Below are 121,896 nucleotides of genomic sequence, written 5' to 3'. Positions count from 1 at the left end.
CAAACACAGACGGCCAAACAGAAACACAGATGCTGCCGGCATCACCCACCATTCTTTTCTCACCAGCGCGCTCCTTTTTGTCCTGGCAGGCGGGCACATGACCCCCTGAGGGGAGGCGGCTCGTCGCCGTCTCCCCGTGCCCACTGGGTCCGGTGGCCGTCGCCATCACCCGCCTTTTCACATAGCTGGGAATAGCAGTGCACCCTGCTTTGGCCTCCACGATCCATGATCCACGGATCGGGAACGGGAGATGATCGGTGTGGATCGTTTAGTTGGGATTGTCACTGGCGCTGATCCACGATCAGCTGGATCGGCAATTTTTTTTTGGATTGTGCACATCTCTAGTGCTTATGACTGTTGCATTTGACCTGAAAAGTCCAACATATCCAAAGCCATTTTTACCTCAGGTTTCCTTTACAGATGTGCTTAGGTCTACAGTCTCGCACTGTCAAAGCAGGATTTTAGGTAGCTTCCCAAATTGGAGAAGGAGACTCAAGAAGCAGAGAAAGACTAGGGTTTCAGTAAACAAGAGAATAGGTGCATTGTTGTTTAAGCTTTATAAACTGTTTAGTTGCATTCTTTCTATATCGTATCAATTCAAATTGACACATTGCTATCAGTATTCCTTTCCTATTTCCTTCCCCCTTTCCATACAGTTTTTTCCTGTAAAGTATATTTAAATACCAGTTCTCAAGCTTTAGCATCAGAATAAATATTAGGTGAATATTTCAAATTTTCTTATACTAACCCATTCCCATGTCATTATAGTGGTGACTGAACCGTTACTGCCTGAACTGAATGAAAAACTATAGTCAGCCCAGAATATATGGTACAACTTCCTGTGAAGAAGCTAATGAGTGAGATGAAATTGTCCTACTTTCCAGATATATTTTCCTCACATAAAGGAACACCTACCTTCACTAAAGACACTCAAATTTGATTTTATAGAGGTTTATTCAGAAATAAGGCCTAATGAGTTTAAGGGGATGTATACGTCATAGTTAATATTTCAGCTTAAGATTTAGTAGTATGATAGCAGTCTATCAAGGAAAGAACTGTAACACTCATGATCTTTAATAGGGTTTATCCAAGAACAAGAAACACATGTACTATTTAAAAGGTTGTAAACTCATAAGAGTAAGGCCCTGCAAAGCACCACATCAATTGCTGGCACTTATTAAAAATAGCAATATTTGAAGCCCATAAGAAGTTGAATAAAAATTCAAGTTATTTCTTTTGAAAACAAAAGAACTGGCTAGATGTTCCACTTTATTTAAAAGACAACTCTTCAATAATCTATCTTCCACCCCATAAGCAAAATCTACAGCATATACATACATTTCTTTCCCCAGTCATGTAATCAAACACACAATTTACATTTTTCCCATTGGAGAGAAAAATCATGTACATGTGATTCACAAGGATAAATAAGCCCAACTGTGCAAGATGACGCTACTGCCCATTGCCAAATAATCAGCAATGTAATTAGTAAATCATTATTGAGCATTACTGAAAATGAAAGAGATGATGGTATCCTTTGATCACAGTTCACAAGGAGTGCTTCTGTTTATAGATGTACCTAAAAGTTCTGCTATGTTTGAAGAACTATTTCTCCAAAATTTGTTCAAATTTAGGATTGATAAAAGAGAACCCAGCAAATGCAGACTGATCCATGGAGTCTATTAAGTTTTTGTCACTGTGTGATAGTCGAGGTTTCTCACTCAGGAACTCTCTGTCAAAGTTGCTGTAGTCATTTGCTGATTTCTGTGTGATAAGCAGAATGGCAACAACAAAATTAGGTGGATTTAATCTAATATATTGCCCAGAAAAGTTTGTAAGTACAATCAATTTATTTCACAAGACACCATACTATCCAAATTGGTCTCGGCCATCCTACCACATGGCAAGGACTAAATTATTATATATAACCTGTAGGTAAGTAATAAAAAGATAACTGACTTTCTCATGAATTCTGTCTTTTCTAAACTGTCTGAACTATGATATGAGTTGAATGAAGCTCAGCAACAGAAAATGCCTTCAATGTTCAACTTCCGTATCTTCCATGCTAACATATAAAAACTTTTGTTGTTGAGAGCCCTGTTAGGAAGCCTAAATACAGGAGGTCTTATATATTAGAGATCTACTATGATGGTGAGGCTAGTGTTGGCTGAGGACCGAACAGATGGGTTCTAATCTCTACTAAAGCCATGAATCTTACTGGGACACCTTGTGCAAGTTGGTCACTCTTACTCAAGCCTATTTCCCAAGGTGGCTGTGAGGAATGTATGATGCTCTAAGCTGCTATGAAGGAGGGGGGCAATGGAACAGCTTAAAAATTCTTATATGCAACAGACCCAAAGCTTTATTGTTCTCTCTCCTGCATGTAAGTGGGATTCAGAAATGACATACCACTTTTGGTTTGAAAGGTGGGTCCATTTCCCTCCTCTCTAGTGATGTCCAATTAATTGCTTTGAAGAAAGAGTGATCTCTGATGTTTCCAGTTATTCCCAATCGCTTTGTTGGGTCCCTTTCAAACAACTGCAAAATATAAACATCCTAATTCAGTCACTATAGCTGAAATCACATTTAAGGAAGAGTGCAATTTCATTAGTTATGCCAGAACTGATCTGTTCTGTAAGGCCTACAGGTCTAAGACAACCAGTGTAGTTGATTGTAATGATTACTGTTACTTAGGCAGCATCCTAGAATTCTGCCCAGGACAACAGAAACCCAGAATCCAAGACTGGCAGCTGCAGACATCACTTGGAGGGAAAGTGTGCATACAACATGGCTCATTCACCAAGGAGGTATTATTATCATAACAAAACAACATGGGCATATAAGGATAAAACTATTAAATCCTATAGCTAGTTTGTGTTGGTTCCATTTCACAAAACACTTTCTCCTTAGTCTATCTTTCCATTCTCCAGTATCAAAAACGTGCATTAGGTTTAGGCAGTATGTACCTTCTCTAGTATATCCTTAGATTCCTTGGTAATCCAACGTGGGTAATGAGGTGTGTCTACTCGGATTGACTCAAATAACTCATCTTCATCATCACCATGGAAAGGAGATTGTCCAATAAGCATTTCATACAACAAGACTCCAAAAGACCACCAGTCCACAGAAAACGTATACTTCAGCCCTTGCAGGATCTATTGCCATTATGAGAAGTGAAAAGACTTGTAAAATGCAGTAGGAAGTTCCTATCTTCCTTAAAGAGTTTAAAAAGCACGATTGTGACTCATCCATACTTACTTAGCTGTGTGTTTAACTGCTAGTTCACAAACGCTTATGCTGGAATACAATTTATTTAGACTTTAAGGTGTCATAACACATGGCTACCTCAAATTATTTAAGGAATGCTTTTTGTATGAAAGAAAAATACAGAATAAGGAGCAGGCATGCTGCTTATTGAATAATTTCAAAAGGGCTGTTGCAGCTTTAAATGTTATTGATTATGTTTTTAAATTGTTATAAATGAATCATATACTTGATGTCCTGGAATACTATGTGTGTGTATTCCTTACTTCAGGAGCTATGTAGTCTGGAGTACCACAGAAAGTTGTTGCCTTATTCTCTCCAAACACCTTCTCTTTGCACATCCCAAAATCAGCTATCTTGATATGACCTTCTTTATCAAGCATCACGTTGTCTAATTTGAGGTCTCTGCAAAAAAAGTTTTTAAAGTTAGTGTATTTTTTTACCAGAAACTACTACCAAAAGAATGATATTTCTAAGATAACTGTAGCAACATTAAAGCTGCTTGCTGGAATGAGATGTGAAATAATGAAAAATAATGTAGAAGAGACTGAAGTTGGTAGAAAAATCAACACTCTGCAGTTTCATCTTTATTGAAAATGAATGAAGAATCAATCGTGGCAGAAGTAGAAGTGAATAAAACATGGACTCCACAGAGAAAAGAAAATGCATTTGAAGCTGAACCAAAATATAGTATATGCAAACTGCTTTTATTCATAAGCAAACTGGCAATCAGTTAAATTGATTGGAAGATTATTAGACAAAATGTCTTTTAACAAAGCAACAATCCTAATTTTTAGCCATTTGAACTCAGTAGCACATAGCAGGCTGAAAGAACGTCTCTGCTGGGCCAACAATTACACATTTGAGCCAGTTGTTTCAGAAGACATTGACAAATTCTTTCCTGGAATCTGACTTCCAACAGTGGCTACAAATGCCAAGAGATGGTAATATACTATTATCACCTCATGAAAAATGTGGGGAAATGCTATTCTTTATCCAAGATCAAGTTATCAGCTTTCCTGCTCCCTTCCCTACTGGATTAAAACTTGTAGATTAAAACAAATTATGATTCCTCCTAAAAAGGAAAAAGTGACTTAAAAAAAATCTTTTATTTGAAGTTTCAGAATCTGATGTCATAGAAAGGAACAAAAACCTGTAATAAAGGGGTGGGTGGCTGCATAGTGCCAAATCAACACTTGACTCAAACTACCCTGAAGCAAGCCTTGAAAAATACAATAACAAGTCTGAATCAATATAAAAAGGTACTGATTGTTCAGTTATTGAGATTCCAATTAAAAACCAAAAGCTTTATTCTGCATATCTCAAACTCTACCAGCTTTTCCAGAGCAGAAGATGATCAGACTTTGGACCAATATTCAAGGCTGCTTTCTTGTATTGCATGCTGGATTCTTTTTATCTTGCATAATTTTTAACTTTCCATAATTTGCTACAGATCCCAAACAACTATACTTTCAACAAGAGTTCAGTCCTGGCCCAAATACTATTAACCTTCCCGGTCACTAGAATGAAGACAAAGCATCTCAGTCTTAGTCCTAAACACCCAGCCATTACTAGTATGAAACAATGATTCTTCTGTCTAATGTAAATAACATTTCATTCTTCTTGTTGCCAAGGAGAAAAATACAAGAAAATAATTATAGATTTGGTCTCAAGTGTTTGCTTGAATTGCCTCTTTTGAACACCTCTGGAATAAAATCAAAAATTTAACAGGGAACAGTTCATTGTAAAACACTCTACTTGTAGTTTAATTGCAGAATCCCCTAATTCATCACTGAGACGTAACTGTTGTGATGTTTTACAAGACTCTTAGCAAGGTCAATCAGCACTCACCTATAAATAATCCCTTTGCTGTGAAGAAACTGTAAACCACACAGTATTTCAGCTCCATAAAACCTGAAAGAGGGCAAAGGCACTTTTACAATTATAATGAAGGCTTAATTTGTATGAAGCCTATGAACGGCAGGGCATTTGTTCTTTTCTCCCCAGTTATTTCCATAAAGCTCCTGTAAAAATTAAATGCATGCAAGCCTGTCTGACTCTATCAACAACAGGCTGAGGTATAAATGATATCCCCAACAAAGCCTGGCCCACAATTCTCCATTGTCTTTGATCCATTATAAAGGGGATTCAAAACCCTCTCCATTTAACCCTGCTTCTTTAACCCTGTGAATCTCATTACCCCTCCCAGCAGAAATAGGTCTGCACACTCCCTGTCCTCCACCTCAGCCACTGAGGAATAGAAGAGAAGGTGGCCAGAACAGAATGCAGAGATGTAAGAATTTTCCCAGCCATTGACTGCCTCTCACTCCCTTGACATCAGCAGGGCAGTTAATTGTGATGGGGTGAAAGAAGGGTGTGAGAATTATTCTCTAGTTTAGGAATTCTTATTTAGCTTAGAACTACTATACCAGTCAGAAATTTTGCAGAAGGTCATTTCACTTCGAAGACAGGAGTTCTGAGCTGGGGAAGCTTACCCTCTGAACACAGAAGTATAAAGATTGGCCCCTGTATCATGCTGTATAAACTGCCTGGCCACATGTGAAATGGGCCTGGGAGTTCAAGGCTGCAATTCTATACATATTTACTGGGAGTGGAAGCTACTTCTGAGTAAATGTGCTGACAGAAGAAGGTTGATCTCACCCTCTTTCATCACAAGATCCGCATGACTGTATGTCCATGTGGGATCCAGGGTAGGAAAGGATTGCTAGGGGAGGGAAATGCAGGAAAGATCCACAATCCTTGTATTGAAAAGCACTGGATCCAACAACGTCATTACGGGCCCTTATTCCTACATAGGCTATATTCTCTTCAAATCAAGCTTTTCTACTGAAAACTCTATTGTGCTTACCAAGACACCACCTGAGAGATGTCTGTATTTTTAAAAACATAAATATAATTAATCATTTATGAACTTGAAAGAACTTGAAATCTCAAGCAGAAACATTTCCTTTATTTTTTTATGCCTAACAAGTAAATTATTCTACTGGTAGACTTGTCTTTTTATTATACTGAATATATTACTTGAAGGGCTTTTACATGCGGAGGCTCTCCATGTACTGTTTTCATGTTCCCTATGCAACTTTTGTTAACTGCCTGTTAAAGTACCCCAGATATTACTTTTCTAGAGGAAAACGTTTGTCAAGAATACTCTTACATTTATGCTATATTATATTGAGAGTAGGGAATTTCTATTTCTCTTTGTAAAAGAGGAATCATGAATGATATCCCTAAGAACACTGCTCAAATTCTGCTTTAGAACAGCAAATCTAATCTACTTGAAATTAAGCCTTTTGTAAATTAAGCCCTTTATTCTTCCCTTGGCTCATTCTATATAAATAAAACTGTCAGAAATTACAGATTTATGACTGCAAAAGCCCTGTTTTGAGTTGCACACTTTAAGCGATGTGTATTCTACTCCATAAAACCTGAAACAGAGCAAATGCGCAAAAGTCACAATGAAGTCTCAGTTTAGACATGAAGCCTACTGGTGACTTGGCAACTCTTTCCCTCCCAGAAACAATTAAAAATCTTCTCCCCGATAATAACTTGTTGTAGATGGTCAATCCATACTTGTGGGAAGCAGGAACCTGCTGCCATGTTTATGCCTCTGTAGTTCTCTCCCAAGTCTCTTAGTCTTCATTTCCCATCATATGTCTACAGATTAATTACTACTTCAGTCTCCTGCCTGATTTGAAATTCCACCATAAAACCAGAGGTCCAACACTCAGAACAGTCTTTTTGCAGTTAACATATGACACTTCAAAAGGGTTTTTTCCTATTTTTTTTTCGACCTCTCTACCAGTACCTCTTCAAAACAATAAGCAAGAGGTCCATTATTTTGACTCTTTTTTTCCTTTGAGATTCTTAATATAGAGAATCTGAATGAGACATATTTTATAGGAAAAGGTTGGGTGCCAAAAGATTAGTTTATGTATGAGCCAACAATTTTATCTAATCAGCGAGTTTTCTCTTTACAATTATGTATATACGTGAGCATGTATTTTATCTTTGCATTTATGAGAACACTCTTCCTTTGCTATAAACAATGTGATACTACTAGACACAGAAACCAGAATGTTCACTCAGGCAAGTCTAAATGTCTTGACATTATTATGAAAACGTTTAATCAAAAAGAAAGGAAATGATTTGCTGCTTTTCCCTCTATTACCCTGCAATGTTTCAAAGACACTTTTTTTTTGCCTTTAAGCCCTCAGCAAAACTAAATAAGATAACCATATCCCACACCTATGTACCTGTAGGACTGCAGTTGTCTATGATTTATAGTGTTGCCAGGTGAAGCTGATGATGCATGCCTTCTTGGCCCAGAAAAACAAGTCTAAGATCTGGGTAAACCTCCCCTCCCCTTAAAAAAACCCAACACTTACGTAGCTCTGAAGAGATCAAAACGGCCTTTGTCCTGTATATGGAACATCAGATCTCCACCATTAAGGAATTCCATAACAAAGAACAGATGTTCCTATTTACAAACAGGAGAACAGAACATTAACCACTGATGTAACTATATCCACAGGAGGCAAATGTTCTGCTTCATGCAAGCCCAGTCACTCACATTAATGGCAGCCTCCGGCTAGAAAACTTCACAAGCAGTAAGAGAAGATCCCCTTATATTTATTTATTGTATTTATAGTTCGCCTTTCTAACTGAGACTCAAAGCGGATGACACATTGTAAGTTATTATTATCAATATGAAGGAACATCTAATAAACAATGTACTAGGATTAGTATTACAGAAATCTGAATTAGCGTAGTATATTAGACATAACACAGAGTGCGGGTATAATGTATAAAAATGGTATTACATCATTAGAAAACAATGCAGTGCCAATAGAGTAATACATGCAGCAAAGAGATATGCCCTAAACCCAGTGGTACAGTCCACAGATCTTCTACCTTAATAAAATGTATCCTTTTCCTTTATAAAGGTGCTTCCTATTACCTGTAAATAGAAGCCCTCCTGAACAACTCCATTTTACACAGTTTACAGAATTATGGAAGTAATCCTGATCTCCTCAGGTAGACCATTCCACACAGTGGGGACAACATGTGGACAGTAGTTGATTTTGCCCATTTGCTGTGAGGCACCTGAGCAAGGCCCTGAAAAGATGAGTGAAGCTGTCACAGTGGAAAATAGGAAGAGATATGAAGGTCTAAGGCCATGTGGGACTTTGTATTTGATAGTCAATACCTTGAATTCAATCTGGTGCTTGATGGACATGAATACCAAATGGAAGTAATATGTATTCTCTGTTTAGTTCCCAGTAATAGTTGAGTTGTGGTATTCTGTACCAACTGGTGTCTCTGAGAACTTCAAGGGCAGACCTATTACAATAATCTAATATTGATATTACTGTGGTATGAATCCAGGTAGCTAGATCAGTTAAGTCGGGGCAGGGGGGTCTTTCAGGTTTGAAGAAACTGGAAGAAGCCATTTTTGCCATTGAATTAACTTGCTTCTCCAGCAGTATATTCCCTAAAGCTCTTAACCAAGTCAGCAAGGGTCAGTTGAACTGAAGTGGGAGGTTCAATATCCTTAAGGCCTCAGCCTTTTTAACTAGCATTACTTTTGTTTTCCATGATTCAGTTTCAATTTGTTTCCTCTTTGCCATTTAACACAGCAGTCAGGGAGTGGTTCAGGACCTCTATTGCATCTCCAAGGGATTTAGATGGAAACATATAGATTAAACAAGGTTGCACTTACCTGTAACAGTTGTGCATTGAAGTCTTCTGTGCTAGCAGACATGCACAGGCACTTCTGTGCATGTGCAGGCCTGTCAATCTGTAGGTTTCTGTAGCCTTCAAGACTGGAAGCACCTCTGTGGTTGTTTTCCATCCAAGCAGCCCATGCTCTGGGAGAGGTGTCACCCCCCAACTCTCAGTTTCTCCTTTATCACCAGACTCTCCCAGGTAAGTATTGAAGAGCACATAAAAAGGCAGGAGGGAGGGTATGTGTGCTTGCACAGAAGACTTAAATGAACAACAATTATAGGTAAGGGCAATCCTGTTTTCATTGTCAGTCTTCTATGCAGTCCCATATAGGAATTTAGCAAGTCATTTATCCTAGGAGAAGGGGTGAGGCTTTTTATGACAACAGAGATTAAAAGCACCGCTTGACCCACTGCTGCATCTCTCCTGTTATTGGCATCCAGGGCACAGTGTTTTATGAAACTGTTGGCAGATGACCATGTCACAGCTTTATAGAGGAACACCTCTGATGAAGGCTGCTGACAATGCCTGAGACCCAGTGGAATGAGCACTTATCTCCAATGGTCAAAGAACATTAGCCTGTTCATAACATAGCCTAATGAAGTAAACTACCCACCTAGAAATGGTCTGGGAAGAGGCTCTTGTTTCCTTTTTTGGTCCTGTGTAATAAACAAATAACTGCACTTCAGATCTAAAGGAGGCAGTATGATCTATATAGAAAAGCATTGCTTTGCATACATTTAACTTGTGAAGGGGTCCCTCTGCCTCAGAGGTAGATGTTGAAAAGGACACTGGGAGAACTATTTCCTGGGAAATATATAGCGTAGAAACTACTTTGGGAAGGAACTGAAGGCTTGACCTAAGCACCTGCTTTTCTGGATTTATCTGAATGAAAAGTGCATTCATTCTCTTTTTTTTTTATAAATTTTTTATTTTTCAAACTACAAAACACTACACAGCACTACACAAGACTATCACAAGGAAAGGGGAGAGGGAAGGGACAAAGGGGGATGGAAAAAGAAGAGGGGGGGGAATGAACTACAAACACTAAACACTACACTTCAATGTTTTCCCTTCATACTGTCATAATACAAAAATAGCTCCATAGAATAATGATGGAGTGGTTAATCATACAGAGAATAAACATTTCAAATTCTGATTAAACTTTCCTCCCCCTTCTAGGTCCCGGACGCAATTCTCTCTGTGCAACCGCTGTTGCGGTGCTCTCCTTCTCCCCCCCCCCTCCGGCTTCTCCTTTTCTTCGTTCTCGGTGCAGCAGAATTCCGGGTTTTTATCCTCAAAATCCTTTAGTTGATCTTCTGATAGTATCTTATAGGCCTGATCTTTATATCTAAACCATATTCCTTCCGGGAATAACCATTTGTACTTTATTCCATGGTCCCTCAGAAGAGCTGCAAACTTTTTATACTTAAAACGCCTTTTCCGGACTAGAAATGGAACTTCCTTCAAAATCTTGACTTTCAAACCCATATAGTCCAAATCCGCATTGTATGAGTTATATAGGATGGTGTCCCGAATCTTTTTAAATGAAAAGTCAATAATGATCTCATGAGGCAACTGTCGCTTTGTTGCATATTTTGAAGAAGCCCGACGGACCTCCAAAATGGCGCTTTTAACCTCTTCTTTAGTCGTCCTCGCGGGTATCGCCAATAGTTCCGAGACCACCTCCCACAGATCCTCATTTTCCTCCTCTTTCACGTTTTGGAGACGCAAAATTGTCTGCGTTCGTTCCATCTGTAGCCCGATCAGCTGGTTCTCAACCAACTTCAGCTCCTTTTTTGTAGCCTTCACAAGTGACGCACTTTCCAGAGCAGACTTCTCTGCCCCCCCCCGCTACTTCCTTAATGGTTTTCACTTCGCTTTCAATTAAGCCCACCCTTTGATCAGTTTCGTTCAGCTTGTCAACAAAGGGTTTTATGGCTTCCACCACCGCCCTGCGCACCAACTCTTCGAGCGACTCTCCCTTCAAGGTAGCCGAGATTGACTTACCGAGAGCGGGACTTTGCTTCTTTGCTGCCATTTTGGGGGGGGGGGGCGCCAACAAAATTCTGGAACTCACCGAAGGGGAAGAACGAGTCTTCTTCAGATCAACCTCTCCTTCACGAACGCTTGTAGAACAGAAGGGATTCGCTTGTTTACGGGCTTCCGCCTGTTTCTTTTATTTGCCGTTTCTCGTTGCCCGGCGGCACTCGAGGCGCCGCGCACGTCTGCCGGCCTCCATAGGGACAAACGGGCAGTCCCCCCCCGCATTGATTTCGGGGAGTTCTTCCCGCAGCGTCCCGGACCCTGGCTCCCTCCCTGGGAGTCCTGGGGGCTAATCCTTGCGGATCAGCCGCCCGGTCAGGGTGCCCGGTCGTTTCCTCCCGGACCAGCCGAGAGGAGCGTCCGGCATGGCTGAGAAACCGAAACCGAAATGAAAAGTGCATTCATTCTCAATGTGCCCAACTCACATGCCTGGCCGATGTGATAGCCAACAAAAATGCCACTTATAAGGATAGTAATTTAAAAGGGCAAGCAGCCGAAGGCTCAAAGGGCCTGGTCATCAATTTGGATAGTACCAAGGACAGTGACCACTGGGAAACTATTGCTTCACTCAGGGAAACGTATTATGGAGGCCCCTGAGGAATAATTTAGAAGTGTAATGCGAGAAAAGATTTTTCTCATCCACAGGGGCATGAAATGCAGATATAGCCACCAAATTAACCTTATCAGAGGAAATGGACCAACCGTCCTGCTTGAGGCTCAAAAGGTACATTAATACTGTAACAATGGGATAGGTGTGGGGACTAAGCCCCTTGTCCCTTGTCCAACTCACAAATTTATCTCACTTCCGGGCGTATGACATCCTAGTATTAGGTTTTCTGGCATTCAAAATGGCTTCTGCTATCCCTTCCATGGGGAGTCTAGTCACACTAAGAGTATCAGTATGGGTATATCATGATGTTTCACTCATCTGTACTGTAAGACGTCTGGAGCCATTGGCAAATGGAGATAATGATGTTCAGCCAGAAGCAGCAACCATTGGAATTACAGCTGACGTGGCCAAAGCAGAGCTACTACTAGGAAAGTGGTTTCATCTGTCTGCATTTTGCTAACCACATGGGGAATCAAGGGTTGGGCAGCGAGGTGCAGAACAGGCATTCTGACAATTTGATTTGAAAGACGTTTCCTATAGGTCTTAGATCCGTTTCTCCTATGAACCAGAACACTGGAGTTTTGTTGTTTTCTCTGTTGGCAAAGAGATTTATCTCTGGTGAGCCCCAACGATTGAAAACCGATTGTATTTAGCAGTCCTTCAGTGACCACTTGTGCATGGTAGATCCCAACCTGCTCAGTCTGTCTGCTATAGTGTTTGACATGCCAGCAATATGGATAGTCTGCAGGGAGACCTCATGTCACACAGCCCAGTCCCAGATTAGAAGGGATTCTTTGCACAGGGTCCTTCATGCTGTGCTCCCTTGTTTGTTTAAGTAAAATATACCCATAAAGTTGTCTGTGTGGTTCATTCGGTTCATGAAAACGTCACTTCTGGGGCAGAAGGAGGTCATTTCCGGGGCTGCAGAAAGCCCATCCTCCGTTGCCTAAGAAACTGATTGATCAGTGCCAGGCTGTCTGCAGTGATGAACTGAAAAACGAACCAAACAAACCGGCCTAAAGTTTGTGACGGTTTGTCAGAAATGGGCTCTGATGAACTGCTGGTTTGCAAACCACGAACTGGCCCAGTTCATGATGAATTTTGGTTCATATTTCGGTTCGTGCCTGCCTACCTCTAGTCTAGAGCCCAACTTTTGTGAAGGAGGTAAAATCCTGTACAATTTGGCTGTTTGACGTCCTTTCTCTTTTGAGACAGGTATTCATCTGTCTTTAAAGAGAACAGAAGTTGGCCTACAAACCACATATCCTCCATCTTGTTCCTTGTATCTACCATCAGTGCAGTGAATCATAGCCAAGCATGCCTTCTGATTGCTACGGAGCAGGCTAAAGCTTTTGTAGAGGGGTCAGCCACATTCTGCCCTGCGTTAATCTGCTGTTTGGAGAGATGAATTGCTTCCTCCTGAATAACTCTGGCCACAGCTTTTTGAACCTCAGGTAAGTGTTCTTTATATGCTGCCATTTTTCTCCATAGAGATATTTGGTAGGCTCCCATTATCAGGGCCGGTGCCAGAGTTTCTGGTGCCTGCGGCCACTCATGTGCGCGCGCTCGCAACAGACTGCGTGATGACATCATCGTGCGATGACGTCATCACACAACGCAGGATAGCTGGGGCGGCACACGGAAGCTGCTCCGTGCTCTGCATGCCGCCCCAGCAGCAGCCTGATGGCTTCTGTGCCGGCTGGGATGTGTGGGGGCGGAGAAGCGCACAGCAGAGCTGGCATGGCTGGCTGCTCCTGCAGCCAGCCAGCCCCGTGCAGCTGCCACCACATGCCCCAGCCGGGTGCAGAAGCTGTCAGGCTGCTGCTGGGGCGGCGTGTGGAGCATGGAGCAGCCTCCGCGCACCACCCCAGCAGCGGCTCATAGCTTCTGCGCCTGGCTGGGGCGTGTGTGGCAGCAGCGGCGGCACAGGGCTGGCTGCAGCAGTAGCTGCAGCCCAGTCACACCAGCTTCACTGCGCGCGCCTCCACCCCCCAACACCCCCTCCGGCGCCTCTCCAGTGCTCTCGCGCCCGAGGCCACCGCCTACCTGGCCTCAATGGGTGCGCTGGCCCTGCCCATTATAACAGAATACAGCTTTGCTGCTGGGTTACTGGTAGTGGAAAGTGTTCTTTCCCAGAGAACTGCCTTGAGCTGAGTGACTCTCTTGGCATGGGCTTTTGGAGCGAAGATCTGGCAATGCTTGCATAAGCCTACAGTATGCCCTTCTCCCAGTCAATGAAGATGGCCATCTGTCTCGGTCATCTTAGTGCTGCATTGCATGCACTTTTTAAACAAGGCTTTATCAGCCACGATGTCACAAAATTCCTTTTCTTCTTCTCTTATAGGTGAACAGTGGAAGATGCAGAAGGCCCAGAGATAAAGAGTTTGCTACAACTGTTCCTCTCCAATTGCCAGTAAAAGAGAAACCAGGGGTTGGGGCATCACCCCTCCCAAAGTATGGGCTGTTTGGGTGGGAGACATGCACTCTGTGAGGGGAATCTTAAAGCTACAGAAACCTACCAATTGGAAGACTGACAATGAAATATTTGTTACGGGAGTAGTGCTGGGCTTATATTTGCAGTAGTTTTATTTTATATTGTGGCTTTTCATTGGGATGCTGACGTGCAGCTAAGAAGATTCATTACTTCAGAATACAAACAGCGTTAGCATAGTACTGCCTATCATTTTGAATCATTTTGAATTATAACCTCAAACTATTTGTTTATCCTTGTATGTGGATGCTGAATGAGCTTCCTATTCAAACACCTCATGAAGTTATCTTTTTATATACAACACTTTTTAATTTCTCTACATAACATGCAAATGTGCATCATTCCTCAGTACCCAAAGCTCTTAAAAACACACTTGGCTACCACACTTCCATTTTCAATCATACAGGAGTGATCAGGATACTAGCTTTCTCAATCAGAGATCTGAGATTCTTTTGCTATGCACCGTACTTGCCAGCAGCTGGACGCATTGTTTCTGCTACCCACTGCTCCTTGTGTTGCCAAAATAAGGAAGAACTGCAAACGAAAACCTCAGTAGCATTGAAGCAATCTTGCTTGTCCTGAAATTAGTTATCAATCTCTTTCACTCTGCAAGTTATATCAAAAATAAAATTCACTACATTATACCTTAGTCTGAAAAGTACAGTACAAGTGAGTAAGAAATGGATTTTCCCATGCAAGTGCTAAGACCCGCTTTTCAACCATGGTGCATTCCACATCATCATCAATAAGTACAACATCCTTTTTCAAAGCTTTTATGGCAAAAAATTCATTCTTTCCTTTCAATTCAGCAAGTAGCACCTATAAAACACAACAACAGCTGAATTAGGGACTTTCTAGATGATAAATGCCTCTTTTCTGTGCTTTCTGTGAAGTTGAGAGTTTCGACTAAGGTAAATTTTTTATAATATATGTGGAATATACATGAATGCTAGTTATTGGCCTGCATCTCTTGAACACACTAGACTTCTGGTGTGGTGTGACCTCAAGTTATTGCAGGAATGCAAGCATATCAAAATATACTGTCGGAGCAGCAAACGATAGGGGAACAAGGTATGTTTATTATCTATGTTTCCCTTTAACCTTAATTTTCTCCCCAGAGATACGGCATCTGTGAAAAGATACACATTTAGGGGAAGGAGGCTTCTCTGTCTTCCAGTATGGACTGACATCATTTGTTCTGCTTCTCCATGGAGGCAAACAGGCATTGAACTGACAAGTAGAGGAAGGGATGCCTCTTTCCCCATGTGCAGAGAGACAGACCTCTAGTGACACTGTCAAGAAGAGCATCTTTTAACTACAGAGTCCTAGGCTGCTGCCGCCATTGCTCTCAGCTCTAGTCTCAATCAGGTTTTTTCCTCTGCTTGTCATGTCTTGAAGAATTACGTGAATTATTTCCCTTTCTCCTATTATAGCAATTAGTTTATTAAACATGAAAAGCTAAGGCTGAAAGGAACCTACCTTTCCGAAGCTTCCTTTCCCAAGAACTTTGTGGAAAGCAAAACTATCTATGTTGAACTTCCTCCTACTGGATGGTCGTGACAAAGAACTTCCCTCCCAGAGCTTATCATATTCATTATTATCTGCAGAAGCAAAATGTTAGTTTTTAATTAGGGCCGTTTTCACACTACTAACCTGCTTCCGTAATGTTGTGAAACATTGCGCAAAACTCTCGTGAGAAGACACTATCTTCCATGTTTTTTGCGCGATGTTTCGCGATGTTACGGAAGGTTAGTAGTGTGAAAATGGCCTATGAATAGAATCCCCACACACAGTATTCCACTACTCAATATAGTATACTTAAGTACCAAGATGTAGCAAAAAACGCAGTGAACTGGTGGGTAAATGCATGAGTTTGCATGCATGTGCAAGAATATATAAATACATTGGGGGAAAGTTTGTTGTCAAAAAGCTACCGTAGATGAGTAATGCTCATCATGGGTTTCTAAAATATATACTTATATTAATAACAACAGCAACATTTGATTTATATACCGCCCTTCAGGACAACTTAATGCACACTCAGAGCGGTTTAAAAAGTGTGTCATTATTATCCCCACAACAAAACACCCTGTGAGGTGGGTGGGGCTGAGATAGCTAGAAGCTGTGACTAACCCAAGGTCATCCAGCTGGCTTCAAGTGGAGGAGTGGGGAATCAAACCCGGCTCTCCAGATTAGAGTCCTGCACTCTCAACCAGTTTTGTATATAACTTATGGATTTCATACTATGAGGCAGGCTTCCTATGAATAACAACAGTGTGAAAATATGATGTTCCAGAGAGGAAGAGGATCCTATGGCAGGAGGACACTACCTTCCACCCATGAACGAAACATATTTGGATATCCTAGCAGAAAATATCAGTGAAGCACACTGAATTTTGGGTCATGGCAGCATATAAACATTTGGTTTGTGTCAAGACACTGAATTATTTGCTAGAATCATAGAAAAGTTGTGTGGGGGGTGGGGCAAGGTAATACTGAGTTGATCCCTTATTGCAAAAAATGTTGTGTATAATCAGGTATAGATTTTTTTTGTTACAAACTTGATAAAATATTTTGTCGAAGGCTTTCACGGCCGGAGAACGATGGTTGTTGTGGATTTTCCAGGCTGTATTGCCGTGGTCTTGACACTGTAGTTCCTGACGTTTCGCCAGCAGCTGTGACTGGCATCTTCAGAGGTGTAGCACCAAAAGACAGAGATCTCTCAGTGTCAAAACAGATCTCTGTCTTTCGGTGCTACACCTCTGAAGATGCCAGTTACAGCTGCTGGCGAAACATCAGGAACTACAATGTCAAGACCATGGCGATACAGCCTGGAAAATCCACAACAACCATTGATAAAAGATTGTTTGCACTGTGGTGGTAAATGAGCATATTCATGTTAATTCATTCACAACAAAAATATACAAAGATTTTTCTCTCACCTGTTGTATCTCCACCTAGTGCTTTAGGTTTCTTATCAAAATCCTGGTAAATACCCACACTGTCTACTGACCCAGATTCAGATTTTCTGGAAGATTTCTTAACAGAAAATGACATATACATAATATCATTATAGAATTCAGTCAAAAAGTGATCAAATTAAGTTTTATTAATACATTGCTGTGTCTGTTATTTAATACAAGAACTACACAGGATTTCCTCCCCCTACAGACTGTAAAGATATAAAAATAACCAGACAGGCCTGTTGCTGCATGAACTTTGGGAATGAAATGCACTTGTGGCTCAGATACACATATTATATTAAGTTTGTTTTTCTTTACTGAGATTATCTTCATGTACTCAAATGACAAGTAAAACACTGTATGTGATGTTTATAGATATGCTTGTGACATTAGGAATTCTTGGTTAAAAAACTACTTTATATGAATTCTGGTTTGTGAAGAGGTGAAGCACCATCTCAGACAGTAAAAGTTTCTTTCATACTACGTATAATTTTTCAGCTTTTCTCCACAACCAACATGAACAGAAATGAATTGCCGATACTTCTTATTTTAATATAACTGCAGTTTCTAAAAATGGTTGTACTGGATCCCAAAGTCCATGAACACAAGGAATTATTTTATTTTTTATCCTCAGGAATATTGTTGGGGCAAAGTATAGGTTTGCAGTGGGAAGAGTAATCAGTGAACATTACCCCTCCTTTTGATAGAGGAGAAAAGCTTAGGATTTAAAGTTTTACTGTTGTTGTTTATGCCCTGCCTTTCATGCTTCACAGTAATGGAGATACTCTTGCTTTTGAAAATCCATCCTAATTACATTGATACGATCAAGTGGTAACCTACCAGAGTATGCATCTTATTTCTGGTTTTAGTTTCATAAATTTATATTTCCCAATAATTTTGAAAAGGATCTTTTTTCCTTCCTAGTCAAATGCCACTGTACTGCAATTTATACTGAGGCCATTTCTGGTTAAGGCGAATAAGCAAATCAGATTAAGTAAAATACATAAGAATATTTCGACTGAATTTAGTGAAATCTAAACCAAACATATGAAGTATCTGTATACATATGTGGAGAGGAAGCAGGAATAAGAGGGCTAATCCTACCCTCCTATGTGCAATGATTTAAATATGTGCACAACCTACCACTCTGATAGAGCCAACGAGCATATGATTTGCATCTGTACAGCTGCCACATCTGCTGTTGGGCGAATGGACATAGAAGGGAAAACCCAACAAACTCATTTCTGTTCCATCTCCAGCCCTTTACATAAATATGCCATGTGAACACAGCTATAGGATGAATACAATAATCAGTTACCAAGTGGAAAGTTACTACAGTATGCATATATCCTTTTAATAAACTGGTTATGTATGTTACTTTGCCATATGATAAAGAAAAACTTCCTTCAATGCTCTGCTTCATCCAAAATCCAGGAAAGCAGAGGAGAGGTAAGGTTCTACCCTCCAACTGTGAATACCATTACTATGGTATTCACCCACAGATGACATTCAAAAATATTCAGGGAAGAAAGGTAATCTATGAAGACTGCTAATGAAACATACCTGACTAACTTGATTTAAAGCTTCTGCCAATAGTTTCTGATTGATACCACACAGGTTTGCCACTTTTGTTTGACATTTATGATGCACATTCATTCCACATTCTAAAGAAATAGAATTATAATCAGAATCAATTAATCTATTATTTTCAGCAGTAACCAACTATTTGAACATATGTGATCTCCACGAGACACTAAACTGAACTCAAATACAAAATATTACTCTCAATACTAAAAAGAGAGGGGTAAACAGCCTAGAAGCCATTTATTAGTCTTCATTTCTTGGAACGCAGCTATAGTTAAAAGTAGACTTCTTAAACCAACAAATGTACATGCAAGTGTTAAGCTCAACTTCCTTTCCTCTGGCATACAAATACACAATATTGAACTCATCTCCTTTCCTGGAAAAAAATCCGATACTACTTTTGACACAAGGTCTTTAATGTTCAAAAGAAAGAGCCTACCTTCACACTTTAATCCTTGTTTCACTAGTCCCCAGAGAAGACTACCACAATGATCACAAAATGTTGGACTCATGTAGTTATAGACTTTGAATCTGTGAGGCATATCGATGTGGAAGCGCTCCTTCTGAAACTGAAGGCATATTTACATTACAAAAAAGTAACATAAAAAAGTAATTTAAAATTGTTCATGTGATGAAAAGCCATAAATTCAAAAGAACTAAAATGCATTTTAAAAAGGAAGATCAGAAACATATTATTTCTTTGGTTGAATATCTGGCCTAGTGAAAAAACGCTGCCTTGAATCTTTTAAGTCCCCTCAACTTAAACCATTTCCATATAAGAAATGTCTTTTAAAACTGCAAAAAATGTAAGTTTGAGAGAGCTACTACAGAAAATAAGTTACGTCTATGTGTATTTTTTTTTTGCTTCTTTGTTCATGTAAATCACACAAGACTTAATTTTGGTGACATTTTTGCCTGCCTTTCTCCTTGAAAGGTGGCTTATAACTTTATTTTAAAATTACATTTCAGATTAAACTACATAACAATTAAAATATTCAAATACAGCATTTTTAAAAGATTCAAACAACTAGAGATCATTATGAAACTAGTGTGTATTTGTGTTAGGGATGATACTCTCCAACCAGGGTGGGGGATCCCCCTCTCTCCCTCTCCACCCCCTTACCCCCCCCATTTACCTGGCCAGCAGGGGTGGAGGAATGAGCCTCCCAGGACACACCCCTGGGCAGCACGGTGTGCTCCTGTGTGCCACAGTATCTCAATTCGGCTCCCTGGGGAGTGTGGTGGGAGCATTCCCAGGGGGGGTCTGTGACCCCTGCCAGGAGTGCATGTGCACTGCATGCGCAAGTGAAAAGGAAAAGTACAAGGTAGGAGTCTGGCCCCAGAACTCCTGCCAGGGGCATTGGGGGACCTGGCAACCCTAATCTGTGTTCAGAGGTAAAGTATAAAGTTTTAAGGATAAATCGGGAAGGGATGTTGTTGAAAAACATCTCACCTCACTGTTACTGAAAAAAGATCATCAGACAGCCTGCTCCTGTTTTGTCTCCTTCCCTTGTTCTTCTAGTCTCTCATTATGTGCTTTTGCAGCCGTGACAGACTGCACTTTTTAAAAGCCTGAAAGTGCTGTACAAACAGCTGAAGGACTGCTAAGGGTTAATCCCTCGCAAATACGGACAGCTTTGAGTGATAGGCTACTCCAAGGAACCTGACTAGGTAGTATGAGCTGGAAAAAGGAGGGTCTGTTTTCAGCCCTAGCTGAGAGGAATCCAGTGTGAACAGTTAGGAGATGGAGTCCTAACTGAAGCAATTTAACACCAACAAGAGAACTGGGGAAAGTTGGCGAAGAAGTGTGGGAAGCAGGTGCAGACTCTCATTTGGGCCAAAGAAAGGGGATAGATCTTCTAAGGAGAGAAGACTTTCCCTACCCAGTCAAACAAGGAGGTGAAGAGATCACTGGAGAGTGAAGAGATCCTTGATTGGGTGTGGTTGGAAACCGCCTTTTGGAGATCTTAAAATTCAGCCAAAAACTGAAGGAAAGCACTGGTGTTTGAGGAGAAGGGGTTTGGGGTACTAGAAAGAGGGCATCAGCATTCTTAAGCTCAAAAGAGAAAGAGAATCCTAAAAGAAAGTGTACTAGAGTGTTTGGGGTAAAACATGGGGACAAAAGCCTCTAAACATAAGAAGAAAGTATCTGTGAAGAGCATAAGAACTAAAGTCTGTGTATGTATGTACTGATTTTACCTCAGAGATTTCCATCTTGCATTACCATAGAAATTGTCAACCCTTGATTTCATCTGGCCTTTCCCCTCTAAAATAACTAAAATAGCTAGTTACTTTTGAATGTTAAAAATGCCTTTGATGCCATGTCTGCTGTTTAAAGACAAAGAAGAGGGACAGAGGAGGAGGGAACATCATAGCAGCAAAAAAGCTCTGCAATCTAGGGGTATGCAATCCAGGTCTGGGATTTGAGGGAACAGCTGGATTTTTGCAAATTTGGCAAAATCCAGATTTTCTAGATCACATTTAGGTACCCTTTCCTGGATCTGATTCAGGTACCCTTATTCAGACCCCCAAATTAATCCGAGTAAATACGGCTTAATTCAGGAAACTAGGCTGGCTGTTTCCTGTGCTGTTTCCCTGCAAATAAACAGTAGTTCCTGCCTTATTTGAAGAGGGCAGAGGTGGGCGGAGTGAGGCAGAGGCAGGAGGGAGGGGGAATGTGGTAGTGAGGGGACAATGAGTGGCTAGTCCTTGCAGGAGCTCTTCTTCTCTGGCCAATGTAAAGGAGACAGCCTTTTTCAAATTGCCATGCAAGGACTTAAAAGAAAAGGCTTGCCTTAGAGCAGCTTCCATTTTGTATGGTCTGGCCTTGGAAACACTGCTGTTGTTGCTGCTGGGTCCCTCTGGTCTGGTCTGGTCTGCTTTTGGAATTGATTCCTGCCTGCTTTGTGTCTCTACTGCTGCAGCAGTGTTGCTGCCTAGAGGAAGAAGAGACCTCACCTGGAGGACTTCTGACATCTGCCTGGTTTGAGAGTCATAGACTCTCCTGTCTTTGGGGGGAAGATGGTTGGCCTGGTGTTTGGGAGGGACAGGGCTGGGGCAGAAGGGACAAGTGTGGTCTGCTTTTGCTTTTGTGTGTATGTGTGGGGGGTCCTTTTTGAACTTTGGTGTTATTTTGCTGATTGTTCTTCTGGGAGGGTGGTTCTATTTTCTCCTGTTGTTGGGGTGCTTTGGCATAAAAGTTTGGTGTTTTATAGTTAGCAGTCTCTGAGCTTCCTTGATCAAATTTAGTGAGCTTCATGACTGAGCTAAAGCTTAAGGCAAAGTGTCATATATTCTTTGTAAACCTTTCCCTACCACATGAGAACATAGGCAAGCCAGGAAGCAGATCTCAGATGGATTCATTTAGCTCAGCCAGGATAGGGAACTTACCTGAGCTTGGCCCAACTAGCTCAGGGATTGCACAATTCCCTTGCTCCCAAAGCTCTGGAGCTTCCTGATATATTTTGCAAGCCAATAAGCTCAGGAAGTGTGTCACTCTATGGAGACTTAAAACACAAAATCAGCTGTTTGGGGCTTTTGCACAAATATCTGTGAGCTTAGTGTTTACAATTTAGACAAAAAAGTTGCTTGTTAAAAGATATTTAATTCAAAATTCTCCTTCAACCAGCATTCAGATTTTGACAAGAAAACCAAATGCTTAAAACATGCTACCAGTCCCTGTCTTCTTGCCCTTTGGTCCTTTCATACAGACAGACAGACAGACAGACAGACAGACAGACAGACAGACAGACAAAAACAAAATTAAAAATACCCCAAATACTTAATAACTCGATTGTGGGGCCAGCTCGAGCGTGCAGGGTGGGGCAAGGCAAGACACAGAGGCAACAGCTGGAGTCAAAAGGCCACAACTTTATTGATTACAGCACAAGGAGAATTGGTGCAGCATAGGGCATGGATCCAAGAATTGGCTGACCCGCCTGCCAGCCAATGAGCCCCCTCGCCTTCCCAACCTGCCTGCTGAGGGGGGCGGGGATGGGATGGCAGTAAGTGGGATTCCAAATGGACATAAACTTCTGCTCAAACCCTAAGCTGAGCTTGTCTCTATCATACCTTGCTACAAGATCCCCCAAAGGATCCCTGCCAAAACCGCCATACCTAAAGTTGTAATAATACTAAAGGAAAACCCATCCAACGCTGAAAGAATCTTCCCAGGCCCCTGTTCCATGCCCAAGACCATGACCTAACACAGCAGCAGAATGGGCACAATGCTGGTCAGAGTGCAACGGCCAACTCCCTGCTAAATAGCCCACCAGTGGACCTGAGTGAAGCCTGGGCCTCATAGTTCCACTGGCAGGGCCCACTCCTCAAGCCCCAGCCAGCCTGCTGCTGATTTGCTGGAAACAATATTATTATTTATATGTGAACATTATTAGGTTGTGTTTTATTAAGCATTTTTTAATCCTGGCCTTCCTCCAAGGAACACAGGGTATATAGTATTCTCCCCTCCTCCACTCTATCCTTAGAACAACCTTGTAAATTAGGTTAAAGCTGAAAGAGAGCAACTGGCCTAAAGTCACTCTGCAAGTTTCAGGGCAGAATGGGGATAAGAACAGGGGTCTCCCAGTTCCTATCAACACTGGCTCTCAACTGGATTGGATTTTTAAATTTAAATTGGATTTTGCCATACAATATATAATGTTCTTAACAAATACAGAAAACTTTGTGTCACTTACCATTGTATCTCTGCTGTTCGCTGCAGTACCAGTGCACCTCCCAATGATTTTATCAATGCATTTTTTGTGAATAGCAGCATTACATTCTGGCAAAGAGCAACAGAAACAGACAACAATACAGCAATTAAGCTTGGTTGATTTTTTGGAAGAGTGGAAGAAATCCAACATATATTGTTATCAGAAAATTGAAAACAATCCCTACTTTTAAGTGAATATTGCAATTTCAAATACCAGTAAGCAAACAAGCATTTTTTTCGCATTTTCATTAAATATTTGCATTGTTTTTGCTTATTTCAAAATATGAATTAGAGCTGCAGCTTAAACTGGAGTATATATCACAATTAGAGATGTGCACGAACAGCAATACGAACAAAAAAAAGCAACGAACAGCCCAATCTGCTGTTCACGAACAAGTTGTTCGTGAGGCCCCATTCTAAACGAACAGGTGGTCATTGCAAGCCTCGTTCGTTGCTGTTTGTCAAGCCAGACAATCTGGCACCTGCAATCAATTCCCTTGGCAACTTAGGCAAGGATTGTCTAAACTCTGTCTGAACTCCTGCTGTTGCCCTGGAAATCCCAATCTAAGCCCAATTTAGCTTGATAGGCAGGTCTTCCTTTCAAGTGTGGAGCTCCAAATTTGTTACAACAAGGGAGCAAAGACCAGGGGGGAGGGGGGCTCCCAGCTCTGACTTTGCAGACAGTGGAGAGGGAAAGACAGTTGTTGTTGCCATTTTGATAGAGTGCATCGGAGCTTGAATTTTCTTTGTGTGTGGTGGGATAGGGATCTACCCCTTCAAGTTCCAAGGCTGCTGCCAAGCTCTGGGCCAAGCTATTATTTATTATTGGTACCTTTCCTGGTGCCTGCTCAGGTCAGGTTTCTGGGAGCGGTGCAGTAGGGATCTTGACTTGGATGATGGCTGGAGGAGAGCTTGCTGGCCCCCACGAACATCCAACCACGAACATGTTCGTGAACAGGGCCATGTTCATGGTTGTTTGTGAGTCCCTGTTCGTGGATGGCAACAAACATCATGTTTGTTTTTTTCTGTTCGTGCCCATCTCTAATCACAATACATGCTCATTTTAAGTTTCATAAGTCTGTTGTTCAAGATCAAGAAATTCATATGTAGAAAATAACAACTATGACCTATCCTGTAAACTGCTGCTCTAAATGGTAAACTGAGCTTGCTCACAGATATTACAACCCAAGAATAAAAAGTGATAGACTCAACTTACGTCTACATTTGTACCCTTGCTTGTTGAGTCCCCTGTTAAATAGGTAAGTGGGAAAGGTCACAAACAGAACATAAAACAAGATCTTCAGAATTCAAAGAGAGACCAATTCATCAGCCAAGGATCTTATTTACAAAGCATTTATAATCTCAATATACTATGTGCATTTCTAACTAATTTGGTTAAAATCAGCAAGCACCTATAGAATACTGATTTCCCAGTGTTCCTCTCCATTTCTGAAGTCCTTCTAACCATGGAAAGATCATTCTTGGGGTTATGGGATCTGCATAGAAAGAATGAAATCACCATATTTTATTTCTTTTGTCAGCTGAACTGCACCAATGCAAGAAGGAAGTAGAGTGATTTCACACCCTTTCTCCTTCCCATTTCACTACCTCAAACCCACATAGCTATTCTTCCATTCCCAGAATAATCTTTCTGGGATCTGGAAGGGGCTGCAGGAGTAGGGTGGAATACAGGAAAACTGGATACAAGCCAAATAGCAGCAATAATCTCAAAGCATAGAGACTATGGCCAACAGATGATAGAGAACAAAGTGCAACTGATTCCAGATGAAAATGAAGCTGATGATGGATCTTGGCTGTACAGAATGAATTAATATTAGCAGACTCATCTGTTCCTGCATCTGGAGCTAAGGGCTGTATCACTTTTATTATTTACATTCAATGCATCAACGATGCTCTTTCCTGAGACAGAATCTAACCACAGTCATTCATGCCTTTGTAGCCTACTGACTGAGAATCCAGGCTATCAAATTCTTTCTTCAAGACTTCTTGTAAGCTTTAGTTGATGCAAACTCTTGCAAGCCTGTCTCTTGACTGTGCTGGAATTTGAGAAAATATAAAACCAATTTCGCAGTACCTGCATTAACTAACAATTCGCTTGTGGGGCCCAATGAAGGATCTGATTTTGAACTTTACCCAAATTGTCTTTATCTATCTGAGAATGTCTCCCTCTCTTACAGGCAGCTATAAATACCCTCCATTGGGTTCTTATAAAGACTTGCAATCAGATGCAACCTGGGGGATCCAAGAACAGTATCTGCAGCTGCAGTGTGTTTGGCTCTGATTGGTATCAGGACCACACACTATGCAAGGATGTATGATTGAATGCCTGGTCCAGAGTATTAAATACAGCAGAATATGCTGTACACTGGTCCCATTCAATCTGCTACACAAAAGGACATTATTACTGATACGTTTCATAATATCTTTCATGACATCCAGAATGCTAAAAATTGGTCACAGAATTTCACAGATTCAGAAATATATCACATATATAGGTGAAAAAAAGACTCAACAACAGTAGTTGTCTCACCAAACAAAGTCTTTACAAACAGAGCAAAATGTAGGCTGTCCAAAGAAGGTAGCAATAAATTCATGGTTTTTGATGTAGTGGATTTTAGCTTGTTTGATTGCTCCTCTTCTGTTTATTGTCACAGTTCCTTCATCTTCTCTCATTGACTGCTTGCAATCTAGCAGATAAAAAAATACAACAGAAGTGAAATTGTCAAAGAAACAAGTTTCATATTATAGTAGTTATTTATGATTCTAATCAAATGGCAGATTATTAACTTTAATGATAAAATATCACGTATGCATGAAAAATCATGCGTTTGTTTCTCTTTTTCATCTTGGACTGTGTTATATCACCACAGTTCCCCATGACTGGGACAGGCCCAGCAAAAATGACAATTACCATTTGACATCATCTAGTTGTTCCCACACTTACAATTGCCTATTTGACATCTGATGCAGCCCAGTCATTTTACAGTGGCCTTTACAGTGGTTCAAATGGGCTTCCTGAAGAGGTGAAGCGGGGCATCTTATGCCAGGACCCCTTGTGACACCTTAAATTATAGGAGAAGGCCCATGAAAATATCCTTCCCCCCACAACTCATACCCAGAGTAACACCAAAAGGCGAGGGGGGAAGCTACCTTGATCACACTCAGTCTGACAAACGAATAAATTGTCATCTAAAACTGGTTGAAATGCAACTGATGCTTTCAGATATCCTTTGCAAGAAAATCAGCTAAGATCATTTCAGATTCTGGCCACATATAATATGGTCAGTGTTTGTAACAGCAAAATACAAATATTACAGAATAGTTAAAGGGATTTTAAAGACAATGTCTCACACATCAAAGGAAGAAATCTAGACTTCCTGATTTTATCAAACCAATGTGTTTGGATTAATCATAATAATAGGACCATCTCCTGTCAAGTTATTTTTGCCGCAAAACAAATACTTTTCTTTGAAGTTTGAGACGAGCAGATAATGTTGATTTAATTTTACTTCAAGAAGTATCACAGGATGCCCCCCTTAGGTACATAAGGACTGAGACAGAAGCCATACATCAGGTTCAGTTTCTCTTCCAGGCTGGCTTCCACTCTCCACTCCAGCACAACGACAAAAAGATCAGGCTAAATGGTTAAATCTCTCTCTCTCTCTCTCTCTCTCTCTCTCTCTCTCTCTCTCTCTCTCTCTCTCTCTCTCAATCCCCCTCTCCACTCCCTCCCACTTCTCTACCATCACATCTAGCCCAAGAGTCTTATACTAAGCCTCTGCAAATACCACCCCAGGACACCATCCTGCTCTAGCTCCCCCCCCTCCTTTTGCCTCACCACCACAGCCTCGCATCTGTCTCCCTCTCCAGGCATTTCTGCCACCCATCAAATTTCCTTCCATTCACTGCAACGTCCATAAACCTCCTGGATTCAGTCCCAGGAATTTTCTAGCTCCCATCAACTGATGACTACATCTTTCTTATGTTTCAGCAGCCTTTTCTTTTGTTCTGTGAGTTTCTCCGTCAGCAGGGGGCGCCGCGTCCGTCGGGTCCGTTGTGGCGGGGGTGCGGTCAGCGCAGCCGGCGGGTCCGGGGGGTTGTCCCGCTGCTACCTAGGCCGGGCAGGCGGCCTGTCTGCTGGCTCCAGGGGTCTCAGCTTCCCTTTTGATTGGCCTCAGATGGCCCCAGGGCTGTTAAACCGTGTCTGGCAACAGGTAAGCACAGCCTCTGGGCCCAGGGATGGTCCTTCCCTCAGGACAGCCTCCCTGTTTCTCCTCTCCGGCCAGGGAGCCTCTGACCCCTTTTATCCCCTCCCTCGCTAGGGGCAGCCCCGCCCCGCTCCCCAATCGCCAGCGCCCCAGGTGAGGCTCATTATCTGTCCCAATGCCGGCAGCAACACCTGCCTCCAGCCTTTCCGGGGTGGGAAGCCTGGTGCTCCTTCCTCCCGCCTCCCAGCTGCCATTGGGCGCCCTTCCCCCGTCTCCCAGGTGGGCGGGCGGGCCGGCCTATCGCCTGCCGACGCCGGGGCCGGTTCCCACCCCCTCGCTGCCTCGCGGCCCCAGGCGAGGCTCGGCCTCGCAAGCGCGGGCCTCGCGGCTGCGCCGCCTCGCCTCTGCCGTCGCCGCCGCCACCGCATTGGGGCCGTCTGCCCTGGAGGCGTCCGCTCCGGCGGCCGCCCAGCCTGCCGGTTTGCTTCCCCCGGGTCGCTTCCTCCCGCCTGGGTTGCTGCCGCCGCCGCCTCCTCCGCGGCGCCGCGACAGCGCTTCGCCCGGCCGCCGGGCCGGCTGCCGCGGCCGCGCCCGTCCGCCGCCGCGCCTGCCCCGGCTAGGTGAGTTGTGGGGCCCCTGGAGGCGGGGGGGGGCGGCGGCGAGGAGGGAGGGGAGGCTCATCCCCGGACACGCCCTCCCCCTTTCGCTCCCAGATGCAGGTGGGTCTTCCTCGTGCATTCTTGACAGGAAGTCGGCGTTCCGGTGCAGGTGCCCTGGTCGGTGTCTCGTCACAAAACTGAAAGGTAAGAGCGACATATACCATCTAAGTATGCGGGCATTGTGGTCCTTCATCCGCGCCATCCACAAGAGGGGGGCATGGTCCGTAACCAGGGTGAAGGGGTTATTGGTGAGGTAATACTGGAGGGCCCCCACCGCCCACTTGACGGCCAAGGCCTCCTTCTCCACCGTGGCATACTGCCGCTCGGCCTTCTGCAACTTGCGACTTAGGAAGAGGACTGGCCGCTCCACCCCGTCGATTTCCTGAGAGAGCACGGCTCCGAGCCCCGTGTCCGAGGCATCAGTGTGGACGACGAAAGGCTCATTGAAGTTGGGATTGTGGAGGACCGGGGCGTTGGACAGGGCCCCCCGGAGCGCCCGGAAGGCCTCATCGGCCGTTGCCGTCCAGGGGAGCTTGGTAGGCAGTCCTTTCCGGAGGAGATCTGTCAGGGGGCTGGCCCGGGATGCGAAGTTCGGGATGAACTTGCTGTAATATCCGACCAATCCCAGGAAGCGTCGGAGCTGCTTCTTGGTGGTCGGACGGGGACAGTCCTCCAGCGTGGCCACCTTCTCGGGGACCGGCCTCAGCACGCCGCGGCCAACTATAAATCCCAGGTATTTGACCTCCTGGAAGCCCACCCGGCTCTTCTGCGGGTTTGCCCGTAGGCCGGCAGCGTCCAGGGCTTGCAGAACCCGGCGAAGGTGTTGCATGTGGGAGGGCCAGTCGGGGCTGAAGACGAGAATATCGTCGATGTAGGCGGCGGTAAACCCCTGGCACTGGGCTAATGCCGTGTCTACCAGCCGCTGGAAGGTGGCGGCCGCCCCGTGTAGCCCGAAGGGCATCATGCGAAATTGGAACAGCCCCTGGGGCGTGGCGAAGGCTGTCTTCTCCTTGTCACCTTCCGCCATGGGCACTTGCCAATAGCCCTTCGTCAGATCCAGGGCTGTCAGATATCGGGCGGTGCCCAGTTGGTCGATGAGGGTTTCCGCCCGCGGCATGGGGTAGGCGTCAAACTGCGCGATGCGGTTGACCTCCCGGAAGTCAATGCAGAAGCGGACGGATCCGTCGGGCTTCGGCACTAGCACCACAGGGCTCCTCCATGGGCTGCGGGAGGGCTCGATAACCCCGAGCTGGAGCATGTCAGCTACCTCGCGGTCCACTTCATCCCACTGCTTCCGGGGCAAGGGCCGCCAGGGTGCCCGGACCACCCGCCCCGGCGGGGTAGGTATGGCATGGGTCACCGTCGTGGTGCATCCCGGGATCCGTGAGAAGCTGTGGGGGAAGTCCCTCAGCAACTGTTCCACCTGCTCACGCTGTTCCGGGAGGAGCGCCGGGTCTAGCGTGGGGGCCTCCGGGGGGCCCCCCCGGGGGGTCCAGGGCAGGTTTCCATCGGCGGGCTCCAGGGGGTCGGCGGCGAGTTGACACGCCTGCGGCTCCCGCTCCCGCCACGCCTTGATGTCGTTGACGTGCAGCCTCTTGGCTTGTCGCCGCGAGGGGCCCCACTGGACCAGATATGTCAGAGGGCCCAGCACCCGGGTGATTGTAAAGGGGCCCCTCCAGGGGTCCCCGGCTTGTTGCGGGCCAAAGACTCGCCGGTTGACCAGGACCTTGTCGCCTTCCTGGAAGGTGCGTAGCCGGGCTCCCTTGTCATAGCGCTCTTTTTGGGCCTCCTGGGCCTCAGCCAGATTGCGCTGAGCCGTCTCCCGGGCGAGCTGGAGGCGTTCCTTCAACTCCCGCACGTAGTCCGGCGCCGCTGTTGCGGGGTCGTCTCGGGGGGTCGCCCATTGCTCCTCGACCACCCCCAAGATGCCTCGTGGCCGCCGGCCGTACAACAGCTCGAAGGGGGCGTAGCCGGTGGATGCCTGAGGGGTTTCCCGTAGGGCGAAGAGGAGGGGATCGACCAGAAGATCCCATTGGTTTGGCTTGTCCCGTGCCAGCTTCCGCAACATGGCTTTGATGGTCTGGTTGAGGCGCTCCACCAGGCCGTCGGTCTGCGGGTGATAGATGGACGTAAAGATCTGGCGGATGCCTAGGGTTGAGCAGAGCTGTCGTGTCAAGGAGGCCGTGAAGGGTGTCCCACAGTCGGTGAGGATTTCCCGGGGCAACCCCACGTGGGCGAAGAACCGCATCAGTGCTCTAGCGACGCCGGCCGCCTGCATGGACCGCAGGGGAATCGCCTCGGGATAGCGGGTGGCGTAGTCAACCAAGACCAGTAGGAACCGGCAGCCGCGGGCCGTACGTGGCAGTGGTCCCACGAAGTCCATGGCCAGGCGGTCGAAGGGGGTCTGTACGAGCGGCAGGGGCATCAGTGGGGCTTTGGGGGCCGGTCGGGTGGATGCTCGCTGGCACACTGGGCAGGAGCGGCAGAAGGCCTTGACGTCAGCAGCCACGGACGGCCAGAAGAAGTGGGCCAGGACCCGGGCCAACGTATTATTGGCCCCCTGATGGCCGGCCCAGGCGTGGTCGTGGGCGTAGGAGAGGACGGAGGCCCGGAAGGCCTGCGGGACCAGCAACTGCCGGGTCTCAACCCCCCGACTGGCAGTCAGCCCGTACCAGAGGCCCATTTCCTTGACAATTCGGGGGTAGCGGCCAGCCCTCCGCCCGTCCCGGATGCACCCCTCACTTACCGCCACGGCGTCCCGGAGGGACTCGAGGGTAACATCAGTCGCCTGGGCCTCCCGGAAGGCGGGATCGGCACCCCAGGAGGGTGGCGAGGGATCATCAGGCGATGCCGAGGTCCCGGCACGGGGCTCGGGGTCAGTGGTGGCGGGGAGGGCCTCCGCTGGCGAGGTCTGCAACCGCACCTCCAGGCCTGGCGCATCTCGGCCCAGCAGTACCGGGTAGGGGAGCGCGGGCACTCGGGCGAGCTCCAACTCCCACTCCTGTCCTTGGTAGCGCACCGGAACTCTCACCACCGGGTACTCTTCTGCGTGTCCGTGGAGGCACGCGACGGACGTGCGCCGCACGACGGGCAGGCCCTCGGGCAAGAGCCTGGTCCGTATCATTGAGACGGAACTGCCGCTATCTAGGAGTGCCGACAGCCGCCGGCCCGCAATTTCAACGATGACCAGTAGGGGCGGGGGCCGGACCGCGCGGGTGGCCAGTGGTAGGGCTTCCTCCCACCCTGCATCGCACTCCATTAGGGGGCAGTCCCTCATCAGGTGGCCCCGCTGTCCGCAGCGAAAGCAGGGCCCTCGGTCGGCAGTGCTGGCAGGGGCCGGGCCGCCGGGGGCCTTCACGTTGGGTGGTGGTGGTCGCGGCCAGCGGGGCGGGATTCCGCTGCTGCTAGGTTTGGCCCCGGTGGGGGGGAGGGCAGCGGAATCAGCCCCCAGGGGTCCACGGGGCCCTACCCGGGCCCTCCCGGTGGGTCGGCCATCGCGCCCTGGTGTAGCTCCGTCCTTGTTGGGCTCCCTTGGCTCTGCCGCCATGAAGTTTTCCAGCAGGGCCGTGGCCTCCTTGAGATCGGCCGGCTTGCTACAGGCCACCCAGTATCGTGCCTTGGCTGGCAGAACGTTCAGGAGCTGCTCCAAGACGACCTGATCCGTGATGGCCTTTTCGCCCGGCGTCTCTGGCTTGAGCCATCGGTAGGCCAGGTCCCGGAGGGTGGTTACGAACCCCCGCGGCCGATCACCCTTGTTATAGCTCAGGGCCCGGAACCTCTGGCGGTACGTGTCGGGGGTGATGGCGTAGCGGTCCAGAATGGCCTCTTTCAGCCTCGCGTAGTCGGCCGCCTCCTCCTTTGGGAGGGCCTTGAGCGCGGCCTGCGCTTCCCCGGTCAGGTAGGGTCCGAGAATGAAGGCCCACTGGGCGGGGGGCCACTGGGCAGCCTCCGCGGTGCGCTCAAAGGTTTCCAGGAACGCGTCCACATCATCCTCTGGCCCCAGCTTGGTGAGTTGGAACGGGGCGGCCCTGTGGGGGCCCCCCGGGCCAGCTGGGGCTCCGGCGCCGCCTTGGGCGTCCCTTAAGGTGCGGCAGACATCCCGGAGGAGAGCTGCCTGGGCGTCGCGCTGTTGGGCCACGATGTCTTGCAGAATCCGCCCCTGCTGCTCCGTCTGCTGCGAGGTTATGTCGCGCAACAAGCGCCCCTGTTGCTCGGCCATCCACTGCCCGAACTGGGCAAAGTCAAACGAGCCACTGGGGTTGGCAGGCGCTGCCCCTCCGCCTCCTCCTCCCTGGTCCATAGCTGTCGGGGGTGTAGGCGGTGTGGTGGTGGGTCCCGGAAACGTTGGCGGACGGAGGAAAGACCGGCTGCTGGCCCACCCCGCAGGCGTGGGTAGGTAGGGGAGGCGCTTCACTAGCGGTCGAAGGCCTGCATTCTCCACCACGTTGTGAGTTTCTCCGTCAGCAGGGGGCGCCGCGTCCGTCGGGTCCGTTGTGGCGGGGGTGCGGTCAGCGCAGCCGGCGGGTCCGGGGGGTTGTCCCGCTGCTACCTAGGCCGGGCAGGCGGCCTGTCTGCTGGCTCCAGGGGTCTCAGCTTCCCTTTTGATTGGCCTCAGATGGCCCCAGGGCTGTTAAACCGTGTCTGGCAACAGGTAAGCACAGCCTCTGGGCCCAGGGATGGTCCTTCCCTCAGGACAGCCTCCCTGTTTCTCCTCTCCGGCCAGGGAGCCTCTGACCCCTTTTATCCCCTCCCTCGCTAGGGGCAGCCCCGCCCCGCTCCCCAATCGCCAGCGCCCCAGGTGAGGCTCATTATCTGTCCCAATGCCGGCAGCAACACCTGCCTCCAGCCTTTCCGGGGTGGGAAGCCTGGTGCTCCTTCCTCCCGCCTCCCAGCTGCCATTGGGCGCCCTTCCCCCGTCTCCCAGGTGGGCGGGCGGGCCGGCCTATCGCCTGCCGACGCCGGGGCCGGTTCCCACCCCCTCGCTGCCTCGCGGCCCCAGGCGAGGCTCGGCCTCGCAAGCGCGGGCCTCGCGGCTGCGCCGCCTCGCCTCTGCCGTCGCCGCCGCCACCGCATTGGGGCCGTCTGCCCTGGAGGCGTCCGCTCCGGCGGCCGCCCAGCCTGCCGGTTTGCTTCCCCCGGGTCGCTTCCTCCCGCCTGGGTTGCTGCCGCCGCCGCCTCCTCCGCGGCGCCGCGACAGCGCTTCGCCCGGCCGCCGGGCCGGCTGCCGCGGCCGCGCCCGTCCGCCGCCGCGCCTGCCCCGGCTAGGTGAGTTGTGGGGCCCCTGGAGGCGGGGGGGGCGGCGGCGAGGAGGGAGGGGAGGCTCATCCCCGGACATGTTCATACCAGGATCTAGCACACACTCCTCTCCACTGGTTGGGCCACCCCAAAGGGACTTGGAGGAAGATGGAACACTGCTGTGAGGTAAGGGAATAATTACACTAGGATTGAGATTGTCATTATTATATGTATGAACTGACATTGATTAATTGGGTTTGATTTTTCCTTTTTGATCTACCTACATATTAGCGAATATTTCTTATTATATCTTTCCAAATCCTTTGGGGAAGGGAGGGCAGAGCAAGCTAGTCTAGCCTGGGAGATCCCCCCCCCCTACATTCATACAGCTGATCTGGCCACCTGGATCCAGGCCACAGTAACACTGAGACTAGACTACTGTAATACACTTTAGATTGGTTTTCCCTCAAAATCAACTCAGCGACTCCAGTTGGTGCAGAATTCCATGGCTAGGCTATTATGGGAAGCTAGATGGTGCATGCATATTATTCCTATCATGCAGTCCTATCATTGGCTGGCCATAAGTTACTAGGCTCAATTTAAGATACTGGCTGTCACAGGCAAAGGCCTGTCACGTTCATGGCCTTGGTCCTTCATATCTGTGGGACCACTTCTCTTCCTATGCTCCACCACAACAGCTTTGCTTATCTGAGCAGGGCCCCCAGTAGGTGACAACCTGCAAATGGGCAAAATCAACACTGCTGATACTTGTGCTTTCTTTGTTGTGGACCCCACCTTAAAGAATGGCCTGCCTAAGGAGGCTCTCCTGGCTTTCTACAAACTATGCAAAAGTGAATTATTCAAGAGGGCTTTTCTATACAGGTAACAAAATGGTTCAGAAAGTTACCTGAGTAAGGGGCTGTCAGGTGCTCAGGATCACTGATCATCTTCAATACCCCCCTGCAACTGATGCTGATGTTGTTGGGGTGATTCTGTTATTTGAACCCAGGGTGGGAAACTGAGAACGGGAGGTTTTGTAATATCTCCTGAGTCTGGGAGCCTGCTTGACCTTGAGCAGCCCATGAATCACACAGCCTGTTTTCTTGTCTGCAGAGTTAGAGGACTTTTAGGAGAAAGGGGGGGGGAATTAGGAGGAGCCTTGGGGAACCTATAACTGCTTGATACTTGTCTGTAGCCACCAGTCCTAGCAAGGATGGCATGTATGATACTGGCATCTTATCAATAAAAAACTTTTACTCATGAAGTAAAGTCTCTTGAGAGTTGCCTGACATCCTTAAAGATTGCTAGGACTGCCTTTCTTAACCCTGTAAGCCCAATGGGAGTCCCAGCTGAGCCAATCCCTGGACCTCTGCTGCAGCTGCCATGGGGGCTACAGAAACTAGAAGCCCACTTTGAAGGGGACCCAGAGGAGTTGGGGTACTTCCTAGAGCAGGCAGCAGAATTCTTTTTTTCCCTTTTTTTTCAAAATAATTTTTATTGGGTGAGTTAACATACAAATTAATTAATATACATTATATTACCCCACCTATTCCTGTTTCCCTCACCCACTCCCTCCCCCCTTTCTTGTTAGGCTTCCAACAGCTTTCCAACCCATTATCTAATTGTATTTATTATTCTATCCAATACATTGTCTAAAAAAAAGAATATTAGTTCACACTATTAACTTATTTTAACTTTCCATATATTATTTCTATCGGTAAAGACATTCTACCTCCCCCTTTAATAGTTCAATGACCACACTTTCCCCCTTACGTCCCATTTCTTTTCCAAATAACTTTTAAACTTCCCCCAGTCCATAACAAATTCTTCTGAATCTTGTTCTCTCATTTTCCTTGTCAATTTGTCCATCTCTGCCATGTACAGCAATTTCTGTATCCAATCTTCTATTGTCGGTATCTCTTGTGTCTTCCATAATTGTGCATATAACATCCTTGCTGCAGTTGTCATATAAAACATTAACAATCTATCTTGGGTCGCAAAATCTTCTAAACCTATATATAACAATAACAACTCTGGGTTTTTACTCACTTTTTTCTGTAATATATGTGACATAACATCAACAATATTCCCCCCAAATTGTTAGCTTTTTCACAAGACCACCACATATGATAAACCGACCCTTCATGTTTTTTACATTTCCAACATTTATCTGACATTTGGCTATTCCCAAAGGCTAATTTCTTTGGTGTTAAATACCATTTATACATCATTTTATAAACATTCTCCCTTATATTAGTACATGTTGATATCTTTAATGTATTTCTCCACAAATGCTCCCATGCTTCCATTGTAATATCTTTGTTACAATTTATTGCCCACTTTACCATTTGCACTTTTACTACTTCATCTTCCGTAAACTATTTTAACAGAATCTTATATGTCTTAGATATCGTTTTTTCCCCTTCTTGTAGCAAACATTCTTCCAATTCTGAATTTTTTAATTTGAATCCTATTTTTCTACGATCTGAATCATACAAATCTTTAATTTGTCTATACTGGAACCACCCATAATGAAATGGTAATTCTTCATTTGCTTTAATTATAACTGTTTTTTGTTCCATTCTCAAAATTTCTTTGTATGTCATCTACTCTTTGCCATTATATTCCATTTTAGGATTTACATCTTCCGCCAGTACAATCCACAATGGGGTTTCTTCATCTAAATATCTCTTATATTTTTGCCAAACCATAAATAAACTCCGTCTCACATAATGATGTAAAAACATAGCATCTGCTTTGACCTTATCGTACCATAGATATGCATGCCATCCAAATATTTTGTTGTATCCTTTCAAGACTAGTAACTTATGATTCTTTAATAACATCCAATCTTTCAGCCACACTAAACAAATTGCTTCATGGTAAAGTTGCAAATTAGGTAATTGTAGTCCTCCGCATTTCTTGGCATCATACAGCACATTTCATCATATCCCTATCTATTTGTTGCCACAGTTTATCATAGTTATTCTTAAAGTAGCAGAATTCTTGAGAGAACGGGGCCACACTTTCCCTGATGAAGCCAACTGGGTGAGCTACTTGGGCTCCCGGTTGTGGGGAGAAGTTGCCAAATGGTATGTGACTCTCTACACAGCTCGAGCCCTGGAGCTGCAGAATGTGAGAGCCTTTATGCGCACAATGCAGGCACAGAACGAAAATGGGGAGAGAGCAAGAACTAAACTGAAGTGCATGTGGCAGGGGAAGCAACCGGTGCACACGTTTGCAGCCGAGTTCAGAGTGTGTGCTGCCAAAGTTCAAGAATGGACTGAATTGATGACAGTGGAGTTTTTCCATGCTGGCTTGAATCGAGACTTAGTGGTCAAAGCCATGGTGCAAGATGACCATGTACCCCGCTGGGGTGGATACAACTGGCATATGAGATTGAAAACAGGGAGGAGGCTGTAAAGCTACTTTGCTTGAAACACCAAGCTGGTGAACAGCAGGGAGCCACCGAGAGAGGACGAGGAGACAAGCCTCGCATGAGAGGGCCCATCCCATCGGGCAAGATGGAGAGGAGGAGGAATCAAGGTTTGTGCCTAAAATGTGGCAGAGTGGGCCACTCCTCCATAGAATGCCAGGAGTTAAGAAGACACTCTGAGAGAAAGATGGGGTGCCAGAGCAGCCTGGCCAGGAGGAGAAGCAGCCCCAGCTTGCTTGAGTTGGGGTGGAGCAGCATCCCAAATGCTCAAGAAGGCAGCAGTAGGTGGGATGGGGGGAAGCACCCAAGAGATTGGGAGAGGGATTTCCTTTCAGCAGTGAGGAGGAAGAGCTGGCGGGCAACTGCACAACTTGCTGTGACAGGCATCTGTCAGCAGGTCAAAGAGCAGGTGCCAAGCATGAGAAAAGGGGACCTTATTTTTCCTCCCCATTACAATAGTACACTTTAGAAGGGGGATACATATTAGGGAGAGAGCTCTGATCGATTCAGGGTGCAGCAGGGACCTAACTGCCCCAGCCCTAGTCACAGGTCTGGGACTGGATCTGGTGAAATTAACAGAGCCTATTAGATTTGAGCAAATGGATGGCTGTGGAGTTGAAAAAATGTCACGATGACAAAAGAGCCAGGCACTTCATAAAAATGTTCATAAGAGCCGGGTTCATAAAAACGTTGCACTTAACACAGAGGCAATTCTGGTGGCCAGGAATGTGGAAAGACATATCTTAGTATGTATCCAGTTGCCCTGTTTGTTTGATGGGGAAAAGACCGGGGGGGGGGGATCCTCCTGGTCTCTTACAACCACAACCTTTGTCTACCATCTCCATGGATTTTGTCACTGACTTTCCCCCTTCTATGGAAAAAACTGTAATTTTAGTGGTGGTTGATTTATTCTCCAAAGAAGCACATTTCATGCCCTGCTCTAAACTCCCCACAGCAAAGAAGCTAGCCAGCCTATTCATGCAGAACTTGGTATGTTTACACTCTTTCCCACACAAGATAATTTCTGACGGGGTGGGAGGTCCAACTTTTGATTAATCAGCCTTAATACCATGGTAATGCAAGGCACTCAAGGTGCATGGTGAAGAATGCTTTGGTGACGGATTCTGGTTTCAGTTATAGGGCCAGAGGATTGAGCAAAAACAAAACATTATTTCTTTTTTAGGCATGGGTAATTGGGGAGGACTTGTGACCTAATAGCCATGTTCCTTGATTAGTAAAAGATTAGAAGAAGGAAGTTGCTAGGTCCTAGGAATATTTCCACTCACTTCCTATTCCCAAAAACCCAAATGAATGAAATTTGTTTGTGCATCATTAAAGAGACCCTTTCTGGTCTCTTTAAACTTGTCATTTTCTCTTGTTGATCACGTAAAAAAGGAAATAAATTCAGTTTGATGGGTGGTATGTTAAATGAGCAATAATACTTCACAACACTTCCCCTACCTCATTAGCTCTGTGTCAAAAAAAATTTTCTGAATTAAAAAGTAAATGAATAGAAAATCTGATTGCTGAGATATACAAGGGCTGGAAGAAAAGAGCAAGATATAGATCAACCATTTCACAGAGCAGAAAGTTATTCTAATTTTTGTCTTTAAACTGAAATTAAGCAATACAAGTTCTACTGAAATCTAGATGAGATATATTTTGGATCAGGTTGATAGATCAAGTTGTTAACTTCAACATTACAAGTGGCAGCAGACACTGACATGGTTATGATGGTACAAACAACATCTCAGAGGCCAAATGCAGCATTTGTAGAGTGGTGCTCTGGGAAAGAGGTACCACCAGTGGAGTCTATAGCAAAGAAAAGCGGCGGCAGCAGCAGGAACTGCAGTTGTCTCCATCCTGAATTTCTTGAGAAAAGTGAGTATGAAGTGAGTATATGAAGTGAGTATATGAAGATTTTTCACATGGTTCATAGCAGTGGAAACTACAGGTACCGGCTACATGTACAATGCTAGTAGGTTATATTTTCTCTTTAAAATATTTGTGATGTATAAATGAGACAATATTTCAAAAAACATTGTCAGAATTATAAAGGAAGTAATGATTCGAGTCACAAAGAAAACATTGAAACAAGTATTAGAAAGCAGATGCAGGGTTGCAACACAGAGACTGGTTAAATTCAGGAGTGGTGAACATGGATTCCCTCCCCATCCAAATGCATTTTCCACCCAAATATTCACAAGAGTGTCTTTTAACACAACAGATAAGTAGAAACTTTATCTCGTGATAAAGATACATGGCTCAGTGATAGTAAAGTCCAGAGGTTCAATCTGCAGAATCTCCAGTTAAAGGATTTCAGGTAACAGGTGGTTGGGGAAGTCTTCTATCTGCCTGAGGCTCTGGAGAGTCACTGCCAATCAGAGCAGACACTGTTGGGCCAATGGTCTGACTTGTTTGAGGACAACTGAAAGTTTCAACAGAACTCTTTCTTAACGTCACCATCACTCCTCTTATTAATAAAGCAGGTGTGTCTCTAATTGATATGTGTGACAAAACAGGTCAACAGAAAAAAACAGGCATGGGTTGCTACATACAAGGGGGACTTTCAATGTAGAAAGTGAGTTCAATTGAAATATGCTGTATGTATTAATTTAGCATCTGAAAGCATGCACATCGTTGATACATAAATCAGACTGAATTAAGTGACAACTTTTCAGATATCCCTTTTGAATAAATTATGCCTATCTACCCACTAAACATTCTTCAGAAAATATAATTCAAAACAAAAATCCTAATCAGATTCCCCTCCTTACCCATAAAAATTTTAAGTTCTTGATGCCATAAGAATTTGCACCATACTGAAACAACTAATTTTTCAAATAAGAGAGTCACAAACCCCTTCTTCTTGAAGCTGAAATCAGCAGCATGATAACGTGCAGAAAGAGAAAGGTATTCCAACTGTCTCCCAAGCTGCTTAATGCAGAAATGGAGACACTCTATGCTAAAGTAAACCATCCACTGTGGTGCTAAAGTTCTGTGACTGGATAAGGTCAATAATTTCATTAAATAAACAAAGACATCTGCAACTAGATCTGCTTTCCATAAGTATAATTTTAAATAACAAAAAGAAAGACCTGGCTTTTGTGGGTCCAATTCTTATATACAATAACAGTGACAAATAATACCTTGTTTCTTCTCTTCACTAACAAAAACGAAGAACATCCCTTACTTTTTTGTTTTAAAAATATCACAAGGTAAAGAAATTTTAGGACAAGTCACTTTAGAGACTTCAGTTTTTAAGGCTGAATCAAAGGACACGCTGCTTACAAGCTGATGACAGATCCTATATCAAAGATGTCATGAAACCCTACCTTAGCCCTTGTCAACGTTCTACAGTTAGACTGAGATTCTCTCTTTAGAGGCTATTGATAAAATAGTTGAAGTTGTGAAGGCCAAGTTGGATCCCTGAGCCTTGATATTATTAAAAGCATGTTTTAAGAAAATGTTATCCCTTGTAAGAAGTGAGAATGTATTTATTTTTTAAAATAAATTTTTATTTTATTTTAAGATAAACAAGGGGATACAGAAATGAAAAGGAAAGGGGAACAGATTTTTTTTTAAAAAATGGATGCAAAATTTGGGTGAAGAAACAACATTTCAACAGTGGGAAAATTTATGGATCAAAGTCATAAAGTTCACAGCAAGTCAAACATTTAGTATAAGATTTTTTTTGATGGTACATGTCAGGGCTTGCCGCAGCTGCCGCTGGGCGTGGTGCTGGGCATGGCACTGGGCAGTCTGCTCCTGACATCACAGGGGGGCCAGGGATTTTGCAGGACCCTGCTCTGTGGAAGGAGGGGTGGTATACCTCACCCTGACTCCCTCTCAATCCACTCGCTGGCCTGCTCAACCTGGCCTGCTTACCCCCTGCATCTTCCACCATCTCTTCCTCCCAAGACTCTCCTTCAAACCTCCACTCTTCTTCTTGCCTTTTCCTTGGCTTCTCTCCACTCCAACTCTGCTCCATCACTCCTACTCAAACCCACCACCTCAGGGCTCTTCCCAGCCAGCTTTTATAGGGTTTCCTTCTACTGTCCCACCCCTCTTCCAGCCTTGTCTTGGGCTGCACCAAGCAGTTGCAGCTGGGGTAGCTGATCTGGCCCCACTGACCAGCACCAGCTGTGCCTTGTTCCCTGGCTGCCCAGCCTCCCTGCCCTGGCTGATTGCTGAAGGCCTGTCCAGCTGCCGTCCCCTGGCTAGCAGCCCGGCCTCCCTGGCTGAGCTGATGGCTGAAGGTGGGTCCAGCTGCGGCTCCTTGGCTGGTTGCCCAGGGCTTCCTGCAGAGTGCCTCCAATAGCCCCACCTGGAGTGGCTTGGCTTTTGGCAACTCCTGGGCCAGGCTACTATTTTCTAGCTGGGGCGTGGCTTTGGGTTGTTGGGGCTGCTGCTGCTTCTCCTCCTCAGGTAAGGTCTTTGGGTGGGTGACTGCTGGGCCCCCAATCCCTCTGCCCTTGCCCCCTTCTGCCTTGCTTAGTCCCCTTTCCTTCCCCAGGGGAGTGGGACTCGCTGGCCTCTGTCTCCCCCTGCCTCCTGAGGCCCTGGGCCTTTGCCCCTTGCCCCTGGCACAGGCAGGTTCTGGCTCCATTTGCCTGTGGGAGGGGATGACCTGCTGTCCCCCGGCTGCCCCCTCTGCTTGCCAGTCAGACCGGTTGACCTACTGTCTGCTGTCTGACCAGTTGACCTGCTGTCTGACCAGTTGACCTGCTGGCTGCTGGCTGCCCCCTCTGTTTGCCCGTCAGCCCGGTTGACCTGCTGTTCCTTCTTGTCAAGTCTGGGGGCTGGGGCTCAGACCCTGGACAGTACGTTACCCCAAAAGATATTGAAAAAATGGATAAGAAGTATATAGGGACTTGCTGGAACTGTAAGGAAGCAGACGGCTTTTTTCGTATGTGGTGGACATGTAAAAAATTCTGGAAAGGCATACATGCTGAGATTCAGAAGATTTTAAAAATTGATTTTGCTATGAAACCTGAGACTATGATGTTGGGGATAATACCGGATAGTGCTGACAGACCACTATATGAATTATTGAGATATCTGCTGACAGCAGCTAGAGTAGTAATGGCAAGCAAATGGAAAGAAGAAGAATGCCCAACCAGAGAAATCTGGAAAGATAAAATGTCAGAATATGCAGCAGTGGGAATGTATTTAAATGAGCAAATTTTTCCATGACTTCTTTAGGATACTGTAATTGAATTATAGTTGGAAAAAGCTTTTTTTGGCCAAAAATAACCCTGTTTCTAATCTTACTGTTGGGGATAAAGTGACTGAGCAACTGGGAGCAACTGTTTGATCTTACTGAATCTTTCAGCAGACTTAAATACTGTAGACCACTCCATATTATTAGATCATTTGGAAAACAGGGTAGAGATTCAAGGGGTTGATTTCTGGTGCTTTTTAATAATTTAGGAGAACACAGAATTTCCATAAGAAACTGATTCTCTGAGACTTGACCTCTATATAGGGTTCGGTATTGTTATCTATGCTTTTTAACATATATGTATTACACTAAATGAAAATGTCCAGAACATTGAAGTTGGGTGTCCTCAATATGCTGATGAAACCTAACTCTATTTTTAAAAAATCATCCGTAAGTGGCTAGCACTGTACTGAACTGCTGTCTGGAAGCAACAGTCAAGTCGCTGAAATGGAACAAGCTGAAAATTAATTCAGACAAGACAGAGGGTTGATAAGAACTAGACTTTAGAGGGATGAGAACTGCCGACATTCTATGGCATGAGGCTGTCTTTTGAAAATCAGATGTGAATATCCTCGGGTAGCTTTGGACCCAACCTTATTGTTAGACAAACTGGTTGGTGCTGTTGCTAGGAATGCCCTTTTACAAATTACATCTGACTTGTACTGAAGTTGGGGCAGCTGTTATAGACAATTTGGAAAATAAGATTAGTGCAAAATACAGTGATCCATATGTTCACTGGCGTAAGCCAATACAAGCATATAACACTGGTTTGTTTTTAGGCTCAAGTTAAGATGCTCATTCTTACATCAAAGCTTCACACATATCTGTCTTTCCCTGTATAAACCCAGGTACTAGCTGCACTCACAGATAAATATATTTCTTAGGGCTTTTTTATTTGCTGACTTTTTCATTTACTGAAAATACAGATGATGAACTTGGGACTTTTTGTACTGTGTTGTTGTTAATGACAGAACTGTCATTAACAACAGCACCTAATTTCACCCTGTGTACTAATCTCACATTGTAATCTGCCTTGAGTCTCAGTAAGAAAGGAAGAATATAAATGACATAAATAAATAAGAAGATGAATTGTAGTTTTTTTTGTATTGTTTTGTTTTAAGCTTTTGTTGGATTCCTATTTGGCCTATAATGTTAGCCAGCTTGGGCCCTATTTGTGGAATGTCATGGATAAATATTTTAAGGGATAAACAAACAAATAAATAGAGGGGTGCAAGTTGGGGATCATATCCTGAGCCCATAGGGCAGAGATTTTACTCTGTTTTGTTTCTGCTAGTATTTTAGTATGAATTATTGAACACAAGAATTGTTCTACATTTCTGGTTCAAAAGAAATTTTTAGAACTCATTAAGCAATCTTTTAAACAAAATTACCATACCATTTCCAAGTAAAAGTTGAGAAAATATCAACAATATTTTCCTTATCCCAACCTCTGATACTTCAATGAAATCACCAAGGCTGATTTTTCTTCACGCAAAGAGTAGTAAATAATAACTACTATTTACACCAATGAGCCTGATATAGGAACAAAAGACTTCAAAATTCCAACAAACTTTTCCAAACGTCAGGTTTCTGCTAGCATGCATGCATCAGTAATTAAAGTACCTCTTATAAGCCTGTAAGGCAGCAAAAACATTACAATGTTGGCATTCATTGATTCTGATACAAATCAAGGTCACAGTGGTTTGGTTTTAATTATTTATATTACGCCCTACAGCAAGTAAGGATGTCTAGTAACAGATGGTAAACTGTTGAGAGATGAGAAAACATCACTGGATAAGCAAGTGTCTGATGCTCCAGTTCTATTTTATCAACTCTGCAATTTTTATAAAGAACTACACATGCCAAATCACTGCCAAATTACTTACACACACATGAACACACACAAATGGTAAGTTCAGTGAGCTGACTTTTTATCATTTTCACTTATGCCTAATGTTATATAGCACTATTAAGATAACACAAGGCAAGGCAGAAGGACCACAAATTGATAACACTACTTTGCACACTCAGTTCCTGGCAACTCCAAAAGCAGAGTTTGAAAGCAATTTTGCCTGGGACTTGGAAGAGTCGCTGGCACTGCCAGAGATAAGAACAATACTCGGTAAGATGGACCAACAACTTGACTTAATACAGCTTTATGTGTTTGTATTGTGTAGCAATCCTTTGTTTGTCATGGGATGATAAGCATTCAAATGCAGGCTCTCATCCAAAGTGTGTGTGTGATTGGATCACCCTATTATTAGGGTATATTTGGCACACCTGGCTAATTCTGGATATATTAAGGTATACTGAACGCCAGAATTATTTGGGTTTATCCTGGAATTTCCATGCTGGCTATTTTAAAGCTGGCTGGCTTCTCCCTTTTGTCAGTTTTCCCCAGGAAGCAGGGGGGGGGGAGAGAGACTGAGGCGGGGGGGGGGGGGACTGAGTGACCAATAGGATGTGGCATTGGAGAAGCTCTAGTTGTCTGGCTGATCACAGGGATTATTTGATAGGAGATCCTTTTTCAAATTCTTGCCAAGGACATCAAAGCAGGCCTGGCCCAGAGTAGACTCCATTTTAGAGTGAGATAACTGAAAAGTGTGCTGTCAAGTAGATTCTCTGGGAGTCTACCTCTTGGATTACCACTGCCTTTGGGGTTCTGCACCTTTTGGATTACTCTGCTGCCTGCCTGGTGTACCTGAGGAACTGCCATCTGCCTGTGATCACCTGAAGAAGACTGCTGCCTGGTTTGAGAAGTTATTGGGGTTTTGTTCTGGTTTTGGGAGAAGGGCAGTTGGCCTGGTGTTGGGTTGAGAAGGGGTAGGGGAGGGGAAAAGGGTGTAGTGAGATGGTGCTTTTGCTTGTTTTCTGTGTTTGGTAGTTGTATAATATTTGTTGCTGTTTGGGTTGTTTTTTGCTTGTTTATGTGATTTAATATATGAAGAGTTACTGTGATATATTTTAAGAGTTGCTGTCGTTCCACAGTGCAGTTGTTATTGTTACTGCCTTTAGTGGACTTTTGGGGTGCTCTTATTGACTTATTCTGAGTTGATCTTGTTGCTACATTTAATGAGGTTTTAATGTGAGTTGCAGGCCTTGTTAAAAATACAAATTAATTTTCAGCTTAGGTACCAACAGAGCTTTCCCCTAAGGAGGCTTGCATCCACAATGATTTCACCTGGGCCCACGCCTTAGGCTTCAAAGCACACCACAGTGGCCCTCCTTCTTAATGGTTCAGCTTGCATTGGGGCTGGCTTTTTTGCCAGGGACTCCCTCTGTGTGTTTGGTTAAGGTTTCTTTGCCTTTGGAATTTCAACCCAAAGCAAACAATGGAGAGTGGCGGGGGCATCTTGTTCAGGGGCCCATAGAATTTGACTCCTTGTTCTAATCTTCTTAAAACTTGGGGAGTTTGTAGTAGATAGAAAGGACTAGGTTCCTTGTGATTTTGGTGGAGTTTGCACAACTTCCCAATTCCCTTGAATAGTTTCCCCACAGAGAATAATGGAGTTTGAATATATTTGGATTCCTGAATAAAACCCAGATCCGAATATTATACCAGTATTTTTGGGCCCAAATATCAGAATTATGGAATATGTATGGTATTCTGGAAACCTGAATCCAAATAATACCAGTTTTTTGTTTGGTGCACGCCCCTAACATTCACTTCAATGGCACGTCCACAGCAGGATGTGTCCAGAAAAGCTACCACAATCATTGAAGAAAAGGAAAACTTTTTCGCTTCTATGATCACATAAGCATCCCTACAGCAGATATATATTATGGACTGACATTGTATATCATGGAAAACTGAGACACAAATGATAGCACAGCATATACATTTTAAATATCAAGAACACACATGATGCTGCCTTATACTGAGTCAGAACATTTGTCTATCAAGGTCAGTAGTGTCTACTCTGATGGGCAGCCAGAGTCCTAGGAAGGGAGTTTTCACATCACCTAAAACCTGCTTCCTTTAGCTGGAGATGGAAGGGGCTGAACCTAAGGCCCACATGGAAAGCAGATGCTCTACCACTGAGCCATAGCCCTTCCTCAATACCCCCTAATTCGTCTACTCATATATTTGGTTTCCTAGTTTTCCCTTACCAATCTGAAAATAAATGAGGAGTCATGGGCATTACAGTATCAGCAGCATCTTGCTGGAATTGCCATTCTTCAAAATTTAGAGGAGCATGAAAACAAAGTTCTTAATGCATACAAGTGTAATCAACGTGATAACACTGAAGATACAAACTGATTTACAAACTGATGAGTTTATCAATTTCATAAGGCTTAGGTAATTCTGAGCAGTGACTCATTTTTACCCATTTACACTAATGGAGACTTTAGAGTTTATGCTAGAGTAAATACCAGACAGTAAATTTCCCCCGTAAGACAACAGTTTTCTTGACTGTACTGCTAGTCCAACAAAGAATATTAATAAACTATCACTAATAACAATTCATGCCTGTACTAGCTGAACAAACCTCGGTGCATATAAAACCCGTTCCATTACATCTGATTCCACTCAAACCTATAGTTGTCACATATCCAAGATCAGAATGCACTAGATAGGAACTGCTAATATTTCACCTGAATAATAACTGCACTATTCCAGACAATACTACTATGATCAGGCAGTGCTGATGAACATGTAGTGATTTCTATGCACACATCTTGCTCAGAGCATTGGAGTAACTATGCTTTCTTCTTATAATCCAGGATTGCTCTAGGTATAAATACTCTCTGTTACATATACAAAGAATCTCATGAATCAAGATTTGGACTAGGCTTTCCACATTTAACTATCACTATAAACTGAAGATTTTTAAAAAAAAACACCTCTCCTTACCTCCATCTTCTAGAAAGTATTGCACAGCCATCAAGACCTTCCCTTGTGGTTGTAAATCAAGCTGAGAAGTAAGAAACCAAAGAATTACACTCTGGTTACATTAAAACACTCCCATCATCTAGAAGGAATTAAGTGTCTCACAAGGCTGATTAGAGGAGCAAGTCATAGGAAGTAGCAGCTTTCCATCTCTGTTCCACTTATTAGTGGTTACTGTGTCGACATTTTGCTTTTCTTAATCAATAGTGATTGGCTGCAACATCAGCCAATGGTGAATGAGGTTGGATTGTCAAGCCACAAGGTACTATACAGATATATAAATTACCCCAGATTCCCCTGATTCAATTGTTTTTTGCCAGAGAAAGTATCTCCAAATTCAGAGAATATGAATTTAGACTCCCAATGACAAATTATAAATACTGTTAAGCAAATGGTTGTTGTGGGTTTTCCGGGCTGTATTGCCGTGGTCTTGGCATTGTAGTTCCTGACATTTCGCCAGCAGCTGGCGAAACGTCAGGAACTACAATGCCAAGACCACGGCAATACAGCCCGGAAAACCCACAACAACCATTGTTCTCCGGCCGTGAAAGCCTTCGACAATACTATTAAGCAAAACTTTTTCCACAAAAAAAAGGGATTGTCAGCGGTGTAGAGTTCTGTAATCATCCATTTTTCACAGACTGAAATCCTAAATGAAATATATGAAAAATGGGCAGCTCATATGGAGTTTCCACTCATAACATACAGTTTAGTTTATCTGATGTCATGGCATGTTACTGGAAGCCAATGGCTGGGATGGTAAAATGCATGAATGTTAAAACTTGAGGTACACTGAGCTATGTATCCTGGACAGCAGAAGAGAGAACTAGACATGGAGCTGCTACTTTCACAGTTCAATTCAATGCAGAGTTACTCCAGTCTAAGCCCATTGATTTCAGTAGGTTTAAACTGGAGTAACTCTACACAGGATTGTACTTACAGAAGCCTTGATTCTGATAATACGTAGCCCTGTCCTAGGTATAGAAAGAGAAGGTCTACTTACTTAATTTGTAAGTAATGACAATAATAAATTCCAGGGCAATGTGGACTTCTCTTTAATTGCCCTTTTGTGTGCTGGCAGACTTTGCCTTCCCTTTCCCATTCCAAAGAAACAATTATACATCATTAAACAAGGAGATGTTGCTGAAAGCAAGGTCCTGAGATATCTGCTTTAGACAGGTAAAATCCATCCAAAGGAACTAATAAAAAGAAGCACTATTTATTGATCTAGACTCCCATTACTAGAACCTCCAACTTGTAACATGAGCCTGAAGTAACTGTGGGGAGGTCTGATCAACACTGGAACTAAAGTGCTAGAAAGAGGACATTGAACACTGCTCTCTCTCCATGCACTATTTCTTTAATCAAAAGTAGTTTTTAATGGTGCTTTAAACCTGATAGGGGGAAAACATATGCAAAAGATGGATACCTATATTTTTTTTCTCTACCGAGGCTTAAAGAAGCCCAGGGGGCAGGAGCATTTTCAGCAGGAAACTTTCCCTTCCCTATATGATGGACTCGAACCATATTAAGAGCATCATCACTCAATAGAAATACCAGTCATGGAACTCTGGGGTTTTGCAAAGTTTTGTCCTCAAATGTGTTATGTATAATTGATTAACAGTACACTGAAAATGAACTATGGATTACACTATATCAAAGAATTAGAAAATTCAACATCTGGACCCCTTTTATCCAAGACTGTGGATTTGCTTTGCCAATGAGTAAATCTTGACCCTTCACAAGCTGAATGAGCACAATTTTTTAGTACAACTACATGTGTTAAACCAGCTTGTTTGTTTCTTTTTCCATGCGTGTGAAATGGAAGAAATAGTAGTTCAATCAAAGTCATCAATCTAAAGGTTCATACACTTACCCAAAATTCTGATTTCCCGTTGCCTTTCTTGCATCTTTCAGCCAAAACAGACACACCTACAGTCACCTCAGATAATGGCTCCTCAGCAGCCTTCATGAGAACAATCTGAATAACACGCCCTTCATATATGTGGGCATCAAAAGAAGATTTCCAGTCAGGGTACATAGTAGGTTTCCTCTGAATTAAGGTTTTACCTCTCTCTGGAAATGTCACAAAAAGATTTAAATTAAAAATTAGCATGATGGTATTACAGGCATTGGCACATTTGTAATGAATCAAAGGCAGGAGATAATCTCAACAATTTTGAGATGATGGTGAGGATTACAGTAAATCTTCAAATATTTGTATAATTTTTATCAGTGGTAATTTCCACTGTAATAAGGCTTAAAACACATTCCAATTTATAAAGTTCTCTGCCTTTTTTAAAAAATATGGTTTTAAAGATTTATAGCACAAGCCTAAACCCCATCTCTGAATGGTTTAGGATACTGATCAAGCCCTATGCTAATATAGTATGCTGAAATATGCAGCATAACCTGAAGATACACCAGAGTCAAAGGCACCATACTGATGCTGTACTGGTGCAGTCCTGGTAGAAGTGGGTGGTGTCGGAGAAGTGGGACTTAATCAGTAACCCAAGTGCCTCCAGCCTACTTCCTACACCTGGTACAACATTACTCCTGCAACTACCCTGGCTAAACTGGAAAAACATTTCTACTGAATTCACTCAGAGTGAAAATACACAGTGCAGCTAAGCATGAAGCCAATCACAGATCTCTAAAGCATTATATAAATTCCAGCATAGCCTCACCTTGAGCCCAGTGAGAACAAACAACAGCAGGATTTTGGTGACAGAAATGGCACTCTGCACAAGGAGAGCAAAGGAAAGCACTTTGCACAAACAGCTAAGGAAAAGAACACACACTGGTGCATCATATTGTTAAAACTGCTCTGCTCAGAACCCTTACAGATATTCCATCCCAAGACATGAACACTAAACAGAAACCTTCTCTGTTCCAGCTGGCAATGCTAGAACATTGCATCCTTCACAGACAAGCAAGGAAGGAGAGGAATCTTCTGCTTCAATCTCTCGGTACCGTGATTCTGTGCCCCTGTATATTTCTGCAACCACCCTCCATCCCTACTGCTAGCTGTAAGTATGTACAATGCATGTTTGAATACTGTACAGTATGCATACAATGTATACTGTAAGTGGCCAAACACAGTGGCCATTACCATGTGAACTTAGAGCCCCATGGAACCACACCAACAGATGCAGCAGGCACAGTTATAATGCAATGAACTAGAAGGGATGGGTAACTATTGATTCAGTAGGTATACTGTGTCACCCAAGCAGTGCTTTCCTAATGTGTAGGACCTTCCTCTCCCAATATAGAGGGGGAAGCAGACTGAAAGTGCCGTACGTAATTGTGAGGCCATCTGCAGTGTGTTGCTATCTTTTTGCCTCTTTGCATCCAACAGAAGAAGCTGAATGGACTGCATTCACAGCCCAGTGACAACCATCTGATGAATCTACAGTATGATTAACAGCTGCAGTGATCAGTAGGCAGCTATCTGCTCTGCTATGGGTTTGCTAACTCTTGATACATAAGACTCAGTTCCTACCAACTATCTTAAGCACAGGACACACTAGGAGGGGGCTGTTATCTGCATGGTTATGCTGTACCAAGGGGTTGGGAAAGTTCCTTAAGGTTGCACAATCCTCCTGATTTCCGTTGGTGTATTATAAGCCATGCAATCTGTGGGAAAGGGAGTGGGTCAAGAAAGATGCTGTACAAGGGATGCTGGGATGAATAGAAGCAGGTGGCAGTAAGGAACCCTTTGCCTGCAGCATAAGAATTGTGCATAGGGGACAGCTGACTAAAATAATTGGCTTCTTCACATGCTAGTCAGTATGAATGGGTCTTTCTCTACTGCGAGTGTTTGATGGTATACAACCATAACTGTGAAAGGTATTCCTTCCAGGAGTGAATTATAGGAAGCCCATGCAGGGCTTGAAATGGGGACCCTAAGAATGCTTGGACTGTACATTTCTACTATTTATTTATTTATTTATTTATTTTATTCGATTTGTATTCCTCCCTCCCCGCATCAGCAGGCTCAGGGTGGATTCCAATTAATACAATAATATAAAATAAAATACCTTTAAAACTGATAAAACATCTTAAAATATTTTAAAAAGACACACGCAACAGACAATATAGCAGCAGTTTTTTTTAAACATATGGCAGCAGATTTCACCAGCAACCACCACCCAACCACCTACAGAAATAGACGGTCAAGGCAGGTGGTAGACACCCTTTGTAGGGGCAACTATCTCTAGGTGGCCGGCAGGGAGGCCCAAAGCATCAACCATATGCCTGGTGGAAGAGCTCCATCTTACAGGCCTGGCGGAAGAATAGCAAATCCGTCCGGGCCCTGATCTCTTTAGACAGAGCGTTCCTCCAGGTCGGAGCCAGGACTGAGAAGGCCATGGCTCTGGTTAACACTAAATGGGCCTCCCTTGGGCCAGGGACAAGCAGCAGCTGTTTATCATTAGAGCGAAGCGTCTATTATGCTAGGGCTTTCTCTACAATTCTCCCAGCCATGGCATATGGCTGGTTTCAACACTACAGAAGCTGAGAGGTTACGCACTACGCACTATGTTAGGTGCGTACTCAATTGGTTGTGTGGTTACAGGAAAGGTGTGATGAGTGGGTTCTAATATGGCTCCCCATGCTTTGCTGCTGATCAGGTTATTAATAGTTAAAAGGTAAGTTATGAAATCCTGAGAGCATTACTCATGCCCACGCAGGATTTAAACCCAAGATTCCTATATACCTTAAGGATGCTTTTCCACAGGAAGCTATTACAGAGGTGAGAAGAATGTTTTTCTGTGAGTGTGTGGTTGTATGTTCCCTTGTTACTGTCCTAATATCTCCATTCACTTTGCCTGGCAAGAGAAAAGATAGTGTTCCTATGTCTTATCGCCCACCTGTCTCCTACCCCAGGACCTGAACCATTGGCACTGTACTGGGGCTGTCTCTGCAACTGAGCTTCAGAGGCATGGGTGTATGCGTGTGATATGGTCACAGTGGCCATAGATCCTTCCCTGTGTATCTACCTGCCAAAAGGAACTTCACTTCTGCAGAGCTCCTTGGATGATATTTTTCTCTCCTAGTGTTGCCATGATACACCCTATGTGGGGAGCTATTTTCATTATGTCTCCACTCTTTTTGTGTTCTACAAGTGACTGGTGGTGGCTGGTGTTAGGGCATGAATGCCTGTATTCAGGCCTTTTTTTCTGGGAAAAGAGGTGGTGGAACTCAGTGAGTTGCCCTCAGAGAAAATAGTCACATGGCTGGTGGCCCCGCCCCCTGATCTCCAGACAGAGGGGAGTTGAGATTGCCCTCTGCGCCGCTCAATCTCAACTCCCCTCTGTCTGGAGATCAGGGGGTGGGGCCACCAGCCATGTGACCATTTTCAAGAGGTTCCGGAACTCCGTTCCCCCACGTTCCTGCTGAAAAAAAGCCCTGCCTGTATTAGTGTGCACTAATTGGCTGCTTCAAAATCTGGCCATCGTGGGACTGTCATCATCATTTTGCTCCATGATCGGAAGGTTGCAGCAGGGTTTCTATAGACTCCAACACAATTGCTCTACTCTCCACACCGTCTTGGTTTCTTTTGCACACATTTCCATTCTGCTTAGTTAGCATAAGACACTAATTAGTGGTGTCAGTGCTTTGGGCTTAGTTCTGAGCTATTATAATGGTTAAATTATAAATGTCAGAGGTAATATGAGCTCTTTGAAGAACATTACATAGGTGGTGTTTCTGTAGGAACTTGTATTGTTCAAAATTCTGCGTTCTTATTTCAAAAGGCTAATAGAATTTTACAAAAATGTGTTAGCTTGTGCCTATGATGAAGAAATACTCCAGAAATTGTACCTCATCACAGACAAGGCTTAGCTTCTTGCTGAACTCATCAGGTAGCTAAGTTGAGCCCTGGGGAAAGGCAGGATATAATTAAAAAAAAATAAACTAAAAACAAAATAAAACAGTTTTCCAAAGCCATTTGTACCACTCAGTGACTTTGGGAATTGGTACACCTTTTTAGTGGGCCAAGACTGTTGTCTCTGTAACTACTAAAGTATGTGCAATTATGTCCTTATGAAGATGATCCTCCTGCTCTTCTATGAAGAGCAAGTATCTGTGTTTTAGGTATACTTTGTTTAGCAATGTCAATATTTCCTTTTGCTTCTTGTACTACTTCTCCCCCTCCACAGCCACCTTTTCTACAGCCTTTAAACACAGCATTAGAGCACGGAAGCAGAACAATTCCACTGAGTGTGATTTAAGATGCCAAATTCTTGGCAATTCCTCTTTCAATACATATTTTCAGCATTTGTTTCTCTAGCTAGGATCTGAGCATCCCAACTTTTTATATTAAACTATCAACAATGGAATGTGTAGGGGGAAAGCAAGCAATTCATAGTTCCTAATACGATTCTAGCTGATACAGAAGATTGCTGCAGGAGCAGGAAAATCCCACTACACAGTCTGTGGATGGATGGAAATACACACAAAATTTCATAACTGTAATTTTCAGAGGTGCCAAAGTATTTTGTATAGAGAAAGAATGGATAGGCTTAATTTAGATCAGTCTTACCCATCCAAGTGAATAGCAAAATCACCAAAATGTCCACAATGGAGCAACTGGGTTTTTAATATCCAAACGACTTTTTGAGTTTTTAGAGTCAAGTTTATATGATCTAGCAGCTGCTTGCTCAATGCATGCTTCTTACTATGATGAACTGTCCAAACACTAGTAAAGAACAGCACCTTAGTATTCCTTTATTAGGCAAGGCCTGCCAAAGCCAACTTTATAAATGATGTATTTGACAAGCTGCCTTAATTTAGCTTGCCAAGTAACTTCAGATGTTCACAAATAACCACCTGAAGAGTTCTGCATTCTGTAGGCTTCTGTTTTATCTCCTCTAGTTCTGTCAAAAGTTCTACCTGGATCAGAGACCCCCTTTTTAAAAAAAGCTGTTTAGCACAAATGATTCCATTCATGAAAACTATTATGACCAGGTCTATGCTCTGCTCATCCATAGTTCTATAGTGGCACAGTTCTTTGTACACAGTGTTATAAAAAGTTCTCAGAATATGGATAGAACGCATGTGACTTTGTGACCTTCTGCTAGAAGTTCTCTTTCCAGGGAGATCTTTTGCCTTTCTATTCTATGTCACCTATTTTTAAGAACTACACTGTTCTTGAGAGAGATGCAGAGTGGAAAGTTTTTCATTTCTAAAGATTTGCTGTTGTTAATTTTATGATTGTTATTGCCAATAAAATATTAAGCAAGCCTGGGAGTTTCAAAGTTGTAATTAACATTTTCTAGGTGATTATCCCTAGGAATTATGCACGCTTTATTGATTTGTAAACCAGTGGCAAGGATAAAACCTAAACTATAAAATCACAAATTCACCCGAGACACAGAACAAATCAAAACCAAAGATAGAATTCTCATTTATATGGATAGGATAATCACCAATCTGATATGGAACCAACAAGTAATGCAAGTGATATTGCAGACAATGGGGAAGTTGAGGTACCCCAGTGACTTCTGTGGAAATAGATGAGAGGATGATGACATCCATGGAACAGCACACACAATTATTTGAGTGTGTTATAATTCATGAGCCAGCTGTTTTCAATGCTCTTGGGGGAGGGGAATTCTTTTAAAGCTAAACAATGTACATGTACTATTGCCTTACATTTTTTACAAGCATTATTCCAATAAAAACAATTTCTACTTAAAGCTCTTTCTTGGAACGTTAAACCACACTATATATTTATTCTTCCTAATCCAATATTTCAGTTCAAGTATATGCTGGTATAGGGACATAAAATTAACATGTGGTACTTTTATAATATATTTTTACAGCAAGACTTGATCCAGATAGAAGTTATATTGGGCTTTGCTATCTGTCCCTGCTTCCTCCTGTTTTTGCCATAGACTTACCTCACTTCAACATTTCCTTGCTATACACATCTTTGTCTTATTCACTGGATGCATTCCTAATGACTTGGCAGGAACATAGTCTGACAGACATTGCACTCTTAATATTATACCCCCTTACCTTCCTTCATGGAACTCAAGGCAGCTTTTCAAGAGATCTCTCATTTAGGCACTCAGCTTTAGTGAGGCTGCAATTCTCATGTACCCAGACTATTGACTGCCTGAGAATTAATCAAATATTCCCTGAAGCCAAGAATACACTGTAAAGGTAGTAGCTTTATTTCTTTAAACGTTATGAAGGTTAGGGGCTGATGGGGTAAAGGTTGAAGGACCCCTAAGCAGGCAATCCCAGCAGTACAGAAAAAGTCCTCCTGCTGTCAACCTGTTGTTAACCATTTTAAAAAAATTAGCATAAATAGCAAAGTCAGTCAATTATCAAAATATTTTGTTAGTTTAAAAAAATACTTGACCAATACCTTACAATATATGACTGGTCAATTTATCAAATCTTTCTGGACTAATAAAGTAGTCAACCTTAACTACCACTCACACTGAGTTTAAAATAAACTGGCACACAGAGCAAAATTGAACAGGAAAGTGAATACTGTATATCCTGATGGACATGTATATGGGAGTAAGATTCATTCAATTCCATAAGACTTACTTCAGAGTAAATGAGACCAGGTCAAGATGTTCATCCAAACAGATGTCTTCACAGATGTTTTCCAAATCATCTGTGAAGCACCTCACTCTACAAATGGAGCCAGTAAGTCGTCTTACCTGTAGTTAAGGCTTCTTTCATTTTGATTGCACAGAACGGCTGTAGTTGGTCTCCATGGTTCTGTACAGGCCCTAGTTCAAATGAATTGAATGATATTCGTAAGAAGGGAGCCATAGTTCACAGCACTGTTGTGGACCTACACAAGGAAAGCATAAGAAAAAAATGAACCTAAAATGAAAATTGGCCTGGGTCAAAAAAAAAAAAGTCAAGGAAAGACTCAATAAATATTGCTGTCAAACAACAGATGGCATATATTGATACACCTCTACAGCAGGGGTCCTCAATCTAGTTGAGTCTGTACTATTTTTAGAATTTTGTGCAAGGGTGGTGAATGCATCAAAAATGGTTGCTATGGGGCAGAGGGAGGATTGGTTCTTTGCTATACGGAAAATACACTGTTTGGTTTCAGTTTTTAAGGAGGAGGGAGGGTTTAGTTGCCATGCAACCATAGGGAGAGGTTTCAAAGCCAGAGACGTAAGACTGTGTCTATAGTTAAGCCAAGAGTACACAGTTGTGATGTAAATAGCTGGGAGGAGCTCAGCATTTTGCTAGTCTGTCAGCTGGTGAGAAGTGACCTGAAGCTCCCATCATTTTCTGTTCCATTCAATATCAGTTCCAGGATTCAAGAAGTAAGTAGTGCCAGGAAGCATATTGGTGGGCACCATGGCACCCATTGGGAACCACCAAACAACTGTGTGAGCACATCACACTTGTAGAAGAAAGCTTAGGTATAGATTTTCTCCTTGCAGTGTTATCATAAAAAACTCCAATTCAGACTGAAAGTAGGTTTAGTTCACACGGGTTAATCTGTTATTTTTTTTTAAGTAAAACATGTAGTTGTAAAAGATATCTATAAATATTCACCGCTCAGTGAATATGGTAACAGATTTACAGCACATCTTCTAGAATGCAGCTCTATGCAACACATCAGAAATAGCTTATGTTAACCTGATAAAAAAACAACAAAAGTGCTCATGACAAGTCCTGAGTCCGGTTCACACCTTCAGAGGTAAGGTGGATGTCAACCTGAGACAGGACTTTTTCAGTAGTGGCACCTGGTCTCTGGAATGACCTTCCCTTTGTGGTCAGCTTGGCATCTGCTATATTATCTTTTACAGTGTAATCTCATGCAGAGTTATTCCGTCTAAATCTATTGACTTCAATGGGCTTAAACTGGAGTAATTCTTCTTAGGATTGCACTGTTTAGGATCCACTCCATGCCAAAAAAAAAGCGCCAGGCTTTCCTACCCAGGTTTTTAACTGAGAGGTTTGATCTTTTTAGCTTTTTTATGGTCTGCTTCTAGTCTGAGGTCTTTTTTATGGTTATCTTTATGCTGTTTTTAATGTTGCTGATTTGCTTTTAATTAGTTTTTAAATTGATAAATTAGGATGCTTTGACTTGTAAGTCACCTCAAGCAGGAACTCTGGAGAGGCAACATAAACATTTCCTAATTATAGAGATTACAATGGCAAACTACAACTATTTTCAATATCTATCGATAAAAACTAGATTATTTTAAAAGGAACAGCTGGTTTTAATGTTATGATTCACATACAAAAGTATCAAAGAGTAAACATACTAGTTATTCTCCTATGTTAATAATAAAACATGAGCACATACATCTAGGATTAACACTGCTGTCAAATTTTTAAGGAACATTTTGTTTCAATAATTAGTAACTTGGTTCATTCATTATGTCTTTCAGTGGATTCTATACTACTGTCATTTCCCCCTCTTCTATTAAAATAATTTTATACATACATACACAGACTATAGGCCACTGTAAGGTGGACAGTTTCTCATCAAAATCAGCTAAGTTTCTAGGTATTAGAGTGCAGTAGAAGCACCAAGATTAGTTATGCTCATTTGCACTGTTTGATACAATTGTCTGTTTTCTACATCTTCATTGTGTGAGCTACCAATATTATATTTAGTTACATTTCCAGGTTTATTTTACAACACAGCTCAGTATGTAATTTGCAGTAATGACATTACAAGTGAAATCAGTCACAAAACCCATAATTAAGGGCAACCCAGTTATCACTTCCTGTTTTGTTAGTTGTATAGCAGTATCATTCAGCAACAGAACATAGTTGCAAGTTTGTAACTATAACAGAAAATAAAGGTTTTGAGGCATGACATAAAGCAAGACAAGATACTATCCAGGGGGAGCACAAACATGGAGAAAATTAGAAAAAGTAATGGATGCAAATACAATATTAATAAAAACTTAATTCATGAAATGAAAGGTCCTAATTCTGAATCTACCTTGGCAATTTGCAAGACAGATATTACTGTTGTTTATCTTTGGTGATGTAGATTTGATTTCTAATTATGAAAAATATTCTGCTAAATTACATGAGCATTTCTGTTCAATAGGAACAGGTTGGTTATCAGTTCCTTTGGAACAGAAGAACTGAAATAACCATATAATTTAGCAGATTTACAGTGCCATCCCATATGCACTTAATTGGTGTAAGCACCTTTGAACATAGGAAGTCTTATTTATGAACAAGCAAGTTAGTTAGAAGTCAACCACCACTAGTGAATTGAAATATTGACCCAGGCTCCATAAATATTGTGAACCACCACAAAAACTGCACAAATTCTTGGGCTGTGACAGAAAATAAACAGTTTCCTGACCTCATAAATGATAGGTCCTAAACTAAATGTAAACAATGCCACATATATTCATTCTTTTAAAAACTTCTCCGATCATCCTGTTCAACCACAGAGCATTAAGCACAAATTTGCTCCCAGGGGATGTAGTGTTGTGCACAGGCATAGATAGCTTTTAAAGTGGATTGTACAGATTCATGGAGGATGGGTTTATTAGTGGGTACTAGCCATGGTGACCAAAGGGAATCTTTACATTCAGGGGCAGGAAACCTCTGAAAACCAGGAGGCAACATCAGAGGCAGACCCTGACCTCTGTGCTCTGTTGGCCATTATGTAGTTAGGATGCTGGACTGGAAGGACAATTGATCTGATCTGGCAGGGCGGCTCTTCTTTTCTTATGACAGTTTCTTCTTATGAGGTTCTTCAGCACATTAACTGATTGTGATAAAATTATAAGCAACATGCAGAATGAATGAATGAATGAATGAATGGTCTCTTGCCTTGAAAACCCAAGCTGGCACTGTAATAAGTCAGCTGCAACTTGATGTCACTTTACCCATCTAACCACATACATCCTATATAATAAAACTCTAAGACAGAAGCCATGATTTCAGGTTTCCCAAAAATAACAATGTTTTCTTGGGTATTTAAAAAGAAGATTTGCATTCCAAAACAGCTACTAATATGAGAAGCTGCCTTATACTGAGTCAGACTGCCAGTTTCTCAAGATTTGCATCGTCTGCTCCAAGGTCATGGGTACTACTTGATTATTTCAGTGATTAAACCTGCAAGCAAATCTGATGTTCTACCAATGTGCTACAGCCCCATCCCACAGTATGGGCAGTATGAAATAACTCATGAATTCCTGAACATGTTCTCCAGTAACTCTTGATAATTAAGTTTCAGGCAGGTATAGGGTTGCCAGGTCCTTCTATCCTCTCAATGGGAGGATAGGGGCCTGGAACTTACCCTGTAAGTGACTTCATTGCACCGGCTTCTGTAAGTGATGTTATTGCACCAGCCGCAGGAGCGCTCCCACACTCCGGTTTGGGGCCAAATTGGAGTGCAGGGATGCTCCTGCGGCCAGCACGAGGGGTGGAAGCGCACGCACAGCATGTGCTCATGAGGTGCATGCCAGTGGCGGGTACGCTCCAGAGTTTGCTCATCCCACTGATCACTCAGCGATTGGCGGATAAGGGGGCAAATCCCCGGGAGTTTGCCCGCCACCAGCGGGTACCTGGTAACCCTAGGTGGGTAGCTGTGTTGGTTTGCAGTACAACAGCAAGATTTGAGTCCAGTAGCACCTTAAAAGACCAACAAGATTTTCATGCTATAAGCTTTTGAGAGTTAAAGCTCCCTTAATAATTAAGATGTTCCTTATTAGCCCTGAAATCATGATTTCCTGTCTCTTGTGATTGACAGCTGTCTAGAACTTCAAAGAAAAGGTTTTCAAAAAGTAAAGATTATGTAAAAGATCACTCGGTATTTCCAAGAAACCCTTGGCAGGTAAATCTCATGAGTTTGTTTTGGCAAAATTTTTACTTTAAGGCCAGACTAATACCTCAAACAATTCTGGCTTTAAAAATGTGTTTAAATAGGCATTCTACTATACACTCTACAAGAGGGCATTTACAAGAGAAAGAAATAAACAGATACCTTAAAACTAACAACATTTTATTCTAGTATAAGCTTTCATGGACTACAGCCCATGTAGTCTACAAAAACGGTACTGTAGTCTCCAACTGCACTCTCTGGAACTAAGCCGCTTTCCACAGGTTACAGCAGGTCCACAGTACCCATGCAAAGTTGCACAGAAAATTTTTATCTTGCATCACTAGTCTCATATTTAAATAGAGACATATGATGTTAACATGTGATTAACAAACTTGGGCATCAGAGTGAAGAGGCTCCTTTGGGTATTTACCATATGGAACAAAAAAGGACTAGGTTGAATATGCAAAAAAATACTCTTTAATGAGAGTGGTATATGCAACAAAATGGAAGGAAGAATCCAGTCCAGATTTGACTGAATGGATTAATAAACTATATGAATATGAGTTAATGGCATCTTATATACATAATAGGCCAACCCTAGAATTTCAGAAAAAAATTTAAAGCTTTTTTGATTATGTAGCTGAAAATTAAGAGAAACTAAGAACAATTATCAGTAAAATGGATTATCAAATCAGTAATTTCAAATGTTGAATGTAAAATGTTGAATGTAAAATATAATGTATTTTAATATAAGCAAGTAAGGGGATGGAGGGGAGAAACACTGTAGTTTATATATTCTGTTGTATATAATTATCTCTGTTTTATACAACTATGCTATATGATTCTGTTTTAATTTTTGTATTTTTATTACTATTTTGTTTTTTTAAATAAAATATATTATATTAAAAAAAGAAACTACTCTTTAATATCAATTCAAGTGAGGTTTACATATTGTAGGAAAAACAAGAGTTTAACAGCAGATTAAATACTAACAAATGTTGTAAAACAAATTTGCAAATGCTACATCACTTTTTCTTAGATACAGCAAAACTCTCAATCAGTAACACAATAACATTAATTAATAACATTATTTCTTACTATCTGAGCCTTTTAATCCCAGAGAGTACAAACTAGGGCACTCAAGACTGATTCTCTACATCTGATCCAGGGGCTATCCCTGATTGTTACAAACATATACACAAACTTTTCCCTGTATGCATAAAAATCTTGCTGAGAATTCATTTTATGTATCTGATGAACTCCATAAAAGCTTATGCAACAATACATTTGTGAATTGTTAATGGACTTTTTTCTTTTTAATATGAAACTTTGGATGTGGGGGTGGAGTGTGCCATCAAGTCATAGCTGACTTCTGGCGACTTCTGGTGGGGTTTTCAAAGCAAGAGACCAACAGAGATGGTTTGTCATTGCCTGCCCTCTGCTTAGCAACCCTGGTCTTCCTTGGAGGTCTGCCATCCAATAACTAACCAAAACCGACCCTGCTTAGTTTCTGAAATCTGACTAGACTGGCCTTGCCTGGGCTATCCTTGGATAGCACTTGTTAAATTGGTGCTTAAAATCATGATTAAAGCCCACAGGCTGAAGGCAGGAGGAAACTGAGCGAGAGTAGGCTGGACACATTTAAAGGAATACATGATCACATGTCCTATTCCTGGTATCTTAATCATGGTTAATAGTCAGTCAGTCAATGGCTGATGTCAGATGTCCAATTTAACCACAAATAATGTGTGTACAAATCCAAAGTTCAATGTGCAAACCTGTCTCTTCTTTTTTCAACCTAAAAGATATATATATAAAATATAAAAAGTATTTATTATAGATGTGCACCAATGTGAATAAAAACAAGTTTAAAACATAAGGCCTGAATGGCAGGCTACATATATATACTAAAACTTGCTAAAACATCTCAAGATACAGATGATGGTACAGTGCAATGACCAACACAAATAGACCAAGGTACAATACAGAACTGACCAGACGTGTTTCAGCCCTTAGGCCTTCCTCAGTGGTCAATTGTAAACAATTTATGATCAAACACACCCACACATATGGAAACCAATCATGCAATGCTCCCGGTGTTTTACCTAGAGCTTGCGAGAGCCTGAAGATGTATTCTGTATAACTTCCACAACCCAAAATTGCAGCTGCTTCTCCGTATGGCCGGCAGTGAGATAGTGGTTAACAAGTGGGGCATTCAGTTTCTTTGGGGTTGTGGAAGTTATACAGAATACATCTTCAGGCTCTCACAAACTCCTGCAGAAAAGAGGTGTTTTGGATTTACCATCTCCAGACGTTGATGCCTCAGCTAGAGATGAGCACGATCCCCAAAAAATTAACGATCAAGCTGATCGTGGATTGGTGCCAGCGATGATCCTGATTTAACGACCCGCATCGAGCATCTCCTGTTCCCAATCCGTGGATCGTGGAGGCAAAAGCGGAGGGGCGCCCCGCTGTTCCCAGCGATACTAGAACGGTGCGTGATGCTGGTGGCATCTGTGTTTGTGTTTAGCCGTCTGTGTTTGGCCGTCAGAGCTGCCTATCAGGGTTTGCAGGGATGAGATTGGAGTGCTCATGGCTACAGCACACCCCCTTCCCCCTCCCTCCCCTGGCTGTCTTCTCCCAACTGGTGACTGCTTTGCTGCTCCGTGGTTGGAAGGAAGCCCTGCTGATCAAGGAAAGCTGGGCTTCCATTCAGGTTTCCAGGGCGACAGAAGGAGGGCAAACACAGCTCAGGCATTCCCCTGGCTCCGTTGCCAGGGGAATAGATTGCTGGCGCCTGAGTGTCTGGATCCCCAATCCGAGTCCGATCACCCTGATCCAGGCCCCTCCTGATCGCTGGATCGTTGGCCGTGGGTTTTTTTCGATCGTAATGCGGATTGTGCCCATCTCTAGTCTCAGCCACTCTGGTGTGCCCTTCCTTCTCTCTCTCCTCCCCTCCACATTTTCTTATCACATGGGAGAGATTGCATCATCCTTATACCTTTTCATATAGCTGAACTTTTAAGGTTAAAGTGCCATTGTATCTTTACTGCAGATTGATGTAACGCACTCCTATACATTGGAAACCAAGCCTCAGGTGGGTTTGTGATTGGATTTGGAGAACCTAGGGGGTAATTAAGAGCATGTTAGGGAATAATTTTATAATTTGATACATTTTTTCTTTAGAGTGCAACAATAAATGAAGAGCATTGTGTGAATGCAGTCCTGGGTCTACTGCAATATTTGCAGTTTATCACACAATACTAGAGGTAAATTTTGATCCAATACTTTACCTAGAATATTTCTAGCACTTTAGAATGGACTATATTATATTAAAAAATTTCCTCCCCCCATTCTTTTGTTACAGCTCTAGGTAAAACACCAAGAGCATTGCATGATTGGTTTCCATATGTGTGGGTGTGTTTGATGATAAATTGTTTACAATTGACCACTGAGGAAGGCCTAAGGGCCGAAACACGTCTGGTCAGTTCTGTATTGTACCTTAGTCTATTTGTGTTGGTCATTGCACTGTACCATCGTCTGTATCTTGAGATGTTTTAGCAAGTTTTAGTATATATATGTAGCCTGCCATTCAGGCCTTATGTTTTAAACTTGTTTTTATTCACATCTTTTTTCATCCACTTCTCATGCAGAGCATGATGACAGAATTGTGGTCCATGACTACTTTGATTATCCTAAATAAATGAAGATGCATGGCTTAACTGACATTAGTTTTCCCACACTCACTAATTGGGACTCTCACCTAAGATTAAGCTCCAATCATGCCATTTTACGAGGACAGCATAACACTGCACTCTGCATTGTATTATGAAGTTTGAACAAGTTATAACTGTAAAAATGCACATTCAACTGTCTGCTATATAGAACATACTCTTTTTTGCTAGAATAAAAGAAAGGACAAGATTAGCAGGCATTACTACAAGATTTACTTTTTCTAAATGCACATGTATTAGTTTTGTTTTTAAAAGCCAACAACCCCGATTTTAATGGGGTCAGAGTTTGCAGGCCATTGGTGAGGGGAGGGCAGTTCAGCTCACTTCCTCCCCACTGGTGGCTCTGAAACGCCTCACATGATCATTCGGGGGCTGCAGGGTTCAAAGTATCCAGCTGGCCAATACAAGCGGCCAGCTGGGAGGAGGATGGGAACTTCGTCCTCGAGAGGTTTTCTCTCAGGTCCAACCTCCTTCTAACTTAAAAGGAGCCGGCTGGGAGCATGTGGCAGTGGGGCTCCAGACAGCGATTCGGAACTTTTCACTGCTGAGAGCTGCTCAGGCCCATTGGAGCCACTGCATTTACCTTGCTGGCTTGCTCCTTGCCTTGGCCTGTCAGGGAGCAGCATGCTGGGGTTGCGAGGCAGCAGGCCTTCAGCAGCTTCATGCTTCAGGGTGGGTGGCACCATTTCCTTATGGCTTGCTCCTTTACCACCTGCCCTCATTGCCCTCACTGTAGCCTCAGGTGAGCCTTGGCTTGTCAGGGAGCAGTGCAACGGGGTTGCGAGGTGGCAGGTCTCCAGCAGCCATTAGTGGCTCAGCACTCAATCTCTCCCCAAGCAGGTAGGCCTCCACCCAGCCTCATGTGAGACTCAGGAACAGCATGGCAGGCCTTTAGCAGCTTGGCACCCCCCTTTTACCAGAAGCAGGGATCACATCTCCCAGCCATGCCACCAAAACCAGCTACACAGGTCTATAGAGCCCAAGGGAGGCTGCGAACAGGTGGCAGGGCCCTTGGGGGGCAGAGGACCCCAAAATGGCCTGCGACAACTAAGGCCACTCCAGCAGCCTCAGTGTGTTAGTTTTTGTTTTTAAAAAGGGACACACTGGCCGCACTAAGATATCATAGGGCATTCATCACTGGTATAAGCCCGACTAGTTGACTTGCTTATGTATTCCCCTTTTCTTCCTCCTCCACTTGTGCAAAGGGTGTGATTGAAAGGTTCCTAGTTTAGGGAACCTTGTTCCAAAGTCTAATTTGCTGGGATGACTAAATGCAGACTCCTGATCAAACTGAAGTTTGCTTCCTACTCACAAATTTGGATTCTAAACAGGGATTAAGCCATAAAAGTGCTCTTCTGTAATAAGACATTACTCACTCCTCACTTTCTCATGAGCCAGCACAAGAGTAAAAACCCCTGTGACATAGATGCTATGCAACCTAATTGGCATTGTACCATGTTTGTTCTGCTGTTTTGATTAAATGTTTATGTGACATGCTAAAGATGTTAAGTGCTTTCAAAACTGAATTGCAGCTAGATTCTTCTATAGCAGGACCTGTTGTGGTAGTGGCAGGGCTTTTTTTCTGGGAAAAGAGGTAGTGGAACTCAGTGGGTTGCCTTCGGAGAAAATGGTCACATGGCTGGTGGCCCCGCCCCCTGATCTCCAGACAAAGGGGAGTTTAGATTGCCCGAGGGCAATCTAAACTCCCCTCTGTCTGGAGATCAGGGGGGGGGGCCACCAGCCATGTGACCATTTTCAAGAGGTTCCAGAACTCCGTTCCACCGCATTCCAGCTGAAAAAATGCCCTAGGTAGCGGCAAGTAAACATTCCCTCAGATGTAGTTGCAGTTTTGTGCATATGGCCTCCTTGAATAATGGCTGTAATTAGCATAACTTTTCTTGCTCCTGCCTTATTAATCATTTTTCAGATTGAAATGTTCCATTGCCTTGGAACTGAAAGTCCAGTCATATCATTAAGTTCAACGTGCTTCCAATATAAGTCTAAGTTCCCATCACATCCTGTCACTGAAATCTTAATGCTTTGATCACTGTCCACTTTGATAAGATATTTCAGCCCTATTAGCATTCAGCTGATAACACTGGAATTAAAAACAAACAAACATGCTTTAGGTTCCTGCAATTCTTTTATTTGTGCTTCTTTCAGCAGGATAAATAAATAGGTCACTAGTACAATGAAGTTGTTTCATTCTTCTCTGTAGAGCACAAGTTACTGCTCATTTAATACTACTTGAGTTTTTTTCATTAACCCCACTTTTTGGACAGCTGTGCATTTTTGAAATAATCCATATAGAAAATGAATACGAAAGAAAGCTAAGTGAAAATGCTTTTCTTACATACTATGAATACAATACTTACTAATGAATGAAATATTTAATACCTACCATAAACTAAACTCTGTTTCATTAAAGACTGTGGCCTAGAGTCACAAGAAAGGAAAAAACAGTAATGAAATCTAAACAGTAAAAAGAGGATATCTAAATATGTTGAAAACTGAAGCTAGATCTTGCTTGTATTTTCTAAATTATCATAAAAAACACAATCTAAATGACACTTTTGGTAAAACTAAGAAATATGATGGTCAGCGCTATGACCTCAGTCTCAAAATATGTGAAAAGCCATATAACGCTTAAGCTTGAATGAATCATTATTGACGTACAAAGGAAATCTTCTACATAAATAAACTTGTGCAATCTACTTGCCTGAATATCTTTAACCAGCTTTTAAATAGATTAAAAAGGACAAAACTTTGACTGTGAAATATACATGATGTCTTATTAAGTTATTTAAATAATAACTAATAGAATTACTCAAGGCATCTTGGTGGTAGAAAGTGCTGTTAAGTTGTGGCTGACTTATTATGATGACTCCTGCCAGGGTTTTCAAGGCAAGAGACATTCAGAGGTAGTTTGCTGTTGCCTCCCTCTGCATAGAGACCCTGCCTTGGTGATCTCCCATCCAATTACTAACCAAGGCCAACCCTCCTTAGCTTCTGAGATTGGGCTAGCCTGGGCTATCCATGTCAGGGCTGGGAGAGTCTACTGTCAATAAAATATAGCATAAACAATCACTTAAAGTTAACAGAAACCCTGGTAAACAACTATGTCTATAGCTGGTGTTAGAAACTGTGCTCTAGACTGAATTATCTCCCTCTGCTTCCAACTTATATCACTCTATTTTTAAAAAATGGAACGGTGTCCTTTTTATTGTTACTTTTTATGTTGTCTTCCTTTGTAACAGCCAATCTGACTTGCTTGTTGAATAATTTTAAAATATCTGGAACTCATTCATAAGGATTATGAAGAATGTCATCAGCCCTAGCTTGGGGATATAGGGCAGGCACATCTTGTAATTTCATCTAGGGGAGAGGGAGGGAGGGAGGGAGGGAGGGAGTATTGTGAAGGACAAGCTTTAATATATTGAAATACTTATTTTATTTGCGTTTGCTAACACATACAATGCAATTTATTTCTGTACTTTTTAACAGTCTTGCATTAGTGACTGTACAAATATATCTTCTATTTCCTTATATCAAAAGTTCCTTCATAGTAGAGAAATGTCATTTCACAGTTCAACAGGCACAGAAGACCAGTAGGAAATGTTTTTGCCAGCAATTCATATTGGGCAAGTCAGTAGGTGGCACTCTTCCCAACTGAAAGTAAATGATCCCCAGAAGACACAAAACTGTAAAACCACGTATGTGCTTTTAGTTTATCCTAAAACTTCAGTTGTTTCCCAATCATGTTCTAACTCCAGTCATTATTACACACCGTTCCCTGCCAAGCATCCTCTTCATGGTAAAGCCAGATCAAAAATCTTTTGCAATGTGCTCTTAAGTTCTTTGTATGCAATTTAGGCAGAAGGATTTCATTTTATGGTATTTAAATACAGAAATTATAATACTTCTTATTTTATTAATTGCAGAACCTGAATAGTATGAGCTAAGAAGCATCTAAGCAAGGTATCATACTAAGAATTACTGGGAGTCACACATTTTCATGGAGTCTTATTTCAACCAAGGGCCTATTTATGCAATTGTAAACTAAGCTGCAGTATGAATCTTGATGACTACCTCCCTCAAATACTGACAGAAGCACATAAGAGACATGATGATGACAAAAATTCAATCTGTATATTATCCCCACCCCGTGTAAATGATAGATAGCCACTAGATGCTGTTTTTAAGGTCTTGTGTTCCTGGACTTTTAATGGGCTCTTGGAACAGCTACATTTCTCTTATAATTATGATTCTATTACAGAAGTCCTGTACATCTCCATCATATTTCTTGTTTTGCCTATATTGCCTTTTACCTGCTCTTTAAGAATATATAACCAGATCATCTATTTTCTACAAAAGACTAATCTGTTTCATGTTTCCCCCTCCACCCAGAAAACATACAGAAATCCACAAGATATTGGATTTATTGGATATAATATGATGGAAGCTTGCATTTATTCTTGTATTATTTATTAGAAGCAGATTAACAGTCTTCTTGTATATGACAAGAAAAGAAAAATCAGAACTGTCATGTTTGCAGGATGCAAGTTATTCTGACATTAGTATATTACAATGAATTTGGGTGTGGGGTGGGGGAATGTGGTACAGAGAACAGAGTATCACACTAGAACTGGAGAGAACTGTCTTCAAATCTCCACTCAGGAACAATGTTCACAAAGTGACCATTGGCCAATCATTTTTTCTTAGCCTGTTAAGATAAAATTGAAGGGAGAAACATGATACTTAGTTTAGACTTAAATTAACCTAGAATAGAGCTTTCTGTATTATGGTCAAATACATTGAACTATGAGAGCTGTCTCTCCTAAACATGGACAGTTAAACTAAATGGAAGCCAGGTATTATACTAATGTCTTTAAGTAAAATTAGTGCCTTAGTCTGCACAAAAATTCTGAAAAGCATTGGGATAGAAATGTTCTATTGATAGTGAGAAGCACCTCCTCTTGTAACATGCATAGAGAACAGATATTAATAGAGTGACATGGTGTAACAAATTTGCAGCCCCTTCTCAAATAGATTTTTGTGAACATGAGTTACATATCAAGCATATAATATGAAAATCCAATACACACTCCATACAGTCTATTGTTCAAGGTGCAACTAATTGTCAACAATCAGCAAAGTAGACATGAAGCAATCCTAAGCAATTTTACTCAGGAGTAAATCCCATTTGACTCAATGGGGCTTATTCTCCAGAAAGTATTCTAAGCACTGTACTGCCAGTTACTGTTTGAGACCTTATTATTCTTAGCGTGTGTTATTTGTTATTCCAGCATCTGGCCACTTCTTTTTTTCAAGTTGCAGCCAATTTATGGCAACCCTGTAGGGTTTTCAGAGGTGGTTTGCCATTGCCTGCCTCTGTGTAGCAATGATGAACTGTCTTGGTGGTCTCTAAGTACTAACCAGGGCTGATCCAGTTTAACTTCTGAGATCAGGCTAGCCTAGTTTATCCCTATTGGTTACATGGTAGGAGCTTTTTGCTAGTTTCTCCACAACTGTCATCATTCAAGAATGTAAGAGCTGATAGTGATCTAGGGCACTATCTGATTTATTTTAAGGGAAAATATATTTCATCCGTGCTACTTAGAAAACATATAAGCTATGACCACATATCTGTTGGAGGTACACAGAGAAAAACATTGCTTTTCTGCATGTTTGATGGTTAAATGGATTTATTTCAATATGCTGGAGACGTACTTGAAAGCAAAACCCATGACAACCAATTACAATTTACTTCTCAATCTGGTCAGTATTCAACATAAGTTCCATGTGGATCTTCCAAGCCTCCTTTTTCTAGGCCCTTTGCCAGTTTTTTAAATAATGCAGATTCATTTCAAACCTGATAAAATGACTGGATAGTGTCTAACAAGGAATTTTTAAGTTAAACATCCCATTCTGTGTGTAACACTTCTGAATTCCTGTCAGGTAGGAATTCTCTTTAGAATACAAGAGTTCTGATCTGAATTGTCTTCCTTGCAGAATGGAACTGCATTCAGGGTTTTTGTCCATTTTCTACTGATGGGGTGAATGGGAAGATGAATGGGCTGTAACTATGGCACATTAATTTGGATATGCCTTGGATATGTGTTATTATGAAACCATGGGCTGTAGCACATATTGAACACATACAAAACACACATGCATCTACAAAACACATTGTCCACATTCACACTAAGTTCACTAACATTTGTAATAGATTCTTGGAAGGATGCAAAATGGAACATCTGGTATAACAGTGAAAGGTGGAACAGCACAAGTGACATTCATCCAGCCTTGTAAGTATCTAGAGAGGTTTAAGGACTGTGGCATTTTAGTTAAGTTTTGTTAATCATACAGCACATTCTATGATTGCCATGCTAAGCATCTCCCCCGCCCCCCTCCTCATCCTTCCCATGAGAAATTCAGCTCTATATACATGCTTCTCATCCTTCAATGCTTTTGTGGATGAGATTCCTAAACTAGCACAATCAACTTTATGAAATGTTCAATGGAAATTTACCATATATCCCTACAGACTTTGACAGAATTATGAGACAAATATGACGATCCTATCCCTCCTCTTACCTTTGCAGTAGTGGATTTTATGGGAAATATTTCCCCTGATTTTCAATCTGGCTAACTTATCTAGATACTTTGTAAAAACAGAGTTCCTGACAAAAATATTAATAAAAAAGACTCCAGAAGATAGAAGTTCTGCTTTACACAAAACAAACCAACAACGGTCTCAACTTTACATATTCGCTGATTCCATAAAATAGCTATTTATTAAGATCTCTAACATATTGCAACACGTTACTTCTAGAGCTCCTGATCAAAATTACATAAAAGTTCCTCCCCTATTTATTTACTGCCACTATAATACAGTTTTTCCTCAATGGCAATTTGAAAGATTTCTGTTTGCTTTTGTAAATTTACACATGACAGACACATGGCCTTTGTAACTGGGGAAGTATTAGTGTTACCTAATTGCAACTAAGACACTATGGAATGTTAGTAATCTCACAGTTCGTTCTACCAAGAGGACAACAACAATGACATTTTGTTCTCTAGTGACAGCAAAATTGTGTTCAAAAGACTGATGTATTTGTCAAGACCCACCCCTTCCAAACTGGTATTACTTCCAAATTTATTATTTTTTTAAGCAGAAGCACTATAGATTCAGGATACAGCTACTTTTTCCAAACAGTCAGGCAAAAAATCTCACTCAGTTGGAAAATGGAACAAAGTGCGTTTGTAACATTTATTAAAAAGCAAAAACTGAAGTAAGAGTACAAGAAAATCAAGCCACAACCAATACTGAACCTACTGCAAATTTATCACTGGCAAGTAGGAGAACTAAGGAGTCCTGATCAATTCAACCAGTCTCTCATGTTGAACTCATGCTGAAATCTGAAGTGAAAACAAAGATGACAGAAACTTGTTTTGTTATATTTGTTTTCAACTCAAATCTGTTAAAGCAGACCATCTAATGAGTTATAACTGATAAGTATAATTTTTTTAACTATTTTCTCACTCTGACACTTTATGCTTTTCAGGGTATCTATTCTCCAATGGCAAAAAGATGAGGAAGACAAGTAGTGGAATCTCATGCAAACAGAAATGTTCAGGAGAGATCATATAAATATTTTAAATAAGAAAAGATTCTTTATTTGCCATAGAGTATATAACATGAGCTGCAACAACCAACAAGGAAGTACCTTGTGTGTATGTGATATGCCATCAAGTCGTCTCCAAACCATGCAACCTTATGAATGAAAGACCTCCAAAATGTCCAATTGTAACAGACTTGCTCAGATCTTGCAAACTGGAAGACATAGCTTCTTTTACTGAGTCAAGCCATCTCGTTTTGGGTCATCCTCTTTTCCTACTGCCTTCCACTTTTCCTAGCATTATTGATCTTTCCAGAGAGTCTAATCATGATGTGACCAACGTACAATAGCCTCAGTTTTGTCATTTTAGCTTCTAGAGAGAACTCAGGCTTTATGTAAGCTAGAACCCACTTATTTGTCTTTTTGGCTGTCTATAGTATCTGCAAAACTCTCCTCCAGCACGATATTACAAATGAATCAATTTTCTTCCTGCCAGCTTTCTTCATTGTCCATCTTGCACATCCATACGAAGTAATGGGGAATACCATACTTTGGATTATCTTGGTCCCCAGAGAAATATCCTTAGCCTGAAGGATCTTTTCTAGTTCCCTCACAGCCTCCAAGTCTCAATCTTCTTCTGATTTCTTGGTTGCAGTCTCTTTTGGCTAATAATTGAGCCAAGGAACAGAAAATCTTGAAAACAATTTAAATTTCCTCATTGTCAATTTTAAAATTGTGTAATTCCTCAGTAGTCATTACTTCTTGAGGTTTAGCTGTAATCCTGCTTTATCACTTTCTCCTTTAACCTTCACCAGTAGTCGTTTCAAGTCTTCAATATTTTCTGCCAGTAATGTGGTATTATCTTCGTATCTCAAACTGTTAATGTTCCTTCTACCAATTTTCACTCCATCTTCTGCTAAATCTAATCCAGATTTCCTTATGATATGCTCTAGAGGTTGAACAAGTAGAGAGATAATATGCATCCTTGTCTGACACCTTTGCCAATTGGAAACCATTCTGTTTTCTCATATTCTGTCCTAACAGTAGCCACTTGTCCAGAGTAAAGGTTGCTCATCAACACAGATGTTGTGGCACTCCAATTTCTTTTAACATCATCCATAGCTTTTCATGATCCACACAGTTAAAATCTTTGATTTAATCTATAAAACATAGGCTGATTTTCTTCTGAAATTCCCTGATATGTTCCATTGGCCATTGTAAATTTGAAATGTGATCTCAAGTGCCTTTTCTGAATCCAGCTTGAACATCTGGTATTTCTCATTCCATATATGACAAGAGTCTTTGCTGTAGAATTTTGAGCATCACTTTCCTTGCATGGGAATTAATGAGACGGTCCAATAGTTGCTGCACTCTTTGGCATTCCCTTTTTTGGAACTGGAATACAGACTGAGCATTTCCAGTCTGTGGACCATTGTTTGGTTTTCCATATTTTTTGACAGATTTTTGTTAAGAATTTAATGGACTCAGTTTATGTAGCTTGAAATAGCTCTATTGGTATCCCATCTACTCCAGGTGCTTCGTTTCTCCCATTTGTTTTAGTGCAGCTTTCACTTCATTTTCTAAGATTTCTGGTTCTTCGTCAAATGATTCTTTTTTCCATCTCTTCTGTATAGTCCTTCAATGTATTTCCATCTTTCCTCAATTTTATCCTGATCAGATACTGTATTTCTGTGTTGAACTTTCAGCATCCCAAACCATGGTTTGAATTTCCCTTTGATTTTAAGGATCTTGTAGAACAGATCTCTTGTTCTTCCTTTTTTGTTGTTCTCTTCTATTGCATTGCACTGGTTATTATAATAGACTTCTTTGTCTCTGTGAGCAAGTAGCTGAAAAGCTACATTTAGAATTCTGACTATTTTTGTCATCTTTTGCTTTTGCTTCTCATCTGTTTATAGTAATTTTAAGGGTTTCCTCAGTCATCCTTTAGGTTTCTCCTTTCTTTTGGCTACAGGAATAGTCTTTGCACATTTTTCCTTGGTAATATCTCTGGTTTCAGCCCATATTTCTTCTGGTTCATAATTAAACTTAGTGTTGCAAATCTGTTCTTTACATAGTCTTTAAATTCTTTAGGGATATTATTTAGATCATGTTTTGGCACTATAATTCTTTTAATGTTTCTCTTCAGCTCTATTCTATTTTTTGATATTAGCAATTCATGATCTGTACCAGAATCAGCTCCTGGCCTTATTTTAGCAGGGGGGATGGAATTTCTCCATTGTTTGCTTCCAATTATGTAATCTATTTGGTTCCTAGTTTGGCCACCTGGTAATTCCAGGTAATTGTCTTTTGGATTGTCTAAAGCACGTGTTAGCAATGAACAGATTGCTGGCTTCACAAAATTCTGTCACTCTCCTACTTTATTTAATTATTCCAGTCCAAATTTTTCAACAATGTTCAATTCTGCTTTGTCCCCTTTTGAGTTCCAGTGACCTATATCAGTTCAAAAAGACAGTATGTCACCATTCTCCTGTCAATGGTACTGCAATTTGGTACAAATTAGGGGTGTGTGTGCAGGTAGAGAAACTGGTGTAGTATAGACATTCTTTTGATTTCTGTATATCAAATTATAGGTTTTGTTATTAATTTGGGTCCAAATGAATTTATGTTACCTAATTGGAATCTCAGTACAAGTGTATTTTATATATGAAGCTGTAAAAATCCTTCTGCCATTTCAATTGCTCCAAGCAGGAAACTGATGGTCTAATGTGGTGGCATATTCAGTGTGTGTTGTGGTATATCTATCTACAATATTTTAGTCAAACCATTATCTTCTGAAGGTGCTTGTAATTGTTATTCCACCTCTTCTGCAAGGGTGGTTAGTTAATTTTGACAGTCCATTCTGGAGCTGAATTAGGGTCGCCAGGCCTCCTCAACCTCCCGGCGGGGGATTGGGACCTGGCACTTACCTGTGGAGGTGGGGTGTGCGTGGGCACAAAGTGCGTGCATGCTCCCACAAGCGTAGTGATGTCACTTCCAGGAAGTGATGTCATCATGCAGCCCCTGGGAGCGCACACACCCTCTGCTGGGGCCCAGATTTGGGATGCTGCTCCTGCCCTCCACAGCAGCCCAAAATGCCCCCGTTTCAGCGCAGATCAGGCTTGTTTCAGGTGCATTTTGGGCCACTGTGGAGTGGCCCCAATTCGGGCCTGATCCGGGCTGAAATGGGCCCAATCCAGGTGGCTGCAGTGCGCGGGAGCATGCAGCTCCGCAGGGGAGCGCACACAGAAGGTGCACTCCCCTCCGCTGGCCAGGTAAGCGGGGGTGGGGGGGCCAGGGGATCCCCCACCCCGGTGAGGGTCTGGCATCCCTAAGATGAATAGATGTGAGTGAATTCTAGAACTGGGGGGGGGACTGAGAGTTAAGCAGCAATTCTGTGGATCTTTGCAATATAAGGCTCTAGAGTAATATGACAAGATTTATTCCCAGTGCCTTCTTTTCCCTTCCAATAGGAACCCAGTTGCTTAGTTTTTCACGAACCTATGTGAAGCGAGAGTAGAAAACTGGTGCCATACCTCACAGAACATGCTATAGAGTCCATTTGAGAGCTTATGAGGTAGCACTGGTCACCCACTGAGCTTCCATGGTAGAAATGGGGAGCCAGTCTGGTGGTGTGGTTAAGACTGGCAGGGCTCTGATCTGGAGAACCAGATTTGATTCCCCACTCCTTCACTTGAAGCCAGCTGGGTGACCTTGAGTCAGTCACAGGTCTCTCAGAGCTCTTTCAGCTCCACCTATTCTACGTGGTGCTGCCCTTGAATACAGTACAACTGGATCAACATGTAGCAGCCCAGTCTACCTCTGTGGCTCAGAGGCAGAGCATCTGTAGGCATGTAAAAGGTCCCAGGTTCAACCCCCAGCATCTCAAGTGGAAAAGATAAGGAAGGGAGTGATAAGAAAGCCCACCTCCTTAAAACCCTCCACTGCTAGTCTTAGTAGACAATACTACCTTGATGGGCCAACAGTCTGAGGCAGCACCATGTGTTCATGAGGTTTGGGTGGTTTAGTCATACTACACCTTGTGGAGAAATGAACTGCACTACATCACACTATTGAGAGTTTGGGGGCTACAAGAAGTTTGTCTGTTGGTACAAGGACAGGAAACAGGAGAGAAGTTAATTGCCCTAACATTAATGGCTCTAACACATACCCAGTACTTAAGGCAAATACTTGTAGCTAGCAGAGAACAATCAGAGGCCCATCTCATGCCCTGTTAGGATCATGACACCTAGAAGGTGACAGAGACTTGGGGATGCCAAATGCTAGACTGTATTTCTTCCTTGAAAGGACAGCAAGAGAAGGATTGACCCATGAGGGGGGCAGGCCAACAGAGAATTGAATTGCATGGACATGAGGGAAATGGTGTCCATTTTTTTTGTGAAATCCATCTCAGCTGAATCCATCTTGATGGTTGCCATTACCACATGAAGCTAACAAAGAGCAGGGAGCCTAGTCAAATAAGGCAATGGATAACTAATAGAAAACTGTACCTTTAAGAATAAGGAGCCTGCCCTAGAATAACAGCGAGGCTATGTTTACATAAGAGGCAGAGGAATGAGTATATGTACATTTAGTTTGTAACCTTGCATGATCTGTTGCTGTGCAGAGTACATGTGTGGAGAGTTTCTTTTAATAAACTTATTGTTTTAAATCATGGGTTCCCAATCTTTTTGAGCCTGTGGGCACCTTTGGAATTGTGACACAGAATAGTCTGCAGGAGGTGGAGCCAACCACAAAATGTCAAGGAGTGAGGTTGTGCTTAACTTTAATAGTAACTCTTCAATATGCCAGGCAGAAACTCTGTTGCCTTTTAAAATAAACATATTGTTTAATCCAGGGATTTCAAACTTTTTTTGTATGAGGTTTGTTTTAAATTTTAAAATAAAAATATTATTTAAAAAAGAAAAAGAAATGAACAGTGGTGGTTTGCCATTGCCTTCTTCCACATAGTGACGTTGTCATGCCCTGGCATGAGTGAGCTCGGTGCTCATTTTTCTGGGCTGCCTGCTGGTGGCAGGCGATCTCCAGGGGACTTGCCACAACGCAGCAAACCCCCAGGGCATTGCCCGCCACCAGCAAGCACCTGAGAAGCCCAGTCCTTGCGTATGTTAAGGCCTCCACCTTATGTATAAACCAAATGTTATATAAAATAACATTTGGTTTATATACTGCCCTTCAGGACAACTTAACTCCCGCTCAGAGCGGTTTACAGAGTATTTTACAGAGTTATTACAGTTACAGAGTTACAGAGTTATTATTCCCACAACAAACACTCTGTGAGGTAGATGGAGCTGAGAGAGCTCCTAGAAGCTGTGACTGACCCAACATCACCCAGCTGGCTTCAAGCAGAGGAGGAGTAGGGAATCAAACCTGGTTCTCCAGATTAGAGTCCCACACTTTTAACCACTACATCAAACATACACACACACACACACACACACACACATGAGGCCACCGAATGAGATTGTCCAGAACTTTGGAGTTGGGTGCCATCTATATGCTGATGACACCGAGTTCTATATATTTTCTTATCCAAGATGTGTATGTCTTGGTTCTGAGCTGGTGCTTTGAGGCTGTGGTCAGGCACCTAAGGCAGAACAAACTGAAACTGAATCCAGATAAGACAGACGTAACGCTGGTAGGGAAGGTTGACATTCTAGGGGGACTGAATCCACTTGTCCTAGACAGAGTGAAGCTTGCTTTCTCAGAGCAGATCAAGAGCTTGGGGGTGCTCATGGACTCTGTCTTGCTCTTTGAAAAGCAGGTTGGCATAGCAGCCTGGAGCATCTTTTATTAGCTACATCTGGTGTGCCAACTCTCTCGCCACCTAAACTCAGCCAATCTGTCCATGATGATCCATGTTCTGTAACCTCATGGTGGGGTTACTGCAACATGCTCTTGCGGGATTGCCCGTGAAGACAGTCAGGAAGTCACAACTGGTCCAAAATGCAGCAGCCCAACTATTGTCAGGGGCTAGCCACTAGGAACATATGTTACCCATTTTGAAACAGCTACACTGTCTGCCAGTTTATTTTGGAGTTCAATTCAAGATGACCTTTAAAACCATTCATGACCTGGGACCCACACATTCCACCACTTAGGGTAGCCTATCTGGCATTAACCAGAGCCTGGAACTTTTCCATCACAGCCCCTGCTCTGTGGAATGGGGTCCCTGTGGGCCACCAAGGGTAGGCAAAGTGGGACATTTGCCAATCAGAGCTGCTTGTGGGCCCACTCACAGTGATGGCTTCTACAAATGAGGGAGGGAGTCTGGGGAAATCAGCTGACAGCAAGGGGAGAGCCATGTCCCTCCTCTCTCAGTCTGGTGATTGCACGCTGGGAAGGAAGCACTGGAAGGAAGTAGCGCTCCTCTCCTATGCCTCAGCTCATGTAGCACCAGCTGCCGGTCCTCCAGCAGTCTGTCATCAAGGCCTCCTCCTCATCCAGCAAGTAAAGTAGGGCCTTTTTTGGCTGGGAGAGGGGAGTGTCCAATGACAAGAGTGTGGTTGAAGATGGAGGGGGTGGGTAGCAGCAGCTTCCATCCCAGCCCCAATGTTCTGCAAAGGCTTCTGAATGAGGGAGCCTGGAGGGAATCAGTTGTCTGTAGAGTAGGAGCAGACTCCCTCAGCTTCCCTCCCCTTTTTAGTCCTCTGCCTTTATGCCAGCCATCCTTCCCTTGTGAGCCAGGCAGAATGCAGCTGGTGAGGAACCGTGTGTGTGTGTGCATGCACTATGCATGCACACTGCTCACCAACATCTTAGCCTGAGCTCTTGTAGCAGCAGCTGCTTGGCCTCATCCATGCATCCCTGAGTGATCCTCCAGCAAGTTGCACAGGAGCCAAGCCAGAGGCTCAGTGGCTTTGGGTGTGTGAGAGGTGAATAGGTGTTGCGACACACAAGAATACACACACTCTTCTGTGATCTCCACCATAAAAGCCTCATTTTGAGCTCAGGAGAAGAAATAGACACGTTGACTCTTGAAAGCTCATATCCTGGAAATCTAGTTGGTCTTTAAGATGCTACTGGACTTGAATCCAGTATGCTGCAACCCAGGAATGTCAAAGTGGACACAAATAATACTCTGTTTTTTGTGTATAAAGAAAGGGAGGGTATCTGTTTTTTTTAAAAAAATTGATATCACTTAACCTTCATTGCAGAATGATCCATTTTTGTTGTAGAGTCAGTAACAATGTAAACTGCGGTTCAAATGTTTTTTACTTGTAAAAGCCATTACATTGATGTTTCTAAAAATATTTACAGGAAGGATTCCAAGAAAATAAATATTTTCTATATTGCTTCTCAGAATAAATTGCTTTTCAGGGCAATTCATTTTGTAATCTTTAAAGCCTGTGCAATACTATGAGCAGTGCCAGATAAGATGGGCAGTAGAAATGCCCCCCTCCAATTCTAATACATAATGCTTTAGAACACTACAGGAAAAACACATCATTTCTCTAACTAAGATATCATGTATCTAAACATAGACAAAGATTATTAGGCAGTGAAAATTCAAAAAATCAACAGAGCAACAGGAGCTTCTTATCTAGCTGGATGATACAGGAAGGGGAATTGCGTCTCAGGGCATGATGAAGAAACCTGCAGTTTGCAAGGTCTTAAAATGGAATACAGGATGTGATACTTAACTGAATTATATGGTACTGAATGTAAAATAGGTTTCAAGATTCACTGAAAGCAGACATATTCTTTACATGAATATGTACTAGGATCAGGGGCCTAAACATTACCCATTTGAAATATATTGCTGCAGATAGTGGACAAACAGATTATCTCCCATCAGGGCCAGAATCAGTGGTCTGCAAGGAGAGCTGTTGATGAATCTGTCCCTATCTCTGTCTACAGTAATGTATACTGCTCTGGCATATTCAGTCTGTGGTCATAAAAACCAGGAATTGGAGTATTTCTGCCAGTATCTTTGATGGTGAAAAGCTGACACAGAGCTCAGGTGAAACACCAAGATTTTTACATTAAAAAGGCTGAGACTGTCTGACATGTTGTACTTCTTGAGATTATCAAAGCTGAGATCACATTCTGATGTAATTTTAAATAGAAGCTTTATGATAAAATCCTGAGAATTTTTTTTTGAAAAAATCAAACACTAGCTATGACTTTATTAGTCCTAAATCAGGCATTTTGCTATTGCTTCTGTTTAATTATTTTCAGATGAACTACCATGGCCCATGAACTCTAACCTTTACATTTTAAGTGTTAGCCAAACAGCATGCAGTCACATTTTCCCCATGTTTGTAACAAAACACTGTTCTGCCCAGTAATTACCAGGCTTTGCCCTGGATTACCTACAGCATATGCCATACTGGGATAGAAAAGTGATTAGTGGGAGAACAACTTGATGATAGTGTTAGACACAGACCTTTGAGGATAGATTTTAAAAATTCATCACTCAGCTTGATCTAGGGTCACTGTGTAACCTTGAGCAAGTCACGATAGCTTTGTTTAACCTACCTCTCAGTGTTCTTTGGAAGTTAGGGTTGCCAAGTTTCCCCTAGTAATTGGGGGGAGTGGGGGGACACTCACCTACATTATTTTCTTGTGGGCGCATAAGTATGTGTGCTGGCAGCACCCTGCAATGACGTCGTTTTCACTGTTTTGGGCCAATTCCTAAAGAATCAGCCACAGTGCAATACCGTTGCTTCAGGATTGGACCAGAAGTTATGTCATTGACTCATTTCATTCATGCTCATTTCTCCAGCCTTCTTTCCAGGTTCCTGCTGACTTGTGGGCAATTTCTGGGCAGCCTGCCTCTTCCCACTGATTGGCGGGCAGAGGCTACAGTCATCAGCAGTTGCCATTGTTGGGAGTCTGGCAAGCCTGTTTCAGATATTTATTTCATCTTTCTCCACAGTGGAGACTCAAAGAAAAAGGGGAGGCCCAGTTATATTCTGTTGCCCAGGGCCTAAAAAATTCTGGAACCAGCCCTGGCCCTCTCCTTAGATTCAGGAGGCACTGCAAGGCTTGCTTATTTGGCAGGGCTTTTGAAGGGCCAGCATCTTTTAATGGGGGAGGGGAGGGAGAGATTTTATCTTGGTTTTAATTTGGAAATTTTAAAATAATTTTGTAAGCTGCTTTGAACTATGTATAAAGGCGGGGTATCGTTACCTTAATAAATAAATAATAAACTTAAAAAATGAACATGTACAACAGAATTTACTTGACATCTCTGGCCTACAAATAGTTTTGCAGCAGGCCATTTGGAAGGTGTGGTTGGAAAGTACCAACTTATGGCACCCCCTACTAGAGTTTTCAAGGCTAGAGATGAGCAGAGGTAGTTTGCCATTGCCTATCTCTGCACAGTGACTGTGGTCTTCCAATTACTAACCAAGGTCAACCTTGTTTAGCTTCCAACATCTGATGAGATAGGGCTATAGGCTCTTACTTTTCTTCTGACCCAATGCCTGTGAGGAAAGAACTAAAGATTGAAGGCCACTGATCAACAACAGGCACATGTTTTCCCAATGCTTCTGGAAAGTTGTGAAGCAGCAAGAAGCTATTGCTTAACAGCAGTTCTGTTTGCCTACAACTCCCAGGCATCTATCACCACTTTCAAGAAACAATTATTTCAGGAAGTAATAAATGAGACAGAGTGATGGGAAAAGATGACACCCCCTCCATTCTCACACACTCACATAAGTTCCTTCCCTACTCACTCATGTATAAGACTCCCTCTTCAGCAAAATGAAAAGAAAGGAAGAAAAGGTGGAGGGTGACAAAGATGAGGGGGGGGGGACAGGAAGCCTCTCTCTCGCCTATGTGTCTCTTCATCCTGCCCTCCTTCAGTTGACTAAGAGTCACAGAACTATAGGAGAACAGTTGCTGGATTTGACCAAGGAAGTAAGAGAAATTGCCTTTGCACACAGAAACAGGGCTAGCCCCATAACTTGATAAGCCACAAAGGGAGTCTAGAGGCCTAGAATAGAACATCCTTGGAGGGGGGCACAAAACTGAGGAGCAACACAGTAGAGCTGTCTAACTCAAATCAATATATACAGTGTATTAAGGCCCAGGTGCAGAAAGCATCTGAGAATGGCAGGAATGTCTAACTTCACAATAGAAATAGAACTCAAAGACAGGTATTAATGGATGGCCAAAAGATATTCATATGTGTAAGAAAGTTGTAACCACTAATTTTATATAGATTTTGTTAAGACAAGAGGTAGCAAGAATGAACAGTTTTTATACGCTTTAAGAAGATGGCTTAAATATGGATAGTTTTGTCTGGTGAAGATTCCCCTTTTTGTGTTCAATGCTGCCACAAATGCAGAAGCATTTGCATTCACAACAAAGCATCCATACAGCAGGGTTTTTTGTATGTACTTCCTTCATCGGCTACCATTTTTACTCACTCATTACTGGTGGGCTTTTTGAGAGCTTTAAAAAACAGTAATTGCTAAAGTACTACAGCAATTTCACATTTTTAATAGCCCTCCAACAATCCTCCACTGGCATAGTGGGAAAAATTGCAGCCATTGGGGGTTGATAGATAGAAAATGGTAATATGGGTGGGACCTCTGAAAATGTACATCCTCCCTTCCAAATGGTGAGTTGATGCACTTGGGCCTCATTCTTTCCTAAAAAATTAGAGAAAAGTGAGTCTGAGGAACAGCGCATTGCGATGGGGAAAAAATGGAAAGTGGATAATTAGAGGACAATATTGTATAAATTGCTCCAAAATAGAGAACTTCTTTTAGATGCAAAGGTGCAGATAAAAAAGCCCATGTGGAAGCAGTCAAACTATTAGCACCTAAGGATTTAGAAGCTTTTAAAACAACTTATAAATTTAATACACACATACAGCAAGCCATTACACAAAATATGCCCATTCTCTGTATTGACCTGATGCAGCAAATACACTCACAACAAAGGAAAAATGTGCTTTATTAGGTGGTATGGAATTTCCTTCCCTATGTACTACATGGGAAAGCATCATGCCTTTGGAGTTACCAGCCCTGAAAATTATGTTTTGATCATATGTTTCTTTAACTCTCCATCTATAAAAAGCTACTCCCTCAAACATGCTCTTTTATCTCAACTGCCACCCACAAGAGGAAGGGGGGGGTCTGTATTATTCCACCATAACTATGTTAGCTGCAACAGACTAATACTGCTATCCCTTGGGAATATATATGTTAGGTTACTCTTTAACACCAGACACAGAGACTTAAAGAGACTGTTTTTCCAGACACTTTAAAGACATTTCAAGAATCTAAGGAAAGATTATCAGAGACTTGTCAAAAGAGAATGTTCCCAGTTGTTACAGCTTCTGTACAGTGATTCTAAATTTCTAGTTTGAATTCCAGGGATTTCAACTAAAATTCTAAAAAAACTTAACTTATGACACTGGAATGCTGCATTTCAGATAAACACGGATCAACATTACTCAATAGCATTTCATGATTTACCAGTGTACATTTCAGAAAGGCATTTCATTCCTTAATAATTCAACAATTATTAACATCCAAAGTACTATATTACATTAAAAAGTTCATTTTACTTTTTGATCCTTTAATACATTTTACAATATATACTAGCAAACTTGTCTACTAAAGCAAAACTGAAAACAATAACTTTCCCATGGAAACCTCACAAGAAGGCTACTTAATGAAATATTATGTTTGTACAGGACTGGTCACCCCATCTCAAGGAACATTATAGAGCGAGAAAAGGTGCAAAAAAGGCCATCTCAAATAACTGAAGTGTTGGAGCACCTTACTGCAAGGAAAATTGAAAGAGTTTGGGGTTTTTTTTAGAAAACAGATAACCAGGGCAGGAAAATGGCAAAGGTTTATAAAATTACACATGATCTAATGCAAGCAGATTTCTTCTACTCCAAAAATACTAGACCAATGATCTCCCAGGTCAGGCAAGCCCAGTCTCAGAAGCTAAGCAGGGTCAGCCTTTAGTAACTGGATAGGAGACCTCCAAAGAAGACTAGGTTTGCAGAGGTAGGCAAAGGCAAACCACCTCTGTTAGTCTCTTGCCTTGAAAAACCCAGCAGTGTAAGAGTGTATTAACAAGATATATTATATCTGTATGGATAATCTGTAGTTTATTTACATTTGAAATAAAATTGAAAATTAAAAAGACAGACGCACCCACCCGGTTCTGCCATAAACCAGAATGTAATCCTTCCTGAACCTGCCAGTTCAGGGATGGCAGAACAGAAACTGAAAATAAAGAAATATATAAATAAAGAAATACGTCAGCTATGACTTGACAGCTCTTTCCACCACCATAGTTTGAATAGAAAAAAGAGTTTCTTTACACAACACATATTGCCCAGGGATGTGGCACAGCCACTAGTTTAGACAGCTTTAACCAAAGATTAGCCAGCTTCATAATCCATCAACAGCTATTTGCCATGATAGTGCAGTGGATCATCCATGCATGGAGGTACTATATTTAACCAGTGCTGAGGGACTAGATATACCAGTACTCTGATTCAGGAGAGATCTTATAGTACATCTTTCTTTCTCACTTACCATAATAAAAGGAGGCTAAGAAAGACATGATAGAGGTTTATAAAATTATACATGGAGTGGACAAACTGGATAGAGGGAGCTTTTTCTAACTCTCCCACTCTGGAGCACTCAGTGAAATTGTTGCGAACTAAGTTCAGAACAAACAGAAATACTTTGTTAATAAATAATTAAACTATGGTATTCATTGCCGGGGGAGGTAGTGATAGCCCCAAGCATAGATAGCTTTATAAGGGTGTTAAACAGAGTCATGAAGGAGAAGCCCATCAATGGATATTGGTCATGGTGAATGAAGGAAGCCTCCATAACCAGATGCAGCAAACCTCTGAATATCAATGCTATGAGGTATCACCAGGGGAGGGCCCAAGTAGCACCCAGGGTACGTGGTTGGCCACTGTGTGAAACGGGAGGCTGGACTAGATGGACTTATGCAGCAGGCTCTTCTCGTATTCTTAGAATGGCACTGAAGAAGTAGATGTACCCTGATTACCTACCCACTTTTAAGTGAATACCTCTATCAGGGAAATTTTACATATGCAGCAGAAAAACCTATCGCTAATGCCCTATTAGTTGTAGTCAACTGGACCTGGGGACAGGGGATACAGGTAGCTGCAAGAAGCAAAAGTTGTCTTGAAATAACATATTTTATTGGACCAGCTATACTTATTTATACCTATCATTTAGAAGTGAATATAAATTGTGTTATGCTCTGACCTGAACAGCCCAGGTAAACCTGATCTCCTCTGATCTCAGAAGCTAAGCAGGATTGGCCTTGGTTATTAATTGGATGAGAGACCTCCAATGAAGACCAAGGTTGCAGGGACAGGCAACGGCAAACCACCTCTGTTAGTCTCTTGCCATGAAAACCCCACCAGGGGTTGCCATGCCAGCTATGACTTGAGGGCACTCTCTACCCCATAAATTGGGTTATAAGATACATTGATTGCATAGCCTTGCATAACTGAGATGACTGTAAGAGTCTCTCAGGTAAGGCCATTACAGACCGATAAAATAAAAGCATAACAAGAGTAAAGAATCACCACTTCTGCTTGGTCAACTGTACTGTAAGAAAACACAACAATCTGAAAAAGCCTTTTACTTTTAACTTATTTTTCACATCTTTACCTTTCCTGCTATCCAGGGAGCTCAGGGCAAACTACCTGGCTCCCCTTCATTTTACCCACAGAAAACAACTGTAAGATAGAATTGAGATAAAAGACAGTGACTTTTCAGTCACTCACAATGCAAACCTAAGTCCATTAGACTTCATAATTACTGAGCTTATTTTATAAATGAATTGGATACAATCTCAGCAGTCGTTGATTGACACTCTATCTACTATGTCTCAGGCTTACTGATGGACAACTGAAGAATCTCACAACTAACTCCTTGCCTCCAGAATATAATATCTATCCTCTTCTATCCTATATATTTTCCTTTCTGACTAACTGATAATTGAGTAGGAGAGGCAGATTCCACTTAACACTTACTTTTGTTTTATGAAAATAAAGCCCAAGACAAATCCTGAAGGTAAGTAAACAGACTGAGGTTTTTAATTTGTAGTGGCAGCCAGATCATATTGCATCGAAGAGTGACATGTATAATACAACGCATTATGGTAACTGGCAATTAACAACGAATCAACACTATCACAGCACAGTAAAATCAACCCACCCTTCTCTCTGGCATCCCCAACCTTAAACATTTCCCTTATTGAGGGCATAACAAAGGTAATCATTATATTTCATCAGCTCCCAAACACAAAACTATTCCAAAATATTTCCCAAATGTTAGCATTTATCTTCTCTGCCTTCTTCAGGACATTATTTCCTAGAGGCAAACTAGATCATATTGAAATACAGAGATAGTAAAAGGATGTACAGCATACAATTCTGCACTGCACAGCCCATCACCCCTTTCTGGAATGCTTAAACATTTAAAAGTTTATCACTGTCATGGTTCAAGTTGAAAACATTATCTTCCCTCAATCTGCCTTACATCTTCATCTCAAACTTTTCACTTCTGATTTTAAAAGCTAAGCCTGGATCTGGACTTTCTAAATTTGAGGTTAGCAATAGAGGCCCTCCTGATAGATGAACTTAATGCTAAACTTTCCTTTCCAGCTAAAGATTTTCCTTTCTCCCTCTGCTTGTAAGACAACTATATTACAACTTTTTTTTGTCAATTCGCATATTATAGTTTGTATCAGAAGTATACAGCAAAATAAACTGTATCTTACAGGATCATTCTATTAAAATTCATGCAAATTTTGGGTAGAAAATGCAAAATCTGAGTTTGTTGCTCATAACTGTTTTCCTGTGTTGAATATGTTTTCTTGCCTACTCTTACACCGCAATCCTAAGCAGAGTTACTCCAGTCTAAGCAAATTGGTTTCAATGGGCTTAGACTGGTATAACTCTGCTTAGGATTGCACTGTTAGACAGAAAGTTACATCATAACTCAGCCCTAGTAGATACCTATTTTTACATTCAGTATGTATATAATTATATCTAATATAGTGAACTATAGACAATGTCACAAGAACTACACAACTTAGTATTGCCAAAATATTCACATTTAAAATATTTATGTCATGCAAACTTTTTGGTAAAAGCCTTATGATGAGCAACCTGGCAACAACTTATCTGTCAGGGCAGGTCACACCCTTGTGACCAGAAGCAAGGCTTACTTTGGGGAACCAGGGTGGGATGAGGCATAGGAGAGTGCAGCCAGGGTAGCCTCAACAAAAGGGTAGCTTGGGCAGCCTGCCATAGAAAGGCTCAGGAGGTAGTGAACAAGCCCGGCTGGGGAAGCTATGGCTCTCTGGGCCCAGGTGGTATAAGGCAGGGCAGGCTGTGGAGAGCAAGGGCTAGCTAACCAGCAGAGAACAGAGACAGGGAGAGTGGAGCCTAGCACAAAGAACAGGTGTGGGGCTGGGGAGAAAGGAGGAAATGGAAGAGCACTGGCTGGAGGGAGAGGGCCCAGGAACAGAAAAGGGAATGCCCGTCAGGAAAGAAGGAGACTGGCTGCAGCATGGCTCTTCTCCCTTGTAAGGCTGAGGTGGGTCAAGTTAGTCACACTCACAGTGCTTGAATTCATCAATAGAACAGTGGAAGAAAGTAATGACTAGGTTGGGTCTTTCAAGACCTCATGGACCCCAGATAAGACACTCCTCTGTCCCCAGAGGATGCCACATACTCATAAACTACAATCTAGTATCAGCAATAGCAGCCACCTAAAAATCTCTGAAAACCATTGATAGTAAAAACTAGTTGTGCGAAACAGCAGTTGGAGCAACCATGAAAGTGTGGGGGACAGAAATTAACCAAAGGCCTGCAGAAAATAAGTTTTCCTTTGACAATGAAAGTTATGCAAGCTGGATATCTGGAGAACATCTGTGATGGAAAAAGTTCTAAAGTTGAGATACCACCATTGAAGAGATCTTTGCCTATAGTGGCAACCCACATCATTTCAGACAGACAAATGTAGTTGTGTCTCCACATAATATCTTAACCAATGGAACAGCTCATATAGGATAAAGCGATCCTATTCAGAAGCAAAGTGAACAAGAAGGCATAGTGAACACAGGCAGTGACCTGAGAGAGTCTACAGGAGTAGTAAATGTGCTTCCCCATTTTAAAAAGTTGGCAACACTTTTAAAAAATCTTCCCCACAAAGACACTTTGTAGTATCATGTAACACCAGCACTGAGATGCAGATACATCTTTGAAGATGGCACCAAATTACACGAGAATCTCAAGACTCAAATGAAAAGTTCCATTACTTTTAGTGTTATTGCCCTCCAATTTGGAGCAGAGGCTATCTTTCTGAGGGAAAAAAGTCCTACCCATTCAATGACGTTTCATAGGATTGCAGCCATAGTTGCAGCCACAGTTTCAATTGTTTTCACTATTACTGATAGGAATGGAATTGGAGGGAGGGGGTGTTTTATTATTATTTATTTATGTCATTTATAGTCTGCCTTTCTCACTGAGATTCAAGGTGGATTACACAGGGCGAGATTAATACAGTCAATTTCAAGAACATTTTTATAAACAATGCCATAGGGTAAATAAATACAATTTTACAAAGACATAGCATTAGTAAGAATCCAATACAGAGTTGAAGAAATGCTGAAATAGAACATAAGCAATTCTAGGGCTGACATTAGGCCACATGAAGCACAAGTAGCTCAAAGGAGCACATATTTAAGTTATTTAAGATTTTTAAGAGCACATATTTTTTAAAACTGGAAGCAATACTCAATAAAGAATTTTTTTGTGAACAGAATGGAAGACTTAAAGTGAGATTTATTTCAGAGGTAGGATTGGTGGGTGAGGGGAGATATGAAATCATTTGGCTAAATAGATTGTGGGAGACCTATGGCACAGATGTGGGAGAACCAGGTGAACAGGTGACAGCATTTCAAACAACAAAGCAGAAGAAATAAAGAAGGGCTATGATAGCACAGAAAGAGAGAAATGGGAGCAAAGAAATTGGGGATGAGAAGAACGGTACCAAAAAAATCCCTATCTTCCTTTCAAACACACTAAACTGCAATCTTGTGCCCACTTACTTAGGAATACCACCATTAAAAGTATCATATTGTTCTTTTGATATTGTGATCTAGTATTTTATTAGCAGCAGATCTCATATTTATTAATTCTTTAATCACTCTGGTTATGAAAGTCAAACATTGCCAACCATTCAGAGATTTGGCTTGTCTGGCCTTGGGAGTGTTGTATTATGATTTCCATGTTTCCTTTTCTATTCATGTTTGGGAAGACGTAGTTATTTAATGTGTTGACAGGAAAATAAAATATAAACTGCATCATAAAGAAAACATTAGAAAATGTAGCAGCTCAGCATATTACAATATTAGAAACACTTTGGCTTCTGTGGAGAAGGTGATCTCTCTGCATACATATTCAATGTTAGAGGCAGCAGATTTGTGACAGCTTAAGCACTTGCTTTGGTCACTCTTATGCCACAATCATATGCAAAAGTACTAAAGGAAATGAGAAGGGGCTGTCGCTCAGTGGAAGAGCCTTTGGTTTGCCTGTAAAAGATCCAGGTTCAGACCCTGACATCTCCAGTTAACAAGGACCAAGCAGTAAGTGATGTGAAAGACCTCTGCCTGGATAGCTGCTGCCAGTCTGTGTAGACAATACTGACCTTGATGGACCAATGGTCCGGCTCAGTATAAGGAAACTTCCTTTTACTCACTGTGTGTTTGTGTGAATGCAAAAAAATGTGTGCAACTATGCCTAACTCTGCATATGATCAGGCTATAAGTATCATGAGAAAAAGTAATGTGCATTGATCAAAATTATTACAATAAGGCTTTGGGATCACCAACGAACGGTCAATAGATCATTTTTACTTCAACAATACATGGACTACCAGACCAGGAGAAAAACATGAATGTATTACAGAGAACCAACACTGGGGGAGGCGTTATCTCAGGAAGCAAAATATCTTGGGCCAGCCTTGGAGGCCTAGAGAATGCATAATGCATGGTCAGGAGACTGAGAAGTAGCCCAGAACTCACTTAACATGACCCTTAGTCTTTCTCATCAGATTCAAATCAACTCTTCCATCTTATATATATACCAGCATTTTTACTACGGTTAGTACAAACCAGTGTACAAAAAGTAGCCATGTCTACGGTTCTTCAAAATGCTTGTGTGGTTATAATTCTAACCGTGTTAAGTTATAGATAATGTTAATGGTGTTGGTCTGAAAATAAATAATGGGGTCAATGCACAGTGTATGAGGCATCTAGCCCATAGATGTCTCTGTTAGTAATTTATGGCTAATCACAAAAAAGGAAAGGAAGGCTAATCACAAAAAAGGAAAGGAAGGAAGGGGTCCTAATAATGCCAAACCAAATTTCTGCTTATGCCAACCTGCCCTCAGATTCTATTTGAGAAAATCAGTATTACCTTTATAGTGGCTGGTCAGTAACAACTAGACATGGGCACGAACAGCATTACAAATGGAAAAAACCCACAAACAGCACGTTCGTCTGTTTGTGAACAAGCCATTCATGAGGCCCCATTCTAAACGACGTTCGTCAAACCAGACAGTCTAGCGCCTTTCAATCAATTCCCCTGGCAACAGAGGCAGGGACTGAACTCTGTCTGAACTCCTTCTGGCTTTAACCCTTCAAAGTACTTCCACCAGAGAGTCCCGTTTTTGCCACTGTGAAGAGAAAATGACAAAAAAAGGGGAGACCCATGCATCATGCCTTTCCTGGGGTGCAATCTCTCTGAAACTTCGGGGGTCTTCAGAGGACACTGAGGACTATGTCCCCTGCAAATTTGGAGGGTATTGGACATTGGGTAGGTCAGTTTATGGGGTGTTTAAAGGGCTCTGCCCCTTGCATGTGGCAGGAAAGGGCCCTTTAAACTATTCGCTGGCAGGTGGCAGGGGGAATCCCCTCTGCCACCTGCCAGCTGATAGTTTAAAGGGATCTTTAAAGGGCCATGAACAACGAACAACGGACATGTTTGTGAACAGGGTTATGTTCATTACTGTTCGTTGTTCGTGGATGGCAACAAACAACGAACAGCTTGTTCAGGTTTTTTTTCCATTTGTGCCCATGTCTACTAACAACAACATTAAAAGAAGCATATATGGGCATGGTTGGCAGGCATGTCATTGCCATACATGATTATCATGTTTGTCCCTCAATGTATGTAGCTGCCTTTGAAACTTCAAAAATGTTTAAAGATGTGAGATTCTCAACACCATTGTTTACAGTAAGTGTTTTTAAAAAGGTTAAAAAAAGATCCTACATATTTTGTTCCCAGCAACCAATGGCATGGTACCTTCTCCCCACTCTGATAGTATTAAACGGGAGAATCTTCTTTAAATATTTGTTTTAAGTGTAAAAAAAAAAAAAGATCCTAGACATTTTGTTCCCTGCAACCAATGGCAATGTACCTTTCCCCCCACTCAAATAGTATCAAATGGGGGAATCTTCTTTAGCCTTCCAGTTTTTCATTACATACTGTGTTTGGTATTATAACACCAAGAAAATAGACAAAACAGACTTCCAGACTAAACCAAAACATGTTCAGTAATGTTTGAATTAGGGGATGGCTCCTGTAAAAGGTTCAGACCCAAAAAATTTTTCTGTTTCTTAGTGACTAGGGGCAGGCTAGCAAGCCTACACTGCTAGCGAGCTCTGAAGTTCAGATCTGGCCAGTGGAGCCAACAATAGACGTCAGTTCACATTCTGCCTCCTCTGAGCCATTGCCAAATGGCAGCAGCATTGGAGAAGGTGAGAGAACAATGATAATTGCATCTGTTGAATGGCCCATGCAGCACTGGTAGACTAGGTGATGTCTGGCTCAATATGCTACTGGCCAACAGTGGCTCTCCAAGGCAACAGCTTACTGGAAAATGACGGGTCTGCCCCTGGTCTCAGCAACTGGGTGCATGGTAGTTCTTCAATTATGATTTTTTTTATTTGTACAATTTATGTCCTGCTCAACTGCAGGAACAATATACAGCATTTCAATTTATTTATTCATTTATTTGTTTATTTATTTATGTCATTTATCGTCTGCCTTTCTCACTGAGAGTCAAGTTGGATTACACAGTGTGAGATTAGTTAAATCAAGGACATTTCCATACAGTGTCAAGAACATTTCCATAAACAATGCCATAGGGGAAATAAATACAAGTTTACAAAGGCATAGCATTAGCAAGGATCCAATAAAGAGATAAAGAAATGCTGAAATAGAACACAATCAATTCTAGGACTGACATTAGACCACATGAAGCACAGGAAGTATATAGGAGTTCATATTTAAAGCAACAAATTATATGTAAGGCGGTGAAGTCTATGGTCCCTAACTCATTAGCGAAGCATCTGAGACCCCCCCTCCCTACAATACCGCTCTTCTATCTGAGTAAAAAGCCTTTTTGAATAATTCAGTTTTGCATTGTTTGAGGAAAGTCAGGAGAGTGGGGGCTCTCCTGACCTCCTCAGGTAGGAGATTTTAAGATATAGGTATTACAGTGTACAACTTTAGAGATTTCCATAAATATAGCCTTCTTAAAATTGCATCCAAATTTTCAAATCATTTGAACATTTACCCAATTCTACCCAAAAATATTTGGAATGGATATGAATGACAGCATGCTCAAAAGCTATAGAGGAATAGCAGCAAAAAGCATCTCAAATGGAAGATACCATATGCAAATCTTCTAACCCACCCATCATGCAGTCTCTGACAGATGCCTTACTACTTTCCTTTTTTTAAAAAAAATTTCAGCAACTGACATTCCATAACCACCTTGAAGACCCTGTGCTAGATTCTGAAGTTTTCCCTAATTTAGCAGTTTAATTCTCAGCTTCTTGAATTTTATATTCTTTTAGATTGGATAGGATATTTCAGGGAAATGCGGTTTAGGTGATAGACTAGGAGATCCAGGTATAAATCCCCACTTTACCATGGAAACTCACCTGGAAGCCTTGGAGAAAACATTTTTATCAGCCGAATTTACCTCACAGGGTTGTTGTAGGGGCACAATGCACACAGCTGAATCTTGAGTTAGAATTCTATTTCTGGAGAAAAAGCAAACCCCAAATTGGACCTGGCAGGAAACTAGAGCTTATTTTCAATTTCAGTTTGTTTCCATGCTCTTTGTGAGAAGAGAAAGGGGGAATGGAAGAGTTGAGCAAGGGAAACATGGAGATATGACAAATAAATCAGGTTTGCCTCATCACCGAAAAAATGAGTTTACTTGTAGTTTAGCATGGCAACTGAATGAAGCCTCAATGCCATGGCAGTAGCAGCAAAGAAGGTTAAAAAAAAGTAGCGGCACAGGTAAGCTTTGAAAAAGTAGGTTAGAAATAAGCAAGTGAGTAGGGATCCCCCCCCCACCGAGTAATTATTTTAAAATCTTTTATAAACCAAATGATTGCTTTTAAGGAAATGGATAATGTACTTGAATGTTAAAATGTCAAAAACTGGATCCTTAAGAAACTGATGATATCAGCAGTTTGCTATTTGCTACTTAAAGTAAAATCATGTTCAACGTAAAGCATCAAAATGTTTGTTTACAATGAATTAAGTTTTTGCCCTGATCTGGATAGTTTAGGCAAGCTCAATCTCATCAAATCTTGGAAGCTAAACAGAGTCAATCTTAATTAGTAATTGGATGGGAGACCTCCAGTGAAGACTAGGGTTACAGAGCCAGGCAATGGCAAACCACCTCTCTTAGTTTCTTGCTGTGAAAACCCCATCAAGGGTTGTCACAACGCCAGCTATAACTTGACAGCATTCTTCACCACCACCAAGTTTGGTTTTATGCAATAGGACTTCAATCCTGAAAAACTGTTTTTATATTAATAGAATTTTTTCATTCTGTTTGTAAACATTTTTCCATTTTTACCCACAAGTGCCATGAATGATCAATACCAACAACGTCCTCAATGCCACTCAATACATGAATTGTAAACTGTTTAAGTATCACTTTCAGCATACTGTTTTAGACTTTTTTTAAATGTAAGTTGTATATAATTTCATCTGTCTTCAAATCTAGAAATTTAAATATTGATCTTTTAAAAAAGATGACAAAAAGTATCAAACCCTGAAAATAAAAATACCTTAACTTTGAGCATGGAAATATATTTTTCCAAGTATTATGTTTGTATTTAAAATATGCCTAGATTTACAAGACAGGAGCTAAATATTAATTTTTGGAAACTGTTGCAACTGTACTCACTGTTTCCTCCAAAATCCTCAAGTTTACCATCGCCATTTGCATAACTGACAATTATCATATTTTAAGAATCATTTTGGCTTTCTGATAACACACATTTGTAAGAAATGAACAGGAAGTGCTACACACACATATAAAAGAGCACTAGTTCTCAAGTAGATAAGGGACATCTCACAGTCCACTGCTTTTCAGGAAGATTATACTGTGTTTTCAGTCCAGTGTCAACTTTGAAATGGAGACCAAGAACTTATCTTTGATACTTCTTTAGCTCAGGGCATATACATTGTTGACCTAATCTTCTATTTTTATTTATTTACTTAAATTATATCCCACCTTACTCCCCTATTGGAACTCAGAGGATTACAATGTACTTTTTAATTCCATTTTATCCTCTCAACAACCTTATGAGGTAGGTTAGTCTGCGAGTGAAATGGTCCAAGGTCACCCTGTAAGCTTCCATGGCAGAGTGGGGATTTGAACCAGGCCTCTCCTATCCTAGTCTAAAACGCTAATCTCTGTGCTACATTGGCTCTCTTTTAGGTCAATTTTTTTGTAATAAATGACAATTCTTTGGAAGCTTACATTGTTTACATAAAAGGGTACTGGTCAATTAAAGAAACTGTAATCACCTGAGCTAGTCTGCATAAATGTGCTGATGAATAAGACATTATTTCTTAATAAAAACCATATTGTGTTCTTGGATGAAACAAGTTTTGAAGAAGCAGTTCCTACTGTGTGAGACAGAAATGCCTAGTCTAAAATTGCCATTCTTGTATGTGCTTGTATTAAAAAATAATTAACTTCTTTTTACAGATCTGCTGCACAGCTAATCAGGGTCTGCTTTCAAATGAGTTTAATCAATTACCTGATTCATTGGTTAGACTAAACATTGCAGCCTTATGTGCTAAAAAAAGGTTATCACTGGAAATACTGGTATCCTTAGCAAGAAAACAAATGTGCAGTGCAATCTTATTCACAGTTCCTCAAATCTGAGTACTTTGATATCAATGGTCTTAGACTGAAATAAATCTGCATAGGTCCATAGCTGTCTCAGTGACTGCTAGAACCTCTGGACTAGGTGGTCTCTCTTTGCTCATCCAAATAGAGCCCATCTCTCTCTACCGCACACTTCATTCTCTCTCCATGTCTCTGGTCTTCTGAAAAGCTGCCCCTGCTCCTCTTCATAGCTAACACTGGAAGTAACATCTACCTGCTGCCTGTTCTTTCACTTCAGTAACTGTAACACAAGTTCCCAACCTGTGGGCAGTTTTGGAATTGTGAGAACAGGTAGTGGCTGCCACCAGAGGGGGGGTCTTTGTTTCTGCACAGCTTCTGTTGTCCAGATGTGCTCTGGGAGTTCAGTACTCAAAGGTTAATTCCCAATGGTATGTGCACACCCAATTCAGATTGGATGGTGGTGCATGGGGTTGTGGGGTTAAGCCACCTTTCCCCATGCACCATGGTCCTGATCTGAATTGGGCCCACACACCCATGGGAATTAAGCTCTAAGCACAGAATTCCCAGAAACTGTCAATAGGACAGAAACACTTTGTAACATAGGAATTAGCCCTCTAATCAGAAATATTAATTAAGTCATATTGATCAGTAAAATTACAAAGAATATTCAATGTAAGCTATTTTTGTTTAACATACTACTTTCACCCTCTTATAAACCAGATGGTACAGAGTTCTCACAACCTAAATTATATTTGACCTAAGGATAAGCAAGTTATATCCTTCCATGGATTTATGAGCTAAATTATTAACTCCCCTCTATGTTTCCTCAGACAAAGTATGCTATGCTTCCTGGAACTAATTATTTTATGGCCCAAGTCTGGACTACCATAGTTATTTAAACCATCTGGCTATTTAATTTAAAAATATAATTGCTACTGTCACAGGCAAGGAACAAACATATTACTCAATTTGTTGGATTTTTCTGTACTACAAAACCCCTCACCCTGAAAGGTATGAAACATACAGGCATCCAACCTGTAGCACAGATGCCTCAAATATTCTTTGGTCCTAGATGCTTATTTGCTGCAGATACACAAGAGTAGCATAACTGCATACTATAGAATTTGTTGGAGAAAACGAAAAGGTTGCCAAGCACTGGTATAACTCTCTGCAACACCCGCAAAAATATCCAGCAATGCTCATATAGTGCCTTGATGACTGCAAGATTCAAGTTAAATGTTATTTATTTACTTCATTTATATCCCACCTTTTCCCTTAATGGGGATCTAAAGCAGCTTACATCCTTCTCTCCATCACCATTTTATCCTCACAACCCTATAAGGTAGGTTAGACTGAGAGTATTTGACTGACCCAAGGTCACCCAGCGAATTCCCATGGCAGAGTGGGGATCTGAACCTGAGACTGACACTAACTCTAAACCATGCTGGCTCTAAAAGAACTGGGAGAGATCAAGCAGCAGCTCTCTGCCTAAAGGAAGTGTTATCTCACCACTAATCAACAAAGAACACAGATCAAGAATACCCTAACTACAAAACAGGTGTACAATATACATAGCACAAGAAAAGCCAACCCAACCCAATAATCCACTTAATGTGAAAGGCAAACAACCTCTCCAACTCAAACAACAAAAGAAGGAGAAAGGCCAGCTTGGCTAGTGGCCACAGGCTAAAGGAAACAATCCTTCCTAATTACAAATCACTTAAAATGCTGTCTTCAGTCACTGCAGTCTATGATGTCCAAAGACAGAGAAAGAGGGATGGGAACTGGCCCAATGGAGCCTAGGTAAGGCATCCAGATAGAGAGCACTAGATATACTTCATAAAAATATATGCAACTCTATTTTCCATCCTGAAAATACTATATTGATGCAGCTGTCAATTACCCTGTCCTAAAAAATCATCTGCTGCTGTGACAAATTGTAGATCAAATGGGCAAAACCTGAATGTTTCTTCCTAAGGCAAGGTCATTTGGGGTGCTGCCTTCGCATTTCTGCTCTCACTATTTTTCCCTTGTCCAGCCCTTGAAGTTACTCCAGTTTCCTGTACAGCTTTAGAAGGCTGAAAAGGCCATATTCAGATTTTGCTTAACAAGAAGGACGACAAGTCTTTAAAAGTGATTTCTGGAAAGTGTCTCATTACACTTTTGTCACTATTTAAGAGAATGGGTCATTCATAAAAGAACTTTGTACGAGGAACCGGGAACATAAGAAAAAGACTAGCTTTACACAAGTAGGTAGAGTAAGCTGCAAAAAGCACAAGCTGCCACCAACAAATCAATCTCCCTTAAAGTGCAATTCGATCTGCATGAATTTGGCAGAGTACTTCAAGAAAAGATGGAGGCTCGTAAACGAGGAAGTCCCGGGGGAGCCAGTTCTCCGGCAGATGTTCGATTCAGCAACTCTGGTCTAGATCACAGTTGGGAAACTCCGGCGGCGGGCGCTACCTGCTCAACTCTCAGCCTGCCTTGCCCCGCTCCAGTCCGCCTGCGAGCGCAAAGGGGAAGCAGGAAGGAGAGAAAGAGCAGCGCTTCTTTCGCAAAGTGTGTGTCGCCCAGCCCAAAGCGAGAGGCGGGAGGCAAGTCTGTCCTTCCGAGAGAGGAGCCACCTCGGAGCCGAGGCGAAGGGGCTTCGGGCAGCGGAGCAAAGAGATGGACCGCGTTAACTCGCCAGTGGCTGAGGGGGCGGGGGCGGGCGAAGCAGCGAGCGAATCTCTTCAAGCGAAAAGAGAAGGCGATGCCCGCGCCGCTTCCTCATTCACTGAGGGGCCAGGCGGGGCAGGAACTGCCTTCCCCCCTGCTTCACGGTGGCCTCGGAAAGAAACGCTCCCTGTAGGCAGCCCTCGAAGTCACTCACCCTTTTGTGCGTGGGGTCCTCCTGGGCAGGACGCGCCAAACTTGCTGGGCGCTCCGAGGCCGAGAGCGCTGCCCCGAAAAGTGAGCGCCCGTCGAGTCTCAGCCACCTCCGCCTCTGGACCGCCCGCCCTTCGCACGCTCGCACCTCCCCTCCTTGCTCGCGCCCCGCCCCCGGCCTTCGCGCTCGCCGGACGCGCTCACCTGCCGCCCTGCCGCCCACGGGAGGGGACGTGGAGCTGCGCGCGGGGTTGTTTCGCTCCGTTCCGTGGGAGGGGAGCGGGAATGGCAGTCCCGGGAATCCCAAAGAACAACGCGTTGGGCTTCGTTTCACTTTTTCTTCCCCCTCCCCTCCTCGCTCCCCTGTTCCTTTGCTCTCAGCAAGGGACTCTCCGAGGCTCAAAAGCCCAGCAAAGAGCTAGCTCGCTCGAGCCTCAGCCAGCCACCTCAGACCCGCGTCTCGGCCTGGCTGGCGGACCCTCCCGGCCCTTGCTCTGCTTGCCGCGCCTGAAGAAGCTCCTTGCGGAGTTGGGGACATTTAAAAAACCATTTTCTTTTCCTGTGCCCTTCCTGTAGGCCCCGGGCAGCCGGTTCTTTGGAACTGCTGCTGTGTGGGCGCCTGTCCAAGGGCAACGTTGGCTCGGCCTCGGGGACCTACATTTGAATGGCGCCAATGTCCAAATGAGGCTAGAGTGGAGTTGTAAAAGTGTTTCCCTCGGTTGGAGCTTGGCAAGAGACACTAGCCCGTGGGAAAAGATTGTCTCAGCTTTCCTATTGGTCCCACCAGCACGTTTATTTCTTAAGAAATAGCAAGGTTGCTGGGCTAAAGCCCCGTTGCTTGTCATGAAGCATATGGTGGAGGCTAATTTTAGCCCATTATTGCCGAGCCTTCCACCGGTCTCCCTCTACAAGGGGTATGGAGAGCATTCCTGGTGGTTGCCCCAAAAGGGGCACAGTATTTTATCTGTTTTTATAAGTGATTTTAAGCTGTATTTTAATCAATGTTGTACCTCACCCTGAGCCCGCTTGCAGGGAGGGCGGGTTAAAAATAAAACAAATAAATGAATAAAACCAGAAAGGAGTATTGTGGCACCCTGAAGCATCACGTTTCCTGGCTAGAGCCGACCTGTCTAATAGGCAAGCATGGCCTAGCATGTGGATAAAAAAATCCATACTGCAGTCTAGTATATACGTTTTGGCAAAGTAGGAGACATCCCAAGGTTGCATATTTGGAGGGATAAAAACTTCCCAAAAAGTAATGAGTGATGCCTGTGCATTGCCCCCACCCAACCCAACTTGCTACTTGGAGTTTGGACAGATCAACAGGTGAAAAAGGAAAGTTACAGCTGGCTTTGGCTGGAGACGTGAAATTCAAGACTGGAGAGATGAAATTCAAAGAAATCGTTTACTTATTAAAACATCCTGTATTCATAGCTCAAGGCACCCTACAATACATAGGCATCTTCCACATTTATTTTTATGTATTTATTTTATCACATTTCTAGACCGCCCTCCCCGTCAGACAGGCTCAGTGCAGTTTAACAACAGTTTAACAGTTTAACAACATGGGCTAGCTGTATATGGTTTTTTTCTGTGGTGATCACTACCCTGTGGAACAGCCTGCCTGAGGTCAAGAGAGCTCCCACTCTCCTGCCTTTCTGTAAATGATGCAAAACTGAAATATTCAAAAAGGCTTTTTACTCGAATGGGAGGGCTGTATTGTAGGGATGGGGTCACAGATGCTTCGCTACTGAGTTACAGAACAAAGACTTCACCACTATGTTGCCTTACATATTATCTGTTGCTTTAAATATGTACTCCTGTGCTTCATGTTATCTAATGTCAGTCCTAGAAGTGATTGTGTTCTATTTCAGTATTTCTGCAACTCTTTATTGGATCATTGCTAATGCTATGTCTTTGTAAACTTGTATTTATTTATCCTATGGCATTGTTTATGGAAACGTCCTTGACGCTGTATGGAAATGTCCTTGATACTGATCGTAATAAACTCACACTATGTAATCTGCCTTGAGTATCAGTGAGAAAGGTGGACTATAAATAACAAATAAATAAATAGTTTATTTACTTCTGAGATGTGAGATTTTTATAAACTATAAATAGTTTATGTGAGTTTCTCCGTCAGCAGGGGGCGCCGCGTCCGTCGGGTCCGTTGTGGCGGGGGTGCGGTCAGCGCAGCCGGCGGGTCCGGGGGGTTGTCCCGCTGCTACCTAGGCCGGGCAGGCGGCCTGTCTGCTGGCTCCAGGGGTCTCAGCTTCCCTTTTGATTGGCCTCAGATGGCTCCAGGGCTGTTAAACCGTGTCTGGCAACAGGTAAGCACAGCCTCTGGGCCCAGGGATGGTCCTTCCCTCAGGACAGCCTCCCTGTTTCTCCTCCCTGGCCAGGGAGCCTCTGACCCCTTTTATCCCCTCCCTCGCTAGGGGCAGCCCCGCCCCGCTCCCCAATCGCCAGCGCCCCAGGTGAGGCTCATTATCTGTCCCAACGCCGGCAGCAACACCTGCCTCCAGCCTTTCCGGGGTGGGAAGCCTGGTGCTCCTTCCTCCCGCCTCCCAGCTGCCATTGGGCGCCCTTCCCCCGTCTCCCTGGTGGGCGGGCGGGCCGGCCTATCGCCTGCCGACGCCGGGGCCGGTTCCCACCCCCTCGCTGCCTCGCGGCCCCGGGCGAGGCTCGGCCTCGCAAGCGCGGGCCTCGCGGCTGCGCCGCCTCGCCTCTGCCGTCGCCGCCGCCACCGCATTGGGGCCGTCTGCCCTGGAGGCGTCCGCTCCGGCGGCCGCCCAGCCTGCCGGTTTGCTTCCCCCGGGTCGCTTCCTCCCGCCCGGGTTGCTGCCGCCGCCGCCTCCTCCGCGGCGCCGCGACAGCGCTTCGCCCGGCCGCCGGGCCGGCTGCCGCGGCCGCGCCCGTCCGCCGCCGCGCCTGCCCCGGCTAGGTGAGTTGTGGGGCCCCTGGAGGCGGGGGGGGCGGCGGCGAGGAGGGAGGGGAGGCTCGTCCCCGGACACGCCCTCCCCCTTTCGCTCCCAGATGCAGGTGGGTCTTCCTCGTGCATTCTTGACAGGAAGTCGGCGTTCCGGTGCAGGTGCCCTGGTCGGTGTCTCGTCACAAAACTGAAAGGTAAGAGCGACATATACCATCTAAGTATGCGGGCATTGTGGTCCTTCATCCGCGCCATCCACAAGAGGGGGGCATGGTCCGTAACCAGGGTGAAGGGGTTATTGGTGAGGTAATACTGGAGGGCCCCCACCGCCCACTTGACGGCCAAGGCCTCCTTCTCCACTGTGGCATACTGCCGCTCGGCCTTCTGCAACTTGCGACTTAGGAAGAGGACTGGCCGCTCCACCCCGTCGATTTCCTGAGAGAGCACGGCTCCGAGCCCCGTGTCCGAGGCATCAGTGTGGACGACGAAAGGCTCATTGAAGTTGGGATTGTGGAGGACCGGGGCGTTGGACAGGGCCCCCCGGAGCGCCCGGAAGGCCTCATCGGCCGTTGCCGTCCAGGGGAGCTTGGTAGGCAGTCCTTTCCGGAGGAGATCTGTCAGGGGGCTGGCCCGGGATGCGAAGTTCGGAATGAACTTGCTGTAATATCCGACCAATCCCAGGAAGCGTCGGAGCTGCTTCTTGGTGGTCGGACGGGGACAGTCCTCCAGCGTGGCCACCTTCTCGGGGACCGGCCTCAGCACGCCGCGGCCAACTATAAATCCCAGGTATTTGACCTCCTGGAAGCCCACCCGGCTCTTCTGCGGGTTTGCCCGTAGGCCGGCAGCGTCCAGGGCTTGCAGAACCCGGCGAAGGTGTTGCATGTGGGAGGGCCAGTCGGGGCTGAAGACGAGAATATCGTCGATGTAGGCGGCGGTAAACCCCTGGCACTGGGCTAATGCCGTGTCTACCAGCCGCTGGAAGGTGGCGGCCGCCCCGTGTAGCCCGAAGGGCATCATGCGAAATTGGAACAGCCCCTGGGGCGTGGCGAAGGCTGTCTTCTCCTTGTCACCTTCCGCCATGGGCACTTGCCAATAGCCCTTCGTCAGATCCAGGGCTGTCAGATATCGGGCGGTGCCCAGTTGGTCGATGAGGGTTTCCGCCCGCGGCATGGGGTAGGCGTCAAACTGCGCGATGCGGTTGACCTCCCGGAAGTCAATGCAGAAGCGGACGGATCCGTCGGGCTTCGGCACTAGCACCACAGGGCTCCTCCATGGGCTGCGGGAGGGCTCGATAACCCCGAGCTGGAGCATGTCAGCTACCTCGCGGTCCACTTCATCCCACTGCTTCCGGGGCAAGGGCCGCCAGGGTGCCCGGACCACCCGCCCCGGCGGGGTAGGTATGGCATGGGTCACCGTCGTGGTGCATCCTGGGATCCGTGAGAAGCTGTGGGGGAAGTCCCTCAGCAACTGTTCCACCTGCTCACGCTGTTCCGGGAGGAGCGCCGGGTCTAGCGTGGGGGCCTCCGGGGGGCCCCCCCGGGGGGTCCAGGGCAGGTTTCCATCGGCGGGCTCCAGGGGGTCGGCGGCGAGTTGACACGCCTGCGGCTCCCGCTCCCGCCACGCCTTGATGTCGTTGACGTGCAGCCTCTTGGCTTGTCGCCGCGAGGGGCCCCACTGGACCAGATATGTCAGAGGGCCCAGCACCCGGGTGATTGTAAAGGGGCCCCTCCAGGGGTCTCCGGCTTGTTGCGGGCCAAAGACTCGCCGGTTGACCAGGACCTTGTCGCCTTCCTGGAAGGTGCGTAGCCGGGCTCCCTTGTCATAGCGCTCTTTTTGGGCCTCCTGGGCCTCAGCCAGATTGCGCTGAGCCGTCTCCCGGGCGAGCTGGAGGCGTTCCTTCAACTCCCGCACGTAGTCCGGCGCTGCTGTTGCGGGGTCGTCTCGGGGGGTCGCCCATTGCTCCTCGACCACCCCCAAGATGCCTCGTGGCCGCCGGCCGTACAACAGCTCGAAGGGGGCGTAGCCGGTGGATGCCTGAGGGGTTTCCCGTAGGGCGAAGAGGAGGGGATCGACCAGAAGATCCCATTGGTTTGGCTTGTCCCGTGCCAGCTTCCGCAACATGGCTTTGATGGTCTGGTTGAGGCGCTCCACCAGGCCGTCGGTCTGCGGGTGATAGATGGACGTAAAGATCTGGCGGATGCCTAGGGTTGAGCAGAGCTGTCGTGTCAAGGAGGCCGTGAAGGGTGTCCCACAGTCGGTGAGGATTTCCCGGGGCAACCCCACGTGGGCGAAGAACCGCATCAGTGCTCTAGCGACGCCGGCCGCCTGCATGGACCGCAGGGGAATCGCCTCGGGATAGCGGGTGGCGTAGTCAACCAAGACCAGTAGGAACCGGCAGCCGCGGGCCGTACGTGGCAGTGGTCCCACGAAGTCCATGGCTAGGCGGTCGAAGGGGGTCTGTACGAGCGGCAGGGGCATCAGTGGGGCTTTGGGGGCCGGTCGGGTGGATGCTCGCTGGCACACTGGGCAGGAGCGGCAGAAGGCCTTGACGTCAGCAGCCACGGACGGCCAGAAGAAGTGGGCCAGGACCCGGGCCAGCGTATTATTGGCCCCCTGATGGCCGGCCCAGGCGTGGTCGTGGGCGTAGGAGAGGACGGAGGCCCGGAAGGCCTGCGGGACCAGCAACTGCCGGGTCTCAACCCCCCGACTGGCAGTCAGCCTGTACCAGAGGCCCATTTCCTTGACAATTCGGGGGTAGCGGCCAGCCCTCCGCCCGTCCCGGATGCACCCCTCACTTACCGCCACGGCGTCCCGGAGGGACTCGAGGGTAACATCAGTCGCCTGGGCCTCCCGGAAGGCGGGATCGGCACCCCAGGAGGGTGGCGAGGGATCATCAGGCGATGCCGAGGTCCCGGCACGGGGCTCGGGGTCAGTGGTGGCGGGGAGGGCCTCCGCTGGCGAGGTCTGCAACCGCACCTCCAGGCCTGGCGCATCTCGGCCCAGCAGTACCGGGTAGGGGAGCGCGGGCACTCGGGCGAGCTCCAACTCCCACTCCTGTCCTTGGTAGCGCACCGGAACTCTCACCACCGGGTACTCTTCTGCGTGTCCGTGGAGGCACGCGACGGACGTGCGCCGCACGACAGGCAGGCCCTCGGGCAAGAGCCTGGTCCGTATCATTGAGACGGAACTGCCGCTATCTAGGAGTGCTGACAGCCGCCGGCCCGCAATTTCAACGATGACCAGTAGGGGCGGGGGCCGGACCGCGCGGGTGGCCAGTGGTAGGGCTTCCTCCCACCCGGCATCGCACTCCATTAGGGGGCAGTCCCTCATCAGGTGGCCCCGCTGTCCGCAGCGAAAGCAGGGCCCTCGGTCGGCAGTGCTGGCAGGGGCCGGGCCGCCGGGGGCCTTCACGTTGGGTGGCGGTGGTCGTGGCCAGCGGGGCGGGATTCCGCTGCTGCTAGGTTTGGCCCCGGTGGGGGGGAGGGCAGTGGAATCAGCCCCCAGGGGTCCACGGGGCCCTACCCGGGCCCTCCCGGTGGGTCGGCCGTCGCGCCCTGGTGTAGCTCCGTCCTTGTTGGGCTCCCTTGGCTCTGCCGCCATGAAGTTTTCCAGCAGGGCCGTGGCCTCCTTGAGATCGGCCGGCTTGCTACAGGCCACCCAGTATCGTGCCTTGGCTGGCAGAACGTTCAGGAGCTGCTCCAGGACGACCTGATCCGTGATGGCCTTTTCGCCCGGCGTCTCTGGCTTGAGCCATCGGTAGGCCAGGTCCCGGAGGGTGGTTACGAACCCCCGCGGCCGATCACCCTTGTTATAGCTCAGGGCCCGGAACCTCTGGCGGTACGTGTCGGGGGTGATGGCGTAGCGGTCCAGAATGGCCTCTTTCAGCCTCGCGTAGTCGGCCACCTCCTCCTTTGGGAGAGCCTTGAGCGCGGCCTGCGCTTCCCCGGTCAGGTAGGGTCCGAGAATGAAGGCCCACTGGGCGGGGGGCCACTGGGCAGCCTCCGCGGTGCGCTCAAAGGTTTCCAGGAACGCGTCCACATCATCCTCTGGCCCCAGCTTGGTGAGTTGGAACGGGGCGGCCCTGTGGGGGCCCCCCGGGCCAGCTGGGGCTCCGGCGCCGCCTTGGGCGTCCCTTAAGGTGCGGCAGACATCCCGGAGGAGGGCTGCCTGGGCGTCGCGCTGTTGGGCCACGATGTCTTGCAGAATCCGCCCCTGCTGCTCCGTCTGCTGCGAGGTTATGTCGCGCAACAGGCGCCCCTGTTGCTCGGCCATCCACTGCCCGAACTGGGCAAAGTCAAACGAGCCGCTGGGGTTGGCAGGCGCTGCCCCTCCGCCTCCTCCTCCCTGGTCCATAGCTGTCGGGGGTGTAGGCGGTGTGGTGGTGGGTCCCGGAAACGTTGGCGGACGGAGGAAAGACCGGCTGCTGGCCCACCCCGCAGGCGTGGGTAGGTAGGGGAGGCGCTTCACTAGCGGTCGAAGGCCTGCATTCTCCACCACGTTGTGAGTTTCTCCGTCAGCAGGGGGCGCCGCGTCCGTCGGGTCCGTTGTGGCGGGGGTGCGGTCAGCGCAGCCGGCGGGTCCGGGGGGTTGTCCCGCTGCTACCTAGGCCGGGCAGGCGGCCTGTCTGCTGGCTCCAGGGGTCTCAGCTTCCCTTTTGATTGGCCTCAGATGGCTCCAGGGCTGTTAAACCGTGTCTGGCAACAGGTAAGCACAGCCTCTGGGCCCAGGGATGGTCCTTCCCTCAGGACAGCCTCCCTGTTTCTCCTCCCTGGCCAGGGAGCCTCTGACCCCTTTTATCCCCTCCCTCGCTAGGGGCAGCCCCGCCCCGCTCCCCAATCGCCAGCGCCCCAGGTGAGGCTCATTATCTGTCCCAACGCCGGCAGCAACACCTGCCTCCAGCCTTTCCGGGGTGGGAAGCCTGGTGCTCCTTCCTCCCGCCTCCCAGCTGCCATTGGGCGCCCTTCCCCCGTCTCCCTGGTGGGCGGGCGGGCCGGCCTATCGCCTGCCGACGCCGGGGCCGGTTCCCACCCCCTCGCTGCCTCGCGGCCCCGGGCGAGGCTCGGCCTCGCAAGCGCGGGCCTCGCGGCTGCGCCGCCTCGCCTCTGCCGTCGCCGCCGCCACCGCATTGGGGCCGTCTGCCCTGGAGGCGTCCGCTCCGGCGGCCGCCCAGCCTGCCGGTTTGCTTCCCCCGGGTCGCTTCCTCCCGCCCGGGTTGCTGCCGCCGCCGCCTCCTCCGCGGCGCCGCGACAGCGCTTCGCCCGGCCGCCGGGCCGGCTGCCGCGGCCGCGCCCGTCCGCCGCCGCGCCTGCCCCGGCTAGGTGAGTTGTGGGGCCCCTGGAGGCGGGGGGGGCGGCGGCGAGGAGGGAGGGGAGGCTCGTCCCCGGACAGTTTATAAACTATTTTTTATAAACTATAAATAGTTTATACTTTTGAGGTGCGAGATTTTTTTCTTGCTTCCCTGCAGCATTGAGGTGCACCACCAGGAGTTTCCCAAGTTTTCAGAGATCTTTTTTTTTTATTACTAGAATAGCATTTTATTGATACTGTTGTAACAATAAGTATAGCAGGTTCTCTGAATTCCTAGCTTTCATTTTAAAGAACATAAGCCTCTAGCCCCTTCCCTTGCAGAGATACAAGAAAAAAAGATGTATCTTCACAAGGGAGGGGGATATAGACTTTTTAAAAATGAAAGCTGGGATTTCAGAGAACCTGCTACAGCTGTTGTTATACAGTATATTGGTATACCCATTTTCTAGTGCCGATTTTGTAAAAAAAGTATTGCAAAAGCTTTGGTTGTCCAGGAAGGAGGCCACTTCTAGAGGACTGGGGGCAAGGAAATTGCCATGTAGAAGCCTTGTTGCTGCTGTGCTTATCTGCAACCACGTCAGCAAGGGGGAAACCACAAAATCTCATTCCTGTGTGGAAGCACCATAATTACAACTTCAAACAATAAAACCCCAGATTCCCCACTTAATAAAATCTAATAACATATTGAAGTTAAAACTCAATTTTTTCCACATGTTGTTGTTTATAATCTACCTTTCTTACTGAGATCCAAGGCGAATTACAGAGTAAAAATACAATATAATCAACAGATAGGACATTCACTGAGCAAAGTACAATAATGAACAACAGGGTAGGGTAGCAGAAAATGGCGGGGGGGGGGGGATAAAGCCAAGCACAGAGATGAAATCTTTCTGAAACAAAGCATAAGAAATTTACATGGCATCTTTAGCAACATGGTAAACTCTAGTAGGAGCACATCTACATAAGCAGATAGTACCTAACAGTGTAGCGTATAGTCCCTGTCCCTACCAAGGCATCTCTGAGCTAATTCTTACAACAGAACGCTATAATCTGGGTAGAAAGCCCTCCTGAATAATTCAAAATTTCATAGTTTGTGGAAGGCCAGGAGAGTGGGAACTTTCCTGACTTCCTCAGGCAGGCCATTCTATAAGGCAGGGGCTACCACAGAGAGAGCACATTTGCAAGCAGCTATTGATTTTGCCCAATTACAGAGCGGTATCTGCAGAAGGCCCTGTGCGATGAAGTGCTGTGTAAACCGGAGTTGTAGGTTTTATTAAATTAAAGGTCAAACTAGATACGACAGGAGGCAACTTCTACATATATAGAGAGAGGAATAGGTGAGTTATGACTTCTTAATGGAAACGGAGACTGAACTGAACACTCTTCTTCCCAACACTCACTACACTCTGTTACTTTCAGTATTTTTTCTATAACCCAACTCACTGGTGGCACTGGAATGTACACAATGAAAAATCACCCGGATATTAGGAAAATATTCTGTTATTATTTCCTAACCAAAGGACAATCACTATATCAAAATATGCGTGAAAAATTCATACAATGTGCAAACAGTGCATTCATATACTTAAATTATTTCTAAGAATGTCCTTTTCTCACAGTCCAATCCATGTAGGGAATTCCATGCCCTGCTCCGATCCTCTTTGGAACAAGGCAAGTACTCCGTGGGTAGAAGAGATGGTAAGTATGAATCACTTAAGGTTCTTAATATATTTTATATCTTCTCTTTTCTTTTCATACAGGTATCTTCCCAGATATTATTATGGTGTCCAACCAAGAAGCAGCCCTAACTGCAACTGGCTAAGTGGCAGATTTCGTCCTCATGACTTCCTCAGGGGCTGGTGGACCACTAAATCACATACAAAAGCAATAAAATATTTGAAACAATCCATACTTATGTCCTCCAATCTATATACAATACCAGCACAGACTTTCATATGTATAATTCAAGATAATACAGTCATAATTATACATCTTCAATAACATGATTTTATACATCACCCTGCCAGACGTGACTTACCCTGTACTCATAAATGTATTTCTCACCACCCTGAGAGCGACCCATGTATCCGAACTCATGTGTCTCCCCAGGCATCCAAATCTCTTATATATGGACGCTCACTCTGGACGCTGCACTGTTGGCACTGGAGCAGGGCTGAGGCAAAAAGATAAAGGTAGGAGGAAGCAAGTTTAGTAGCCCTTAAGTACGTAGATTTCCAGCAGGATCTAGTGCTGCATTCTATCTCGCACTGTGGCTAGCAAGCTTCCCTGGAAGGTCAGCAAGCAGCATAACGAAGGTCATCTCTGTTTCCTTCTAGCACGTATTCAGAGCTTTATCTCCTCTGGATATGGAAATTCTCTTTACTTACCATTGCTTAGTAGCCATTGATCTCCATGAATCAATCCAATCTCGTTTTAAAGACATCTATGCTAATTATGGGCAGACTGGGAAGCCAAAATGGCCCATGAAAGGGGTCTAGCCCCACCTTATCCCCTGATAGAGGGAGGAAGGAACAGCAGGCTGAAAACAATGGCCACTCTTTTCTAAACTGAAAAGTCTCAGATTTTTAAGCCTTTCCTCATAGGAAAGATACTCTAACCCTTTGGTTGCCCACTTCTGCACTTTTTCTAGCTTGGCAATATTCATTTTTTGAGATAAAGTGACCAAATGGGGATGCACCATGGATTTATACAGCATTACACACATTTTACAATGCCGGCTGTTTTATTTTTAATCCCTTTCGTAATAAGCTCTAGCCTGCAGTTTACTGGTGCATGCTGAGTTGATGCTGCTTCTGCATTCAGTGGAACACATTCAAGTACACATGGATCTCCAGTCATGTTCCTGAAGCTGCAGTCCTACTGCTCCCTATCCAGAGCTCCCTGCAGCATTTTAAACTCAAAGTATCAGGTGAGCAGGAGCCCAATTCACATTAGGACTGCAGTGTGAGGGAGGGGAGGGTCAAATAGCAGTTCTATGCGGGTGTTTCAGCTTTTCTTCCCAAAGCAAGTTACAACAGTAATATAATAACATTGAACTTTATTATATCCTGCCATTCCTCTAGCAAGATTAGATTTTCCCATTTCATCCTATGTTCAGTCCCTGGTATCTCCAGTTAAAAAGGATGAGGTAGTGGGTGATGTGAAAATCCTCTGCCTGGGAGCCTTGGAGAGCTGCTGCCTTTCTTTGTAGACAATTCTGACCTTGATAGACCAAAGGTCTGATTCAGTATAAGGCAGCTTCATATGTATGTTTATGAGGTGGGTTATGGCTCAGAGAGGCCAAATCCACACTTACCGGCATAGTGCTAAACAGTCAGAATGATAGCGTCTTCCTGGCGCATTTTATGATGTCATCGCACCACAATGCCACTCTCATGGTGCAATGACGTCAGAAAAAGTGCCAGGAAGACGCTATCATTCCGACTGTTTAGCGCTGTGCCAGTAAGTGTGGATTCAGCCAGAGTGTGACTGGTCCAAGGTTACCCTGTGAGTTTCATGAAAAAAAATTCAAATCAAAGTTTAACTGCTCTAAACCCAGAACATTTACTACACAACAATGCTTCTCTAATCCCAACCTAACACTATTATAATGTTACAATTACAACCCCCCATCCCTTTAACTAAAAAGAATAATACAGAAATCAGCATAAAAAGACAATACTATGCCTCAAGACTGTTGAAACTGGAATTCCTTAGCATGCTTCTTAAAGTGCTCGCTCTTTCAGACTGTGGTCTCCCATCAAACATAAATGTTTAATTCTACATGGCAGATTATGATGAAAAGGCTCTCTTCCAATATTTCTTTTGAAGATCTTACCAAACTATTTGGAAAGAGCTTCCATTTACAAATTCTAACAATATGCCACATATTTGTGAGCTTTAAAGGTTTAGGGGGCAGCAATTACCACTTTCTGTTCCTGCTGATATCCTGTATTGCTCTTGTTGTTTTGCTGCAGTTTATTTGGCATGAAACAGCAGCTTCCAAAGGAACCAGGAATTCCAGAAGTGTAATTTGGGACATCCCATATGTTCACTGTGGGGCACCTTTCAATGCTGATACTGCAGTTTGTAACCAGGAACTCAAAAAGTTTACTTTTGGGCATTTCTCAAGCTCACCATAGAAACTCACCCATGTCAATTTATTCTGATTCTGTATTCTTATCAACCATGTGGGCACCAACACAAGCTATGACCAGCTTGTGCACATCAAGGAAATCTTACTATTAAGTATTATTATTACTATTAAAATTTTGGCAGTTGTGCCATGCAAATGTTTAGTTTCAGTTCCTCTTTCTTTATAGAGGAAGTCTTTAGAGGGAAAGACTAGAGATGGTAAATACTTCCAGCAGGCAACAAGGTTGGACAACCTCCAGTTTTTTGGGGGAGAGGGGGTGTCTGTATTTTATATTCCATTCTTTTACACCTCTAAAATGTACAGCAAATAATAATATTTAGTCTTGTTAAGTTCTTTCAAGCTGCACTGTTCAGAGAAATAGTGTGTTCAAAATTCAGTGTGTTTAACTTACATTAGTTTTAGGTGGGTAGCTGTGTTGGTCTACAATGAAACAGCAGGATTTGAGTCGAGTGGCAACTTAGAGATCAACAAGATTTTCAGAGTGTAAGCTTTTGAGAGTCAGAGCTTCCTTCTTCAGATATGAGTCCTACATTATATATGAAAATAATGTAGTAGGTATGTGTGTATAATATAAAATCAATAGAAGTTTTGACTGAAATGGGAAATGTACCTGTTCAATGCATTCTGTAGCTAAAATAACACTGATAAATGCTACCTAGAGGTTGCTTTACATGTAATGTTTAAAAGGCGTTGCTTTGGTGATCACATAGCAATGCATTTTGCACCTGTTATTCCTTCCTCCTATAAACAGGTCTGAGTTTGAGCTGATGTTCAGACCCTAAACAGAAAATTATTGTGTAACCATCCATACCAAATTTCATTGTGATCTCTCAGTCACTAAGTCAACTATTGGTGTACTTTACATCTTGCCTGGCTCCTATTAATGTTTTGAATTTAATTTATAGAATGGTGTGCTAAATATACATCTTATTTTTATTCCATTATTTCAGTCTTAAAGTAGGTAATGTTCAAAGCATTGCAATACATTTTTCACTTCCCCCTTCTCTTTGAACACAGGTGCAGGAGTGAAACTGTTATTTTAACTTGAAATGTAGAATTGTACTGAGCATGTATATCACATTTCATACTCATGTTAACAAAACTGTCTCATTACAAACAACTTACTGCCAACAACATAATGCCAAATAGATAAGTGAAACAAAAGGCTTCACTTCACTCAGCCAAATATAGTTACTTTCTCATTTTTAAATAGGTTGTTTTATTTACACATGACTTCAGATTTCTAACATTTGCATTTATAATTTTGTAGGATCTTAAATAAACACAACTCTGCCCATAACTTCTTTCTCCAATGAGATTTTCCATATATGACTACTTACAGGGAAAAGAGGTGGTGGAACTCTCAAGAGGGAAATGAGGAAGAAACACAAGGGATTCTTTGAAATCATATTTTCAAGCACTATTGCCAAGTATTTTCAAGAGATGCTGGAACTCTGTTCCCTCGCATTCCTCCTGAAAAAAAGCCCTGACTGCTTATACTGTGCTTAACTTTTAGAATCATAAAATGCTTGATTTATTAGTTTCAGCCATGTAAAGTTTCAAATGTAGCAGGTCAAATGAAACTGAATCACTGTGTCAAGTGGAAAAGCTGCTCCTCTAGAAGCGGCTAACAGAGTTAAAACAATTGTTTCTCTTTTTAATGTCCTTAGTTATTAAATAGTGGGTTCAGACTTGAAGTAAACCAACAGCTCTTTATTCAGTATAACCACACACAACAACAACAACTGACAGAAACCCTCAATATATATACATACCAGTTTTCCCTCCCAAAGAGTTATAGCCAATGAGAACACGTACTTTAGAATACCCTCGTTTGCATAACTCACATACATTGTAACTTATTTACAGCTCAGTGATTGGTCTTTATCTGGCTCTCCTGATTTGCTGCCACCCGTACTTAGTGGCCACTGATAGCAAAGCCTTGAGTTCTCTATCAGCTACAGTTCGACCAATACATTACATTAGTCAAGTTACCTGTGAAGGTTTATGGTCTTGTAGCCTTGTTCTGATTCTATACATAAGCACATTGGTTCCTACATAGCTATAAAAATAATTGCCCACAGTTGTTTGTGCTGGCAGAGCAACTTTAATTGCAAACAAAGTCATTTTGATCTTAGTTGTTGGACTTGGAAATATATTAGAGTCTTATCCTTGCTCAGAACCTGGGTTAATAAAGTCTTGTTGATACAAATGTATTAGTTGGCACCTGAAACCAGATTTGTAGTGCCCAGCCTAAGTAGAGTCATACCCTTCTAAGCTAATTCAGTTCAGTCATTGTAACTCTGTTTAGGATTGCTCTGGTAATCTCTCTTTTTTAAATAAACAAAGAGAGCGATCCTAAAGAGGTCTACTGACAGGTTTATTCAGTTGGGCTTACTCCCAGGAAAGTGCTCATAGGATTACTCTGTATGTATTGGAAAGAATAATTCTTCAGTACAGATGCTGTAATAGATCAACATGTAGTTATGTTCCAAATTTATTTCTGTATTTACATTATTTATAGTCCGCCTTTCTCACTGGGACTCAAGTTGGATTACACAGCATAAGTCAATATGATCAACAGCTGAGACATTCAATAAACAGTGCACAATGGTATGCAAATGCAAATTCACAGAAATTGGAAACAAGCAGAAATCCAATATAGAGCTGAAAATAATGCTGAAACAAGCATAAGCAATTTAAACATGACATAATAAACAACATGGAAACTACTCATAATTCCCACATTGAAGACAGCTGGTCTCCTACTGCAATCTTTTGAGTCCATTCCATGAGGAACAATTTAACCCAGTCTAATTACATCCCTTGATACCTACTTCTTCATCCATCCTACTTCTTCAACATGGTGGCATGGTCTATTGTATCAAAGACTATGGACAGACTCATGAGGAACAACAAAGAAGTATGGCCTTTGTCTACATTCAGACAGTGATCATCTACTAAAGCCACTAGAGCCATCTCTATCCCATAGCCTAGCTTGAAGCCAGATTGAAAAGGGTTCAGAGCAAGAGAGTTATTCAGGAAGACCTAGTGTTGGTCTGCTTCTGTTCTCTTAATCACTTTGTTAGAAAGGGCAGATTAGAGATTGGGCGATAATTGGCCATATCATTTTTTGTCTAGGGTTGCTTTTTTAAGCATCAGGCAGACAATCTCCCCTTTGAGTGGCTGAGGGAAAGTGCCTTGAGTTAGCCTTGAGAGAGCACCTTGAAATGTTTATCTAACTACTGCCCATTAATAAATGACAAATAGGTAGGTAAAGGTAGTCCCCCTGTGCAAGCACTGAATCATTACTGACCCATAGAATGACGTTTTCTTGGCAGTCTTTTTGTTTTGGGGTGGTTTGCCATTGCCTTCCCCAGTCATCTACACTTTACTCCCAGGAAACTGGGTACTCATTTTACCGACCTCAGAAGGATGGAAGGCTGAGTCAACCTTGAGTCAGCTACCTGAACCCAGCTTCCATCAGGATCAAACTCAGGTCGTGAGCAGAGCTTGGACTGCAGTACTGCAGCTTACCACTCTGCACCACAGGGCTCCTGTGAATGACTAATACAAGTCCTTTATTCTGAATGACCAATCAAAAAATAAAATGATCTAAGTTATTCCCATGAAAACAGCATAAATTAAATTTATTTATATGTTGCTTATGTTTATAAAGCTTAATGACCAAACTCTTGGATATAAACCCGCACATTCTAAAATTTCAAAATGCTTTGTTCATTTCAGCTGTACAATATAATTTGAATTTCTAGCAGCACTAAATGCCAAGAAGGGATCAGACTGTCACCTGCTATTTTTTTAAAAAAGAGGTGCTCAAGATATAGTATAGAGTATAGACATATCATTCAGATTTGTCAGTGGGTGTACTTTTCACCTACTGCTAAGTACGAAAACTGAAATAAGTAAAAATAGCACCTAAAAATAATAGGCTAGGTCCAAAGATAGCTTTGCACAAATGAAAAGTGATTGCATTTGTAGAAAGGAGGCCACACCTTGGACTTAATTTTTTGCACTGAGCCGTTGAGGGGAAATCTTCTTTTGGCATTGGAGATTCAGACTGAACCACAGTCAGACCGTTATCTACTGAAGGCAAGCATGAATATGGCCTCTCCCCACTAGAGGCATTCACACAACCAAATGTATGTTCTGCAAATAAGATTATTAGATATAAAGAACTGTTCAATGATGATTAAAAACAAAAGAAGAATTGCAAAATCAAGATATTAATTTGGACTGGTGGTCAAGAGTACAGATTGAATCTAGATATAAAAAAGATTAAAAAATGGGGGGTTTCTATTTAGAACAAAAAAAATTCAAAAAATTGTTGTGATTCAGAAGAAAAGTTGATCAAGAAAATGTATATCTTTCTAATGCAAATGAAAGAAAATGAAGGGGTGGAGAAATGTAAAACGTTATTGGTACGGAATTTAGGTAATAATATTGACCCGGCACAGTGGAATGAGATATGGAAAGTAAATATTAAAATAACTAAATCTGCTACGTTCAAAGAGAACTTACATAAGATGTTTCATAGGTGGTATCTAACACCAGATAGACTGGCTAAAATGTTTAAAAATATGTCAAATAAGTGCTGGAAATGTAAAAAATGTACAGGGACATTCTTCCATATGTGGTGGTCCTGTAAAGAGGTGCATAAATACCGGATAATGGTACACAAACTATTACAAACTATTTTGCAGATATCAATTCCGCTCAAACCAGAAACTTTTCTATTAAACTGTATGTCAGATATGAGCAAGGAGCAAAAACATCTGATAATTCATGTAGTAACGGCGGCTGGAATTTTACTAGTGTCTTACTGGAAACAACAAAGAATTCCACAGCAAGACGAGCTAATAGCGAAAGTAATGGAAACTGCGGAAATGGACAAATTAACTTCACTATTGAAGGGGCAAATGGGAGATGACTCTTCCGCACCATGGGATCCCTTCTATGAATGGATGACAAACAAGTACAATGACTAAATGTAATGTAATACTAAGGGTAATAATATATGATACAATGAAACTCACAGTTAAAGATGTAGTAGGATGAAATATAGGAGGTGAAGAACTAGATAATGGATATAGGCAAGCATAATGATAACTGTCTCATGTTTCTTTATGTATTTGTGAAAAACAATAAAAATATATTTTTTTAAAAGAATGAATATGGCCCTGACATTCTGCAGAAAGGGGGGAACCCATGAACCCATTAAAATGGTCCTCCCATGGAGGTTCATGAATCCATCTGGATTCTAGAATGCTATGTTGGGATTTAAGGGTGGGCATGAACCGGGAAAAAGCAAACTGTGCAGTTCGTGGTTTGTGTGTTTTCACAAACCACCAACCACGAACTTCCCTGAACTGGGGCAAGTTTGCAAACCGGTTCCTAGTTCGTAGTTCGTGGGGCTTAAATGCTCTTAGCAGTGGCACGGAAAGGGGCATTTAAACCTGTGGAGCAGTTGCTTGTTGGGGAGATCCCTGACAAGCAGCTGATCGTTTAAACAGTGCCACTTGGAGTGGCGGGGAAATGGCCTTTTAAACTGCAGGTGGGGCTTGGCTGGTTGGCTGGGAACTCCCAGTCACCCAGCCAAGCCTCACTCGCTCTTTGATCCATGGGTTTAAATGCCCCTTTCCGTGATGTGATCCATGGGTTTAAATGCCCCTTTCCGTGCCACTGCAAAGCGCTTTTTAAAATGAATGAAACGAACCAGAATACCAGTTCAGAAGTTAATGGAAAGGAGCTTCCATGAACTGCTGGTTCGAGAACCATGAACCAGGCTGGTTCGTGGTTCTTTTTGGTTCATGTTCCGTTTTGTGCCCATCTCTAGCAGGATTTTAGAACTCCAAACACATTCTGTGCTGAGGCTGTGGTGGGACCTTGGAATGTGAAGCTCCTTGAAGCTATTTATATGATTGCTTCTAGTTGACATCTCCCACCTTTGGGGTGGAAGACAGCTCCATAGTTTACCATGGAGCTGAGTGATCTAAAGAGGGATGGAAGATGTTCAGAAAGAAGGCAGAAAACACACACTGAATCAGATAGAGCATGCTACAGAGCCCAATTGAAGACCTATGAAGCAATGGCAATAGCAACAAAGAAATGTTATTTTTCTGCAACCATTCCATTAACTGGTTCATGACTACCCCAACTGCTTAAAGAATGTCAACACTTTCTGAATTTTAAATCTGAACCATTACTATCTCAAGAACAGAAAATTACTTGTGTCACCTCTAGAACAAATACGCTTTGATCTGGATGCTTGCTATAATATAGATGAGGCAGAAGAAATGCTTAATACCCCACCTGGTCTCTTTCTATATCATTTTGACCCAATTATACTGATGAATATTGACAGAAACCTGGCATCTGTGAAGGCCACTACTTGTCCACTGGATCCTTGCCGATCTTGACTGCTAAAGTCACATAAATACCACATAAATGAACTCTTGATGTCTATTTTAAATCAAGATCCTGGTCCAACTAGATTCCCAAGTATCAAATACAAGGAACAGAGAAAAGAAGGAATTTTTATAATCCATGCATAGGGTGTGAGGGTTATTGTAAATTTCCTGACATGTTAATTTACAATACCCCTCCCATATTCTGCCTAGATTATAACTCCTTCCTTTTGGCACTCCTTGTATCTGATGGAGAGTGCTTTGACTCTCGAAAGCTCATAACCTAGAAATCTAGTTGGTCTTTAAGGTGCTATTGGGCCCGGATCTTGTTCTTCAACTGCAGACCAACACAGCTGAAACTATTATAAATCAGTCACTAATTCAAGGCACCTTCCCCCAGTCACTCAAAGAGGTGATTATGTGCTTGCTACTTGAAAACAAATCCCTAAACAAAGATGATGTTTGAACAGGTACATCATGTACAATTATAACTCTTTTCAGTTGTGTTCTTGTGACAAATGACTCAATTCACTTGCATCTATGTGGTATTTATATTTTCAAATATTAAGATAATGTATATTCTGAAATGGTAAAGTACTGTGTTGTTTTTCTGATATATATTATAACTTGAAGTAAATCTATTCCCCTTTTCTGTGAAACTGTGGACTATTATTTTTTTTAAGTACATTTATTATAATATGTAACTGGAGAGGAGATAAAAAAAATTGCCTTTGAACTCTGATCAGTAGTGGAGACCATCTGGGTTACAAAGTTTCCTTCCCTACTTTGAAAAGCTTTGCACCAAAAGATCTCAGACATGGGTAATATCCTAACAAATACATTGAACAAGAAGTTGATATGCTGCCTTGAGAATTTTTGATTAAGAGAGAGAGAGAGAGAGAGAGATAATAATTGGAGATGCCAGCTTCAGAGGTGGTGTAATTGATGGAAAAGTAGAGGTGGAAGTTAAATACTGACACCTGTTATTTTTACATATTTTATAATTATAGGAAAAATAGATAACAGCTTGTTAGTAATCAAAATGTAGAGTACATTAATAGTAACAAAATACAGAAACTGAGAATATACTTTAATTTTCTCTGTGGAAAATTAACTCTTGGAATACTACTTATTTACAGAATATATTTCCTTTGAAGATAGATATCTGTTTAATCCTCTAAAATCATTTTAGTTCTTTGTATAGCTAATTTTGGTAGCACAGAAAGATAAGATGGTTTGAAATAATAATAATGTAAACATATTAAAATACTACTTTTCCAGGCTGAATGCACATATAATCAAATAGAATCTGAATTTTCTGTTTCCCCCAAATACTATATCTTTTCCATGAAAAAAAATTCAGGAAACATTGAACACATCAACAAATTTATTTTAAAATTATATGCATAGATCAAACACTGTACCATATATAACTGTTTCTAAGAGATAATTCTACCAGTCTATGCTCTTGGAGCACAATTTTTTAGTAGTCATTTTTAAAGCTGCTATGAAAAAAGAGTATTTTACTAATGCATCAGAACTTGTCAAGACTCTGTACAGGCATCAGGTGACATAAGGGGCCATTTCTTCCCTTCAAATGTTGATGACTTGGTTGGAACAAAGTATTACATGCAATCATTGCATAGAACTAACCATTACAAGAATTAGTGGTTCTTTTTTCTTATATCGTTAAACAGCTCCAGTTAGAGGGAGGACTGCTAGGGAATGGTCAAGGAACTACTTTTCCTTGTCAATTTTCATCCTCAGAAATTTGCCTCTGTAGCTGGTTTCTCCATAAATATATAGAGATAGGTTCAGAACCCACCAAGAAGTGGAGGCACTATTGTACAAAGCATTTCTGCATCCCTGCTCTGAGGTGCAGCCAGCATCCTTGAGCCCTGAGATAAAGCATATTATTGGGCTTCCTGCAAAGCAAATACATTATTTCAAAGCAAATACAATAACTACAATAACAGAACTAAATCCATATTTATTCAACTGCATATCTACTTTTTAACTGAGGCACTGTATTAACTATAAAAGAATTATAAATACTGTAAGTGGCAAAGCTTTCTTCCTTATACAGTTATCATATAGTATAGCAAAGAAATTATATTTTACAAACTATACTAATATAAACAAACACTTCCACAACACACTTAATACCATATAGAAAATGGTACAATAAACATCACCATTTCGATAGACAGCATTCACTCTCCTGCAGCTCAGGATAGATTTCTGTAGTTTGGTCAGGGTCTAAGATCTCATTGATCTGTATCATCAGGAACATTAATGGAATGAACATTAAAAACAATAAATACACATTTAAATTTTCATTAAAGTAGCCCATATAAAATCACCCTATTCAGAGCCAGAAATAATTCTCTTTCTTGACCAGATCATACTGCTAAATAATTGTTTTCTGGATCTATTTTTCAGATCTGATGCAAGAAAGAGAAAAAGGGAAAAGGGTTTAGCATTTCAGCAGTTTCCCTTTAATTGTATAAACTCAGAACTGGACATAAATTTATAGGAGAAACTGCAAACAATAGTTTTTTAGTGCAATTTTTAAATTATTGTGTATGTAACAAAACTTGAAAGAGAGAGAGAGAGATGGTGAAGTTACAAACTGAGAGCCAGTTTGGTGTAGTGGTTAAGAGCACGGGAGTCTAATCTGGAGAGCCGGGTTTGATTCCCCACTCCTCCACGAAGCCAGCTGGGTGACCTTGGGCAAGTCATAGTTCTCTGGAGCTCTCTCAGCCCCACCTCACAGGGTGATTGTTGTGGGGTAATAATAACACTTTGTAAACCGCTCTGAGTGGGCATTAAGTTGTCCTGAAGGGTGGTATATAAATCGAATGTTATTATTATTATTATTATTATTATTATTAATAAATATTACATTACAATAAAGTCATAGTACATATTCTGAAGTCCAGTCAATTTTAACTGTATAATTCTAATTAGAGAGTGCTGGATCTTGATACATAACTCACAGACATTTCTTTATAGAAGTGCAAGATTCAGTTCCAGTAGCACCTCAAAGACCAACTACATTTCCAGGGTATGAGCTTTCAAAAGTCTCTTCATCAGATACATGGAGTGGGAAAAGGTAGGAGTCTTTATAATCTAGGCAGGCCATTAGGAACACCATCTCCAACAACCCTCAGCTGACCTTGCTACTAAGTGCTGCCGGTTTGTCCTCACCCACAGCTATTTCAGATTTGGTGATACTTCACATTTGGCATATTGTGGTGCCATGAGCACCAGCATGGCACCACAACATGTCAACATTTTTATCTCTGACTTGGAGCAGCTCTCCTCAGCTTCCACCTGCTAACTCCCCTCTTGTACCTGAGATTCATTGATGACATTTTTATCATCTGGACACATGAGAAAAAAGCACTGGGGAAATTTCACCAGACAGTCAGCAACTTCCACCCCACCATCAACCTGACCATGAATCAATCTGCACATTTTCTAGACACCATTGTACAAATACATGTGTGTTTGTGTGTGTGTATTGTAATGTCAAGTTGCTTCCGACTTATGGAGACTCTATGAATGAAAGACCTCCAAAACATCCTATCATCTTTCATTTTGGATTGTTTCATCATAGGGTTTTCGACTTCAGAGAGGATCAGAAGTGGTTTACTATTGCTTTCTTCTGTGCATTACTATCCGAGGTTAGCTGAAGTGTCACTGCCATTGTCTGTGAAAGATCCTCTCTCAGTGTCACCTTCCACTATGGCTGCTGCTCAGTAGCTAGCCTTCAAGAATTCCTCCGCTCCCATCACCACTGGAATGATTCTTGAAGGGGGTGGATGCATCTTAGTCTGGTGTCTCAGCTTTGACAATTCCACCCTGAATGACTCTTCTAGAACTTTAGACTCTTGACCAAGCCTGCACTCTTGATGGTGTTGCTCTTAGCTTCATTGATGTACTTAACTCCCCGCATTGTGTTAAGGTGTGTATCCAAGAGGAGGACAAATAAATGATGGAAGCATAAAAACCACCTTATACCAAGACACAACTAATCACCAAACATATCTACACTCCTCCAGTAATCATTCCAAACATCCCAAACAATCCATTGTCTGCAGTCAAACTCTACACTATAGCTGCATCTGCTCCAATCCCTCTGACAGAGATTCTCACCCGTGTCATCTACAACAGAGATTTCTGGAATTACAGTACCCACAAGATGTACTAAGAAAACAGATCAATAAAGCCAGAATGATACCAAAGGATGACCGGCTACAAGATAAGCCCAAATGGCTCAACAACAGAACACCACTGGTAGTTACATAACAGCTCCTTGCTCAAACCAGTTCAATGCATCATTAATGACGGCAACCTTTGCCAACTCTGTCCCCATATTCACTCCAACAACACAATCATTGGATCTAACAACATTGGCAATATCATCTCAGACTAATTCAGTTGTTCAATTTCCGATGTTATATATGCCATCAAATGTCAACATTGTCCTTCAATTCTCTATATTGGACAAACAGGTCCTTCGCAAAAGAATAAATGGACATTAATCTGATATTAAAAAAAATCACAACATTAAAAAACCAGTGGGTTTTAATCTGCTAGGATTTTAATCTGCCAGGACATTCCATCGCTGACCTAATAGCAGTTCTCAAGCAGAGAAAATTCAAAGGAAAATTACAAGTTGACATTGCTGAAATTGAGTTTATTTGCACATTTGGAACAATGGATGCCCAGGGTTGAATTGGGACACTGGATTTTTTTTCTCACCACAGCTGCTAATTTTCTGCATTTTGCATCCATGCTTTATCAAGCTAATTACAACATGTATTATGGCTAGCTTCCTGACACTGTCATTTGCAATACCCCTCCCACCTTCTGCATGTATTAAAAATACTCCTCTATCTTTTTCCACCCTATATATCTGAGAAGAGAGCTTTGACTCTCGAAAGCTCATACTCTAGAAATCTAGTTGGTCTTTAAGATGCTACTGGTCTCATATGTCACTCTTCTACTATTGATCAACACAACTTGTCAGGATCCCTGGTGCCCCCGAAGGTGGTGGCAGGTACGACTCTGACGCTGCACCTTCGCTTGGGTCTGTCCTCCTGCCCTAGTGGTGGCCACCGTTCTTGCATGGCCTCTGTGCCCGGTGACCCTGTGAGGGCTCCCCCTTTGGGCCTCAGAAAGGGTGGGCTGGATATGGAGTTGCAGCGTGCCTAGCTCCTGGTACCACCTCCTGGAAGCCCAATCATCTTTTCTTAGGATTGGCTTTCAATCTGGTGGCCCTTGAAGTACCTGTTGGAGTTGTCATAGGTGGGAGGGCCAGTCTGAGCTATAGATGATGATGTCATCTATATAGGTGGTGGCAAAGCCCTAGCACTAAGTGAGAGCCTGGTCCACCAGCCATTAGAACGTCACTGCCACCCCTTGGAGCCCAAAGGGCATTATCTTGAATTAACACAGCCCCTAGGGTGTGGTGAAAGCGGTCTTCTCTTGGTTTTTGGGTGCCATGTGCAGCTACCAGTACCCCTTCCTGAGATCAAGTGCCAGCTGGTCTATGAAGACCTCCCCTCTAGGCATTGGATACACATCGAACTTTGCTATTTTATTCACTTTTCAGTAATCGACGCAAAACCGAATGGACCCATCCAGCTTCAGGACCAGCACTGTGGGGCTGCACCACTCACTCTGGGTGGGTTGGATCACTCCTAGGTGCAGCATGTCCTCCACCTTCCCTGGC

General features: G+C 43.3%; 1 protein-coding gene across 3 annotated transcripts; it reads right to left on the bottom strand.

Annotated features, from left to right (window-relative positions):
• Positions 1-1,053: 1,053 nt before the first annotated feature.
• PRKCD (protein kinase C delta) lies at positions 1,054-97,451 on the bottom strand. Of its 3 annotated transcripts, none has more exons than XM_054977086.1 (18): positions 97,341-97,451; positions 55,770-55,906; positions 48,965-49,164; positions 47,053-47,113; positions 25,966-26,122; positions 24,631-24,662; positions 23,398-23,483; positions 19,143-19,272; positions 18,683-18,783; positions 17,099-17,195; positions 15,636-15,757; positions 14,802-14,975; positions 7,671-7,762; positions 5,116-5,178; positions 3,531-3,669; positions 2,967-3,155; positions 2,410-2,538; positions 1,054-1,764 (listed from the first exon to the last, which is right to left on the bottom strand). In XM_054977086.1, the coding sequence occupies exons 2-18, from the start codon at positions 55,882-55,884 to the stop codon at positions 1,606-1,608; spliced, it is 2,046 nt and encodes a 681-aa protein (XP_054833061.1). In that variant the 5' UTR covers positions 55,885-55,906; positions 97,341-97,451; the 3' UTR covers positions 1,054-1,605. The 3 variants fall into 3 exon arrangements, with proteins under 3 accessions (XP_054833061.1, XP_054833063.1, XP_054833062.1); XM_054977088.1 differs by having other exon boundaries at positions 55,770-55,841; XM_054977087.1 differs by lacking the exon at positions 97,341-97,451 and adding an exon at positions 66,020-66,038.
• Positions 97,452-121,896: the final 24,445 nt, after the last annotated feature.

This window comes from Eublepharis macularius, chromosome 4 (assembly GCF_028583425.1).
Source record: "Eublepharis macularius isolate TG4126 chromosome 4, MPM_Emac_v1.0, whole genome shotgun sequence".
Classification (NCBI taxonomy): Eukaryota; Metazoa; Chordata; class Lepidosauria; order Squamata; family Eublepharidae; genus Eublepharis; species Eublepharis macularius.
The sequence above is the reverse complement of the archived record's forward strand: the minus strand, read 5'-3'. Positions and strand labels throughout refer to the sequence as shown.

Excerpts from the sequence above, each read along its gene's own strand:
- PRKCD (XM_054977086.1), bottom strand. The coding sequence starts at position 55,884 with ATGGCTCCCTTCTTACGAATATCATTCAATTCATTTGAACTAGGGCCT. Across the intron at positions 3,156-3,530 it reads CAGACTACATAGCTCCTGAA|ATCCTGCAAGGGCTGAAGTA; the intron begins GTAAGGAATACA and ends TAATGGCAATAG. Across the intron at positions 1,765-2,409 it reads CACCTTTCAAACCAAAAGTG|AAATCAGCAAATGACTACAG; the intron begins GTATGTCATTTC and ends CTTATCACACAG.